Source organism: Euleptes europaea, chromosome 6, assembly GCF_029931775.1.
Source record: "Euleptes europaea isolate rEulEur1 chromosome 6, rEulEur1.hap1, whole genome shotgun sequence".
Classification (NCBI taxonomy): domain Eukaryota; kingdom Metazoa; phylum Chordata; class Lepidosauria; order Squamata; family Sphaerodactylidae; genus Euleptes; species Euleptes europaea.
In genome coordinates, this window is record NC_079317.1 from 13,946,686 (window position 1) to 14,072,598 (window position 125,913).

A 125,913-nucleotide genomic window follows, 5' to 3' on the forward strand; every position below is an offset into this window, starting at 1 on the left:
AGAGCCGCTCTCCCTCCCCCCTCCACCCCCCACCACCCCCCACCACCCCCCACCACCCCCCACCACCCCCCACCACCCCCCACCCGCTTTGGCTGACTGCCTGCGGCGCACCTGGCCGCGGCTGCATCAGCCGCCCGGGGTTAAGGGCCTTGCGGGAAGAGGGAGGGCGGAGGGGCCGCTCCTCTGGCCCCCTCTCTGCCGCAGGATCGGGGCTGGGGAGAGGTTTGGAGGGGTTTTTTTTAAGTGGGGGGGGATGCCACCTACCCCCAAATGGGGTGGGGGACAGTTGCTGCCGGATCTGGGGCCGGGCAGGGGGAGGGAGCCGGGGGATGCAGGCTGGGGTGGAGGCCAAGGATGCTGCCCAGGTGAGGGGGAGGGAGGGAGGGAGGGGGGGTTGGTCCTCCCACCTTACCTGGGATGCGGGTCAAGTGACCGCGATCAGGGTACCCGTGGGGTGGGGGGAGATGTAGGGACCGAGGTGGCACTGGGAAGGTTTCTTTTATTTTTCTCTCTGTGTGTGTGTGGGGCTTGGTTTAATCTAAAGCAGTGATTCCCAACCAGGGGTACGAACCAGGGGTACGCAGAAAAAAATAATAATGGTGGAAATCTAAATTTGAAATAGCAGCAACTATATTCATTACAAACATTTTAGTATTAAGGAGGATGCCATTTGTAGAAATGAGCTGCCAAGGGGTAGGCAACTGGAAAAAAAGGTTGGGAACCACTGATCTAAAGCCATACCATGGGATTGGTTTAATCTAAGGCCATCGCATGGGATTGGAAATTCCCATTCTCCCCTCTTTCCTTCGGGCTCTGCGTCCTCCTGCTGCAATTCTTTGTGGCTCGAAAGGCTCTGCGTGTTTTTCAGGGGGCCGGCCATCCCACAGCTTAGGTTCCTAGCCCCCCCTGCTCTCTCCCCCCCCCATCTCCCTTCTAAACAAAGAGACCAGGTCTCCCATGGTCGCCTCCTCTGGAGGTCTGAAGGCGCACTGCCGTCTCCCCCCTGCCTCCCTGCCCGCCGGCCAAATGCTTGCAGAAACCCAGGCTGATCTGGCTGGCTGGTGTTTTTATTGTCACACCTTTTCTTTTCACCCCCCTTTTTTTGACTGCTGCTGCTGCCCTGGATATTTCTCCTCCCCCCCCCTCCTTCCCTGGGTGTGGATGGCTGCTGGCAGCGGCTTTGTCATGGTGGCGGATCTGGGGAGGGATCGCCCTGCCCAGCTTAATTGGCATCTGGTGCCTGCCACGCCAAGCAGCCCGCAGCTTCACCCTTCCTTGGGCACAGTCCCTCTTCCCCCCCCCCCCTTGGTTCGTTCCTGCCCTTCTATTGTGACGGCTTTGGGATCATGTGCTCCCTTTAGGAGATCCCACCCCTCTCCCCTGCCTCTCTCTCCCATCTTTTGAAAGTCTGCGGAAAATGCCCGGCCGGATTATGGTGGCCTTGAAACCTTCCCCTCCTCCCCGGGGAAATGTCCATAATAAGTATTCGTTGCCCGCTGGATCTGCTGCTGGGGTGTGTGTCAGTGTTACAGAGAGCTGGTGGGGAATCAGAGGACGCAGAGAGCTGGCAGCTTGGCTCCATCGACTTGTATGTGCGTTGCGGGGCCGGGCCGTGTTTATTCCCTCCCTCCTAGCAACAGATGCCAACAAGTCCCTGCAGCCCGGTTGCGTGCATTGGAGAGGAACCGTGCCAAAAAACAAAGGGCGAAAAATGCAGACGCAGAGGGGTGGGAGAGAGGTGTGTGTTTAATAATGCTTAGGTTGAGAGTGCTTTGCAAGGATTCACACGTGAGTTGTACAACAGCCCTGCGAGGTAGGTCAGTTTCGGCCGTTCCCTATATTACGGGCAGGTGCGGGATCAAGGCCGAGGGAACGGGGTCTCACCTTGAAGAGCCAGCAGTGGTTACAAGCGATGATTTGGAGCAGTGGACGCTGATCTGGAGAACCGGGTTTGATTCCCCGCTCCTCCACATGAGCGGCGGAGGCTAATCTGGTGAACTGGATTTGTTTCCCCACTCCTACACACGAAGCCAGCTGGGTGACCTTGGGCTAGTCACACTCTCTTGGACCCACCTACCTCAGAGGGTGTCTGTTGTGAAGAGGGGAAGGGAAAGCGATTATAAGCCGGTTTGATTCTGCCTTAAGTAGTAGAGAAAGTTGGCATATAAAAACCAACTCTTCTTCTTCTTGAACTGAAATTTATTTATTTACTTGGCGGATTTTTTTTAATGTATTGTATTTATTTACTTGGTGAGGTGCTTCCTTGCTCCCCAGTGGAGACCCCCAAAGCAGCTTAACAGCGTTCTCATCTCCATTTTATCCTCGCATCTCCATTTTATCCTCACAACAGCCCTGTGAGGTAGATTAGGCGTTAAAGAACATCGGTCTAGTAGACATCGCAGAGGAGAAACATCTAAGGTTGGCTTTTAGTGAATTCATGACAGAGGCAAAAGCAGAAATTCCCTGGTTCACAGCTCAGTCTGTTTTAACCCTTATGCTGCTCTTGGTCTTTGAGATTTGTGTTTTCACTGAGACTATAGAGGCAGGCCTTTCTCATCTGGAATTAGTGAGCGTCGAACGGATCTCTTGAGATCCCCTGCATTTATAGCACCTCAACATTGCAGGTATACCCTAGCACCAGCTGCATATTTATACTCCCTAGAAAGGAACACACATAGGAGGGCCTATACACTGGCCAGATGTGCAGCCTTACCACCTGCCATATTAGAAGGGAGAGTTAAGAAGATCCCCAGGGTGGAGAGACTTTGCCTGTGTAACACAAGGGAGCTGGAAACCATTGAGCATGTATTTTTTAGATGCCCCCTCTACAAGTCAGCCCGCTTCAATACTATTGACCCTTTGATTAGGGAAATGGGGTCTGGTGATGAGGGTGAATGGACCAAAAGGTTGCTGCTGGGAGACAGCTCACCAATCCCCACCTAGGTCGCAAAATACTGTGCAATAGCAGTGAAGCTACGTCGCCTTAATGTACTTCCTTAATCTGTGGAAATGTGAAATTGGGTGATTCCTAATTTTGTTGGCCTTGGTTGTAAACATCGACTCTGTATGGTCAGTTTTCTGTTTTACCTGTTTGATCTGGCATACTAGCCACAAATAAAATTTAATTTATTTAGTGCCTGGTGTGTGATGCTTGTGATACCTGGCATCCTATGGGCCTTGCAGCTCCACACCCCCAGGTGTCTGGATGCAGCAGTATCTGGCCTTAGGTGACACACCTTAAGCAGTGCCCGTTAAACAGGTTTAATTGGTTTTTTCCCCTCTGTCATGGGCCCAGGCTAGCTAGATCTTGCTAAAATCTCGGAAGCTAAGCAGGGTCGGCCCTGGTTAGTACTTAGATGGGAAACCACCAAAGAAGTCCAGGGTCGCTACTCAGAGGCAGGCAGTGGCAAAACCACCTTTGTTCGTCGATGGGGTTGCCAAAGGTTGGCTGTGACTTGAGGGTGCTTTTCACCACCATCATTGGACAGTTAGCGTGGTGTAGTGGTTAAGAGGGGTGGTTTGGAGCGGTGGACTTTGATCTGGAGAGCCGGGTTCGATTCCCCACTCCTACACATGAGTGGCGGAGGCTAATCTGGTGAACTGGATTTGTTTTCCCCACTCCTCTACATGAAGCCAGCTGGGTAACCTTGGGTTAGTCACAGTTCTCTCAGCCCCACCTACCTCACAATCTGTCTGTTGTGGGGAAGGGAAGGTGATTGTAAGCCGGTTTGATTCTCCCTTAAGTGGGAGAGAAAGTTGGCATATAAAAACCAACTTCTATTAATGTTACATCTCCTGGCAAAGAGCTGGTTTGAATTGTTTGTGGTGAGAAGGAAGGAAATTTGCAAGTGAAATATTCCCCACAGGAGGGTTTCTTTCTCTGCCTGCTCTCTTTCGTACCTATTCACACCTGGATTTTTTTTTTTTGCCTGCTGCCTTTGGTGATTTGTAAAACAAGGAATATCTGCAGAGACATTTAGCAGGTGAAAGTTTTTCTGGCATGGGAATAATAGGTGCAAAAACAGCAGTGGCTACATTTCTGTGTGCCACCTGCTTGCTATTCAGGGTCCAGGAACAAGACAGATGAAAAAGTATCCTTTACGCAAAGGTGTCTTTGATAACTTTTAAATTTATTTTTTATTTACTTTATTTATACCCTGCCTTTCTCCCCAATGGGAATCCAATACAGCTTACATTTATTTATTTAATTCATTTTTATCCCACCTTTTTCCACAACGAGGGTCCAAAGTGGCTTACATCGTTCTCCCCTCCCTTCCATTTTATCCTCACAACAACCTTGTGAGGTAGATTAGGCTGCGAGTGTGTGACTAGCCCAAGGTCACCCAGCGAGCTTCCATGACAGAGTGGGGATTTGAACTGGGGTCTTCCCTGATCCTAGCTGGACACCCTAACCACTGCACCACATTTTCAGCTTGTTACCGGAAATAAACAGGTCCTGGGGCACCTTAAGGACCAAAAGATTTTTATTCCGATATAAGCTTTTGTGGATTGGTGTGCTGGTTCTAACATAAGAACATAAGAAAAACCCTGCTGGATCAGACCAAGGCCCATCAAGTCCAGCAGTCTGTTCACACAGTGGCCAACCAGGTGCCTCTAGGAAGCCCACAAGCAAGACGACTGCAGCAGCACCATCCTGCCTGTTTTGCACAGCAATTAATACAATAGGCATGCTCCTCTGATCCTGGAGAGAATAGGTATGCATCATGACTAGTATCCATTTTAGCTAGTAGCCATGAATAGTCCTCTCCTCCATGAACATGTCCACTCCCCTCTCAAAGTGTTCCATGTTGGCAGCCATCACCACATCCTGGGGCAGGGAGTTCCACAATTTAACTATGCGTTGTGTGAAGAACTTCCTTTTATCAGTTATGCATCTCTCACCCTCCAGCTTCAGCAGATGACCCCGCGTTCTAGTATTATGAGAGAGGGAGAGACATTTCTCCGTGTCCACTCTCTCCAAACCATGCATAATTTTATAGACCTCTATCATGTCTCCCCTTAGCCGCCTTCTTGCCAAGCTAAACAGCCCTAAATGTTTTAACCGCTCCTCATGGTTTTGAGAACATCCAGGGTAGGTCTTCCTGAGGAGGCACAGATGCTTGCCTCGGAATGGAGAGGCTACTTTGCAATTCATCAGAAAGTTATCTCGACGTGCGATCTGAGGACTGTTCAGACTGGAGTATGACTAGTCCCCCTATCTTTGCATGGAGGCCAGCGTGGCGTAGTGGTTAGGAGCGGCGGACTCTAATCTGGAGAACCAGGTTTGATTCCCCACTCCTCCACATGAGCTGTGGATGCTAATCTGGAGAACTGGGTTGGTTTCCCCACTCCTCCACATGAAGCCTGCTGGGTGACCTTGGGCTAGTCACAGTTCTCTGGGAATTTTCTCAGCCCCACCTACCTCACAAGGTGTCTGTTGTGAGGAGGGGAAGATGATTGTACTCCTTAAAGACTCCTTAAAGGTAGAGAAAAGCAGGTTATAAAAACCGTCTTGTTGTGCTTTCAAGAGATGTATTTCCTCTTGCTTCCCCACCCATGTTGCAGGGGAGCGCATGAAGGTTCCTTATCCTAGTCAGACCCTCGGTCTATCAGGCTCAGTATTGTCTGTTCTGATTGGCAGCTGCTATTCCAAGGTCTCAGACAGAGGTCTTTCCCGTCACCTACTGCCTGAGCCTTTTCAGTGGAGATGTTGGGGATTGAACCTGGGACATTCCGCATGTCGATCAGCTGTTCTCTTGCTGAGCCATGGCCCATTCCCCCTTGGTGGTGGACCATGGGTTGTTCAACTTCAAGGTCAGCGTGACTAACGGAAATGGTCTCTTACGTGTACAAAGAGTTTGAGTCTTGATAGTAATAGCATTTTCCAAGACTGATTTGTCATCCTGATTGGGTTTTATCAGTTATCTTTGCTACACCTTTTCTTACTAGCTTGGCGTGTTCTCGCTTGCTTGCTTATGTTTCTCTTTCCCTAAAATCTGTTTCTCTTTGTCTGTTCAGGATGGTGAAAAGCTGAAGCACCAAACGCCAAAATGAGTGTGACATCCTGGTTCTTGGTGAGCGGCACCGGCATTCGGCACCGGCTGCCCCGGGAGATGATCTTTGTCGGCAGGGAAGATTGCGAGCTGATGCTTCAGGTAAATGCGCCTGTCTTTAACTCCTCTCTGGATGAGAGCGGGAGTTCGAAAGGGCTACTTCACACAATGTTGTCTTGTTTTTGTTTGAGTTGGCTTGTGGAACTCACTGCCAGGAGATGTGATGGAGGCCGATAGCTTAGATTGGTTTTAAAAGGGGTTGGACAGATTATGGAGGAGAGGTCTGACATTGTTAACCATCGAGTTTTGGCCAAAGGCTAGAGTATCTTGAGCGATGCACTGATGTCACTTCTGGTTGGGTAGGAAGTGATGTCAGTATGTCAGAACACTGCCCCCCCCCCATTTTCTCCTTTATTTTTTTCCCCACCGCCACCAGCTGAGCAGTTTTGGGAAGGGGCCCTGGGGGCGGAGAATTTCATGCCCTCAGCAGTAATTTGGGAACTCTAGTTCAGAGGCAGAATGCCTCTGATGGTCTGGTGCTGTGTAGCACCTGACTGGGGTTGCCAGCGCCAGGTTGGGAAATACCTGGATATTGTGGAGATCGAGCTTGAGGAGGGTGAGGATTAAGGAGGGGAGGGACCTCAACGGGGTGTAATGCCATAGAGTCCACCTTCCATTTTCTCCAGGTGAAGTGATCTCTGTTACCTGGAGATCAGTTGTAAAACGGGAGATCTCCAGCCCCTACTAGGAGGTTGCCAACCCTACATCTGAGTTAACACTGTTGGAAACAGGACTGGATGGACCGTTGGTCACCATCCAACAGGTCTTCTTTTTATGTTCTAATGTTCTAAATCTAACCATAATTGGCACTCATAATAGCAATTTAGTATGCTTGGTTTTCCCCCCCAGCATCGTTATCGCAAATGGGTGTGTGTGTTGAGGCTCAGAGAGAGCGGCCTGGCTTACAGTTTATGCTCTTAGACCTGATAAAGGAACTTCCTGGTGTGCATGTAAAGTCCCACAGGAGAGTTCACTGTGCAGCTGGCTTCGCGCTTGAGTCAGGCGTCAGTCAATGCAATAGGCCGGCTTTTGATCTGTTGTGGCCGCAGTCCTATAGAGAGGGGAAAGTCTGCCTTAGGTAGGGAAAAAAAGAGATTATGTTGGGATACCGAATCTGCAGGTAGGCATAAACAGCGGTAAAAGGCCTTAACTGTCCTCTCAAGATGCACCAAAGTGGCCTTACCTGTGGTCCTGTCTACTTGTGGGGGAAATTGGCAGGGACCCAGGGCGGTGCCTTTTTGGTGGTGGCTCTGAAACATTGTCTCGAGTTATTCCACAGCTGTTTCCTGCAGCATGGCCTTTTTGTTCAGATAGGTTTTCGATGTGAGTATATAGATGCCGATATTTTAGAATATATAGCTCTTTAGAGATGGTGTCTTCTCTGGCCCCTAACACATGGAAGATGTTATTGGGGCCCCTAATCTCTGACCTGAGCCCATGGGCAACCACTCGGAGCACAGCCGCTATCTGAACAAGGCGCCGATCTGGTCCTCTTCCATTTTAGAAAAACAGCCCTGATTGGTTGTACGGAGGCCTTTCTTGTGCACTAAGGGAAGCTGCTACTTGGCTAGCCTGCTGTGGTCTTGTGATCCTGGAGAAAATGTCCCGTAAGGGGTGACGTGGTCTCATTCATTCTCCAGCAGTCAGGTCTGCTGGCCTGTGAATACTCAAGAGCCGTCAGTGAACGGAGAGTATGTCAAGTTAGCACTAAAGTAGATTCATTCTGACCTGTTCAGCCGAACCTCACAACCATAATCTGTTTTGGATGCAGTATTAACAGTCCGAGTTCAGAGGCAGTAAACTTCTGAATCCCAGTGCCAGGAGGCAACATCAGGGGAAGTCCTTGGCCTCTGCATCATGTTGTTGGACCTCCAGAGGAATGGGTTGGCCACTGTGTGAGACAGGAGGCTGGAATAGATGGACCAACAGGTCTCTTCATATGGTCTTATTGTGTTTCATTTATTGTGGCTTTAAAAAAAAAAGCCTTTTGGGATTTTATTTCATGCTAATTTGGCTGCCCCCGGAAATGGTAGAAATAGAAAAAGAAGAAGAAGAAGAGTTGGTTTTTATATGCCGACTTTCTCTACCACTTAAGGGAGACTCAAACCAGCTTACAATCACCTTCCCCACAACAGACACCCTGTAAGGCAGGTGGGGCTGAGAGAATGTGCCTTGCCCAAGGTCACCTAGCTGGCTTCGTGTGTAGGCGTGGGGAAACCAATCCAGTTCACCAGATTAGCCTCCGCCGCTCCTGTAGAGGAGTGGGGAATCAAACCCGGTTCTCCAGATCAGACTCCACCCCTCCACCTCTCTTAACCACTACACCGCGCTGGTGTAGCCTAAACCAGGGGTGTTGAACTCAGTTGTTACGAGGGCCGGATCTGACATAAATGTCACTTGGCCGGGCCGGGCCATGCCTCCCCAGCCCAGATTGAGAGTGGGGGTGTGTGTGGCTGGCTCGCGGGCCGGATAAGAGCTCTCGAGAGGCCGGATCCGGCCCTCAGACCTTACGTTTGACCCCCCTGGCCTAAACGTTTGGGAAACTTTGAACTTTTTGTTAATGGGGAGAAGCTTACAATTCTAAGAAATCGTTTGTGCCTGCTTTATAGATCAGAAATATTTAAAATACTTGTGAGGGTTAAAGAGCGGGCTGTGCTGTAGTTTAGGTAGCCAATAGGACATTCAGCGGAAACCGGAAATGGTCTTGTTTTGGAGGTTCAGGTTGGCTACGCAGAGCTGACGGAGGACCAAATTCTGTCACCCTTTGCGTGCCAGAAATTCATTTGTGCGTTTGCCTCGAGTGCCGTATTTAGAACTGGAAATGCTGCCAGACTTGCGGAGTTTGTACATGTCCCACGACTGTTCCAAGCATTCCAGCTAGTGGCAGAAGATCCCGCATTAATCATCGGCACAACTGCCAAGGATGAGCGTTTTGAAGGGAGACAGAGATATTATTTATTTAGAATTATTTTTTTTTTATGCTGTCTCTTCAGAGACCTGCTTGCAGCGACCAACAGCTAACTTCCCCCCTATGGATTTTCTCTTCCTTCACATTGCTTCGGCTGATGCGTTTCTCTTGCTAGTGAACCAGTGCTGCAATCCTCTGGACACTTTCCTGGGAGTAAGCCCCCCTTGAATAGAACTGAATAGGATTCTGAGTAGACCTGCTTAGGACTGGTCTCTAGGTAATTTTTTTGCTGCCCTAACCTGGATAGCCCAGACTAGTCAGATCTGGGAAGTTAAGCAGGGTCAGCCCTGGTTAGAACTTGGATGGGAGACCACCAAGGAAGTCCAGGGTTGCTATGCAGGGGAAGGCAACGGCAAACCACTTCTGTTAGTTTCTTGCCTTGAAAACCCTACAGGGTTGCTATAAGTCAGCTGCAGCTTGATGGCCTCTGTTTCTTTCTCTTCTCATTAAGTGTTGTTCCTTCCCTTCGGCAATTTAGGAACTAGCCTTTGGCTGGAAGCTGGTCTTACCTGACTCTTTCCATATACGATGATGTTTTCAGTTATTTGTTGTAAATGGGATGTTAATTGCCTCAGGCGACTAGGCGAGTGGCTACTCACAAGCTTCTGGCATTCAGTGGATGCGGGTCAAGCCTGTGTGTGGTACTCTTCCCCTGCTAACACTAGGACTGCCAAGCCCCCAGGGGGATGGGGGATGCCCTGCACTGATCTCCCATTGCTTACCACCACTCCAAGTGGTTGTGGGAGAAGTTTTTTTTTTTTTTTAAAGAATAGAATCATAGAGTTGGAAGGGACCACCAGGGTCATCTAGTCCAACTCCTTGCACAATGCAGGAAATTCACAACTACCTCCCCCCCACACCCCCAATGACCCCTACTCCATGCCCAGAAGATGCCCTCCCTCTCATTGTCTGCTTAAGGTCATAGAATCAGCACTGCTGGCAGATGGCCATCTAACCTCTTCTTTAAAAACCTCCAGGGAAGGAGAGCTTACCACCTCCCGAGGAAGCCTGTTCCACTGAGGAACCGCTCTAACCTTAAGCCTTAAGATCCAGCTCTTTACCATTTAACATCTATAGTAAGCATTTAGCTAGCTAGACTTCTTTATTCTATCATTGCATATGCCTATGACCTTGTAACTTGCGTTTTTATATCTTTTTGACTATTTTCTTTCAGTATAGCTTTTAAAGTTAATATTGGTGAGTTTACTGACCAAACCCAGGATCGCTCAGTCATCATACCAGCAAGAAAAGAGGGTCTCTGTTGTCACTTCTGTAGGAAACCATATGTGAAATTATCACACTGGTGACGCCGCCCCCACCATTTCCTCACCCCAAACCCTCCTGCTGGCAACCTTATTTTAGGAATATAAGAAAGGCCATGCTGGATCAGACCAAGGTCCATCAAGTCCAGCAGTCTGTTCACACAGTGGCCAACCAGGTGCCTCTAGGAAGGCCACAAACAAGACGGCTGCAGCAGCAGCATCCTGCCTGTGTTCCACAGCATCCAATATAATCTTATACACACTTATCTTGGGGGGGGGGGTTTCCACAAATTTCAACTGATCTTGGAAGCCAACTGTTCTTGTAGTAGCCACTGACTTTGGCTCACCTCTGAAACCTCTAGCGTGTGCAGAAAGGATTCCAAGGAGAGGCTGAGCTGGTCGTTCAGTCTGCACCCACCTTTGGAGACATTACAATCTCACTTTACTGTGTGTGGGAAGGTTGAGTGGACATACCTGCATAGCTGTGCACAGTTTTCCGATGCGCACCTTCAAGCAAAGATCTTGTTCGTTCAGCATTTTTGTATGACAGCGAGGGCCCTCGGGTTTTGGCAGTTCCATGCAGGCAGCAAAAGCAAGGCAGGTGTCGAAAGCCCTGCTGGGGTACCAGGTATGGCTGCTCTCCTTGACTTGTTTAAGTTGCGCAATGCCTGGCACATTGTAAACTTGACGTTTTGGTATCAAAGGTATAAATCTCAGCAATCTTCCGTATGCGCTAGTCCCAAAATCAAATGCTAAGAAATCAAATGCTTCATTCTATTATTATGACCCCTAACATTTTTTTAAAAAACACCAACACCCAAACTGCCTACAGGAGATTGGATATATTCAATATAAACTTGGCTGTTTGCCCAAGACTCTGGTTGAGTAATTCCCCCCCCCTTTCTGCTGCTATTCCAGTATTTTTGTCCTCCAAAATGTCCTATCTTTGACAGCCTTGCTCAGGTCTTGCAAATTGAGGGCTGTGGCTTCCTTTATTGAGTCAATCCATTTCTTGTGGGTCTTCCTCTTTTCCTCCTGCCCTCAACTTTTCCTAGCACGACTGTCTTTTCCAGTGACTCTTATCGTCTCATGATGTGACCAAAATACGATAGCCTCAGTTTAGTCATGTTAGCTTCTAGGGTCAGTTCAGGCTTGATTTGATCTATAACCCACTGATTTTTTGTGTGGCATATAGATATAATTATATATATAAAAGATCTGGTTTAATTTTGACTTTTAGTATTAATCCTTTTTTTAATAATATGTGTTTGGTCTTTGAGGAGTGACTGCCTTCCTTAGGGGTGGGGCTGTGGCTCAGTGGTAGAGCATCTGCTCAGCATGCAGAAGGTCCCAGGTTCAATCCCTGCCATCTCCACTTAAAGAGATCAGGCAGTAGGTGATGTCAAAGACCTGTGCCTGAGACCCGGGAGAGCTGCTGCCGGGCTGAGTAGACAATACTGACCTTGATGGACTGATTCAGTATAATGCAGCATCGTTTCCTTCTGACAGCTGGCAAATCTAGTTTGGCTAGTTGTTTGCGATAACGCGTTGAATTAATGTACAATGATTTCAGGTAGTTCCTGCATTTGATGCTATGGGTTGGATCCAGACTGTGTTTCTGCTGTTGAAAAATGAAGGAGGCGTCCCCTTTGACCACCCAGACAGGGTAGTCTGGCATGGACAAAAGCCGTGTGTGATGGGGACTGTAGTAAGGGCTGAAATTGAGCAAAAAAGATAGCTAGATCAAGGCCTGTGTGTTAGTTGTCTAATATTAAGTATGAATGAATGAATGATTTTATTTGCGGCCAAAGACCAATAAATACACACTGTATGTACCAATCATACAACATTTCAAATAAAATAGGATATAAAAACTTATCAGGATTAAAATTAGATTACCACATAGTACTTTAACAATTATCTCTTTCCTATCAACAAAACAGCCATCAGGTTCTTCCACTTTTGAGATCCAGTAGTTTAAGCTCAAGCTTTACCTGCATCTTTGCTTTTTAATTTACTACACACTTGAATCTCCGCAACACAAAATTTGGCAGCCTGTCTTGTGGTCAAAGGGTTTTCGTCCACCCGTAGTTTTTCAATTTTATATTTGTTCAAATAGCCAGATAGGTTTTCCAATAATGGATATTAAGTATGTTGCAGACCTTCTACCCTGGCCTGGATAGCCCAGGTTCGCCTGATCTTGGATGCTAAGCAGGGTTGGCCCTGGTTAGTGCCTGGATGGGAGACCTCCAAGGAAATCCAAGGTTGCTGCGCGAGGCAGGAAATGGCAGGCCACCTCTGTTCTTCTCTTTCCTTGAAAACCCCACGAGGGGTCTCCCTAAGTCAGCTGTGACCTGACAGCGAAAAACAAAACACAAAAAAATCTTCTAGAGTTTGAAATATAACATCAGTGCCTTTCCCATAGGGTTGCCAACTGCCAGGTAGTAGCAGGAGATCTCCTGCTAATTCAACTGATCTCCAGCCGATAGAGATCAGATCACCTGGAGATGAATCGCCGCTTTGGCAATTGGACTCTATGGCATTGAAGTCCCTCCCCAGACCCTGCCCTCTTTAGGCTCCGCCCCCAAAATCTCCTGCCGGTTGCAAAGAGGGACCTGGCAACCCTACTTTCCCATGATTTGCAGGAGGGGGAAAAAAGATATCTGGGAGGAAATGAAATTGCAGTTATCCATATTTGATGTTCCTCTCAGTTTGCCCTTCAGGAAGTCTTGTGAATTCTGTCAATCTGAATCCAAGCTGCAGTCTGTCTGCCATTTAGATATAATTTTCTGGCTGATCGTGGCTTCCGTTTGGGGCCGGAGATAACTTTGAGTCGTTCCCCCCACCCCAATCTAGAATCTAATGTTGCCTCTAGCTCAGAAATCAGCTGTTCCTATGGAAAGAGGGGAACTGTTGGCAGCTTGTTGGTGTGTTGTGTGAAATTGCAGTCATGTCTTGTTGCTTTTGGGAAATTGAATGAAATGTCCGTTTTCTTTGGCTTGGATTACTTGCGAGGCGCTGCATCCCCCTCCTCCTGAATCCTCAGAACTGTCAGCTGTTTAAAAAGTTACAATGTTAATGTAAATATTAAAAGTAATTCAAAAAAATAAAACTTCTCAGAAGAAGAAATCTCTGGATGCTTCTCATTAAAATTGGATTATCTGCTTTACATGTAGAAGTTTCCAGGTTTAATCTCCGGCATGTGCAGGCACTAGGTGATGTGAAAGGCTTGTGCCTGAGACCTTGGAGGGCTGCTGCCAGTCAGATTAGGCAATACCGAACTGTAGACCAAGGGTCTGACTCAGTAGTCCTCACATTGGCGATTGCACAGAGGGGACAGGACCAGTGCACTCCTGCCTATGTACCCTCCCTGTGCGCTCAGTTCGTGCATGGACTAGTATAAGGCAGTTTAGAATAATAGAATCATAGAGTTGGAAGGGACCACCAGGGTCATCTAGTCCAACCCCCGGCACAATGCAGGACATTCACAACTACCTCCCCCCACTCCCCCAGTGACCCCTACTCCATGCCCAGAAGATGGCCAAGGTGCCCTCCCTCTCAGTGATCTGCCTAAGGTCATAGAATCAGCATTGCTGACAAATGGCCATCTATCCTCTGCTTAAAAACCTCCCGGGAAGGAGAGCTTACCATCTCTTGTGTGTGTTCTTCTTGTGTTCAGTATTGTCCATCTGTGTTTGTTTGTCTGCAGTGTCTTCCAAAACATATGTCTAGTAGGGATGTAAAACATCAGTAGGGATGTAAATCACTATGTGTAAAGTGACATCAAGTTTCAGCCGACTTATGGCAGCCCCATAAGGTTTTCAAGGAAAGAGACCAACAGAGGTGGTTTGCCATTGCCTGCCTCTGCGTAGCAACCCTGGGCTTCCTTGCTGGTCGCCCATCGAAGTACTAACCAGGGTCGACCCTACTTCGCTTCCGAAATTTGAGGAGATCGCGTTAGCCTGAGCCATCCAGGTCAGGGTTTACCATTTATGGATTGCTGGAAAATATTTAAAGGATTGTCCAGGACCATTTGTGCCTGTGGAATGTGTTTTCGAGTGCTGACCTTACTTTTAACTGTCTGTGCATATGACTGACCCCGGAGCACAACGATGTGTTAACACAAATCAGTACCAGAGCTGATAACAGCTATGGGGTCTAGATCATGAGCTTGTCAGTGTTTAAATGGTAACATCTTTAATAGCTTAAACGGTCTCAACAAAACTGTGTGCTGTTTTTTTACCCTCCTGACTTATTCCCTTTGCTCCCACCGATGGTTTTTACACTCCCTCATCCCCCGCCCCAGCCGCTCTGGATTTAGACTGGCACCTAGGTTTGCAAGCTGCTAACCTTTCATAGAACTGTGGCTCCGCGGTGGAGCCTCTGCTTGGCATGCAGAAGGTCCCAGTTTCAATCCCTGGCATCTCCAGTTAAAGGGACTAGGCAAGTAGGTGATGTGAAAGACCTCTGCCTGAGACCCTGGAGAGCCGCGGCCGGTCTGAGTAGACAAGACTGACTTTGATGGACCAAGGGTCTGATTCAGTATAAGGCAGCTTCACGTGTTCATGTGTGTGTTCTTTTATGTATAACTGGAAATACTCATAGAGATGTACCTTAATTGTATTAATCAACTTTAACTTAGTTCATTCCAAGAAAGGTATATTCTAATTAAATACCATTATTGTTCTGGCATGGGTAATAGATTGTTTTCTTCTGGTCTCACACTGTACACCTTATTTTGGGACGGGTAGCACCTCTGCCTATCCTATGACCTCCTCTCCTTGCATGGAGGATAGGGCTATCCATGGCTGTTAGACAAGATGAATACTAGTCACGATGCATACCTATTCGCTACAGCAGGGCTTCTTAAACTTTTTCCACTCGCGACCCCTTTTCGCCCGAGAAATATTTACGCGACCCCAGGTATATAGGTATATAAAATAGGTATACAAATCAAACCTTTACTGATAATAAATCATAAAGAAATTTATTTTTGAAACAATTCTTTGGTATACGTATAATTTTGCCATTTATTAAAGACGAAAGCAGACCGTTGCCAAATTTTTCGCGACCCCCACATTCAGTTATGACCCCATATGGGGTCGCGACCCATAGTTTAAGAAGCTTTGCTCTACAGTATCAGAGGAACATGCCTGTTGGGTGCTGTGGAACGCAGGCAGGATAATGCTGCTGCAGTCATCTTGTTTGGGGGCTTCCTAGAGGCACCTGGTTGGCCACTGTGTGAACAGACTGCTGGAATCGATGGGCCTGGGTCTGATCCAGCGTGGCTTTTCGTCTCCTCTCCTGATTGGTGAATTATTGCTGCTTCTCTCATGTTGTCCTATTCAGAATGATAACCAATACTTCCTCTGGTCTTCTGCAAGCGATACAAGACAGTATTATTTGTTGGGGAGTTGGGGCTGTGGATTTTAAATTATTTTCAGGTAGGGTTGCCAGGTGCCCGCTGGTGGCGGGCAAAGCCCTGGCAATTTGCCCCTCTGCCCAACGACCACCTGAGGGTTGGTGGGCGCGCGTGCCTACCGCGCGCGTCACTTCCGGTTTAGAACCGGTTCCGCCTCGCAAGGGGTCTTATACCTCTTAGTTTGGTAAAGGGCCGCTTTACTACTCAAACTTAGAGGTATATGCCCCCTTGCGAGGCGGCACGTCCGGTTCTAAACCGGAAGTGGCGTGCATGCGTCGGTGCGCGTGCAGTTGCGCTTTCAACCAAACGGCCTCCCGCCGGAGGAGAAAAAGGACCTGGCAACCCTATTTTTAGGTGACTTTGGAATCCTAAGGGAAATCACACCCTTCTAAGTCCATATCACGGCAGGCCTAAGATTGTACTTTTCCGGGAGTAAGCCCCATTGAATAGACTTGAGTAAAATTCTGAGTAGACCTGCTTCGGAGTGCGCTCTCTATTGTATTTTTATTTACAAAATTAGTATGCCGTGCCGTTCTGCCCGGTGAGGGCCGCCAAGGCAGCGAACAGGTAAAATTAAACGGTATTAAACCCATTCATTAAAACAGTGTTGTCAGCTACGTCTGTAAGCCTTTGGGAGAAAGCAAGCCTTGCTTTTGTGGCATGGGGAAAAATAGTGATGTAATTGATGTATGTGCTTGTAGGGTGTGTGGCGACGTGTTACCGTGTGACCAGTTTTTTATCGCTTAGGGTAGGAATATATTAGGAGAAAGTACGCCTTTCAGATTTCGACCGCCTTCCTGAAATTGTTGGTTTGTGTAGAGTGGGTTGTCAGGGCACGGAGCCTGTAAATGTTTGCGTTTGAAGGCAGTGCCAGCCAGCGGTCAGGCTTTAACAGTATGGGGGTGCGGTGCGTTCTCAGGAAGGCCGGGCACTCGGCGTGGCTTTTTGGCAGCGTGTCGCTTGGGCCTCGTTCTTGCAAACGGCCGAGGAGGGCGGTGAACGGCTGAAGTGCGCGGGGGCCTCTCCAGAGGGGCTGGAGAGAGGCTCGGAGGATTAAATTCTTCTCCAAATCCAACCTGGCACATTGCAAACTATTTAATTTAATTTGATGATTTCTATCCTGCTTTTCTCCCTTAAGGGGACCCAAAGGGGATACAAAAAAGAAAGCAGAAACTGACAGGAGAATGGTGGGGGAGGTTCCCCCCACCTTTGCCAGATCTTTTCTCCTACTAGGGTTGCCAGGTCCCTCTTTGCCATCGGCAGGAGGTTTTGGGGGCAGAGAGGGAGGGACGTCAGTGCCATAGAGTTCAATTGCCAAAGCGGCCCTTTTCTTCAGGGGAACTGATCTCTATCGGCTGGAGATCAGTTGTAGTAGCAGGAGATCTCCAGTTAGTACCTGGAGGTTGGCAACCCTACCAATTGCCAAAGTGGCCATTTTCTCCAGGTGAACTGATCTCTGTTTGCTGGAGATCAGTTGTAGTAGCAGGAAATCTCCAGCTAGTACCTGGAGGTTGGCAACCCTATCTCCTACTCTAGGGTACAGCTAGGGTTACCAGTCTCCAGGTGGTGAGGCTGGAGATCCAAGGGCATTACAACTGGTCTCCAGGTTACAGATATCAGTTCTCCTGGAGACAAAGGCTGCTTTGGAAGGTGGACTGTACGGCATTATACTCCACTGAGGTCCCACCCCGCCCTCCCCAGGCTCCACCCCCAAAATATCCAGGTATTTCCCAACCCAGAGCTGGCAACCCTAGCTAGAGCAATGCTGATTCTATGACCTTAGGCAGATCATGAGAGGGAGGGCACCTTGGCCATCTTCTGGGCATGGAGTAGGGGGTCACTGGGGGTGTGGGGGGGAGGTAGTTGTGAATTTATATCGACTGATGTAATTCAGAGGAGTTAGTTATTGAAATTTAGATGCAAAGTAAGTTCCGAATGCCATGTGATGCTGTTTGGTTTAAATGTCTGCTTTAGTTTGTATGTTTATGTTTTAAAAAATAAAAATATGCACAAAGAAAAAAAGAAATGGGAGCAAAGTGAAGGGAGGAACCGGGAAGGGGGAGGATTGAGCTCCCCTTACTCACACGTCCCTTTTCTTGTAAAAATTTTAAGACTCACACCCTTTGTCTCCTTTCCACAGACATTTGAATAAAATCTCATGAGTGCCTCTGTCAACTGGGGCTCTTGGATATCGTATAGATCCATCTGGTTTTAGATTGCCAGTTTTTAAATTGTTATGTAGAGTATATTTTAGATTTTAATTATTTACTATATTGTATGTTGAATATTCTGGGCACATTCCTGGGGGTGGGAAATCTCCTTAGGAGCTGGCGTGACCCCACGCCAGCACAAGTGCCCACTTATCCCGTACTAAGAGGCACTTATGCTGGCGTGGTGGGAAACCTAAATAAATAAAATAATCCACATAACCGTCACTGGCTGCCCTCAACCATAAATACTGCATGGAAAGAAACCGGGTGCACCGAGTGGGACAACAGGTATCGTAACTGTTCAGCAGCAGTTTTCTTTTCGTGTCCAAGATGCACCAATGTGTGCTGCTGCAGCTACGAAGGCGATCTTTATCCTGCGGGTCTGAAGGCTCCGTGTTTTTTCTCTTTGGTTTCCAGTCTCGCAGTGTGGATAAGCAGCACGCGGTCATCAACTACGACAAGGAGAAAGATGAGCATTGGGTCAAAGATCTGGGAAGCTTAAACGGGGTAAGTAGGGAACTCTTTCTCGCTAAATCCGGTTTCTGTGTGCATTAGTTCCCCCTGCTGTGGTTGCTTAGCATGTTTTCCTTGAATTTTCTTGAACTGCTAGCGCTGTTGGGATGGGAGGTTTACTCCAGAGCCTGATTTTGTTTTGCAGTTCTGGGGTTTCAATTCACAGCTTTGTCTAGTTCAGTGGTTCCCAAACTTTCTGGCCCACCGCCCCCTTGGTTCTGCAGACTCAACCCCAGCGTCCCCTACCCTATCCAACAACACAGTTGAAGGGGCCCATCTCTAGCGCCCCTCTGCTGCCCCTTGCCTCTTAGTGCCCCCCTAGGTAATCCCACTGCCCCCCAGGGGGTGGTACTGCCCGCTTTGGGAACCACTGGTCTAGTTGGATGTTTTATATTGCTTGTAATTAAGAATTTGTTTATAGACTATTTTAGCAGATAGGAAGGAAACCAAGTAAAGGAATAACTTCCAAAGGGAATAAGGGGGGGGGGCATTGCATTCAAAGCATTTTGAAGTTTTGTTGCTGAATTGATAAGTGCACGCTGTAATGAGGGAGGGCCATTTGCTGGACACACCAGCTTTTAGATTAGTTTCACGGCCATTTCCCCTGTTGCAATCCACTGCTTGGAAATCTCCCGGCTATTTATAGGGCATCCGCCATGCACTTGTTCACAAAAAGGAGGAGCTGGTTGGTGGCTGATAAGAAATGTGACTTTTCACAGTCCAGGACGGGTAGCTCCTGACGAAGGGCATGTGGACTTGAAATACAAGTATTTCACAGCAGGTGGTGGGGAGATGCCTGCCGAATTTCTGACTCACCCTTAAGTGAGCGCGCAAAGTGCATGGGAGGGGTATGTTTTGGTTTGAAACCTGTTGAATGTGTGTGTGACCCTTGGACTCTCTCTGTCCACTGTCAGCCTCATCATAGAACTAAGGCATTTTCAGGGCCAAGGAGTGGCAAAAGATACTTGTGATATGTGTTTCTCTAGCGCAGGGGTCCCCAACCTGTGGGTTGTGTGGTGCCCGCCAACACCTTTCCTGGTACCCACCAAGTGTGTTTAAAATGTGGGTAGGGCCAGGAGGGGCTTGTGCCGAGCAAGGCTTCAGATAGGGTTGCCAGCCTCCAGGTACTAGCTGGAGATCTCCTGATGTTATGACTGATCTCCAGCCGATAGAGATCGGTTCCCCTGGAGAAAAGGGCCGCTTTGGCCATTGGACTCTATGGCATTGAAGTCCCTCCCCTCCCCAAACCCCACCCTCCTCAGGCTCCGCCCCAAAACCCTCCCACCTGTGGCGATGAGGGACCGGGCAACCCTAGCTTCAGATTGGCTGTGCAGATTAAAAGGCGTCCTGTTAAACAGAGCTTCTCCCTAAAATGTTGAAGAGTTACTATCAGTGTACTCCTAAAAAAGAGTTAACTCCAGTCTAAAACCATTTATTTCAGTGGGCTTAGACTGGAATAACTGCTTAGGATCGTACTGTGTGAGAGTTTATGCATAACTTTGCTCCATGACATTTTGTGGTTGGGTCCACCACCCTGTGTCAGAATTCCAAAGATGCCCACAGGCTCGAAAAGGTTGGGGACCCCTGATCTAGTGCTTCTGGTGTTCAGAGCTCTTCAGGGACTTTATCTTGGTGAAATTCTTGCAACTGCTTTTTAAGGTGGGCCAGAGCCCCGTGGCGCAGAGCGTTAAGCTGCAGTACTGCAGTCAAAAGCTCTGCTCACGACCTGAGTTCGATCCCGATGGAAGTCGGTTTCAGGTAGCCGGCTCAAGGTTGATTTAGCCTTCCGTCCTTCCGAGGTCAGTGAAATGAGTACCCAGCTTGCTGGGGGTAAAGGGGAGATGACTGGGGAAGGCAACGGCAAACCACCCCGCAAACAAAGTCTGCCTAGGAAACGTCGGGATGTGACATCACCCCATGGGTCAGGAATGACCCGGTGCTTTGCACAGGGGACCTTTACCTTTAGTGCTGTTTTATCCCCATACTGTAGAATGAGGTGTTTTTGGTGGTAGGGCTGATAGAAAGTGGCTTGGTTCGGATCACCACATGACTCCACTGCAGATCTCTGATATTCAGGGTGGATTTGATTGAAATCATGATTTCAATCACAATTTAAATCACTAGTCAGTAAGACTAGATTTTCACGATTTAAACCACTAGTCAGTAAGACTAGATTTAAATTGTGGTTTTCTTCATAAACAGCACTTCTCATGATGTTGTTTTATTTGGGCCACCAGGTAGAGTTGCCAACCTCCAGGTACTAGCTGGAGAGCTGCTATTAAAACTGATCTCCAGACGATAGAGATCAGTTCCCCTGGGGAAAATGGCCACTTTGGCAATTGGACTCTATGGCATTGAAGTCCCTCCCCTCCCCAAACCCCGCCCTCTTCAAGCTCCGCCCCCAAAACCTCCCGCCGGTGGTGAAGAGGGACCTGGCAACCCTACCACCAGGCCTTACATTTCTTTGTTGCAGTGTGTTTATATTTTGCACACATGCCTGCTTTACTCATAGGTAGAGGAACTTCATTAAAATATTCCCAAACAGAGTCTCTTTTGTAGCCTGCTGCCATTATAGGTTTTCTCCTTCTGGGAGAGAATAATATGATAAAGCCCAGGCTACAAACACAAAGATCCCAAGACTTGAGAATTCTGCTCAAAATGTTTCGCTGTCATTTTTACTGCTTTTCCCTCCCTCCTCAAACTTAGCCCCTTGTGCAATCTATTCCATTCCAGTCAGTCTTCTATTCCTTGAACCTCTTGAAACTTAGCACTTAAGAGGTAAGGGGTTGATTCTGTGTACATAGAGTTGCAAAGGAGCAATGGGATTAAGATCTTTTTCTCAACTCTGTATGTTTATTTTATAACATTTTTGCTGAGAAGAGGCACGTTATCTCTGCAGACACATTTTCACAGTTTTGAGAACTGCAAAACCGAGCATCTGCGATAGTATCGTTTTGATAGAAAAACTGCCCAAAATAACCTTACAGAAACCTCTGTGAATGGATTAATGGAATTCATGTACCAAATTTTTTTTTTAACCATTGCATGAATATTTCTCATACTACATAATTAAAAACTAATCCTTATTTCGTGCTCAATAACTTTTGGAGTATAATGTTTCTTAAATAGAAAGCTATCTTTAGATAGATTTTTGCCTCAAAAAGCATTTTATCAAAAAAATCTAATTTAAATAAAATATCTGATTTAAATAAAACATGCTAGCCCAGATCGAGAGTGGGTGTGTGTGTGGCTGCCTCGGCTGGCTCCCGAGCAGGATAAGAGCTCTCAAGGGGACGCATCTAGCCCGTGGGCCTTACGTTTGATACCCCTGCCATAGGGTTTTCAAGGCAACAGACAATTGGACGCGGTTTGCCATTGCCTGCCTCTGTATGGGCTGAGAGAGTTCTAAGAGAACTGTGACTGGCCCAGGGTCACCCAGCAGGCTTCTTGTGGAGGAGTGGGGAATTGAACCCGGTTCTCCAGATTAGAGTCCGCCGCTCTTAACCACTACACCATGCTGGATCTCTGTGCCTGAACCTGCCTACCCTTAAAAAGGAGACCCCTCTGCTCCTGAGTGATCTCACTTTGCGTTCCTGCTTGTCTTCTCACTGGGTGTGCAAAGAGAGGTGGGAGGTTTGGTGCTCTTGCGCTTGACACATGCATGCTAGCAGCAGGCCTTTCCAAAAAGCAGCCCCCCAAATGGTCCTGACCCGTGGGTTGAAGACTAGCATTCTACTGGAACTTGAAAGGAATAGCATGTGCTGCTGATGTCGAATTTCCAAACGTGGCAACCAGTGGGAGAGTTAGTGGCGGGGATATGGAGGGGTGTGATGTCAGCTGCGTTTCGGTGTCACTTCCAAGAGAAAACTGGTAGTGACATAAGGTAGCTCTAGGAATCTCTGGAAACTCTATGGTAAAACCATAGCGATTCTGGTGATTCCTAGATCTAACCTATATCACTTCTAGCGTTGCGATGCAGCCCACTTTGCCTCTTAAAAAGAATTTTCTCCCACTGTCGTGGGCAGCTAGAGTTGTCAACAGGAGGCCTCCTACCATAGTGGGAGGTTGGTCAGCTGTGTGTGGAAAGGTTATTCAGTTTTGTTGTCAGCTGTGCTCAAGGATGGATATGTGGCTTAGTGCTAGAGCATGTCCTTGGCATCCAGAAGGTCCCAGGTTCAGTCCCCAGCATCTCCAGTTTAAAGGATCAAGTTGTAGGTGAGGCAAAAGACCCTAAAACCTGATGCCGCCGTCAGAATGGACGGAACGGACCTTGATAGACGAGCATTCTAATTCCATATAAAGCAGCTTCCTAAGCATTTGGGGTTGAGCAAGGTTATTTCTGCGCCGTTGCTGCGAAAATCAGGCACCCTGCTAGGGCTGCAAGCTAATTTCCTCTCTTCATTGGCTGTGCAAATTCCATCTGCAACAGATTGATCATTCTCAGTATTTCTCAACACCACTCTTCCATTCCAAGTGCAGCTGTATGCGCGTCGGCTGTTTTGGCTTGCCAGCACACGTCTGCATCTGTTGGCAATCTATTTGTATTTTGGAGCTGTTGCCTTATATAAAAAAAACAACCCAGTATTTTTCTTTTCTTTTTGCTCAGGCACAATGCAAAATGAGTAGCTTGGTTAAGATGGCTGTGATTACTAAGAGCCAGCACGGGTTTCTCAAGAACAAGTCATGTCAGACTAACCTTATCTCTTTTTTGGGGGAAAGTTACTACCTTGCTGGATCAGGGGAATGCTGTAGAAATAGTTTATCTTGATTTCAGTAAGGCTTTTGATGAGGTTCCCCATAATATTCTTGTTGACAAGTTGGTAAAATGTGGTTTGGATCCTGTTACTGTTAGGTGGATCTGTAACTGGTTGACAGATCGCAGCCAAAGAGTGCTTATTAATGGTTCCTGATCCTCTTGGAGAGGAGTGACTAGTGGAGTGCCTCAGGGATCTGTCCTGGGCCCTGTGTTGTTCAACCTCTTTATAAATGATTTAGATGAAGGAATAGAGGGGATGCTTATTAAACTTGCAGATTATACTAAATTGGCAGGGGGAGCAAATACGGTAGAAGACAGAGACAGGATACAGGATAATCTTGACAGACTGAAAAACTGGGCTAAGGCTAATGAATTTCAACAGAGATAAATGTAAAGTAAAGATAAATGTAAGTAGAAAAAATGCATAATTATAGGATGGGGGAGACTTGTCTTGGGAGTAGTGTTTGTGAAAAGGATATAGGGGTCTTAGTAGACCATATACTGAACATTAGTCAGCAGTGTGATGAGGTAGCTAAAAAGACAAATGCGATTTTGGGCTGTATCAAAAGAAGTACTAGAACGTGGGGTCATTTGCTGGAGCTGGCGGGCAACATATTCAAAACTGATAAAAGGAAGTATTTCTTCACACAACACATAGTTACATTGTAGAACCCCCTGCCCCAGGATGTGGGGATGGCTGCCAACTTGGAAGGCTTTAAGAGGGGAGTGGACATGTTCATGGAGGAGAGGGCTATTCATGGCTACTAGTCAAAATGGATACTAGTCATGACCCATACCTATTTTCTCCAGGATCAGAGGAGCATGCATATTATATTAGGTGCTGTGGAACACAGGCAGGACAATGCTGCTGCAATTGTCTTGTTTGGGGGCTTCCTAGAGGCACCTGGCTGGCCACTGTGTGAATAGACAGCTGGACTGATCCAGCATGGTTTTTCTTATGTTCTTATGTTCTAACGAAGATGGTGAGGGGTCTGGAGACGAGGCTTTATGAGGAAAGGTTGAGGGAGCTCAGTATGTTTAGCCTGGAGAAGAGACAACTGAGAAGTGATAGGATAACCATCTTCAAGTAGAATCATGGAAGGGATGCAGGAAATTCACAACTACCTTCCCCCCACACTCCCAGTGACCCCTACTCCATGCCCAGAAGATGGGGGGGGGGGGAAATCTGGCCTGGAGGAAAATTGCCTCCTGATCCCTAAGTGGCGATTGGCACTACGCTGGGCATGCAAGAAAGAGCCATGAGAGCCAAACACTGATACAAACCTTCCTGCTCTCCCTCTCATAATCTGCGTAAGGTCATAGAATCAGCATTGCTGACAGATGGCCATCTAGCCTCTGCTTAAGAACCTCCAAAGAAGGAGGCCCATCACCTCCCGAAAAAGCCTGTTCCACCGAGGAACTGCTCTAACTGTCAGAAAGTTCTTCCTAATGTTTAGCCAGAGACTCTTTTGATTTAATTTCAACAAGTTGGTTCTGGTCCGACCTTGGGCAACAGAAAACAACTCAGCACCATCCTCTATGTGACACCTCTTCGAATACTCTATGATTCTAAGACTGGGGAGGTGCCATGGCTCAGTGGTAGAGTATGTGTTTCGTGTGCAGAAGGTCCCAGGTTCAATCCCCACCATCTCCAGTTGAACCGATCAGGTAGTAGGTGATGTGAAAGACCTCTTCCTTGGGCCCTGGAGAGCCACTGCTGGTCTGAGTAGTCAATATTGACCTTGATACTCCAACCGTCTGGATTGGTATGAAGCCGATTCATGTGCTCTCATTGAGAAGATTCTTTCATTGCTACACGTTTTCTATATGCGTGTCGGCAAGTCACTTTGGGAACCTCAGGGTGTATCTAAATGCACTGGATATGTTGGGTGGTGACCTCTCTTTGGGACTATACACACCCTGTTCTCAGTCAGGTGTCCAAGCCTCAAGCTCGGGGAAAGCCTGTTTTTCCTCTTTGCGGTTGAAGGGGCTGTGCACAGTGTTGATTGGCTGGCCCTTGTGACAGTCATGAAGCCGTTCCACTCACCTTCCCTTAGCAGTTTTTCAAATTAAAATAGTGTTCAGAACCTTATTTTTTTTTTAATCAGTTAAACTCACAAGGTACTTGGTGTAATAGGGTGGGGGGGTTAAAAGGCAAACAGTCTGAATAAGTGAGGGCCAAGGAGGAAGAGGAAATCATCATTAGGTTCAGAAGCAAATGTTGTGTTTGAGGCACAAAGGTAGTGAAAAGGTAAGAACATCCACTGGCATGTGAAAAAAATCCACCCCTGTTTAAAGATCAGTCAACCCAAGCTTAGAAGCCTTATGTTTTAAGCAATCTATTAAACCTATGTCCAGGTATGTGAATTTGTATAACTCTGTTTCCAAAATTTGAAGAACAGACTGCTTGTGCATATACCTGGATAATTTATTTTGCGAAGATTAGAGAAGTGCCCCGTGGCGCAGAGTGGTAAGCTGCAGTACTGCAGTCAAAAGCTCTGCTCACTACCTGAGTTAGATCCCGATGGAAGTCAGTTTCAGGTAGCCGGCTCAAGGTTGACTCAGCCTTCCATCCTTCCGAGGTCGGTAAAATGAGTAACCAGCTTGTTGCTGGAGATAAGCTTAGATGACTGGGGAAGGCAACGGCAAACCACCCCGTAAACATAGTCTGTCTAGTAAACAGTGGGATATGACGTCACCCCATGGGTCAGTACCGACCCGGTGCTTGCACAGGGGACTACCTTTACCTTTAGAGAAGTGCAGGGAGCTAAGCAAGGTTCTGGGGTATCTTGTGGGTCCTTCCCCCCAAACATTGAAGGATGCTCCATGGCACCAGTCCCCGACATGGGGTCCATGGTGCCCCACTGATAACGATTCCCAGTGCCCATGTTGAATCACTGTTTGATGATTTACACATCCACAGGACATTGTAAATACACTATAAGAACCTTTGTGCATGTGCCAATTTTAAATGGTGAAAATTACATCTTTTGCAACAATTGACAACGGGCCTTACAACATATAAGGTGGTTACATTTCAGCATACCTTTTATGTATTTTTGGATATTTGACCACTGAGGAAGGCTGAAAATGCCGAAACGCGTCTGGTTTTATATTGGTCATTTGCATTTATTACAGACCATCTACACTGCTGGATACTTAGCAATTTGAATTTGAAGCCTATATTTTTCAGGCCTAGTGTTTTGTATGTGTGTTCACTCTATAATAAATTATAATAACATTTTGTATAACATTTAGCTCAACTTTTAATTCTTTGTTTAGTTTAGGTTGAGTTTTCTTTTTACCCTTTTCGTTTGTTCCGCACCCCCCCCCCAAAAAAAATCTCCAGGTCTTTCCCTACCCTGATCTAGCAACCCTAATGCCACCCAGTCAAGGAGCCCGGCAAGGCATCCCTCCCCAATCCTACCACCGGTGCCCTCGGTGCCCATAGCAGCCATTTGTGGTGGCGCCCTTGACCTGTCTCAAAATCCAGAAGTACCTGCAAGCTCAGCGAGGCTGGGTCACCGTGCTCTGTGGAGTAATACCCATAAATGGCAAACTTTGTGTGGTTCAGGTGTCTAACTGATTCTGTGAATGTGAGAAGGGGGGCAGGAAGGGTTGCGTCAGTGCTTGGCTCTCGGGACCCTTTCTTATATGCCCAGGGAAATGCTGATCGCCACTTTGGGGTCAGGAAGGAATTTTCCTCCAGGCCAGATTGGCCCAGGGATCCCGGAGGGGTGGTGGTGGTTGTTTTTTGCCATCTTCTGAGCATGGAGTAGGGGTCACTGGGGGTGTGGGGGGAGGTAGTTGTGAATTTCCTGCATTGAGCAGGGGGTTGGACTAGATGACCCTGGAGGTCCCCTTCCATCTCTATGATTCTAACTGTTAAGAGCAGAATTTCCCCAAAGTTCTTGTAGAATGAGGCAGTTTAAAAATGGGCCCATAACAGATCATGTACTGGGCTTCCCTGCTAAAGGATAAAGCGTCGAGTGCATTTTGTTTAGGTATTTATTTATTTCATTTATTTACATCTAGCTGAGGCATGAGGTGAAATACAGAGTCAGAAGACAGTAAAATAAAAACAGATTAATACCGGGGTGTCAAACATACGGCCCGCGGGGTGGATCCGGCCCCTGGAGAGCTAGCTGAGGCAGCCACCCGCCCCCACTCTCAATCTGGGCTGGCGAGGCATGGCCTGGCCCAACCAAGTGATTAGGGTTGCCAACCTCCAGGTACTAGCTGGAGATCTCCTGCTATTACAATGGATCTCCAGCCGATAGAGATCAGTTCCCCTGGAGAAAATGGATGCTTTGGCAATTGGACTCTATGGGATTGAAGTCCTTCTCCTCCCCAAACCCCATCCTCCTCAGGCTCCGCCCCAAAACCCTCCCACCGGTGGCGAAGAGGGACCGGGCAACCCTACAAGTGATATTTATGTCATGTCTGGCCCTCGTAACTGAGTTCGACACCCCTGGTTTAATACGTTTGACGGATAATGTAGATGTTTTGGGGTTGTTTTTTTTTGTATCTGCCGTGTCCCCCTGGGGCACATCTTTGGACGCTGAGTTCAGATCCTTGGTTCTGTCTTCTGGAATGTAAAAGACCCCCTACTTTTCAATGAGCAACTAAACTGCCTCTATGTTCCTCCTTGAAAAGCATAGTTAGTGGTGTGCTCTCTCTCTTTCTCTCTCTCACCCTCTCGAGGACTTACCTGAGGCAGATGCCACTGAAATTTTGGCTAATTTTGTCCCTCTGGTTGGGCCAGATCTGGCTAAGAGCACACACCCCTGACAGTTCTAAGAGCATGGATGTGTTGGGGCATGACTAGTTCCCACAATACATCTGGGTAGTACTCTTTCTGCCGGTCCGTGTGGGTGGCAGGTAGAGACCACAGTGTGTGTTGTGGAATTTGCAGGGCTGGTTTTCCAGTTTGTGCAGAAACCACAGTTGTACAAAATAGATTTTTTTTTTTAAATCAACGTTCTACAAACAAGTTTAATTTTGCACACTTGCAATGTGGTTCATCTGGCACAGAACTGTCCGTGCCGACTGGTTGCAGATTTTCAGGGCCTCAGACAGACAAAGGCGTTTTCCAACACCCATTTTCTCTTATCAGCCAGAGCTGCCGAGGATTGAATCCAAGGAGATAAGGTGGTGTAGAAATGTTTCAAATAAATAAATGAATAGAACAGGGAAGGCTTGATGTTTCCCAGGAGCCACAGTCCCTCGCTTGAGAGAACCAGTGTCATACTAGGATCTGGGAGACCCAGGTTCAAATCCCCATTCTGCCATCAAAGTTCACTGGGTGACCATAAGCTAGTTTTTATTCGCTTGTTTGTTTTATTTCATTTATAGCCTGCCTTTCTCACTAAGCCTCAAGGCAGATTACAATTAAAAAACGAACAAACAGTTACTTTATTTCAGCCTAGCCTTTAGGGTTGCCAAGTCCCTCTTCACCACCGGCAGGAGGTATTTGGGGCAGAGCCTGAGAAGGGCGAGGTTTGGGGAGGGGAGGGACTTCAGTGCCATAGAGTCCAATTGCCAAAGCGGCCCTTTTCTCCAGGGGAACTGATCTCTCTCGGCTGGAGATCAGTTGTAGTAGCAGGAGATCTCCAGCTAGTACCTGGTGGTTGGCAACCCTACTAGCCTACCTCACAAGGCGGTGGTTGTAGTAGCAGGAGATCTCCAGCTAGTACCTGGTGGTTGGCAACCCTACTAGCCTACCTCACAAGGCGGTTGTGAGGGTCTCTGTCTTTGTGTCTCTGCTTTCCATCACCTGCGGTATTATCAGTGAACTCGTAAAAGCAGTTCACACCTTCTGGTCTCAGGCGCCAGGCCTGATGGCCCATGTATCTTCCCCCCCGCTGTTTTCCTGCCAGTACTCCCTCAGGCCGGTGCGGCCTTGGAAGTGTGATAGCCGCACCAGACTTCCTGGGATCCGTCTGATGTTTTGTATTATGCCAAGCTTGTAACTTCCCATAACAATAAGTGTGAACCCCAGTGCCCCAGTGCCCTGGAGTCAATATATTCTGTAGACCCGTATAGCCCCTCACTTGCAACTTTCTACCTGTGCCTGTCTCATCTCCTGAAGGCTTCAATAAATCTATTGTTTCTGTATCAACGTCTGAGCAACTGATTTGGAGAAGCAAACTCAGAGAGGGGGATCTCTCACATTAAGTTGCAAGTCCTTGCCTCTCGGACTGCAGCTGTACCGCTTTGGACAGAATGTCAGCCGACGAGGACACCACCCCTATCCCCGATGCCCCCAAGGCTCCGGACGAGCCGGAGAAGCCGGACCCGAAGGAGGAGGGAGCCAAGCCAAAGAAACCGAAGGGTCGCGCCCCCGACCAAGATCGGGACGAACGTCCCCGGGGGCTTACTTATTGGCTGGACTCTCCCAAGGGCTGGTCGCTCTCGCGGACTGCGGCGAAGGATCGCCGGTTGGCCTTCCCCAGCACGGGACTCGAAGGGGACCCGGCCCGCAAAGAGGCCCTCATGGAGGAAGAACGAAAGCAGTGGCAGGAAGACCGCCGGGCTATGCAGGAGCAGATGGAGACCATGCAACGCGTAATGGGTGAGATGGCCACGGCCCTAGATGCGCTGAAGTTGCAACCTCCAGCCGGTGCTCCCCCAGACGGGGCGCCGGTAGTTCCGCCCGCAACCCCTGCCCCCCCGGCCCGTCGGGACCTGAAAGTCACGTATGACGGGTCGGGAGACCAATTGACCTTTTTTATGGTCCAAGTGGACATTTTTATGCGGGAACAAGGCCGAACCTTCGTTTCTGAGGAGTCCCGGGTGCAGTACGTGGCTTCCTTACTGCAAGGGGAGGCGGCTGCCTGGATGGTGTTGCAGTATGAACTCCGCTCGCCGGTACTGCGAACCCTGGACGAGTTCATGGTAGCACTCCGAAACCGTTTTGAGGACCCGACTCTGGGTGAGCGGGCTAAAGCCTCCCTGATGCAACTGCGCCAAGGGACTAAGTCGGTGGCGCAGTATGCAAGTGAGTTCCAGTCACTGGCTAGCCGAATTCTGGACTGGAGTGAAGCTACCTTGGTACAATGTTTCAGGGAGGGTCTCAACCCAGACCTCCAACATTGGGCCTTCATGCAAGGGAACCCCCCGGATGTGGAAGGTTGGGTTCGCCATGCTGCTGACATCGAGAATCGCAAGCAACTCCTGAACTTGTCCAAGCAACGGCTTGGGCGAGACCCCAGGCCCCGAGGTGACCGTGGCCGGGAACTCCGGCAAGGGGGTGGCGGGGGTCTCTCGGCCGCGGAACGCCGCAAGCGGTTCGAGGCCGGCGTCTGCCTGATCTGCGGGGGAAAGGGTCACTTTGCATCGCAATGCCCCTCTCGCTCAGGCCGTCCGACCCCCCCCCGCCAAACCCAGGCCGAGCCGACGAAACCGGCCGCCGACAGCCAGCCTCGCCGCAGAAGTGGACCACTGAGCCGGCGCTCCGGCGCACCCTCCGCTCTCCACGCGCGCCCCCAGGATGGGGCATCCGACTCTACGGTCCCATCGGGGTCCCGGATTACAAATACCGTCTTTGATTCGGACGGCTCCCCGGAAGCCACCACCCCGTCCCCCTCTTCCAGCGAGGAGGAAGAGTGGGAACAGCCGGCAAAAAACGCCGTCGGTCTGCTGTAGAGGGGGCTCCGCAGCAGACCGTCCCTATCGTTGTGCAAGGAGCTCCACCGATGGTAAGCGCCCAAGAGGACAATGTATTTGTGCGTGTTCATCTGTCCCTACCCAAAGGGGGTCCCCCGTTAGAGGTCCCCGCGTTGGTCGACTCGGGGTGTGCCCGCACCATGATAAATGAGGAAACTGCCAAGAAGTTGGGGGTCCGGCGCAAGCGGCTTCCGGGACCCCTCCGTTTTTCCCAAATGGACGGGAGTGACTTTAAACGGGGCCCTGTGACCCACAGAACTGCAGCCGTGATTATGTCCGTGGGGGAACATTGGGAACGGTTGTATTTCACCATCGCCCCTATTGTAACCCCTGTGGTGTTAGGGATGAACTGGTTAAGGGGACACAATCCCTCCATTGATTGGGTTAAACGGGTGCTTTCTTTCCCCGAAAACCCCTGTGGGTTGCATGACAAGGAACGGGTACTCAGAACTCCAGCCGCCGCACTGGTAGGGTCCCCCGCCCCAGTCTCTCCTCAATTACCCTCTGAGTACTCGCAGTTTACTGATGTTTTCGATGTTAGAGAGTGCGACGAACTGCCTCCCCACAGAGAAACGGACTGTGCCATCGAGATCGTAGGGGAAGGCAAACTGTCTAAGGGAAAGGTTTACCCCATGAGCCCCAGTGAAAAGACTGTATTGCGGGACTATCTGGATGTCAATCTGGCGAGGGGTTTCATACGCCCCTCCAAGGCTCCTTATTCAGCCCCAGCTTTCTTTGTAAAGAAAAAGACGGGAGATTTAAGACTGTGTATTGACTTTCGCAGACTGAACGCAGTCACCCAGTCTAATGCTTACCCCCTCCCTCTTATTCCTGACCTTCTAGCACAATTAAAGGAGGGCCGAATCTTCACCAAACTGGACTTGGTAGAAGCCTACCACCGCATTCGCATCAAAGAAGGAGACGAACCCAAAACGGCCTTTTCCAGTTGTTTTGGGATGTTTGAGTACCTGGTCATGCCGTTCGGACTTTCGGGGGCTCCGAGTGTCTTTATGCAATTAATTAATGAAGTTTTGCATGATTTACTGTTTCGGGGGGTGGTGGTATTTCTCGATGACATTCTTATTTACTCTGAGACCATGGAAGAACATGTGCGCCTAGTGCGAGAAGTGCTCCAGCGGCTGCGGGAGCACAAACTGTATGCTAAGGTGTCCAAGTGTGAATTCCACCAACCTTCTATTACATTTTTGGGGTATGTGATTTCCCACCAAGGGTTGGAAATGGACCCCGCCAAGGTCCAGGCGGTGCGGGACTGGGAAACCCCCACTACCCGCCGCCAACTTCAACAGTTTTTGGGGTTTGCCAACTTTTACCGGAATTTCATTCCCAACTTTGCCCAAGTTGCGCTTCCCCTCACTGCCCTGTTGCGTACCAAGGACAGGGGGGCTAGCGCCGCACTCCCCTCAGCCCGTCTGCAATGGTCTCCCCAGTGCCAGCAAGCTTTTGAACGTTTAAAGCTACTTTTTTCATCCGAACCCGTTTTGGCTCACCCGGATTGCACCAAGCCCTTCGTGGTGCAGGTGGATGCCTCGGATGTAGCAATGGGCGGGGCCCTATTGCAGAGGGATGAGGGGGGACGGTTAAGGCCATGCGCCTACTTCTCCAAGAAGTTTTCCCAGTCCGAAATCAACTGGGCCATTTGGGAGAAGGAGGCAGCAGCGGTCAAACATGCCCTTACCATATGGAGACACTTCTTGGAGGGGGCCGAGCTGCCGTTCGAAGTGTGCACAGATCACAAGAATCTTGAGGCTCTCAAGGGAGCTAGAAAACTCAATGCCAAACAAATTCGGTGGGCCCAATTTTTTGCAAAATTCCGGTTCACCCTCAAACATGTCCCTGGCAAAGAAAATGCCCTAGCTGATGCTTTGTCACGACTTCCCCAGTATCGCAACGATTTCGATCGCCCCGTCGACTCCCTGTTCACTCCCGAACAGCGAGGGGAAGTCCCTGGCTTAGCCGTCACCACCCGATCCCAAGCCCGCCAACCGGAGACCCCCCCTACGCTCAAAGGTATCCCGGAAGTGTTCCAACAGCGACTCCGGGACGCCTCCTTGCAGGAGGAGGAGCACAATCTCCTCCCCCCTGGCTTGGAACGAACCAACACTTGGTGGGTGCAAGGGGGGAAACTATATGTCCCTTCTTCCCTTCGCAAAGAAGTATTGGGACTTGTACATGGGGCCAGGCTAGCAGGTCATTTTGGTTTCGTAAAAACGCTTCACCTGGTTCGAAGGCAATTCTGGTGGCCCGGTATGAGATCTGATGTGGAGTTGTATGTGCGCAGCTGCCCCACCTGCGCCACAGCCAAGAAACGGATGGGAAAACCCCCGGGGCTTCCAAACCGCTTGAGAACCCCTCCCGTCCCTGGGAAGTCATCGCCATGGATTTTATCACCGACCTACCTCCAAGTCGGGGGAAAACGGTTCTCTGGGTTATCACAGACCTCTTTTCCAAACAGGTTCATTTCGTTCCATGTGCAGGTCTTCCTTCAGCCCAGGGCTTAGCTAAACTGTTCATCACGCACGTCCTCAGGCTACACTCGATCCCGAGGAAGGTCCTCTCCGACCGGGGGGTCCAGTTTGTTGCCAAATTCTGGCGGGCTTTCCTAAAGTTAATGGGAGTGGAGGAACAGGGCCTTTCTTCCGCCTATCACCCCCAAACGGATGGTCAAACAGAACGAGTAAATGCGGTAGTAGAATGTTATTTGCGCTGCTATGTAAATTTCCACCAGGATGACTGGGTTGACCTGCTGCCATTTGCCGAATATGCGTACAACAATGCGCCTCATTCCTCTACCGGCTTTAGTCCCTTCCAAGTTATATACGGGACGGATTTTGGCCCTTTCGGTTCTGCCCCCGTCTCGCCAGAGCTCCAGTCTACCCCTGATCTTCAGGAGTGGATTCAGGTGGTTAAATCCACCTGGCCATGGTTGCTCAAAAATCTGGAAAGGGCAAAAAGCAAGTACAAGGAACAAGCGGACAAACACCGGTCTCCGGGATGGGAACTCAAGGTGGGGGAGCAAGTCTATCTGTCCACCAAAAACCTCCGCTCTCTTCGCCCCTGCAAAAAACTGAGCGACCGTTATGTAGGACCTTTCCCCATTACCAGAGTAATCAACGAGGTTACCGTGGAACTGAGTCTCCCTAAGACACTCAAGGGGGTTCATCCAGTCTTCCATATAAGCCTCCTCAAACCTTATGTAGCAGCTCCCCAGTTCCACCCCCCTCCCGCTCATGAGATTCCTACCGTAGTAGGAGGGGATACCCATTTGGAAATATCCAAGGTTTTAGATTCCAAATGGAAGAAAGGGAAACTGTTTTACTTTGTTCGCTGGAAAAACCTTGGCTCCGCTCATGACGAATGGGTGGCCGCACCCCACATGGCAGCTCCTCGCTTGGTCCGAGAATTCCACCTCGCTTATCCCGATAAGCCTCGTCCTCCCGGAGGGGGGCCTTAAGGGGGGCAGAATGTGAGGGTCTCTGTCTTTGTGTCTCTGCTTTCCATCACCTGCGGTATTATCAGTGAACTCGTAAAAGCAGTTCACACCTTCTGGTCTCAGGCGCCAGGCCTGATGGCCCATGTATCTTCCCCCCCGCTGTTTTCCTGCCAGTACTCCCTCAGGCCGGTGCGGCCTTGGAAGTGTGATAGCCGCACCAGACTTCCTGGGATCCGTCTGATGTTTTGTATTATGCCAAGCTTGTAACTTCCCATAACAATAAGTGTGAACCCCAGTGCCCCAGTGCCCTGGAGTCAATATATTCTGTAGACCCGTATAGCCCCTCACTTGCAACTTTCTACCTGTGCCTGTCTCATCTCCTGAAGGCTTCAATAAATCTATTGTTTCTGTATCAACGTCTGAGCAACTGATTTGGAGAAGCAAACTCAGAGAGGGGGATCTCTCACAGCGGTGGTTGTAGTAGCAGGAGATCTCCAGCTAGTACCTGGTGGTTGGCAACCCTACTAGCCTACCTCACAAGGCGGAAAGTAATGTTGGGAGTAGGATTGCCAACTCAGGGTCGGGAAATCCTTGGAGATTTGGGAGTGGAGCCTGGGGAGGACAAGAGTTTGGGGCAGGGAAGACCTCAGCAGGGTTTAGTGCCATAGAGTCCACCCTTTCTCTCTCAGTCGCCTGGAGATCAGTTGCAATTGTGGGGCTTTTCAGGCCCCGCTGGAGGTTAGCCACCCTAGCTGGAAGTCTGTTTGGGTGAGAAAAGCAGGATATAAATATCTGAATTAGAAATTAAATGGTGCCAGAGTCGTGGTGATTCCTCTTGAGGAGCAGACGTGAGCGGTTTTGCCTTTGTTACCTATCAGGTGACCGATCAGAAGCCTTGCTGAACAAAGCCCCGCCTGGCCCTGCCCACTTGCTAAAAACACCTGGCGGGAGCCAGGAAAGATGTCGGCGGGCGCTATGGTGCCCATGGGAACCACGTTCTGGACCCCTGGGGTGGAAGGAGCTGGCCATTCTGAGAAACTGGGATCAGTGTGGAAGAATGGGAGTTAAAAAGTAGGGAGTTATCCGGAGAAGGCCTAAGGAGATGGATTTCCACAGCTAAAGCGTGTTTCTCTAGCAAATTGACCAGGCTGCTTTTCCCTGCTTGCCTGTTTAAACCTAACAATGTTTCTTATGTCCTTCTTTTCCGTAGACTTTTGTGAACGATGTACGGATCCCCGACCAGAAATACATCACGCTGAAACTGAACGATGTGATCCGCTTCGGCTACGATATCCTTTCCTGTGTTAAATTCTCCAGGTCGAATTGCATGCAACTCTGTAGAGTTAATTTAAAAAAAATATAGAGCATCTGCTTGGCATGCAGGAAGTCCCTGGTTCAGTTCCCGTTGTCTCCAGCTAAAAGGATCAGGTAGTAGGTGTTGCCAAAGACTTGGAGAGCCCCTGTCAGTCTGAGTAGACCGTCCTGACGTTGATGGACCAATGGTCTGATTTCACTATAAAGCAGTGTCATTTACATCTCAGGCTGAGCAGGCTGAAACCACTTGTCTGATCCTTATTGGCTTTAGTAGCTATTATTCCTTGGATCAGGCTTTGTGCTGGCAGTAGCGATGTTCTGCTTTCCGTTATTCTTCCCCCCCTCCAGTTAGGAAGTGCTGCGGATGTGTTATTTGGCTTCAGTTTTCGAAGGAGGCACTGAAATAATTTAACTGTCTGGCGAACGTCTTTGTGATTGATCGTGCAACCCCGCGCAGCAGTGTTCTTTGCTAAACTCGTTGAAATCAGGAGGCTTAGACTGGAGGAACTCTGCCCAGGATTGCACTGTGAAGTTGGAGAAAGCGCAAATAGATTCTCTGACCTGAGTTATGTTTGTGGTCAGTGGTAGAAAACACGCTTTGTACGTGCAGAACGTCCTGAGTTTAATCCCTGGGTAGGAAGTGTAGGGGAAGGCACTTTTGCACCCAAGTCCCTGGAAATTCCAAACAGAAAATACTGATCTAAGAGGTCTAGAGTAGGCAGGGGTTTTGTAGGCTATCAAGGCCAGGGGTGTCAAACTCATTTGTTACGAGGGCCAGATAGGACATAAATGTCACTTGGTCGGGCAGAGTCATGCCTCGCCAGCCCAGATCGAGGGGGGTGGGTGGCTGCCTTGGTTGGCAAGCCTCCAGCAGGCACGCCAGCCCAGATCAGGACACGTGTGTGTGTGTGTGGCTGCATCAGCTGGCTCGCAGGCCGGATAAGAGCTCCTAAGGGGCCAGATTCGACCCAAGGGGAATATGTTTGACACCTCTGATCTAGGCCAACCTGCTATTATTAATTAATTTATTTTATTACACTTTTACCCCGCCCTCTCTGGCCCAAAGGCCAGGCTCAGGGCGGCTGAGTACAGCAAATCCGAAGTTACAGCAATCTGAACCGATGGCTGGAAGGACCCGAGGTTTGACTCACTATAAGGCAGCCTCATATGTTCATAAAGATACACAGTAAGAGAGAGATTACAACCTCAGTGCAGGGCAAGATCTTTCTCTTCCTGAGACCCTGGGGAGCTCCAGCCAGATGCCACCGAAGCAGATGGACCAATGGTCTGACTCGGTTTTGGGGATCTCCCTGTGTTGGCACTGAGAGAGAGCTGAGGCATGCTATGCTTGGTTTTACAACCCGTATGCTCAGACCTTGCGTGACTGACCAGCATGCTCTTTCATGCGCACTCGTGACGCACGCGTTTCTCCCCTCTCCCATCCTCCTGTATCTCTATTGATTTCTCCTCATGAAGCAGCCCTGTTTCAAAAAGCAGGTCAGCAATTCAACATACAAAATAATAATAAAAATAATAATAAGAAAAACCCCGCAACCCTCTCCTGTTGAGCGAGGTATCAGCTTAAAGAGCTTGCTGAATCGGACTATGAATCATGGTTTTCCTTCCCTTTCTTCAGCATTTTTCTTTGTGCCTCTTGCGAGCTTTTTGTTATCTCTGTACTTTTTCAGCAGGTTTTTTTTTTTTTTTTGGTAGACCACAGACACAGGCTTTACTGTCACGCTCGCTCAGTTGGCAAGCAAAGGCTTCAAGGAAACAAAACAAAACACAGATTACGGCACGGCCGGCGTTTCGGCGGACCTTGGCAGCAGACACAGCTAGGAGGTCCTTGCGTTTGTTCAGCTCATTCTGTTGCATAGTGGTGTGTGTGCGAGAGAGCGAGAGAGACTGGCTGTAGGGGAAAATGTTGCTGAAATAAAATTGCCGCATATGAAAGCATCCTGGGGCGTTTCGCTTCACCTTTCTCTGCCGTCCCGCTGGTGTTTCTTTTCACGCTCTGCCCCTTTCCCCTCCTCGGCCAGTGCTTTCCAGATTCCATCATCTTTCACATTGCCTGAGTCAGCAGTGTTCTCTCGCAGAAATCTGCCCGCCGCGGCAGGCGAGTGAGTTTTCCCGACGGGTGCCAAAACGCCGTCCGTGCTTGGTCTGTTTTTAGTGGGAATGTTTCCCGTTCTTTCTCGTCTTTTTGCATTCTACCAGATTGCCCCCTCTTTGTCCCCCCACCACCGCTCTGGTGGCAAATTTCCACCCGCCTGTTTTGTGCGGCGATAACAGGGCCGACGGTAATCTTGCCGGTTTAAAATGATTTGCTTTGATTCTAACCGGGGGGGAGGGAATTGCATACTTTTGGTTCTGAGGGTCACAGCTGGGTGAACTGGAAATTCCCGCAGCAAACGGGAAGATCAATTTGGAGCCCAAGCAGGCAGAGTCCTAGATGTGAGCCTGATTGCTGATAGTTGGCACGAATGTTGGCTCTGCGTTCCCCTTGAGAGTTGTGGAGTTGTGGCATCGGAGTGCTGCCTGGCCTCCTGAGCATGGGTGGGGTGGACTGTGTAACATGTACCCACACTTGGGTGTAACTCTGACTGTAACTCTAACATGGAGCCTGGAGTTCTACTGGAATTACAACTGACCGCCAGGCAACAGAGATCAGTTCCCCTGGAGAAAATGGCAGCTCCAGTGGGTGGACTCTATGATATACCGTCAAATCTAGGAGAAATGGAAGTCCTAGAGTGGCATCACATTCCCCTGCAGAAAATGGCAGCTTCAGAGGGTGGACTCCATGGTATACCATCGAGTCTAGGGGAAGCTGAATTCCTAGAGTGACAGCGCATCCCTGCTGAACTTCCTTCCCTCCCCACCCTCTGCCCTCCCCAGGCACCATGCACAAATCTCCAAGACTTTCCCAAGCTGGAGTTGGCAACTTTAATTACAGCTTTATTTTTAAATCCAGCTTGAGCAGTTCTTCTTAACAAAACATATTTGGTATCAGTGGGAATCACTGCATATTTGGCAAAGGCATATCCTGGATCGCAGCAGCCGTTCATGAAGCAAAGCTTCCTTTTCTACCCATTTGAAATCTAGGTTAGTCTCGTAAGTGGATGGCTAGGTTAAGGGAAGGAGGGGAAGGCAGGAGGTGGGGGTGATGTCATCACTTTAACTTTCTCCCTTTCACATGATTGAGTCACCCATTCTTTCCCAGTGAAGCCCTCAAGAGGTTGACTGCCCTGTAGAAATGGCTGCCCTTTGAGCTGCAAACTTGTCCCAGGAGGTGTTTGGTGACGTGTTTTTCCTCTCCATGCAAGGTTTTTTTTGGAGGGTGGTGGTTTCCCAATAACTGTAGATTTTCCTTAATGGTTTTTTGTTTCTCACATGCTAACATGTATGTGTTGGAACAAATCCAGCACAAGGTCCCAGAAGAAGCATTAAAGGTGAGTGCAAATCTTTGTACTTGTGGGGGAATATAGGAGGGCACGTAAGACTGACTTCAGCTGGTGGGTCAAACCTTAACCTTAGTTCTAGAGGGGTAGTTGTGTTAGTTGGCTGCAGCCAAACTTAACAGAGGTTTATTAGTCTTTAAGGTGCTGCTGGACTTCTTTTTAATTTGGCTGTAACTGTAGGTGGCTCATGCCAATGGCCACAAAACTTTCTTTCTTTCTTTCTTTCTTTCTTTCTTTCTTTCTTTCTTTCTTTCTTTCTTTCTTTCTTTCTTTCTTTCTTTCTTTCTTTCTTTCTTTCTTTCTTTCTTTCTTTCTTTCTTTCTTTCTTTCTTTCTTTCTTTCTTTCTTGGAATTGTATTTAAAATCATAGAAATACAATCATAGAAACAGAGCTGGAAGGGACCTCTGGGGTCATCTAGTCCAACCCCCTGCACAATGCAGGAAATTCACAACTACCTCCCCCTACACCCCAGTGACCCCTACTCCATGCCCAGAAGATGGCAAAAAAAACTTTTTTATTTAGTTACTTTTACTCCTGCTCCTCCCCCCCCCATGGAAATCCAAAGCAGCATTGTTCTCCCCCTTCTCCGTTTTATCCTCACAACTACCACCACCCTGTGAGGTAGGTCAGGCTGAGAGAGAGCGAATGGCCCAAAGTCACCCAGCATGCTTCCATGGCGGAGTCGGGGAATCAAACCTGGGTCTCCCAGTTCTTAGCCCAGCTCTTCAACCATTGCGCCATGCTGGCTCTCATTGTAGATTATGGCATTATCAGAGACTGGTTTTAGTTGTTAATGTCACGCACACTGAAAGCCTGGCAAATGAGCACACAGAGAGAGCCTTCTACCCACAATCCTCCTGATATGCGTAGTTGCCATTTTATATGAAAAGGGGCAACACATGTATTCTCAACCGCTATACATGTGTATCAGAATTCTTATCGTTCTCGGGGTATGCTCTTCCTGTACATGGGAAGGGTTGTCAGCTTCCAGGTTGGAGATCTCCTGCTATTACAACTGATCTGCAGCCGATAGAGATCAGTTCACGTGGAGGAAATGGCTGCTTTGGCAATTGGACTTTGTGGCATTGCAGCCCCTCCGTTCCCCAAACCCTGCCCTCCTCAGGCTGCGCCCCAAAAACCTCCCGGGGGTGACAAAGAGGGACCTGGCAACCCTAATGTATATATCATTAAAAACCTAAACTTGCAGGGGAGTTGAGATTTCAGATGAATTTGGACCACCAATTCCCACTAGGGTTCCCAACCTCCAGGTACTAGCAGGAGATGTCCCGCTATTACAGCTGATCTCCAGCTGATAGAGATCAGTTCCCCTGGAGAAAATGGCCACTTTGGCAGTTGGACTCTATGGCAATGAAGTCCCTCCCCTCCTGCCCTTTCCAGGCTCTATCTCAAAAACCTCCCGCCGGTCGCAAAGAGAGACCTGGCAGCCCTATACATGGGGTAGAAAAGGGATCGCCAACATGGTGCCTGTCCCGCTGACACCTTTCCTGGTGCCCACCAAGGGCAATTTTTTTCCAAATTGTTGCCTTGGCAGCAGCTGCCACCAAAGCACAAGGATAGAATCATAGAGTTGGAAGGGACCACCAGGGTCATCTAGTCCAACCCCCTGCACAATGCAGGAAATTCACAAGTACCTCTTCCCTGTGTAATTGAAGGTAAGCTGAAAGGGGCTAGTAATCGTTTTAGGGGAAAAAATTTGGATTGTGTTAATTTGGACTCCTCCCATCAAAGGAGAAATTCGCCAGGGCAGAATTCTGCAGGCATCACTCTCTGTAATACTTAGTCATATAATAAATGCCTCTCCTTGCGAACAGCCAGCTGACATTTAAATGTGATGGATAGATAAACTCAGTGTCTGTGAGAAACTGCAAGTGATTTATGCCTTGTATGTGAAAAAAGAAAACACTTGGGGAAACCACGTTGAGTGGCCAGGTTACCCAGCGAACTTTATAGCCGAGCAGAGATTTGAACCAGGCAGTGTGGTATATTGGGCTTGGACCCGAGGTCAAATCCTAGCTTCATCCACATAGCTCAGCGACTTTGAGGCCTGTCAGTATTTCTGACGCCAGCCTGACTTGGAGGGTTGTTGTGAGATTAAAACATTGCTTTGAGCTTTTTGGAGCAAAGCTTTGACTAATATACCACTCTGGATATCCTGAACGCTTTTGGATGTTTCAGGGATTTTAGTATCCTGAGCTTGCTGAGATTAGTCCCTTTTTGTGACCACCCCCCCGTCACCACAAAGAACCTGACACATGATGGGCATCATCCGTGCAGAATTTCTCTTGCAGAAGCTTCGGTGATGGGAATACGTGTTTGTGCAAGAGCGCACATGTGCCTTTGGGCCGCTCCCTTTCATTTCAACAAAGCTTTCCCAGGGAAATGCTCCAATACATTATGCTGAGCAATCGTAGATATCTGAGTTAATCCTCCTGGCAGACCAGTGTCTTGCCAAGACAGTTGCTTGAGTGAGAATGAGATCTCCACCTGTCCCGTAGGGTATCCTACCTTCAGGTCTTTTGTCCACCATCCTGAATTCTAGAGGAGTATAAAATAAAAAGTAACTACATGTTTTGAGAGCCTTATGCAAGCTCACGGCTTAAATCAAGGTGCCAGCGAGCCAAGGCCCCGCAGGGCTCACTGGGGGAGTGTGTGTTTGTGGGTGTGGGAAGGTAGCTGTGAATTTCCTGCGTTGTGCAGGGGGTTTGACTAGATGACCCTTGGGGTCCCGTCTAGCTCTGTTTCTATGGTTTTATTCATTTACGTATTATTTACACAAATTATGCCCCATCTTTCTGCCCTCCTCAGGGCTAACAAGGTGGCTAACAGATTAAAAACATAAATAATAAAAACCACATCTTAAAAACCACTAAAACTAAAATGAAAAGACATCAATCAAACAATTAAAACCAAGTTAAAACACACACACAATGCATTAAAATCTCCATACATTAAAAAAGCAATTAAAAGCATGATGCCTACTCCACCCCTAGATAGTCTGAAATATATGGTAAAATAAAAATTCTGGCATTTTTAGTACTATAACACCACCTTTTAATTTCTTAGGTAAAGACATAGTAAGTCAGAAAGTAACAACTATAAGATAACCCTTACTTTAAAATCTGGAAGAAAGGTGAGCCAGTATGGTGTGTAGTGGTTAGAAGTGTCCCCCTTCGCCACCAGTGAGAGGTTTTTGGGGCAGAGCCTGAGGAGGGTGGGGTTTGGGGAGGGGAAGGACTTCAGTGCCATAGAGTCCAATTGCCAAAGTGGCCATTTTCTCCAAGGGAACTGATCTCTCTCGGCTGGAGATCAGTTGTAATAGCAGCAGATCTTCAGCTAGTACCTGGAGGTTGGCAACCCTACTGTCAGACCAAGAACTGGGAGACCCAGGTTCAAATCCCCACTCTGCATCTTGGGCCAGTCACACACACTCAGCCTAACCTCCCTCACAGGGTTGTTGTGAGGATAACATGGAGGAGAGGAAAAACATGCCCACTACTTTGGGTCCCCATTGGGGTGTAAACGCAATAAATAAATGAGAGCAACATTGTCGCTGGTTAGAACATGTCGATGGGGGTGGGTCTTCGGGCTTAGGAGGCCCTGGACAAAATGGCTTCTTTTTTTGTTAATTTTATTTTTATAATTAGGGGGATACAGAAAGGAAAATATAGGGAAGGGTAAAAACCGTTTAAAACACAAAAACAATGTAGCATATCAATAAAATAATAGACTTAATCAAATGCAGTGCTGTATAACAAGCATGAATATTAATCAAGTAAAATATAATATATCTAAATGTATAGTTATAATGATAAAAATATAAAAATCAATCAAATTGTCCAGCTATTGCATAATAAAAGTATGTTTTACCGTTTGAAAACCCAAAAGTTACGTGACAAATGATTGGTACAAAATATATTAAACGTTACCTATTACTTATTCTAGTACTATTCGGTATATGTCAAATTTGATTAACTAGAGGTCATATAAATGTAAAATGATTCCCACTTTTCGTCAAATTGTTCTGTGGATTCGGTATGATTGTGATTCAACATAAAAGTCATTTTAGCCATAGTAGCGTAGTCTAGCATTTTTTCTTTCCAATCTTCTATTTCGGGTATCTGTATTTGCTTCCAGGTTCTTGCCAGATCCACTCTGGCTGCCGTTGTAGCATACTTAAAAACATCATGGTATCTCGCGGGCTTCTTATGGGCCTCTCCTCAGCACGCATACATGCACCCTCCTATGCGAGGTAGGTGGGGCTGAGAGATTTCTGAGAGAACTGTGACTGGCCTGAGGTTACCCAGCAGGCTTCACGTTGAGGAGTGGGGAAACAAACCCAGTTCTCCAGATTAGAGTTCACTGCTCTTTCCTTCCTCCATTTTGGACTGGCAGTTCCTGCAAGGCTTCTCGGCATCAACCAGGCTTGAAGGAGAGTAGGACAGCCCAGTCACTGTTTCTTCCCAGGGGTTCCCCTCCCTTTATCTTTCATCTCTGTGCTCTTGGCATGTGTGTGTTAGCTTCTATTGAGTAAAGGATATTTTAGTGTTGCTAATGCTGATCTTGTCAGATCTCAGAAGCTAAGTGTGGTGTGGTTAAGAGTGGTGGTCTGGAGCAGTGGGGACTGATCTGGAGAACTGGGTTTGATTCCCCACTCCTCCATGTGAGCAGCAGAGGCTAATCTGGTGAACTGGGATTGTTTCCCCACTCCTACGCACGAAGCCAGCTGGGTGACCTTGGGCTAGTCACAGCTCTCTTAGTTCCACCTACCTTCCAGGCTGTCTGTTGTGGGGAGGGGAAGGGAAGGTGATTGGAAGCCGGTTTGATTCTCCCTTAAGTGGTAGAGAGAGTTGGCATATAAAAACCAACTCTTCTTCTTATTCGAAGCAGGGTCAGCCCTGGTCAGTATTTGGATGGGAGACCACCAAGGAAATCCAGGTTTGCTATGCAGAGGCAGGCAGTGGCAAACCACCTCTGAACCTCTCTTGCCTTGAAAACCCTACGGCAGGGGTCCTCAAACTACGGCCCGCGGGCCACATCCGGCCCGTCAGGGTCCTGGACCCGGCCCCCTCCTCCCTCCGGAGCTGCCGCCGCCACGCCCATCCCTTATCCAAACTAAGGCGGCCGTTCGGCGTATAAAGCTTCGGCGGCAGCAGTGGAGCAGTGACACCCGCGCTGACCCGGGAGCCGCTGCCGCCTCTGTGCCTTCCCCACCGCGGCTGCCCTGAAGAGCCGCCGCCACCTTCCTTTCCCCAGGCGCACGCGTGGCTCGGGGAACGGGAGGCGCCGCCTTGGACTGCAATGTGCCTTTCACCGGCGCTGCTCCTCCTGCCGCAGCAGCACCGTAGCCCTGAAGGAGCCATGCTGGGCTGGAAGAAGAACATCCCCGTCTGCCTGCAAGCCAAGCAGGAGTGAGGCGAGCGGGCGAGCGAGCGCCGGGGACCACGAGCGGGGGGCTTGGGTAGCGGCGCCTCCGGGGAGGGCTGAGAGACCCCCGTCTCCTGCCGGCCTCCTCCCGCGCCCTTCCCCCTTCCCCTCAGGTGCTCTTTGCCAAGCAGGGGGCCAGCCCAGCCCGCCTCCCGCTCCAGGAGGCGAGAAAGGAGAGCACGCAGCAGTGGCGGCGGGGGTCTCTCAGCCCAGCGAAGGGGGGAGTGTTGGCCATGGAGAGGCACCTGGGGGAGGGGCAGCACGTCCTCCTGCCGCAAGTTAATTTTTCTTTGCCTGGGTGCCTGGCTGCCTTCCCGTTTGTGGGGGGCCAGCCGGCCCCCAACAGTGTTTGAGGGACAGTGAACTGGCCCCCTGTTTAAAAAGTTTGAGGACCCCTGCCCTACGGGGTCGACATAAGTCGGCTGCGACTTGACGGCAAAAGAATAAAAAAGCTTATTCAGTCATTGCAGAACATTTATTGTGCTTTATGAGCTTTCTCAGAAGGTGTTTGCTTCCTATAGAAAGAAATGGTGTCGTGGCTATGAGCAGTGGTTTAGAATGGTGGACTCTGATCTGGAGAACCGGCTTTGATTCCCCACTCCTCCACGTGTGCAGCGGACGCTAATCTGGAGAACTGGATTAGTTTCTCCTCCTCCACAGGAAGCCAGCTGGGTGACCTTGGGCTAGTCACAGCTCTCTTCGAACTCTCTCAGCCCCACCTACCTCACAGGGTGTCTGTTGTGGGGAGGGGAAGGGAAGGTGATTGTATAAGCCGGTTTGATTCTCACTTAAGTGGTAGGGAAAGTTGGCATATAAAAACCGACTCTCCTTCTTCTTCAAATAAATGACATCTCTTGCCTTTCCCCTTCAGCACGAGAAATACACCAGCCAGCTTCAGATGAGTTTTAAAGGACTGGCCATGAAACGGGCGGAGCACCTGATGGAGCGCGCGGGAGAGGCCGAATCACCGCAAGCCAAGCTGGAGAAAGGCGACAAGAAAGCAATTACAGGTGCCAGTTTTAGAAAACCGGTTAGTCAAGGGTTGACAGAAGCCCTTGGGGGCTTTTGATTTCCCCCGTCGATTAGTGGTATAATGAAAGTAGCCGGTTGCTACTTTGGAGAGTCGCTGTGGATCGCAGGTAACAAAACTCATTTCATCGTAGGCGGGCTGAAATCAGATAAGCTGGTGTTTCTTTGCACAGCCGGCGTGTGAGTAAACGCTCTTCTTGTGAGTAAATGGACACGAAAAGCTTACGAGCTGAACAGGTCTGTCCACTTTCTTTCTTGCCGTGTCTTTATTTTTTTTCGTGAATGAAGCACAAACAGCACAGGCAGGGGGGGAAATGTGGAGTTTTTGAGGACATGTATTTTCACGTTGAGGTGACCACAAAGCTGAACTGAGTCTTAATAAACAGAATCGGGCAAGCCATATGTTGGAAGTTTACCGCTGGAACAGACAGGTATCGTTTTAGTTTCCAAGTTTGAGGCCCTATCAAAGGAAGGCTGCTTAGGCTGGAGAAAGTCTTCGACCCTTGCTGAGCTGAGTAGAAGGATACACGCCAGTGCAGCTGCACATTCACCCAGTAAGAAACCAAAAAAGTTTATTTCACTGTGTTTACAAAGCCTCTCCAGAATCTGCGGAAAGGATGAAATAGGGCCAAAACAGGATTACAGACAGGTCTATTTCTGGTAAATGTTGAGAGTTCAGTTTGAACTGGAGAGCAGGATTAAGATCCCCAAATTTCACCCAGTCTCCTCACAGATTTGGTATTGCAGGGGTCTAGAAAGGTCCTGCATTCAGGTGAAAGCAGAGTCTCGCGTCTGGGTAGGTCCTCAGGACAACCCAGTGAGGGAGGGGATAGGTGGAAAGAAAGTGAAGTGCTCCAGTTTACCCAGCAAGTGCCATGGCTGAGGCCCAAATCACACAAGATGAGTCAAATTGGGATTTGGCTCCGAGTTTCCAGAAACCACCTCCCTGGGGCTGTTTTGGGTTGGGAGGACAGCATGGAGGGCTTAAGCCCTTCCTCTCCTTGCTAGGGTTGCCAACCTCCAGGTGGTGCTGTGGAACACAGGCAGGATGGTGCTGCTGCAGTCGTCTTGTTTGTGGACTTCCTAGAGGCACCTGGCTGGCCACTGTGTGAACAGACTGCTGGACTTGATGGGCCTTGGTCGGATCCAGCATGGCTTTTCTTATGTTCTTACGAGATCTCCTGCTATTACAACTGGTCTCCAGACAGTAGAGATCAGTTTTTCAGGAGAAAATGTGTGCTTTGGAAGGTGGGCTGTATGGCATTGTACCCCGCTGAGGTGTTTCCCCTGCCCAAACCCCACTCCCAAACCCTGCCCTCTCCAGGCCCCACCCCCAAATCTCCAGGTATTTCCCAACCCAGAGTTGGCAACCTGACTCCTTGCGCAGTGGCCCTGATAGGGCCCGGTCGCACTTGGACAAAATAAGTTCTCTGCAGCTTTTGTGTGGCTGTGGGAAATGTGAGTCAGGTAAGAACCAAGAAACGTCTTCACATGGCCTTGGTGGTGATTTGAACAAGGGTCTCGACAGTCTTAGCCCAACACCCTAGCCACTAGGCTACAGAAATAAACAGGAATCTAAAAAAAAAAGAGTAAAGGTAGTTCCCTGTGCAAGCACCAGGTCATTCCTGACCCATGGAGTGACGTCACATCCCGATGTTTACTAGGCAGACTATGTTTATGGGGTGGTTTGCCAGTGCCTTCCCCACTCATCTACACTTTACCCCCAGCAATCTGGGTACTCATTTCACCGACCTCGGAAGGACGGAAGGCTAAATCAACCTTGAGCGGGCTACCTGAAATCGACTTCCGTCAGGATCGAACTCAGGTCGTGAGCAGAGCTTTTGACTGCAGTACTGCAGCTTACCACTCTGCACCACGGGTCTCTTAAAACAGGAATCTAGAGGCACGATAAAGATGAGCACATTTTATTCTCATGTAAAAACTTGCTTGCTTGTAACGTGCCACTAGGTTCCTGTTTATTTGTGTAGCGATGCACTAACGCAGCTGCTTCTCTGAAATCACTACCTTACGTTGGTTCTCTAGCGCGAGCGCTTTCAGAAACCGTATGGATTAGGGGACGCTAAGCTGCGGCCACCGCGTCGCTTCTCCCGTCAACAAACGCCACTTGTGTGGTTTTAAAGGCCAGCTTTTCTGTGGGAGTTCTTATGGGTCAGAAGAGGACAGGCTGCTGGACGTATTCCTTCAATTCCCTCTTGAAACCAATCTCAGTTGCAAATAAAAAAAAGGGAGTGATCCTTAGCCGGCCTGGCCGAGGCTTGTCCGAGGCCAGCGACAGTGATTCTCGTGACCTTAATCCTCCCTGCGGCGTATTGTCCTTGTAAAAAATCCCCTCTAAGCTGGGAGAGGGTATTAGTCGTCCTTTCGCTGCTAGTTCTCTGCTTGCGTCTTCAGCTCATGGAAAGAGCGAATTCACGCCGACAGGCTTCTGTTTCGCTTGCGTTCCCTCTGCTCTGTCAAAGGGATCTCCCTTTGCCATTGAATGCCCGAGTAGGTCTAGTTGTACCTGAGGCGACTCCGGCAGATGCGATGGGTGCCGTGCGGCATCTCTAGAAGCGAGCCAGGAACCCGCTGTCGGTTGGAGCCCTTTCCTCGTGATTACCTGTGACAGCGGGGAGGGGGTAGAAGGGGGTTACCATTTTCTCCACCTTGAAGGAAGCTGCCCAGTGGCGGTGGCAGCTGTGGTACGAGCTAGATCCTTTTCCTCATGTGGCAAGCACGTAACTTAAACTCCCCAGTGTTATTAATTTGCATCTGTCACCTGCTGGCTTGGCGGCCGCGGGGCCTGCATCTTCGTTTACACACAAAACGTTTCGGGCAGGTCTGTTGATAATTGGTGCGTGTTGAAGAGTCTCCTAAGGTGGAACTCAGCTGTTTGGGTAGCGGCTGTGGGTGGCAGGACTTGAATCCAGACAGGGAACGTGTTTTTTCCAACCCACAGGGTCTCAGAGCTGGTGCAGGGTCTGCAGCTAGAGCCAGAGCATGTTGGTGGTGTAGTGTTTAAGAGCAGTGGACTCTAATCTGGAGAACCGGGTTTGATTCCCCACTCCTCCCCATGAGCGGCGGACTCTAATCTGGTGAACTGGGTTGGTTTCCCCACTCCTCCACATGAAGCCAGCTGGGCGACCTTGGGCTAGTCACGGTTCTCTCAGAACTCTCTCAGCCTCACCTACCTCCCAAGGTGTCTGTTGTGGGGAAGGGAAGGTGATTGTAAGCTGCTTTGAGACTCCTTAAAGGTAGAGAAAAGCAGGGTATAAAAACCAATTCTTCTTATGCGCTTTGCTGAAACTATTACTCCTCCGACTTTGGAAAGGTGAAAGGGTCAAGCCCCTAAAATTTTTATCTGGCTTGACCAATCCCAAGGCTTTGTACTGCCCATTCAAAAATTATACAAAAAAATTAAAAAAGAGAGAAGGGGGAGGGGCTGAGGCATGCAGAAGGTCCCAGGTTCAATCCCCGGCATCTCCAGTTAAAGCAGTGGTTCCCAACCTTTTTTTGACCAGGGACCACTAGGACTTTTTTGTTCGGTGCAGGGACCCCAAGGTTCAAAATAAAAATTCTGAGAATTTGAAAATAAACTTTAATCATAACTGTTAGTTAAACATTAAGCTTAGAATAATATTTGAATATATATATTTATAATAGAGAACTTTTAATTGAAAATATTAATTTATTATGGGTTTATAACTTTGTTTCGCGGACCTTAATTTAGTTCTCGCGGACCCCTGGGGGTCCACGGACCCCTGGTTGGGAACCAGTGAGTTAAAGGGACTAGACAGGTAGGCGATGTGGAAGACTTCTGCTTGAGACCCTGGAGAGCCGCTGCCTGTCTGAGTAGACAATACTGACTTCGACGGACCAAGGGTCTGATTCAGTAGAAGGCAGCTTCATGTGTACACGATCTGAACTTGTGTCCTGCTTGTCTTCTCCGCACCTAATGAGGGTTCCACCCCTTGAGGGCATACCTTCCCAGGGCGCTTGCAAATGAGGTCCCAGCCCTCGACTCCTGGCGTGAGTCCTGGAGTTCTGAATGGTGCTGTTATCAGGGGTTAAAATGGCCGAGGAGCAAGTTGAGCCAAAAAGACCCCGCAAGAGAGGTGTGTGTTTGGGGGGCTGCTTGGGTTCGTACCCATCCAGTGACACCTGCGGAGGTGAGGGTGGGCCTCTATGAATCTCGACCACTGCTGGCTTGTTCTGAGCTGAGCGCTGGCCGCTTGGGCTCGGCTCGCTCTGAGCTGCCGGCGACACAGAAGAGAAGCAGCCTGGCAGTAACTTTCCTCGTAAGTCAAAAGGCCGATTTGTCCCTGCCCATTAGGCCCGAAGTATATTTTCTCAGGCAGGAAGGATTTTATATGATATAGCCCTCAACCTCAATGCCCCGTTCCCTTCTTTCTAAAGCGATAACGTTCCAAGGAGAGTTTTATCATTCTCTTCTAAATCGATCGCTTGTGGGCATAAAGGGTGCCAGGCGACTGTTTTGCGGGTTTGCCACCACCTGAATGGCGGCTCTTTGCTCACTGAGGTTTCCGCCATCTCTTTTCTTTCAAAATCATTAGTGGATTTAAATCCTTAACCAAATGACCGCCTTAATACCTTGAATAGCGAAGCGAGCTTACTTAGCGGCGCTAGAAAAGAAGCTTTCGGGTGAAAACTGCTTGGTTAAGCCTGTAGGCATTTTAGTAATTTGCTTCTGGCAAATGACAGCCAAGGTCTTTGGTGACCAAAGTCTCTTTTTTGAAGGACAGGAAAGCTTAAGAGACACAGGAGAGGCAAAGGAGCAATAAAAACAAACCAGTTCCATTTCTTCCTTACCATTGCTTGCTATGTATTTTAATAAAACGTTAAAACAGAACAGTGAAAGGATGCGCAACTTATTTTTTTTTTGTCTTTTTTAATATACGGCAGAAGCAAGCCCATCACTACGAGATCTTATTGAAAGAGGTAAATCAAAAGTCCTAAAGCTACCTGTGCTTTGCAAGAATTTGTTATTGTTTAATAAAAGAAAATGATAGAAGGAGATCTCAAGTCCCACGCTTTAGGAATAAGCTGGTTGTCTGATTGGATTATGAAGAATGATATTCCTAGGTTGTAATGCTTTGTGTGTCTCCAGGGGTAGTGTGTAGTTTTTTCGATCTTTCCTCCACACACACTCCCCACTGTTTGAGACAACAGCGAACTGCACAGGGGCGACTGGTATGTCTTAGAATAATTCTTGTGGTTTTTATGCATTCAGCTTCCCAGCTGGCTATAAATGGGAGTCCTTCAGAGTGGATTCATAGTTTATATAGTGCCGCTGTTGGGTGTGGCGTTTTATAAGGTTGGGTCGGCACCCCGGCAAGAGAAATGAGGGGGTGACCTCATTGCGTCAAGGTGACGTTCGGTGATTCAACTAAAGCTCAATAGTTCAACTTGAGTTTTGGGTGAATCTTAGTGTTGTGAATCTTGGAGAGCAATAATTTCTCTTCTGGTTTCGTGCTGGATACAGTGTCGTGCATTGGTGTGATGCCGAATTCTCCCCCCCCCCATCCCCCCACCCGTTTATGAAGCGGTGGTGTGGAATGGGGTTCGAGGCCAGGAGGTCTCCCGGGAGACATGGCATCCCTAATGTAAGTGCGAGAAGTCCCTGATTTAATAGTTTGTCTCTTGAATGGCAAGAGCACACCTGGGAACATGTTTTCTCCAACCCACAGGGTCTCTGAGAGTCGGTGCAGGGCCTGTAGCTAGAGCCAGAGCATGGGTTTGATTCCCCGTTCCTCCACTTGAGCGGCAGACTCTTAATTTGGTGAACCGGATTGGTTTCCCCACTCCTCCACGTGAAGCCTGCTGGGTGACCTTGGGCTAGTCACAGTGCTCTCCGAACTCCAAGCCCCATCTACCTCACAAGGTGTCTGTTGTGGGGTGTGTGTGTGAAGGGAAAGCGACTGTAAGCTGCTTTGAGTCTCCATAAAGGTAGAGAAAAGCAGGGTATAAAAACCAACTCTTCTTCCTTAGTTTATAGCGTAGGACAGCCAAAATGCCATCTCGTGCGCATGAATAGTCTTGGAGCATCTGGAAGAGTGGAGAATGATATTTGTGGGGTGGAAGCTGCCTGTAGGAACTGGATTTGTTAACCTTCCCTGCTTTGTTTGGTTTCTGAGATTCCCCCCCCCCTACACTTCCGCTTTCAGTTGTCATAGAAATACATCTGGCAAGTGCGGAAACCCAGGAGGAGGCAAGGGTTGTAGAGGAGAAGAGTTTAGAAAAGAGATGTGGTTAAAGTGTCGGACTAGGATCTGGGAAACCCAGGTTCGAATCCCCGTTCTGCCATGGAAGTTTGCTAGATGGCCTCCGCCAGTCATATACTCTCAGCCTCGACCCTGGCAAGTATTTGGATGGGAGACCTCCATGGAATACCAGGGTCATGACAAGAAGGCAGGCGATGGCAAACCACCTCCCAAGGTCACTTGCTTTGAAAACCCTACGAGTTTGCAGTAAATTGGCTGCGGCTTGACTGCTCTTTCCACCACCAACGTTTTGTGAGTTTGAGTGCATGAGTCTGAGTGCTGAGCCAGTGTGGTGTAGTGGTTAAGAGCGGTGGTTTGGAGCGGTGGGCTTTAATCTGGAGAACTGGTTTGATTCCCCACTCCTCCACAAGAGTGGCAGACGCTAACTTGGTGAACTGGGTTGGTTTCCCCACTTCTCCACATGAAGCCAGCTGGGTGACCTTGGGCTAGTCACAGCTCTCTTTGAGCTCTCTCAGCCCCACCTACCTCATAGAATCATAGAGTTGGAAGGGACCACCAGGGTCATCTAGTCCAACCCCATGCACAATGCTGGAAATTAACAACTACCTCCCTCCACATCCCCAGTGACCCCCAACCCTCCCCCCGCCATGCAGGATCCCACAGTCAAAGCACTCCCGACAGATGGCCATCTAGCCTCTGCTTAAAGACCTCCAAAGACGGGGACTCCACCAAACTCCGAGGCAGTGCATTCCACCATCGAACAGCCCTCACCGTCAGAAAGTTCTTCCTAATGTTTAGGTGGAATCGCTTTTCTCTTACCGGTAGTTTAAATCCATTACTCCGTGTCCTAGTCTCTGGAGCAACAGAGAACAAGCTGGTTCCCTCATTAACATGGCATCCCTTCAGATATTTAAACATGGCTATCATGTCTCCTCTCAACCTTCTCTTCTCCAAACTAAACAAACCCAACTCCCTGGATTCCAGACCTTTGACCATTTTGGTCGCCCCACTCTGGACACACAGGGTGTCTATTGTGGGGAGGGGAAGGGAAGGTGATTGTAAGCTGGTTTGATTCTCCCTTAAGTGGTTGAGAAAGTCGGCATATAATTCCTCCTCCTCCTCCTTCTTTACCCATCATATTCAGGGGCTTTAGACATTCTGTAAACCTTAAGAAATTAAAGCCATACTTCTCTTTTCAGCTTCCAAGCAAGCTGTCTATCCGTTATCTGTCTGCCGGAGATGGAAGCGGGTGTTATTAATAATGAATGGGAAAAGGGCTAGACTGCAGCAGTATAGATTTTTCTTTTCGCCCTTCCAAGTCTTCAGGACCATTTATGTAAAAGAAGAATTATCCTCCCTTCTTTCTTTGTTTCCATCTGTATGTCTGAGGGTCAGTCTTTTTGCTCTACTTTAAAACTTTTTTTAAAAAATTGGAAATCCTGTACACTCTAGGGTTAATTTTTTTTAAAAAGCACAATATTGTGTGGAGACATTTTTTGGTTTCTGAAAGGCTAGAATGAACTGCAGCTGTGATCAAAGCGGCATGAGCTGTCAATTAAAAGACGTCTCTTGGGAAGCTGCCCTGTTTTAATGCATAGCTCTCCTTTCTCTGATTTGGCCAGGCGGTATTTTTAGCCATCCTCTCAAGTTCATTGTCTGGATTGAGCTGGTACAGTGCCCTCTTTTTATTGTCATAGACTTTTTAACAGGAAAGTGGTTGGTGGTTTACCTTGACTCCTAAAGATGGATTTAACATGACTCCTAGGCTCCTTTCTAGATCCCCAGCTCAGCTGTCCCCCCACCCTCCAATTTTTTTGGTTCCTAGCTCTCTACCCTTGCTCTGGCTGCCAGGGCTTCCCAAATTCTGTAGAACTCTGATTGCAGTCCCAACAGAGGAGGCAAAGAAGAAGAGGAGTTGGTTTTTATATGCCAACTTTCTTTACCACTTAAGGAAGAATCATACCGGCTTACAATCCCCTTCCCTTTCCCCCTCCCCACAACAGACACCCTGTGAGGTAGGTGGGGCTGAGAGAGCTGTAAGAGAGGTGTGACTAGCCCAAGGTCACCCAGCGGGCTTCATGTGTAGGAGTAGGGAAACCAACCCGGTTCACCAGATTAGACTCTGCTGCTCCTGTGGAGGAGAGGGGAATCATCTTCCCTTTACCCCCAGCAAGCTGGGTACTCATTTCACCGACCTCGGAAGGATGGAAGGCTGAGTCAACCTTGAGCCGGCTTCCTGAAACCGACTTCCGTTGGGATCAAACTCAGGTTGTGAGCAGAGGTTTTCACTGCAGTACTGCAGCTTACCTCTCTGCTCCACGGGGCTTCTTGGAGAGAAAAGTGGAACATAACTATGTAATTTTTTAAAATAATTTTATTAAATTTATTACATTTATTATCAACAAAATTACAATACACAAAATAAAGAAAAAGGAAAAAAACAAACAGACAAAAAGATACTTCTGTTTTCCTTTGTATCAGATATAAATCTAATTAAGAAATTACAACCTGTTCTCTGCTACATATACAAAATTATTTTTAAAAATTATTCTTACAACTAAAAAACCAAACTTTTCTCTATCATTCCTACATTCTTATTCTTCTACTCTTCAAACCCACAAATCATCAATTCGTTCTGTTCCGTATTGCGCAAAAAGTCCAAAAACGGTTTCCAATTTTCCACAAAGATACGTTATTTTCTCTGATCAAAGCAGTCAGTTTGGCCATTTCTGCTAATTCTAACATCTTGACAAGCCATTCTTCTGTTGCAGGTATACATGGATGTTTCCATTTTTGCGCATATAATATTCTTGCTGCTGAAATCATATATAATAGCAAACACCCATAGCTATTTGCTATTATATAGTGGAAATAAATATGTAATAATTAATAACAAATAAATAATAATTCCCCAGCATCTCCAGTCAATGGCTAGCTAAGGGGAAAGATTGGGAAGGACTTCTTCCACTGCTTGGGAGTAGACCTGCTTCTAATCATGGCTGGCAGTACTGAGAGAGATGGCCCCTTGATCTGGTGAAGCGTATTCTGATGAGAAAAAAGTGTTAGTGTTGGGGACGTTGGATTAGTTCTTTTTCCAGAACTCCTGTAAGAACATAAGAAAGGCCCAGCTGGATCAGACCAAGGTCCATCAAGTCCAGCAGTCTGTTCACACAGTGGCCAATCAGGTGCCTTTAGGAAGCCACAAACAAGACGACTGCAGCAGCACCATCCTGCCTGTGTTCCACCGCACCCAAAATAATGGGCATGCTCCTCTGATACTAGAGAGAATAGGTATGCAGTATGACCAGTATCCATTCTAACTAATAGCCATGAATACCCCTCTCCTCCATGAATATGTCCACTCCCCTCTTAAAGCCCTCCAAGCTGGCAGCCATCACCGCATCCTGGGGCAGGGAGTTCCACAATTTAACTATGCGTTGTGTGAAAAAATATTTCCTTTTATCTGTTTTGAATCTCTCACTCTCCAGCTTTAGCAGATGACCCTGTGTTCTAGTATTATGGGAGAGGGAGAAAAACTTCTCCCTGTCCACTTTCTCCAAACCATGCATAATTTTATAGACCTCTATCATGTCTCCCCTTAGTCGCCTTCTTTCCAAGCTAAACAGCCCTAAGCATCCTAACCGCTCCCCATAGGACAGTTGCTCTAGTCCCTTAATCATTTTGGTTGCTCTTTTCTGCACCTTCTCAAGCTCTATAATATCCTTTTTTAGGTGTGGTGACCAGAACTGTACACAGTGTGGTCTCACCATAGATTTGTACAAGGGCAGTAGGACATCAGCAGTTTTATTCTCTATTCCTCGTCTAATTATGGCCATCATGGAATTTGCCTTTTTTACAGCAGCCGCACACTGGGTTGACATCTTCATTGAGCTATCATTGAGCTCTGCTGATATTCTAAGCTCTTTGAAGAACACGGGTTACCGGAAGGCGATAATGTTTTGCTGGGACTTCATATCTCTCCTCACAATATTTCAAATACCTTCCCGCTGTAGGAGCTGCTCTGTGAAGAGGATGTGTCCCTGTCGATCGCTTTCACTGTAATCACACCGTCATCGATAGTTCAATATTTATCTAGACGAGTGCTCCCGCTGACCTTAATCCTGTCATTTAAATGGATATCGTCTCTCCCCGTTCTCGGCCACCCCCCATCTCTGCCTTTGCCTGGGCGGTCTGCCGGAGCTGATGAGCCAAGAAAAGGGCTTGGATGAATTGGTGCCATCTGGACAGACCGGCATAAAGTGGAGGTGGAGGATGGGGGCATTGGAAGGGTGGTTAATGAGCCGCCTTCAAAGAGACTGGCTTTAGTACCGTGGAAAAGACGAGTGTGCTTTAGTTACTTTTCACTGAAGCTTCGCTCTCACCTACTGCTTGTGCCTTCTGCTTGTTTAAGTGCTGTGCCCCCTTTCATAGAATAGAATCATGGAGTTGGAAGGGACCACCAGGGTCATCTAGTCCAACCCCCTGCAAAATGCAGGAATTTCACAACTCCCTCCCCCACACACCCCCAGTGACCCCCTACTCCATGCCCAGAAGATGGCCAAGATGCCCTCCCTCTAATGAACTGCCTAAGGTCATAGAATCAGCATTGCTGACAGATGACCATCTAGCCTATGCTTAAACTCCAGGGAAGGAGCACTTCCCACTTCCTGTTCCACTGAGGAACCACTGTAAGTGTTAGAAAATTCTTCCTAATGTCCAGGTGGAAACGCTTTTGGTTTAATTTCAACCCGTTGGTTCTGGTCTGACCTTCTGGGGCAACAGAAAACAACTCGGCACCATCCTCTGTATGTCAGCCCTTCAAGTACTTGAAGATGGTTATCATGTCCCCTCTCAGTCTTCTCCTCTTCAAGCTATACAGTCTTCTTTTCAGGCTTCTCCTCTTCAGGCTTGACAAAGATGAGCTCTTCCTAGTCAGAAAACACTTTGCTGGTCCTGCTGTGTGTGTGTGCTCAGTCCTCTTTCAGAGACAAAGAACAAGGGGGAATGCTAGGCCAGGCGCAGGGCCACACGGCCACTGAGGTAGAAATATTGTATAATAATTTAGACAGGGAGGGCTATTGCGTGTAGGAATTTTCTAACATGAGATTTGGTTCAGAGAGTCTGGGTGGGTCTTAGGGTGGAGTTATGCTGTAAGGAAGATTTCCCCTCAGAGCTCTCAAAAATGAGTGGAGACTAGGGTTGGCCAGCTCCCAGTTGGGAAATACCTGGAGATTTTGGGGGTGGAGCCTGAGGAGGGCAGGGTTTGGGGAGGTGAGGGGCTTCAATGGGATAGAGTCCAATGCCATAGAGTCCACCTTCCAAAGCAGCCATTTCTCCAAGCGAGCTTATCTTGGTCTCCTGGAGATCCGTTGTAATAGCGGGAGATCTCTGGCTACCACCTGGAGTTTTGTAACCCCAGTGGAGACCCAGATATGTCCCTCTTGCCTTCTTGGTAGAGTTGAGAAATTCCTGGAGATTGAGAAATAGTTGAGAAATTCCTGGAAATTTTTGTGGTGGGGCCTTGGGGAATTTTCTGGCTCATCAGTTTCCATTTTGAAAATGGCCAACCACCCCATAAACATAGTCTGCCTAGTAAACGTCGGGATGTGGATGTCGCCCCATGGGTCAGTAATGACCCGATGCTTGCATGGGGGACTATCGTTACCTTTTACCTCTCTTCCCTTGCTCCTGAAACTTTCCCAAGTGAAACTTATCAGCTTGTTTGCTGTTTTTAAACATTTACTTCCATGTGTGTGATGAACAGTGCATTCCCCCTTTGGCTGATCTCTGAGAAGTGATGCCTTGAGTTGGCAAGAACGATCCTACGCAGCTGAGTGCACAGTTTGAAAGTAAAGAGTTGAAAAGCCAAGGGATGAAAGCATTTCTCAGTTAATTGACAGTGTCTTAACCGCCAGGGCTGGAAAAAAAAGTCAATTGCTCAACTACCTAGAGACATAAAATTTTAATCATGGTGCCTAAGAATTCCAGATTTTTTTTCCAGCTCTGCAGATGAAGAAGCAGCAGAAGGTTTTTATACCCCTATTTTCTCTACCTTTAAGGAGTCTCGAACTGGCTTACAATCAAAATATTGTCGAAGGCTTTCACGGTCAGAGTTCATTGGTTCTTGTAGGTTATCCGGGCTGTGTAACCGTGGTCTTGGAATTTTCTTTCCTGACGTTTCGGCAGCAACTGTGGCAGGCATCTTCAGAGTAGTAACACTGAAGGACAGTGTCTGAAGGACAGTGAAGGAGACACTGTCCTTCAGTGTTACTACTCTGAAGATGCCTGCCACAGTTGCTGGCGAAACGTCAGGAAAGAAAATTCCAAGACCACGGTTACACAGCCCGGATAACCTACAAGAACCAATGGCTTACAATCACTTTTCCTTCCTCTCCCAAGAACTGAAAGAGCAGAGAGCATATGTGGCTTAACAGGGGACTCAAATGTCTGGCACTAGATAGTTCCTTTTTGTCGGGGGCCCGCAACAGGGTGCGTATGGGTGCTATGACACTGGCCAGGACCTTTCCTGGCCCCCACCATGTGTTTTTAGAAAGTGGGGGTGAGGACTCGTGCCCAGCAAGGCTTCTGATCGGCAACTGGCTGTGAACATTGTTTCAGTGGCAACTGCCACTATAGTGTTGGATTTCTCTCATTCCTCTTTCCCAGTGTATTTATTTTTAAATTACCCCTCTTCTCCCCTGCATTTGGGCATCCTCTGTGTATGTTTTTGACTCATGTTCAGTGTTTGGTCTGCTAAGACCCCAAGATCCTTTTTGCACACACTACTGCTCAGACAAGTCTCCCCCATTTGATTTTTCCTACCTAAATGCAGAACTTTACATTTATCTCCACTGAAATTCATTTTATTTGTTTTAGCCCAGTTTTCCAGCCTGTCAAGATCATCCTGTATCATGACTCTGTCTTCTACCATATTTGCTCCCCCTGCCTATTTAGTATAATCTGCAAGTTTAATAAGCATTCCCTCTATTCCTTCATCCAAATCATTTATAAAGATATTGAACAACACAGGGCCCAGGACAGATCCCTGAGGCATTCCACTTGTCACTCCTCTCCAAGAAGATGAGTAACCATTTACAAGCACTCTTTGGGTGCGATCTGTCAACCAGCTACAGATCCATCTAACAGTAATAGGTTCCAAAGCACATTTAACCAACTTGTCAATAAGACTATTATGTGGAACCTTATCAGAAGCCTTACGGAAATCAAGATAAACTATGTCTACAGCATTCCCCTGATCCAGCAAGATAGTAACTTTATCGAAAAACAAGATAAGGTTAATCTGACTCGACTTGTCGTTGAGAAACCCGTGTTGGCACTTAGTAATCACAGCCATCCTTTCTAAATGCTCAAGGATTGACTATTTGATGATTTATTCTAAAACTTCTCCAGGTATAGACGTCAAGCAGATGGGTTGGTAGTTACTCGGGTCCTCCTTTTCCCTTTCTTAAATAATACATAATGTATCTTTGTCCTTTTCGTATGCATAAGACACTGGCAGTGAAGGAAGGTGTGAAGTTCCCCCCCCCCCCAGTGACTCCATTCTTTTAAAGATGATGGCAAGTGTCTTCCTTAGCAGTTTCTCTTTACTAGGTTCTTCCTCCTCACTAGCCTTTGCTACCGACTGATGTTTCTTTCTTGTGTTTTAGGGAAAGATATTGAATAAACTTAAGCAATTAAAAATAGATTATGGATCAACAATTTTATATTCTTAATTTTTAGAGTATGTCAAGAAAGAGGTGTTGCAATGTGTGTACAATTTTTATCAGCTGTTTTCACTATAAGGCAAAATAGATTTAGAGGTAGTATGCTGAATATTTGATCTGAGGGAAAAGCAATGTGCGTTCTTGGAAAATTAGGTAGACAGGAAGACTTTATAATCTGCAAGTATTATAGTTGATACATGCTTTAAAGCAGGGGTGGGGAACCTCAGGCCTGGGGGCCGTATGCGGCCCCCGAGGACATTTTTTGTGGTCCTCCGGAGCTCCGGGGCCCTGCTGCAGAGGTGGGGCACAGGGCGGCCCTCCCAGAGGGTGTTCCTGGCTTACAGCGGCGCTGCGGCGCCCTTTGGACCTCCTCTCGCCAACTGTCGGCTGTTGAGCAGTGAGAGGGAGGGGGAAAGAGGCTGGCGGCTCCCGGCGGCAGAGCATGCATGCAGGAGCTGATCGGGCTTCGGGGGGGGGGCCTTTTGTGGACTCTGGGGAGGAGAGGGCATGGAGACTGGGGCCCAGTCGCACAGGGCCAGCATGCGCGGGTGTGTGTGTGTGTGTGGGGGAGGCTTTTCTCTCTTTTCTTCCTCTTTTTCTGTCACTCTTTCTCCTTTCTCTCCCTCTCTTTCTCCCTCTTTTTCTGTCTCTTTCTTTGTCTCCCTCCATCCTTTTCTTTGTCTCCCTCCGTCCTTTTCTTTGTCTCCCTCCGTCCTTTTCTTTCTTTCTCCCTCTCTCTCCATTTCTTTCTCCCTTTCTCCCTCCCTCCCTTTTCCTCTTTCTCTGTTTTCCTTCCTCTCTTGCCGATCGACTGTGGGCTGCGCTTCCCTGGCACCTCGTTTGCTCGGGCCCACTGCTGGCTGCCCTTCCGCCTGGGAGGGGGGAGTGGGGGCACCCTGCAGGCCTTCTCTGTGTGGCCTCCCCTGGGGTTGCCAACCTCCAGGTGGTGGCTGGAGACCTGGCAACCCTAGCCTCTTCCCCCCCCCCACCGGGAGATCTACACCTGGTATGGCCCCTGAATGATGTCATAAATGTGCAAATGGCCCTTGGCAGGAAAAAGGTTCCCCACCCCTGCTTTAAAGATTCACGCACACACAAATAATACTTTGTGTGTAACTAGGGGATGATAGTTTCTCTGTAGTGGGTTAGAAGATGGAAGCTATTGTGGCCCTTTTAAGATGTTACTTTTAGGATATCTAATTGCGGGTATTCAGAGTGTGCGCTACCAATATGTGCAGTCTCCATTTTGTCCGAAACAGGTGCCATGCATATTTTCTGCTTCAGTAAAGCTTTCCGCAGGGCCTGCAAAACGGAGTTATTCCACCAGGCCTAGGGTTGAAAACAGTCATGACTTTCCATCATCGTTGGCCTCCCTATCCCCCCCCATCTTATTCTTCTGTATTATTTATGAACTGATGGTGTGGGGCGTCGGCTGTCTGCAGGCCCTGCACTAGTATCCAATGACATATGGATGCGACCCTTAAACTCCGATTTGAGCCTTAGCGTTTGCGGTGAGGGAGTTTTGCCGATTTCAAGTATTTCAGTGGAGAGCAGTTGACTTGTGTAGAGCAGTTTAGTGAAATGAATTCCCTAGCTTCCTAAAAGGCTTTTTTAGGAGTAAAGACGTACTGTATCATGTAGAACTCTATTATCTAGAAGACATACTCAGTCACTTTCTGAAATTAGGTGGCTTTTCTCTTATGGTACCTTCCAGGAAGCTAATTTGAAACTTTTAACTTTTGCTTTTTTTTTTTAAACTCCATCCCCATCTCCAGAGACAACAATGAGTACATACCGCACACCCCTTTACGGCCAGCCATCATGGTGGGGTGATGACGACGCCAACAATAAGCTGGAGAGCCCGGATGATAGGAGGCAAGAAGAACATTATTCAGGTATTATTTAATTTATTTTTAAAAAACGTTTGTCAGCCGCTTTTTTCCTTTGTGGCTTACGTTATCAATAAAACATTATAAAAACAGTACAAAACAACAATTGTAAAACCCATAAAACGTCACAATTTAAAAACTCCCAATTGGAGGTGGTGGAAATTGGCATCAAGTTGCAGCAGACATTTGGTGACTCTGTAGGGTTTTCAAGGCAAGAGAGGTGGTTTGCGTAGTGACCCTTATATTCCTTGGTGGTCTCCCATCCAAGTACTAACCAAGGCCCACCCTGCTTAGCTTCTGAGGTCTGACAAGACCATGCTAATCTAGGCCATCCAGGTCAGGGCATCTTTCCAGTATACCTTAATTAAAAAATCTGACTTTCTTTCTGTTTTGTTTTGCTTTTTGCCGCCAAGTAATAGCCGACTTATACTGACCCCTAGGATTTTTAAAGGCAAGAGATGTTCACAGGTGGTTTGCTGTTGCCTGCCTCTGCATAGCAACCCTGGACTTCCTTGCTGGTCTCCTATCCCGAGTTCTAACCAGGCCAACCCTGCTTAGCTTCTGAGAGCTGTTGAGATCGGGCTAGCCTGGGCCATCCAGGTCAGGGTAAAATAGTTGAATAGGGAAAGGAGAACTCTGAACAACTTAGAGGATGACCAGGGCAAAATGAGGTGAAAGTTCCAACATCAAGTTAAAATCGTAAAAGTAGAAGAAGAGTTGGTTTTTATATGCCGACTTTCTCTACCATTAAAGGAAGAATCAAATCAGCTTACAATCACCTTCTCTTCCCCTCCCCGCAACAGACACCCTGTGAGGTAGGTGGGACTGAGAGAGCTGTGACTAGCCCAAGGTCACCCAGCTGGCTTCATGTATAGGAATGGAGAAACAAATCCAGTTCACCAGATTAGCTTCCGCCGCTCATGTGGAGGAGCAGGGAATCAAACCCAGTTCTCCAGATTAGAGTCCACCACAACCTACTGTTCAGTGTCTAAAGCATAGCAATCATGCCATCTGCAAGCATATGTTTTTGTGTACTGTCCCTCCCCCCTTAATCTTTCATTTTTAACCTTTAGAAAGAACAAAAGAAATAGGCCAGCATGAAGAAGAAATCAATGGTAACATCACTGGCTACAGAGATTCCCAAGGTGACTCTATTTATGCCTTCCGAAGAGAACCTAGTTATTTCGAAATCCCGACGAAAGAATTCCAGCAGCCAGTGAAATCTCCAGAGGCACAAGTCCACGAGATTCCCACCAAGGATGTTGACCCTGCGGTGCCGCCCGTCGTGCAAAGCCACGCCTCTTTCACCATCGAGTTCGACGACTGCACGCCGGGCAAAATCAAGATAAAAGATCACGTCACCAAATTTTCGCTCAGGCAGAGAAGGAACTTCGGCAAGGAAGCTGGCCACGCCGAAATGATTTCGGCGGAGAACAAAGTGGCTGACTGGCTGGTCCAGAACGACCCGTGCCTCATGAGAAGGCAGGCTGCAGGAGATGACGTGTATAGCACCAAAAGCGATCTCCCAGTGCACGTGAGAACTCTGAAAGGTAAGCATGACGTTTGCAGAAACTCCTGGAAAGGATTGGGGCAGGGGTCTTAGTTTTAGTGTGGATCAAAAATGCCACATCAAAGAAGAAGAATCCTGACTTGGCCTGTTAAGACCTTCCTCTTGCAACATTCTATCTGGAGTTCAGGCGCGTTAACTTGGGGTCTGTTTAATCAGTTACTCGCAGGTTTTAAATGGGAATATTTGAAATGAATGTTCGAGGAAGCTGCTACAGTCGTCTTGTTTGTGGGCTTCCTAGAGGCACCTGGTTGGCCGCTGTGTGAACAGACTGCTGGACTTGATGGACCTTGGTCTGATCCAGCATGGCCTTTAATAAATTTATTATTGTTATTGTTTGTTACCCCGCTCTTTATCACAACCAAGGCTGGGCTCAGAACGGCTCTCATCCATCAGAAATACAGTACATAACATGAAATCTAATAAAACAATAAAATCGTAACATAAGAATAAAATTCATCAACAACCTATTTGCGTCTGTTATTTGTGCACTAGTCCATAATGAGCCAAGGGACAGCAATCGGGACCCCCCTTAAATTCAGTAGGTTGTACAAAAAGAATGGGAGGGGGGCCAGCTATGATAACATCAAAGCATAAACTCTGATGCATCATATTGACATTCTTAAAACAGTTTTAGGCTCTTGTTCTCATGCAAAAAAAATCTTCATGCAACTTATGCAACGTATCTGGCCAGGTATGACCCACCTCTCCCCCTTCCCCTTTTTGTTTGCTGGCCCTATCTTTACAAGTAGATGTTGTTTTTTTGGATGGTGGGGGTTCTGACATTCAGGCCAAAGAAGCTGCCCTGTTGTAGATCAGAGTGTGAACAAGCAGAGAGCAGCTGCAAGTTGCTGGAAGGTTCTTCCAGATGGCTCAAGCAAATTAAGTTCCAAAAAAATCACACTAGCAGACCAGCAATTGAATCATAGCCTTTGCATAAGTTATACCATATCGGAGTTTCCAGAGCAATGGTCTGGCAAAATGCTAGTGCAGTGAGGCTGATGTTTTGTTAAGTAAGCCCCATACCTGGGCAACTTTAATTGTGCTCGAACTTTACAGGTAACAGACATGAGGACGGAACGCAGAGTGATTCGGAAGACCCAGTCGCACCCGAACCTGAGAAGGAGTCGGTCGTCCACGACCATGTGGGTGAACAAGCCAAACTCCAGCGGCAAATCCGGCGTGACCCGCAGGAAATGCTCCACAACCAGCAGGCGTTCGTCATCGAGTTCTTTGACGACGACACTCCTCGGAAAAAGAGGTCGCAGTCCTTCACGCACACTGGCCACCCTGCCCAAAACGAAGTGGATCCCGCTCTGAAGACCAAGGTCGAGAAACGCAAGATCACCGTTCCCGCTGAGAAACCAGGGAGTTCTGCTTCAGCGTTGCTCCTGGCGCCTGTAGGGACTAAAGGGCCAAGCAACTCTTTCAACACTCCGCGAGCTGGCTCCTTTAAGAGAGAGAAGACAGAGGAACGGATCAGCTCTTCCTCATCCTCCACATCGAGGTCATCAGTAAAAACTCATGGCAGCGCCGGGCGGAAGTCCAAAATTTCGCAGGATTTTGCTGCCGAGTACCTGAAAGAGAGCTCTCAAGCGGTGAAAGCCGTGGAGAAGCCCCCTCCCGTGCCCACGACACTTGCCCCGTGGTCGGTAGTACCCTCGCCGCCTGAAACTGTCCCTGCACTCGCTGTCGATCCTAACTTGGTCAAAGCAAGGAAGCACGAGGAAGAGGACAGCCTGAGCGAAACGGGCACGTACACCATCGAGACCGAATCACAAGATAAAGAAGTGGAAGAAGCTCGGAAAATGATCGATCAGGTAAAAAAAAAAGTTAGAGATAGGAAACTCTGAAGAACAAACTGCTTGTGTTTCTTCGCTGTTGATTTTTAAAAATTTGCTTTTAATGAAAATTTATAAGGTTTTGCACAAGAAATAATAATAATAATAAGAGTTGGTTTATATATGCTGACTTTCTCTACCACTTAAGGAAGAATCAAACAGGCTTACAATCACCTTCCCTTCCCCTCAACAGATACCCTGTGAGGTAGGTGGGGCTGAGAGAGCTGTGACTAGCCCAAGGTCACCCTGCTGGCTTTATGTGGAGGAGTGGGGAATCAAACCCGGTTCTCCAGATCAGTCTGCCTCTCCAAACCACCGCTCTTAACCACTACAGCACGCTGGCTCTCTTTTACACAAAGATATAAGAGGAAAGAAAACGATAATGTCTCAAAATGTTTAGAAAACTTGGCACCTTCGAGCTCACATCATGGATAATTCCATGCAATGCAAAACATCTTGCCAATGTAAATCCAACTCAGGAACATCTTAATTTCTTTGAAGAGCTGGGAGTCTGCAAGACAAAGCAATCTTGCACTTTTTCAAAAACAAAAACAACCACCGTCTTGTGAGGAAAATTTTTCTGTCCTTTCCACTGTTTAGCAAAGCTTGATCTAGCAACCGGTACTGTATTTATTTATTTACATTATTTCTAATCCGCCTTTCTCAATGGGACTCAAGGCGGATTACACAGAGTGAGTCAATCAAATCAATAGAATGGAACACTCAATAAACAAGGAAATAGGACCGGGGTTGTAGAACCAACCAGAAATCTAAAGAAAAAAAAAAGGAAAAGAAGAACTGAAGCAAAGTGCAGGTGCTAACGTGACACATTAAATGATGCAAAATTACAATACAATACAAATACCTTTATTGGCTTAATATGTTTAAAGGATGATGCAAAATTGAGAGCCAGCATGGTGTAGTGGTTAAGGATGGGGGACTTGAATCTGGAGAACCAGGTTTGTTTCCCCACTCCTACACATGAAGCCAGCTGGGTGACCTCATGCTAGTCACAGCTCTCTTAGAGCTCTCTCAGCCCCACCTACCTCCCAGGGTGTCTGTTGTGGGAAGGGGAAGGGAAGGTGATTGTAAGCCTGTTTGATTCTCCCTTAAGTGGTAGAGAAAGTCGGCATATATAAACCAACTCTTCTTTCTTCTTTTTTCTTCTTCTGTCTTCCTCCTCCTCCTTCTCCTTTCTTTCTGCTTCTTTCTTCTTCTTCCTCCTTCTTCTTTCTCCTTCATTTTTCTCCTTCTCCAAGATGGGACAGACAGAGGTCATCTCCAATTAGAAAATCTTTATTCACCAACATTATACAATGCTAGAAAAGAAGCACACAAGAAAACTGAAGCTTGAAACAACATTTATATACAAATCTTAGAAGTACTGCCTTTGGTTGTTGCCTAATCTGGGTGCAGACAGGGAATCTAAGGGGAAATGAATGTTCCCTGTCCTTAAGAGAAGAGAATGGTACACTGTGGTCAGGAGAAGGAAAAGCTTGTCTAGAGCCAGAGGAGTAAAATCCAGAACTCAAACCAGCTAGGAAGCTTAACTTTAAAACACTTGATAGAACAATATAAACAGTTGTAAAAACCCAGAAATACAAGCCACTGTGGTTGTTTTCTGGGTGTGAGATAATTGAAGGCCCCTTTATGTATTAGAACATAAGAAAGGCCATGCTGGATCAGACCAAGGTCCAGCAGTCTGTTCACACGGTGGCCAACCAGGTGCCTCTAGGAAGCCCACAAACAAGACGACTGCGGCAGCATCGTCCTGCCTGTGTTCCACAGCACCTAATATAACAGGCACGCTCCTCTGATCCTAGATAGGTATGCACCATGACTAGTACTCATTTTTACTGGAAGCCATAATTAGCCCTCTCCTCCATGAATATGACCACTCCCCTCTTAAAGCCTTCCAAGTTGGCAGCCATCACCACATCGGGGGGCAGGGAGTTCCACAATTTAACTGCACAGTAGAGCCATAATGTGCTGTTTGCAGGACTGGAATGATGTCGGTACATCCTTCCCACCTGGTAAGGGAGAACAAAAGTTGGATGACAGAGACCCATACAACAGGCAGAGGCTCGCATGGTTACTACTACCTCCCATATGAAGAAGTTCTCATAGGCTGACCTGGTCAGGGATTCGAAACCGAGGTCTGTGGTGGAATTGGGAATTCACTGTTTCGTTGAAGCTTCCCATTATTTTGCTTCATCAGGTTTTTGGTGTTTTGGAATCTCCTGAATTTACCAAAATGACTTCGGCAGCCTTCAGGCCAGTTATTGGTGAAAAGGGTGAAAAAGAAGAGCTGGGGGCCCATCCTTTGATCAGCGAAAATGGCTCGAACTCTAGGGTGACCATGATGCAGGTCATTGCTTCCAAAGTGGCGAGCGGACATCACACGGAGATGCAGGTACGACTGCTTGTCAATTCTAATGCCTTCCTTTTTTGACACAGAATCCACATATCGGTTTATTTTCCAACTCTTATGGCTGTAAAAGTGACTTATGTACAAGCGGGGACCCATGGGAAACTCCCGGGGGAGATCACGCCCCCGAGAGCCAGTGTGGTGTAGTGGTTAAGAGCGGTGGACTGTAATGCGGAGAACCGGGTTGATTCCCCGCTCCTCCACATGAGCGGCAGAGTCTAATCTGGTTAACTGGGTTGGTTTCCCAAGTCCTCCACATGAAGCCAGCTGGGTGGCCTTGGGCTAGTCACAGTTCTCTCAGAAATCTCTCAGACCCACCTAAATCTAACAATTCTTACTGCCAACGGCAAAAAATGCCAATATGTTATGGTTTAGAATGAAGCTTTAATAGATGATGTCGGTTTAACGGTGTGGGGTTACCCTTCTTCCTCACTTTTTTTTTTAAAAAAAATCTTTTTTATGTTGTAGTTGCCGCCAGCTTCTCAGGGTGGTCAGAAATGGGTGTCGAGATGGGCAAGCCTGGCAGATAGCTACACAGACTCAGGATCCGCTCCAGGACTTGGAGATGCCCAGCAGCAGGTCCCCGTCTCCCAGGCTGGCACTGGTATGTACTGCCACCGCTGCTGGTCTCACATGGCACAGTGCCCCTCGTTTTGTGCCTTCTTTCTGTATCTTTGTGTTATGGGGTTGGTGTCTGTCTGTTTACAACACAGCCTTTCCAGAAGAAATTGGCGTCATGTAGACGTCATGACGAACTGAGACCGAACAGGGGTTTGTTGGAAATGGGCATGAATGCGGCTCATTAACTGCACTCGTACACTTTCCTCCCACCTCTGCAAGGAGAGCTTCATGGTTTGATCAACTGAGGTTTAGAATTCCAGGTTTAGGGGAGTAAACCAAGTCCTTTCTGCCCAGGGGCCCACATTCAGATGTCATAGCGAATCGGAGCTTGACTGAGTTGGACCTCTGAGCATGAACATAAGAAAAGCCATGCTGGATCAAACCAAGGCCCATCAATGAACCAAGGCAACTATGAACACATGAAGCTGCCCTTATACTGAATCAGACCTTCGGTTCATCAAAGTTAGTATTGTTTACTCAGACTGGCATTGCAGCGCTCAAAAGAGCCAGCGTGGTGTAGTGGTTAAGAGTGGTGGACTCTGATCTGGAGAACCGGGTTTAATTCCCCACTCCACATGAGTGGCGAATGCTAATCTGGTGAACTGGATTTGTTTTCCCACTCTACACATGAAGCCAGCTGGGTGACCTTGGGCTAATCACAGTTCTCTTAGCTCTGTCAGCCCCACCTTCCTCACAGGGTGTCTACTGTGGGGAAGGGAAGGTGATTGTAAGCCGGTTTGATTCTTTCTTAAGTGGTAGAGAAAGTCGGCATATAAAAACCAACTCTTCTTTGTCTACCACCCTGTCCTTTTAGCTGGAAATGCCAGAGATCGAACCTGGGACCTTCTGCATGCTGAGCAAATGCTCTACTGCTGAGCCACAGCCCCTCCAAACATGTGTGTAGTTAATAAGTATGTAGTTAAGAGTCAAGCTTAACTGGTCAGTTCTGTCTTACATAAAATATGCATGCAGTTAATAGCTGAGGTACGTATTATGGCATGTAAAAAAATGCAGTCTGGCTTTGTCTGTTCAAGACATTTGTAGTGCCATCCAAAGCACAATTACACCCTTGCAACCCCATTGATTTCAGTGAGCTTAGAAGGATGTAACTCTGCTCTCAGGATGGCACTCAATGTCTGCAGGCAAAGAAAACTGTTGGGCTTGAATTCACGGGGAAAGAGAAACCATTGGCCTGGCTTTTTTCCCTCCCTTCTGTTTTCTTTCTCGCTTGGCCATTGTTCCCTGCTCCTTTCCTCCCAGCTGTTAGAGGCCAAGAAAGAAAACTGGAGTTGGTCGGAGACAGGAAAAAACCCCCCAGCCAATTACTCCTCCCCTGCAGATTTGACTTCAAGGCACACCAGCTTTCGTTGCCTGTGGAGGGATACTTCAGAGTTCCGGCAAGTATAGCCACTCTGTTTTTATGTATTCAGTACAAATGTACTAGATTCGAGTCTAACAGAGCCTTAGAGACCAACAAAGATTTTCAGGGTTTAAGCTTTCGAGAGTCAACGCTCCCTTCGTCAGACACAGTGGCGCTTTCTGCGTTTTCGCACATGCTGAATAATGCACTTTCGGCCCACTTTCAATGCTCTTTAATGATGGTTTGCAAGTGGATTTTGCCGTTTCACACAGTAAAATCCTGCTCCAAAGGGCATTGAAAGTGGATTGAAAGTGCATTATTTGGCATGTGTGAAAGCGCCCTTTGACTCTTGAAAGCTTATACCCTGGAAATTTTGTTGGTCTCTAAGGTGCTACCGTACTCGAATCGATCTCTCCTATTGCAGTCTAACGCAGCCACCCTCTGAAACTTAGTGTAAATGTAGAGCCCAGCTCTAAGATGTAAATGAAGACATGTCATGCTGCATGGTTAAATAAGATGTGTATTTTTAATCATTCTTATTAGACAGGGATTCCAGTCCCAAAGTGGGAGAATCTGAGACCTCTATGGCTTCACGGACGAGGCGCCTTCTTCCTCCGCTCCCGCCAGGTGACAAGTCTGAAAGTCCAACTCCATCCATTTTAATTTGCCCGGAATCCTATTCTGACGTTTCCCCAAGGAATGCCATGAATGACCACAAGGCCGAGATCTATGTTGATCCTTCCGGTCAGCTGCTCATTCAAGAAGATCTCGACCCCGACAGCCTCAGCGATGCCAGCAAATCCGATGACGGTTTCTGCTTGGAAAAAGGAAGGAAATGCCAAGACAAGCAGGAGCAAGTGAGGTCTGACCATGGGAAATCTCCGAACCACCAACATGCTGTGCCCAGGCTTTCAAGCCTGAGAGCTTCAAGCGATCCGTTGTCCACTTCGTTTTATATCGGGGATGAAGAGGAGGCAGGAGTTCCTTCCAAGCTCTCCCCAAGCAGCTCTCGTTCTCGAGCAGACAAAGAGGCTGCTTTCCAATCTGCAAAACCAGCTGTTAAAGGCATTAGCAATAGCTACGCTAGCTCGAATGGAAAAATGGTTATTTCCTTACACTCGAGTCTTCCTCTTCAAGAACAAGAAGCAGCCACAAAAGAAAGCACGTCCTTTGTCCGGCAGGAAAGTTTTACCAAAGAGAAGTCGAGCAGCAGCGTTTCTCAAAACAGGCTGCCCCATATTTCCAGCCACCCTCTGCTTAAAGATCTCGATGTTGCACGAGCAAACCGCATGGACTATAATCCGGACACTCACCTTCTTCTTAAAGACACCGAAACAGCTCTGGCAGCACTGGAAGCCAAATTACTCTGCCAGACCCACCAGCTGGATGATCCAGAAAGTGCCCCGGGGCCATTGGAAGACTCCTTATCTGGGGACTCCGACGTGGACACGGCAAGCACCGTCAGCTTGGTCAGTGGTAAAAACATCCCCACCCATCCACCAAAGCGTAAAGCTGTGACGCCCTCGCAAAAAGAGAAATCTTCTTCCGCTCCGTCAATCCAAGAGCAGAACATTCAACTGAGCGCCCGCGAAAGGCTTTCAGAGAAGCGCAAGACTGTCCCTCTGGAGTCTGGAAACAAAGGCGAAAATGCGAAACGTTTCCAGGTCAAGCGTAGTACAGGGACTGGAGGGTCTCAGGATTATACAGATGACGAACGCAGTACCAGCCTCCCGTATTTGCCAGCAAACGAAATCGTCTCCTCCGATCAAGAGCAGTCCGTCTCGAGGCCTATCACCAGAAAGAAGCCTTTCTCGCCGTCCACCAAAGAAGAACAGAGCAAAGTCACTCCAACGGTGCAGAAGATTCAACAAGTTCTCACAAGGTCAAATAGCTTATCTACCCCAAGGCCCACGAGAGCCTCGAAACTTCGGCGCGCACGATTGGGAGATACCTCAGACAACGAGAGTGCCGACGCTGAGAAAACAACATCTCACCACGAAGGGACAGCTGCATCTCCCAAACCACCCATTGAGCCCAAGAAGCTTTCAAGGCTTGACATTCTCGCCATGCCAAGGAAACGGGCAGGATCTTTCAATGTTCCGAGTGATTCGGAGAGTACGCCACCAAGACCGACCTTCTCCGGGCGCAGCGCGGAGTCGTATTATGCCACCCGAAAGCCACCTGTCTCGGAAGCCAGAAATGCCGCGAGGAAGACGGCTGCGGCGATAGCTGCGTCAAAGCAGCCTTTTACCCGAACACGCTCCAGCGGTATCAAATACTCCTCTTCTTCCAGTGAGTAATAGTGTGAATGGACCCGCCTTACTTTCCTTCGCTTTTAGTTCTGATTCCTAGAATTCAACCCAAAGCATTCATTAAGCAAGGGAATTTGACAGATTCATGGAGGAGAGGTCCATTAGTGGCTACTGGCCATGATGACTAAAGGGAACCTCCATGTTCAGAAGCAGCAGATCTCTCAATACCGGTGCTAGGAGGCAGCATTAGAGGAAGGCCTTGGTCTCTATGCCTTGTTTTGTTGACCCTCCAAGAGTAACTGGTTGGTCATTGTGTGAGACAGGATGCTGGACTAGGTGGACCACTGGTCTAACCCAACAGGGCTCTTCTTATGTAAGCAAGCGAGGAGATAATTTGGAAATGGTTCTGTAACCCCTCCCAACAGATTCAGTATTCTTACATTAAGCATTGATCTAAAAAAAAATAACCTAAAGAGAATTCCCTTACTGCCCCAATATATCAGTCGAGGAGAACAACAGTGGCTATTCAAAATGCAGCTTTGTTTAGAAGTAGTATACCGACGCTTGCCAGTGGATAGCTGTCTCTACCATGCCCTGCTCCTCCACTCCTGTGAAGGAGTGGGATTTGATTCCCCACTCCTCCACATGAGTGGTGGACTCTAATCTGGTGAACTGGGTTGGATTCCCCAGTCCTACACACAAAGCCAGCTGGGTGACCTTGGGCTAATCACAGTTCTCTTAGAGCTCTCTCAGCCCCACCTACCTCATAGGGATTCTGTGGTGGGGAGGGGAAGGGAAGGTGATTGTAAGCCGTTTTGATTCTTCCTCAAGTGGTAGAGAAAGTCGGCATATAAAAACCAACTCTTTTTCTTCTTCGGGGAGGGGCCGTGTCTCAGTGGTAGAGCATCTGCTTTGCATGCAGAAGATCCCAGGTTCAATCCCCGGCATCTCCAATTAAAGGGACTAGGCAAGTAGGTGATGTGAAAGACCTCTACCTGAGACCCTGGAGAGCCGCTGCTGGTCTGAGCAGACAATACTGACTTTGATGGACAAAGGGTCTGATTCAGTATAAGGCAGCTTCATGTGTTCCTCTTCCTCTTCTTCTAACTATCAGCAGCCACTGGGTTATTGCAGGGTCACCAAACTTGTTGAACATATGGGTAGTGAGCGCCACCTCAAAATGGCTGCCATGGGAGGTGGCATGAAAATACTGGGTGGTTCCAAGCCAGGTGACCTATGTTGGGGGCAACTATTTCCAAATGGGTGCTCCCTGAAGAAAATTCCTTCCTGGGGTTTTTTGAGTTGGGGAAGTGGGCACCGCCACAAAATGGCTGCCACAGGAGATGAAACAAAACACAACACTTTGGGAAGTTCCAAGCCAAGAGTCTTCTTGTGATGGGGGCAGCTAATAGCTCCCTAACAACCCTAATATAATGTCTTCTGTGATTTTTCTGAAGTACCCAATGGTTTGTTGAGGTAGAGGAAAGCCAAGGTTGGCTGTTCGCTTTGGGGAAGAAATGACCGGGCACCCAGGAAACACAACAATGGGCAGAGTGATGGTCAGGGGCATCATGCTGGTGATCACGCCTCATGAAGTTTAAGATCCTTGATGCTCAAACGGTTTGAAGATAGCAGATGGCACCCTTGGAATAGATAATATGAGGGTTGGCGGTGGCGGAGTTGAGCCAGTGCGAACTTGAACCGATTTAATTATTGCAACCATGAATTGTTGTTTGATCCTGCTGCCAAGAACCCTTTGCCAAGAGACCCTCCACCCCAACCGTGTCCACTCTGTGCTTCAAATGAATTGGTTTCCCCCCCCCTTCCATTGCTTTGCAAGAACAGCTAACTGTTTCAAGTGTGTAATTAACCTCGGGATTCCTTAAGACTCAGTACGTGCCTTAACATTACTAATGTTCTAATTCCTTTATAAGGGTCCTTTCCTTGGTACTCAACCTGCACAGACCGGGGTTGTTGGCTGGGCTTTGTTGAATGGATATAGGTGTTTATCGTTTTCGGCCTCTGCTATGTGCGTACACCCTTTCTCTTGAGAAACAAGTAGGCAAAACAGGTTAACGTAGATGAGATTTAAACACAAACGAATACGAAAGCCTTTATTGGCATTAAAATAAGATTAAACACAGTGCTGTTGCTGTCAAAGTGCCAGGTAGTAGTGCTTTTGGAATTGTTATCAATTTACCGCCATCAGATTTGGATTCAGACCTTGGGGAAACGTTTTCTGTGGCTTGGGAAAAAAGCGTGTTCCAGATATCCAAACCTAGTGGGTTTTCTGCCTTGACTGGCTGTGACCAGGAACCATCTGCTGATACGGTAGCGCTTTGCCTGTTAACTTTTCAGCGAAGTGTAACTTGGGAATGCTGGCAGGCAAGCTGAGAAATCTCATGGAGATAATTAAGGTTATCTGCACTGAGAGACTTACGGAGAACAAACACCAGATGGAGCTGCCTTCCTGGTAAAGGTTTTCTTTTTTTACTTGCTTGGCTTGTTCACGCACCCTGAGGAATTGAGCTCTCATTATTCCATTAACTTGCCTTAACTGGGGGAAATAAAACGAAAGTCCTGCGGCTCCTTAAAAACTAACAAGATTTATTTCGATATCAATTTTCGTGGGTCGGTGCTCACTTCCTGACTTATGCTAGATTTGAGCCCAGTAGCACCTTAGAGACCAACAAGATTTTGGGGGGCGTGAGCTTTCGAGAGTCAACACGCCCTTCATCAGGTATGTCATGAAGGAAGCTTGTGTCTCTTGAAAGCTTTCTTTGACTCCCTGAAAATCTTGTTGGTCTCTGAGGTGCTAAGAGAGCCAGCGAGGTGTAGTGGTTAAGAGCGGTGGTTTGGAGCGACGGACTCTAATCTGGAGAACTGGGTTTGATTCCCCACTCCTCCACATGAGCGGCGGACTCTAATCTGGTGAACTGGGTTGGTGTCCCCACCCCTTCACATGAAGCCTGCTGGGTGACCTTGGGCTAGTCGCTGTTCTCTTAGAGCTCTCTCAGCCCCACCTACCTCATGGGATGTGGGGAGGGGAAGGTGATTGTAAGCCGGTTTGATTCTTCCTTAAGTGGTAGCGAAAGTTAGCATATAAAAACCAACTCTTCTTCTTCTACTGGGCTCAAATCTAGGTGTTCTACTGCAGACCAACATGGTTATCCTCTGAATCTTCCTCAGATATATGGAGGGAAATCAGTTCCATTTTCCTCTCCACATCTGGGGGAGTTAGCTGTGACTCATGAAAGCTCATATTGAAATAAATGTTATTTTTTTAAGGTGCTACTGGACTTTTTGGTTTTATTTTGCTACCCAGTTTGTGTTTAACAAGTGCAATAAAGAGCCTGGGAATTGTTAGCAGCTCTCAGCTTGCCTCTGTTTTATTCTGAGGTCGAGTATAGTTGGGTTTTTCGCTTTGGGTATGCAGAGATGTGCTGGAGTTTTAGAATACAAGCAAGCAAGCCTGTATCTAAGCAAGCCTGTATCTAAGACCTCATGATTTCGGTGAAAAGTTTGGCTCCTGAGTGTGTAAACAAGCCAAGCATTTCTGCTCTCCTGGTCATCTCCGAGGGGTTACTTAACCGCATTTGGGAGTGAAGCCGTCTGCGTGGACGGAGAACATGTGGGGAATCTAACCTACTTAATCAGGTTTACTGGGGCCTTCTGTGCATGATGAAATTCGGAACCGCGTCATGTCTTACAACATTCCTACAACCTGGCATGGCCCTGGAGGAATTAATGAGAAGTCCACATGGTGGTGCCTTGGGCGTAGGATTGTTGTAGCGTGAAGCAGGCCGCAGCTGACAATCCGCAACATGCCTTTTGTTGCCCCAAATCTAGCCAGTCCTGTCTGTTTGTGACTAGTTAATTGGCGACAGATAAAGGGGGCAGATCAAGATGGCCATTGTCAATGTATATTTTCACAACACATCTGCAGTGAAAGCATGTTAAAATTCTTCTTTCTGCTTGGCTGGAGGAGGCAAAGATAACGCGTGTCAAAATGTTAGGCGAGGGGCAAAAGGAGTTGAACCGTGTGCAGTTTCGTCAATCCAAAACCGACACAGTCGACATTGGTTAAAATTCCCCCCACCTCATGACCCCTAAAACAGCTTTTATTAGCATTTAAACAAAACTGGGAGACTCTGACCATGAATTCCCTCGCATCTCACCTGTTTTGACCCGCAGGCTATTCCCAAAAATTTCCCTCCGCGTGAGGTGGCTTGGTTGTCTATGAAGGGATCAGGAAAACGTTGGTCATAGATGTGTGTTGAAATATACAGTAAAAAAATGACTGTCTGGGGTCCACCCGCGGTTGGAACACAAACCATTTCTCTTTATCTTTCTAAATTCCACTTTGTGGGTATGCACAGAAGGCTTCCTGCCCCCTTTCCCCTCCTCTCATTCTTGGGCTGGTTTGTATCGCCGTTTTTGTTTCCCTTCCCCTTCGAAGTCAGCCTGAAAAGTTCTTTTCTCCCCTTTCCCCCCCTCTTTCCTCTCCTCCTCCTCCACCGCCCGAAACCAATTCATTTTTTCCTATAAGCTTCGAGGCGGCGGCAGCAGGGCTCAGATTATACCTCTACTTCCGAGGAGGAGTATGGCTCAAACCACAGCTCCCCTAAACACACACGCTCCCATACTTCAACAGCCACCCAGACGCCCAGGCCGCGAGGCGCCGGGCTGAGCAAACAGAAGCGCAGCAGCAGCCGGGAAACCGAGGACGAAGACTACGACGAGCGCGACCCCTACCACTTCATCACGCAGACGGCGGAGATCGCGGAAATAGCCAGGTGGGTTGGGGTGGGCGGCAGCTTGAGCCGCCGGCCGGGCTTTGGGGTCGTTGGGTGGGGCCTTGTTTGACAAGAGAGAGAGTTGTGCATCGTTCTCCCCTGTTCCGCTCTGGCCTCCCAGCGACAACCTGGTGAGGTGGGTTAGGCTGGGAGAGAATTACTGGCCTGAAATAACCCATTGAGCGTCCATGGCTAGGGTTGCTAGGTCCCTCTTCGCCATTGGCGGGAGGTTTTTGGGGTGGAGCCTGAGGAGGGCGGGGTTTGGGGAGGGGAGGGACTTCAATGCCATAGAGTCCAATTGCCAAAATGGCCATTTTCTCCTGGCGAACTGATCTCTATCAGCTGGAGATCAGTTGTATTAGCAGGAGATCTCCAGCTAGTACCTGGAGGTTGGCAACTCTATCCCTAGGGTTGCCAGGTCCCTCTTCACCACCGGCGGGAGGTTTTGGGGGTGGAGCCTGAGGAGGGCGGGATTTGGGGAGGGGTGGGACTTCAATGCCATAGAGTCCAATGGCCAAAGTGGCCATCTTCTCCAGGTGAACTGATCTCTATTGGCTGGAGATCAGTTGTAATAGCAGGAGATCTCCAGCTAGTATCTGGAGGTTGGGGAGAAAAACGGCACCTCTGTACTCGTACCAAAAGGTTTAGAAAAACAGTACAGGAAACTGTATATACACAAAGTGCAAATATTTATAAGCTACTGAGGTGAAACATAGACCATATACTTGACATATATACAACACAATTATATACAATATGTACAGTTCACACAAAAAATGTAGAGAAATTTCCAAAGGTCTCAACTGAGTACCACAAATATATAGAGGAAGTTCCAAAGGTCTCAACTGAGTACCAAATGAATGCTAATATTGTAATCCTTGTGTAAAGTTCATATAGAGCCACAATCATCGATGGATACGGCCGTTTCAGATCCACAGCAGTGGAAATCTTTCTTCAGTCCTTAATACAAAAGTGCTGTTACATATTCATCATGCCCCCCATAACAAGTGACAAAATAGTCCCCTTTTTGCAGGTGGATAGAGATCCAAATATAGCACTGGCCATGGCCAAATATCTCTCCATCATATTTTCCTCTAAGAAATAACTGCTCATGACCTATGGGTCATAGGAGCAAAGAAGGAAAGGAAAGACTGTTGAGGAAACCTGGCAATCTCTTTATCCTGGTTATCTGGTGTCTGTGTTTGCTTCAGTGTGACACAGCCTAGGGCGTTTAAGGAAGGGCGGCTTTTGAGGAACTGGAGCATTACGCAGAGCTTGGGAGTCTATAAATATGTTCGGCTTAAGCAGCCTGCCATAATCCATCCATAATCCTAGATCCCCCCCCACAACTCTTCGTTTTTGCCAAGCTTCAGGTGGGGAAGCCGTCTTGGTCTACAGTGGAAGAGCAAGATTTGAGTCAAGAAGCACCTTAGAGACCAACAAGATTTCCAGGGTGTAAGCTTTCGAGAGTCAAAGATGCTGTCGGTTCTGACAAAGGGAGCTTTGACTGTCAAAAAAGTTATACCGGAGTACCCAAGGTGACGCCCATGGGCACTATGGCACCCACCAAGAGTTATTAGAAAGTGGGAGGGGCCAGATGGGACTTTTGATCAAACTGTGGAGATCTGATTGACTGCGCAGATTTTTTAAAATGTTTTGGGAACAGCTACCACTGTAACACAAGGCTCTTCACCATGCAACTGAAGGTAAGCTGTGTGTATGGGGGGGGGGGAACATGTAAAAAAGTATGTTCATTTTAAAAGGCGTTCTGTTAAAAGAACTTCTGCCTGACATGTTGAAAATTTGTTATTAGAGTTATGCATAACCTCACTCCCTGACATTTTGTGGTTGGTTCTGCCTCCTGCAGCAGCAGAATCAGAATCAGATAACCTTTATTGGCATAATAAAATTGATGGTCACAAGGTCAGAGATAAACAGATAATAGATATCTAGATTAAAATTGAGTTTGAATCTTAACCTTAACAACTTCTGCCAGAAACTCTGCCACCTTCACCGTAACATCAGTTGTAATGTCGTTCAGCAAGAATTGGCAAGTGGATGTTCTATAAGGGGCCATCCATTTGCTGATTAAGGGTAATATAATTTTTTTACTGGGTTCTTCATGTAAACGACAATCTAAAATAATGTGATGTAGGGTGTCTGGCTGGCCCGTTCCATGCAGCAGCAGTTTTTTCGGCTGCACCCACCACTTTGTGTCAGAATTCCAAAGGTGCTCATGGGTCAAAAAGGTTGGGGGACCCCTGGCTTGTATCCTGGAAATCTTGTTGGTCTTTAAGGTCTTGTTGGTCTTTTAGGGGAGGGGTCGTGGCTCGGTGGTAGAGCATCCGCTTAGCATGCAGAAGGTCCCAGGTTCAATCCCTGGCATCTCCAGTTAAAGCAGTGGTTCCCAACCTTTTTTTGGCCAGGGACCACTAGGACTTTTTTGTTCGGTTCAGGGACCCCAAGGTTCAAAATAAAAATTCAGAGAATTTGAAAATAAACTTTAATCATAACTGTTAGTTAAACATTAAACTTAAAATAATATTTGAATATATATATTTTATAATAGAGAACTTTTAATGGAAAATATTAATTTATTATGGGTTTATAACTTTGTTTCGCGGGCCTTAATTTAGTTCTCGTGGACCCCTGGTTGGGAACCAGTGAGTTAAAGGGACTAGGCAATGTGAAAGACCTCCGCCTGAGACCCTGGAGAGCTGCTGCCGGTCTGAGTAGACAATACTGACTTTGATGGACTAAGGGTCTGATTCAGTAGAAGGCAGCTTCATGTGTTCAAGGTGCTACTGGACTCGAATCTTGCATTTTTGACAAGCGTTTCCATTTATGGAGGTTGCCCGCTTAAAGGTTGAGGACGTTTTGCAGCCTACAGTGATCTCAAAGCTGAACTAGCAGCTCGGCTTCCTAAAAAGAAACCTGCTGTAGCGAGAGTGCTTTGAATCTTGCAGAAGCTAAAGCCAGATGCCTCCCCTTGAATCAGTATGGTGCTCTGCACACAGAGAGGGCTCTATTGAAATTTCCAAGGAGGCCAGCCCATAATTGCAGTCTGTTGGCATTCGCCTCTGTTGGGGCTTCTGAATTAACTGGGAGAGGCTGTGTAGAATAGCAAGTGAGAGTTCAAAGGGAAATTATCCCCGCTTGTTGATGCCGGTCTTAATCGCGTAATTGAGGTATTAGAAGGAACTCCTCCGGCCCCAGACAAGCCTAGCTGCTCAATTAGTCATGCCGTTGTGAAAGTTACCAGTTCTATCGTGTGCGGGTTTTTTTTTGCTTCCAAGGAAACAGCTTAAAAATATTTTGGAAACCTGGTAGTTTTGTGTGAGTAGAAAAAAGAAATAAGAAGGACTGCAAGCAACTCAGTAGCTTAATCAAGTGAAGCATTAATCGATTCATTGGCGGGGCCAGTATTGGTTGGTGAACTTAAATGTTAAAGTGTATTTTCCTAAGAAGGTTTGAGAGATGTGAATAAACCTCCTAAGGAAGTCCCCAAAATTTCAGAAAAGAAATCTTGGATGTTTCATTGAGCATGAAAGCAGCTGCAAAGGAAAAAAATATACTTCATGTCCTTGTTGTAGTATAGGAATCAAATTGTGGCATTAGACTTACAAATGAGGGATCTCCACGTAACAGAGATCAGTTTCCCCAGCGAAAATGGCTGGAGGGTGGGCTCCATTAGACCATACTGAAATCCCTCTCCTCCCCAAATCCCACCCTTCTCAAGCTCCACCCTCAAAACTCCAAGAACTTCCCAACCTAGAGTTGGTAATCCTACCTACAAATGACTTCCATGCGTACTAAATAGTCTCTTCTATGGAGCTGTCCTTCCCTTTCCATTTGCTTAAGGACCCATTGAAAACCACTGATCTTGTACAAACATGAATTTAACAGAAGAGGAAGCACGCTCCATGGCAGAGACTATCTAGCACGCACAGAACTCATTCACAGGATACAAGCCAATGTAATTTGTCCTATTTACCCCATAGGAAAAATGAAATGAACATATAGGATTTTATTTATTATTTTTTATTTACATTATTAACAGTCTACCTTTCTCACTCAGACTCTAACAAAATTTCTTGGCAGGAGCTATCCGAAGAAGGGAGCTGTGGCTCATGAAAGCTCATACCCTGCCAAGACATTTTGTTAATCTTTTAAGGTGCTACTGGACTCTTGCTCTTTTCTAAAGCTGTGGCAGTGTTTTCTGCTTGTTGAGGTCCATTTCATCCCAATGTCTGTCCAGGATAGGCAGAGTGGATGGTGGTGGCGGAAACTGCCATCAAGTTACAGCCAATTTATGGTGACCCAATAGAGTTTGCAATGCAAGAGACGACCAGTGGTGGTTTGCCATTGCCTGCCTGGACGTCCTTGGTGGTCTCCCGTCCAAATACTAGCCAGGGCCAACCCTGCTTAGCTTCCAAAATCTCACGAAATCAGGCTAGCCCAGCCCACCAAGATCAAGGCAAAGATCACACTATGTGGGCAGAAATCCTTGCACTCATAGAAATGCTAATCTGGATCGAAGTCTTGAACGTTCTTGTTTGCCAGGATCAAAAGAGGCATAACCATGGTGAAGTGCTCTACAGTCTCCTTGAAAGTTTTTAAATTTTAGACTGAGCTTGGTTGATATGTGGTCTAATGTTCCTCTTTGAGGGGTTCATAGAAGCATAGAATCACAGAGTTGGAAGGGACCACCAGAGTCATCTTGTCCAACCCCCTGCACAATGCAGGAAATTCACAAGTACCTCCCCCAAACACCCCCAGTGACCCCAACTCCATGCCCAGAAGATGGCCAAGTTGCCCTCCCTCTCATCATTTGCCTAAGGTCATAGAATCAGCATTGCTGACAGATGGCCATCTAGCCTCTTCTTAAAAATCTCCAGGGAAGGAGAGCTCACCCCCTCCCAAGAAAGCCTGTTCCACTGAGGAACCACTCTAACTGTTAGAAAGTTCTTCCTAATGTCTAGACAGAAACTCTTTTGATTTAATTCCAACCCATTGGTTCTGGTCTGACCTAGGTCAACAGAAAACAACTCGGCACCATCCTCTATATGTCAGCCCTTCAAGTACTTGAAGATGGTTATCATATTGCTCCTCTGTCTTCTCCTCTCCAGACTAAACAGTTTTTAAAAACAATTTTCAATCTCTTCTTCCAGATTAAGCCAGACTTTGGTGAAGGATGTCGCGATCCTGGCTCGAGAAATTCATGACGTCGCCGGGGACGGAGATTCCCAGAGCTCCTCGGGACCAAGCACCTCCCTCAGTTCCGTACCGAATACCCCCGCTTCTACCATATCAGCAAGGGAAGAGGTGAGACGGCTGGTTAAGATTTGTCAGTGTGAAGCAAAACTGGAGAGGGTAAAACGAAGGCTCTCACGGTGACCTCCTGAGCTGAGCACCACCTTTCTGAGGACTTAGAAGGATATAGCTCTGCTTCAGATGACGCTTTTGGAGGAGAATCATATAATCATAGAGTTGGATGGGACCTCCAGGGTCAACTAGTCAAACTCCCTGCACAATGCAGGAAATTCACAGCTACTTCCCCCCCATACCTCCAGTGACCCCTACTCCAGGCCCAAAAGTGCAAAAAAACCAAACCCTCCAGGAACTCTGGCCTGGAGGAAAATTACTTCCTGACCCCAAAGTGGCGATCAGCATTTCCCTTAGCATGTAAGAAAGGGCCCCGAGACCTCCAAGGAATACCAGGGTCATGACGTGGAGGCAGGCAACGGCAAACCACCTCCGAACGTCTCTTGCCTTGCAAACCCTATGGGGTCTTCATAAGTCAGCTGTGACTTGACAGCAAAATCTCTCTCTCACACACACACACACAGCCTGCCCTACCTCACCCCAGTCACTGGCTAAGTTTTTCTTAGAAAGCACGACTTCCATATTGGCTCTCCACGTTCATTCATTATGCATGCTCATTTGCGGCCCCCCCCCTTAGAATTTTGCTACTCTTACACCTTCAAGCTTTAGATGGTGGCAGAGGGTAGTTCCTTCCAGTTGGACATCTGTTTTTCTTTGACTCTTGCAACGGCCTTGGCACACTTCTACTCATCATATTGGAATTGTGGATGATACCTCTTGGGTAACCAAGTTCCCTTTAGCTTCGCCCTGCCTTCCTGAAGTTGGAGGTCCTCCACCTTTCCTTGACCTCTGCTGTTCACGAAAAGCAGAACGGTGTTCTGCCAACACAGTGTTAAGAAAGGCAATTGCTCCTTTCTGTGGGACAAGGAGTTCCCAAGATTTATCTAGTGGTACCACAAGGCCAGTGCTTGACTCCAAACTTTCAAGGGCAAGAGAACCATTGTATTGTTGTTGTGATTGGTGTGTCAGATTAAGGCTTGGGAGACCCAGCTTCAACACTCGGCCATGAAGCTTGCTGGGAGGCCCTGGGCCACTCCCACTCTTTCAGCCTAGCCTGCCTCACAAGGTTGTTGTGAGAATAAAACCTGGAAGGGAGAGCAGCAGCTGTAGCTGCACTGAACGCCTTGGAGGAAGGGTGGGATACGAAATGTGCGTGATGGGAACAAGGTTAGCCAACCGATACCATGTTGGCCTTTTACGCACAAACTAGCTGTTTTATCACTGCAATAAGACATCCTGAACTCCAGAAACAAAACTCTCAATTTTTCTGCTGGTTGTATCAAGCTTCTGTAGCTCAGTGCAATTAAGCCAGATTAATGGTTTGCCGGGAGAGCATGGACAATATTAGAGTTTAATCAATCGCCTGCAGATCTTGTTGTTTGGAGCTGCCCGATAACAATTCTCCCTCTTGCCTCGCAGTTTCAGCTGGACTTTTTATTACCTGTAAGTAAAATATTAATGTGCACACACCCCTTTCCCAGAAATAAATTAGTATAGAGATTTAGAGTCTTTGTGTGTGTGTGTGTGTGTGTGTGTGTGTGTGTGTGTGTGTGTATGCTTTGCTTGGTGCTTTGTAAGACCTGCAGCTTCCCCACCCTAAAACTAAAGACCTGGGAGTTGAAATTGAAACCTAAAAGCTACATGTTTAAACACCCATTCTCATCCCTAACTGCTTAATTAGAGACAATCTAATCTGTCTGCTGACTATCTAATATTATTTTGTTCCTACCAGGGGCGATTCCTGTTTTTCTAGAATGGCTAGAGAAAATGAGATTATAAATACACGTATGAGAGAACACATCTCAGTATGATAGGTTACAATTAAATCGCAAAAAGTAGCTAAAATATATTAAACGCCCCATCAGTCTGTCATCAGCAGGTGTAGCTCGTGCGGTGATTTGTTGGGAGGATTCCATTTACCACCATGGGTTGCAGTGCCGCGCCTGTCAACTGGTGGGAGCTTGGAGAGTGGGGTCGTGACGTTGTGTGTGCCATGACGTCACTTCCAGGGAAAACTAGAAGTGACGTGATGTCGCTCTAGGAATCACTGGAAACTCTATGGTAAAGTTTCTGGTGCTTCCTAGAGTTATGCGGTGTCACTTTCAGGTTTTCCCTGGAAGTGACATCACGCTATGTGAAATACTAGCTTAAAAAACAACAACAACTCTTCTCCAGCTGCTCAGAGCGACCGGGGCAACACAGGGTGCTGGTGGGAGGCCTGCTACGGTGGGAGGTCTGGCAACCCTGGCTACTGCGTACCTCTGAAGGGGATTTACGCTTTCACCAGAGGGCATCAGGAGATGGCAACAATTCTGGGGCTGCTGCTGCAGCATTGTGTAGGGAAAGTTACTGAGCAGGTGCCAGAACCCAGTGTGGACAAAATGGCGTTGTCCTTTGCATCCATGGTGGGTGCTACTAATCCACTTAGGGGCAGCATTGGTGTCTCCGTTGCCCCTTCCTGGTAGCCTTTGGTGTGTGTGTTAAGTGCCGTCGAGTCGATTCCGACTCATGGCGACCCTATGAATCAATGTCCTCCAAAACGTCCTATCTTTAACATCCTTGCTCAGGTCAGGCTGAGGGCCGTGGCTTCCTTTATAGAGTCCGTCCATCTCTTTTCCTGCTGCCTTTGATTTTTCTTAGCATTATTGTATTTTCCAGTGACTCTTGTCTTCTCATAATGTGACCAAAATAGCCTCAGTTTAGTCATTTTAGCATCTAGGGTCAGTTCAGGCTTGATTTGATCTATAACCCACTGATTTGGTTTTTTGGCAGTCCACGGTATCTGTAACACTCTCCTCTAACACCGCATTTCAAAGGAATCTACTTTCTTCCTATCAGCTTTCTTCATTGTCCATTGCCTTCAGTAAAGATGCCAAATTCCTTTCCTCAAATTCTGTTCCCCCTTCACTGGCACTCTGCGGTCGTAGCTGAAGTCTTCTCAATGAACCACCGCACTAGCCATGACTGGGCACAGGGATCAGCAACTGGAGCACCCCCCCCACACTCAAATGACCTCTAAAGACTATCGGCTTTCCCTTCCCCATTGTTAGCTGGATAGCAGGATAGATATGTGAAGGTCATAGCGACTCTGGCAATGGGATTTCCCAGCAGGTGGCTTCAGGGGCTGGGGAACTCCCCCCCCCACTCCATTCTTGTACTCAGGGTGGACCTCCTATCTACCAGGCTATTAACCTGTGATCTACAGGCTTAACCACCGCAAGGGAGATGCTCGGGGCTTTTTGCACGTGTGAAGCACCCTTTTCCCAAGAATGCATCTTTGCGCACCCTTCGTTGTCCAGCTGTGGTGCACATCCAAGGCCTATGCATGCTACTTATTAAATTAAAAAGGCAGTGTTCTCCACCAATTGGATGCATATTGTATTCTCTACCAGGAAGAGCCAAAGCACAATTCCATTTGTCTTTACCGTAATCAGGGTTTAGAAGAATATCTTGATTCTAAGATTATGGTATCCATACATAAAAATGAAGAAGAGGAGGAGGAGGAGTTGGCTTTTATATGCCAACTTTCTCTATCTTTTAAGGAGAATCAAACTGGCTTACAATCTCCTTCCCTTTCTCTCCCCACAACAGCCACCTTGTGAGGCAGGTGAGGCTGAAAGCTGTAAGAGAGCTGTGACTTACCCAAGGTCACCCAGCTGGCTTTATGTGTAGGAGTTCAAAAACCAACCCGATTCACCAGTCCGCTGCTTATGCGGAAGAGTTCAAAATACTTGGCTGACAATTACTGATCATGGTGTGGAGGAGTGGTTAAGGGCAGTTCTCCAGATTAGAGTCCGCTGCTCTTAACCACTACACCACACCATGATCCATGATTGTTGGCCAAGCATTTTGCATGTTGGTAAGCGAGGGGATGTAGCTCGCTCACACGGCCCATTGTTTACATGCAGAAGATGACCATTTCTCTCCCCGATATCTCTGGATTAAAAAGATCTCAGATAGCGGCACTGGGAGAGACCTCTCTTTGAGTATATTCAGGACGACCGAAGGTAATGCTTCCTTACACAACAAGTGATTAAAATGCGGAATTTAGTGGATTTAGTGGTGACCGCAGGTGTAGACGGCTTTAGAAGGGGATTGGATGGATTCATGGAGGGCAGGTGGCTGCTTGCCCTGGCGACTAAAGGGAAACTCCATGTTCAGAGGAAATAAGGCTCTGAGTACCAGCTCCAGTAGTCAACACCAGGGGAAGGCCTGGGCCTCCGTGCCCTGTGATTGGCCCCTGTGGAGACAGGATGCTGGGCTAGGGGGACCATTGGTCTGATCCAGCAGGGCTCTTCTTATGTTCTTATGAGCCTCTGGAGAGCCACTGACAGGGTAGAAGATATCAGGGTAAGTGGACAGAAGGTTTGTCTTGCTGTAAAGCCATTTTATGGCTACTGGTAAAAATGGATACTAGTCATGATGCATACCTGTTCTCTCCAGGATCAGAGGAGCATGCCTATTAGGTGCTTTAGAACACAGGCAGGACAATGCTGCCGCAGTCGTCTTGCTTGTGGGCTTCCTAGAGGCACCTGGTTGGCCACTGTGTGAACAGACTGCTGAACTTGATGGACCTTGGTCTGATCCAGCATGGCTTTTCTTATGTTCTTATGAGGTGTTGGGATTTTGCGCAGTTGTGTTTTTTGGCATCTTTAGTTGGACTTTGGCCCTCTGTAATGTGCTGCCCTGTACTTTTGCCTCTCGGTATGTCTATGGTCTGTGTGACTGCGTGTGTGGATTCTGTTAATCTTGTGGCCTGCACTGATCTCTATCTTCTTTTTCTTCCTATTTTTTTTTAATACAGATTTCTCATACGTCTTTACGGGCAGCAATTCCATCTCAGGTGCATTTTCCATTCCATTACCCTTCCCAGCACGGCAGTGTTCTTTTAAAGTTAATTTTTGCTTCATTATGTGGATCAGTTTCAAGCTAACAATATAGTTTACTTTCTATTTTTAAGTCTTGCTGGCTTCTATAATATATCTAATATAACAATCAATACATCTATTTTATTATATATTGTGCACAATTGTATTTAACACAGGACCTAAAATACAGGCCTATATTTTAGGCCCTGTGTTTTTAAATGCAATTGTGCACAATATTTAATAAAAATAGATTTATTGATTACTATATTAGATAGTATTTAGCTCAACCCCTTTGGTTTCCCCTGACTTTTAGGTTGAGTTTCTTTGTTCCCCTTTTTCTTCAGTTGGTTTCTATAATCATCATCGTCAGCTCCAGAAGATTAACAAATGGTTAAAATAAAATAAAAATAAATGCGTATAATACGGCAAATATAAGACAGTAAACATAAACTGAAAGGGAAACAGAAGAATAAAGCCCTCTCCCATCAACCAGGCAAAGTTGCTAAGTCTTAGTCAACCGCTTTCATTTCGTGCATGCCCACAGGCAAAATTTAGCTACTTTATAAGTTATCTCCTGGGGCTGATTTTAATAATATTTTCTGCTTTGTCGCCTTTTCTTTTCCTTCGCTCATTTCTTCTTTTTTTTGTGCTAAATTTTAGAATCAGATGCATACATTTTTTCTGACCTCACTGTGTTGTATATAAGACTGAGTAAAAAATAAATAAATAGAGGTGTAGGGTGAATCTGGAGATTGAAAAATGTCTTCCTGCAATTGGCTTCATCCTGGACCTCCATTTATTTGACACAACGTCATGCACGACTTGTAGGCATATAGACCCTCATGTTTCCATGTTAAATATGTGCAGCCTCTGATTGTGAAGGGCAAAAATGTACATGATCAGGCTTTTGCGCACAGAAACTTAACTATTCATGGAGGCTGTAGAGGGGGGGAGATGCGACCCTGAAAGCTCACCATGTTGGCTTTACCCAGTTTGCAGCATGTATGCGTAGGATGTATGTAGGAGCCCCGTGGCGCAGAGTGGTAAGCTGCAGTACTGCAGTCAAAAGCTCTGCTTGTGACCTGAGTTAGATCCCGACAGAAGTCGGTTTCAGGTAGCTGGCTCGAGGTTGACTCAGCCTCCCATCCTTCCGAGGTCAGTAAAATGAGTACCCAGCTTGCTGGGGGTAAAGTGTAGATGACTGAGGAAGGCAATGGCTAACCACCCCGTAAACATAATCTGCCTAGTAAACGTTGGGATGAGACATCACCCCACGGGTCAGGAATGGGTCAGTAACCTTTACCTTTTTTTAATGCATAGGACTAATGAAAACAAAAGAAAGGGCAGTACCGGAAAGTATCAGTTAATTGAGTGGTGGTGGGAAGTACCATCAAGTTGGACCCAATTTATGGCAACCCTGTAGGCTTTTCAAGGCAAGAGACACACAGAGGTGGTTTGCCATTGCGTGCTTCTTTGTAACAACCCTGGTCTTCCTTGGTGGTCTCTCATCCTAGTACTAACCAGGACCTACCCTGTTCAAGTTCTGAGATCTGATGAGATTGGACCATCCAGGTCCGGGCACAGTTAATTAAGTAAGCTGGCTGCATAGCAAGTGGGGTGCAGAATGTATTGCACTGTTAGGAACATTTAGTATAATGCTTTAATTGACAGAACCAGACTGTCAGGGAAAGCCTTTGAGGAAAGACTGAACAGGTCCCTAGCAATGAAATAACACAGAACTCGTAACACAGAAATGCCGCCAGACACGGCGTCCCTGCAATGAGATATCCCTATCCTATCCCATAACTTGCTATCATCAGTCTGTGAGTTTTCTCAACAGCAGCAGCCAATGCTGTGGAATCAGGGCAGGAAAACATGCTGTGAGATGTCACGTCATGGGGAGGAGCTGTGGCTCAGTTTGTAGAGCCTCTGCTTGGCATGCAGAAGGTCCCAGGTTCAATCCCCGGCATCTCCAGTTAAAGGGACTAGGCAAGTAGGTGAGGTGAAAGACCCCTGCCTAAGACCCTGGAGAGCCACTGCCGGTCTGAGTAGACAGTACTGACTTGGATGGGCCAAGGGTCTGATTCAGTAGAAGGCAGCTTCATGTGTTCATGTGTGACAGTGGCAGAGCATCTGCTTGCCATGCAGAAGGTTCAATCCCCGGCATCTCCAGTTAAAAGGGACTAGGCGGGTAGGTGATGTGAAAGACCTCAGCCTGAGACCCTGGAGAGCCGCTGCCGGTCTGAGTGGACAATGCTGACTTTGATGGGCCGAGGGTCTGATTCAGTGGAAGGCAGCTTCATGCATTCATGTCGCAGAGAAAGGAAAAGAGTAGACAATGCAGGAATAACCTTTCCCGATATGGTGTGGCATTTCAGCCCGAGCGAAGCAGGGTTGGTGTTAAAGAGCAAATGCTACATCTGCCTGTTTGTCCCCCCCCCCCCCCCCGTGTTTTGTTCTTGCAAATACTGTTTGGTCATCTCGTCACGGTTATGTCTTTTCAAGCTGGTGCAGCACATACCGGAAGCGAGCCTGAACTACCAGAAGGTGCCTCCCGGCTCGACGGGATTAGATGATTTCGACCAAAATATGAACGATAGCCGGGAAGAGGATCTCACCAGAAGGACAAAGATGAGAAACAGGGATGAGGCAAGTTCATTTCCCTTTGTCTGGATTTGACAACGATTAAGCAGTCTCACATGACTGTTATTCCATATGGGTCCTGCAACCCCCAAAACCAACTTTTCCAGGGTCTGAAGGGACTGGCTGGGGAAAAGAGGGGAAACTGGAGAAGATTCACAGTCAATGGATGAACCAATTGCTGGATCCAACCCATGTTTCTTGTAGGTCCATTCTTTCCGCCGCTCTGATGAGGACTACTCTGGGGCTTCTCTCAATTTCCCTTTGAAAAGGATGAAAAATGACTGGTAGTTGAGAGGGCAAAAGAAAGCATTGATGTGTAATAGCAATGTGGCGTGTTTTCATTCATGGGCCAGGATCCCTCTATAAAGGCAGAGTTTCCCATACAACTCTTTAGAACCAGGCCACTAGCTGGTATCAGGGCAGGTTTTCACATCAGCAGCGAAGTACTACAAGAAAAGTTGATCCACTCCACTGTGTTACTAACCCAAACCTATGCTTCAGCCAGAATCCGTTGCAGGGAATATAAAACCTGTTGTAACGGTTTTGATAAACTCTGGCTTCTGTCGAAGCAAATGCCGCTGTTAACTATTTGTTTGTTCTGATTATATTTCAGGTAATCTTTGACAACCTGATGCTCAACCCAGTTTCCCAGTTATCTCACACCATCCGTGAAAACACAGAAAGCCTGGCTGAGAAAATGAAGTGAGTCGATGACCTGTAACCTGAATTGTACTGGAGTGATGCAGCCTTACTTGAGAGTCCTGTTCCTAAGGAGGGAAATGGTTAAATGAATTTTTAATATGGCAAATAATGGGCATGTAGAAGCCTAAAATATTAGGCTGTGTAAGCCTGTGTCACAATTTTAATCAGTGACTTTAACCAGTAGGTGCATCTGCAAAAGCTTTACATGCTTAGCAATTAGGATTATGAATTCATGGCACACTTTGTTTTTTTAGGCTACTTTGGTTCTGGTCTGTTACTGTAAGAAGGGATTTCTTTCAGCAGAGAGGAACTTCTTCGCATCCCCCTTCCCACTGCAACCCCAAATACCCCCTGGAATGCTGCTCCTGGAGGATGAGTGAACTCCTAGAAAAGAAAGAGGGAAGAGTAGGAGGTCTCCAGTGAGAAGGAGAAATAACTGGAAAACCCCTCCCACTCAGTCATGGCCCTGATGGTTTATTGCTGTAAATGATGATACAGTTTCTGACACTTTGATGAAACTTTGCCTGTATTTTTTTATCAGGCTTTTGTTCCAGAATACCGAGCGGACGTGGGAGGAGATGGAGGCCAAAATTAACTCTGAAAACGAAGTGCCAATTCTGAAGACCTCAAACAAGGTGGGTAACAGTGCTCTAAATTCTGCTCTAGGAAGCTGGATTTCAAAAGACAGTTTTGCAGATCAGAAATCTTTGGAACTGCAAGTGCAAACCCTTATCCCGCAGCTGCGAATCAGTTGATTCCCCCACCAGCTGTCCTTTGAGACAAAAAAATAGGCTTCCAACGCAGCTTATGGCAATTAAAAATGTATACAAATATCAATTCGAACATAATTTATTGAGCCCAGATGCCACGGCTGCTTCCACTCTGTCTCTCTGGCTGATGGTAGCTGATAGCTGGGAGAATGAATGAGAAATTAATGGAGAGCATTAAAATATATGATGTAGCGGTTAGAGCGACAGACTATCATCTAGGTGTTCAAATGCTCACTCAGCCATGGAGGCTTGCCAGCTGATTGTAGGATGAAGAAGAAGAGTTGGTTTTTATATGCCAACTTTCTCTACCACTTAAAGGAGACTCAAACCGGCTTACAATCACCTTCCCTTTCCCTCCCCACAACAGACACCTTGTGAGGTGAGTGAGGCTGAGAGAGCTCTAAGAGATGTGACTAGCCCAAGGTCACCCACCCATGTGTAGGAGTGGGGAAACCAATCCAGTTCACCAGATTATCCTCCTCCGCTAATGTGGAGGAGTGGGGAATCAAACCCAGTTCTCCAGATCAGAGTCCACCGCTCCAAACCACCGCTGTTACCCACTACACCACGCTGGTGATCTCCCAGCCTAACCTGCCTTGCAGGGTTGTTGAGAGAAAAAATTGGGAGATGAGAACCATGAACACTGCTTCCTTCCATGAAGGAAGGGCAGGATAAAAATATGCAAATAGAATTTGAGGTTTTGAACCCTGTTTGGGCTGACCTTGCCTGCCAGGTTGAATCGTCCCCAGGAGGAATGCACCCATTTACTTCTCAATTAGTTTCACTCTCTCTCTTTGCAGTACTTGGTAAGCAGACCTGTTTCCCCAGAAGCCAGGGTTAGAATCCTTGAATCATAGAGTTGGAAGGTACCACGAGGGTCATCTAGTCCAGCCCCCTGCACAATGCAGGAAATTCACAACTACTTCCCCCTCCCAAAACCCCCAGTGACCTCTACTCCATCCCCAGAAGATGGCAAAAAAATACCTCCAGGATCCCTGGCCAATCTGGCCTGGAGGAAAACTGCTTTCTGACCCCAAAGTGACGATCGGCATTTTCCTTGGTGTGTAAGAAAGGGCCACGAGAGCCAAACACTGACGCAACCCTCCTGCCCTCCCTCTCAGGATCTGCCTAAGTTCACAGAAGTTCCAGAATCTAAGTTACATAATCAAGTTTTTTTTAACTGGGTTTTGCATATGAAGATTTCTCCTTTTTCTAGATTTAAGGAGCTGTGTTGTGCGACTACATAAAATATCCATGGCAATGCTGACCCAATAGTGGGATCGAAATGTCAAGTTTGAGTAATTGGATTTCAAACCTTTAAATGAGGCATAAGCGTTTGGATTTGGAAACGGTGCCCTGGTTCACGCCCTTTGGTGTAGAAACCTGTACGAACCTGGAATTAAAATATAAATGAAGGAAAAAGGAATAAACCGAAATCTCTGTGCTTGTCTGGACCACTTGGGTTTCGAACGGCTAACCTTGTTGTTGCTTATTACTAGGAAATCAGCTCAATTCTGAAGGAGCTAAGAAGAGTCCAGAAACAACTTGAAGGTTGGTTAAATGCACGTTATCAGACTTCTTGCTATACTATACTGAAATCGCTGTCAAGATGTGATGTGTCATTTTGCTTAGTGACAAAATTATACAGAATTAATAACACAGGATGATGCAACAGTCCCATTTCTGCCATGCAAGACAGCAGCCTTGTGCAAACCCAAGTGTTGAGTTTCCCCTTTAGCTCTTCTGCATTTATGCTTCCTATTCAGTTTTCCTAAAAGCCTTGCAAAGAATGTGTTGTGATGATTGCAGCTGTGTATGCAGCTGTGTATATCTAATAACTTTAATTGCCCCCCTCCCCAGTGCGTATCTCAAAGAGTAAAAGATAAAAGTAGTCCCCTGTGCAAGCACTGGGTCATTATTGACCCATAGGGTGATGTGACATCCTGACGTTTACTAGACAGGCTATGTTTACAGGGTGGTTTGCCAGTGCCTTCCCCAGTCATCTACACTTTACCCCCAGCAAGCTGGGTACTCATTTTACTGACCTGGAGGCTGAGTCAACCTTGGGCCAGCTGCCTGAAACCGATTTCCGTCTGGATCGCACTCAGGTCGTGAGCAGAGCTTGAACTGCAGTACTGCAGCTTATCACTCTGCACCACAGGGCTCTCAAAGAATCTCCTTTTTTTCTCTGTGTGTAATTAAGTGGTCTTTTGTAAAAGTTATGTAAAAGACTGCACCCTTAGGATCTCAATAATGTGTTGTATGTCAGTTCTTGCTACTTTTAATTGCCTTGTTGAAATTCTGCTTCTATGGCTACATGATATCATCCCATATTAGGGCCGAGGGATCAAATTCTCCTTTTGCCGGCTTGCATTGAACAACACTGTGAACAATTTAAAACAGTTCTTTTTTTTAAAAAGGAGAGAATCCCAGCTGCTCAGGGTTGAGCAAGTTCGTCACTCAGCAATTTCAAGACGTTCATATCGGAAACGGCCATCCCAGCTCAGACACCTTTGTCTGATGCCGCTTATCATCTCTGTTGAAATGATAGTGGTAGTTCTCTGGTATAGCTGTCTGTCTTCAAATGTTATGCAGCGGAGCACAAAGACTTTTTTCTCTGCTGCTCCAGAGGGCAAGGCTAGATCTAAGAGGCTTAAATTATGGGATGGTAGACATTGAAGGTAAACATTAAAATTAAAGTCCTAATGGTGCGAAGCAATTTGACGGTGGAAGCGCTTACCTGGGGGCTGTTCCTCGCTGGAGGTTTTCAGGTAAGGCAGGCATCTATCTACCTTGGGATGCTCTAACTTGGATTCCTGCATTTAACAGAGGATTGGTGGCCTGAAAATCCCATTCCAGTTTTGTGAGTTCTCTGAGACATATTGTGCAGAGTATGTCCTGGTGGGATTCTTTCAGTTCTTTGCCAACCCAGCAATTTCAGTGATCTCAGACTGACGCCAGTGACACTTTCTCTCCCTCACCCCTGCAGTTATAAACGCCATCATTGATCCCAGCGGGAACTTGGATATGATCGCCAACAATAAAACCTCTTCCGCGACCACCCAATCTGCGGTGGCTAAAATCAGGACTGCTAACAACCTTTCCGGGGCCCGGCTGGAAGCGTTGTCCCCCATCAAGAAGAGGAATTGCACACCGAAATCGAACTTTGGCTCTTCTAGTCTGCAGGACGCAAACTTTGTTCCGGACGGGGAGAAATATGTGATCTAACAGAATATTTTCTAGCGCTTATCCTCCTGTATGTAACTTAACCGTGGCGTTAGTATTTGTGTATGAGTGGCTGTGGATAAGTCTGTATGGAGCAGTTCTTTAGATTGCTAACCCATTGCACAAAAGAAACGAAAGGAAGGTACAATCTATTCTATGTGGGGGTGTGTGGCAGGCCTATGTATATGCCTTTAAAAAAAAAAAGACTAGCACTGTGGACGAGCACATATTCAGCATAGAGGCAGATTCTGATTTTTAACAGAAAGGTACCAATGTGTAATTCCTCCAATGTGCCATAGCCAAACGGGCTTTGCGTGTTCAATTCTGTACCGCCAAAGCTGTACCTGTATGTAGCCTGTTTGTATCTGTCTGTTTAGTTGTACAGAGGCTCTGTTTTGACAATTTTACCTTTTTTGGGTGGGGGGGAGGCAACGGGTGGCTGGTTCTGTATATTTAATTTTCGACACAGCGGCTTGTATCCTACCACTTTGCTCAGCAAAGTTTGAAGGCTTCCTCCAATGCAAGGGGATCTTCCTCTGGCGGAAGGTCCGTTTTTGTCAGCGGAAGTCTTTTGTGCCTGGAGGAAGGCGTCAGACTTTGCCGAGGGGCACAGTAGCCAGAGTGAGTATTCGTTGTTCTGCCACATTCAGCTTGCTTACCTTGTCATTTGGTTGATGCACCATGGAGGATTTATTCCGGGAATGGTTTCATGCAAAGCCCCTTCAGGACGAGAGGAAACAAAGGTGCCGTTAAACCATTCCAGTTCTAATAACGCATCTTACACTCTACCATCAGGAATGGGTAATTTTTTTAAAAGCAGCTGACTGAGAGCAAGTAATTCATTCCGCTGCCCCCCTGACTGTAATTCACTCAAGAGATTCAAGATGTATAGATCTAGGGGAGACGATTTAAGGACCAGGTCAGGATTTCGCGGAGCAAAGTTGCCAAATTTTTTATCCTGTCATAGTAGCTGCTGGGTTATGTGGTCAAAACACGGTCCCCCTCTCCCCATAATCATCAGAACTCCGTATGTGCTGCAGATGATCCTGTCATTCGTGAGTATGGGGAGATAGGATGCAAACACCTCCCCCTGCTGTTTCATGCTTTCAGTTTTATCAATATCCATCAGCAATTTTCCATACTCTGAAGTTTGTAGATGATTGTGGGAGTTCTGCTCACCTGAAGCCAGATACAGATAAGCCCTGTCAAAACTGATAAATATGGATTATGCAAGCCGAGAATTCTCTCTTGCTTCCCTGTCTTCTTGGGTGCCCCATGCAAACTAAGAATATCTCCCTCTCTTGGGATGGCCGTCCCTTTTCTGAACTTGGGTCTCCAACAAATGTCTTATTTTGCCCCTCTCTCAAGCTGGCCATAGAACCGGAATAGTCCTGAACATGGTCACGGCAGTTTCTGTGATAGCTTTATTCTAAACTGTAGGTCAGAGATCATGAAATTACCCCATGCAGCGTTCCAGCTATCCCTTTATGTCACTCACGTGAATACGGATTGCCAGGATGACATATGCCAGTGTCACAGTTTATATTTTCTTCTAAAGGGTTCATAATTTCAGCCTAGTGCTGTTACCATTTTGATGCTATTTAATTTATACTCTCCGATGCTCAGTCAGTTCAAGTATTCATGCCAAAACGGAAATGGGAATTGGAGCCAGCGGAGCCCTTGTGAGGATCAAGATGCCCAGGCGAAACCAGTGACAACGTATTTATGCTCATTCCGTTGCTCTAAAAGCTGTAGTTTAAGCCTAATGCGAGTGCCATCTTGCGGCTGTTGAATCCAAGTACACGGGTCCTGCTGGGCTTCTAAGAAATCAATTGGCTGGCTGAATTTTAAATGCAGTATTATTAGTATGATTATGTTTCGAGCACTGTAATTCTGGGTAATACCAAATATGTGCTGTTAAAACCACCAGCATTTAAAAATGGTTTTCCATTTCTGCTTGCCAAATTCTAAGCAGTTAGTGGGGCTTAATGGTCCTTTTAAGTGTTTATACTGTTTGCCGATGCCAATTGACCCATGTAAAATTCTTCCTCTTGTAAAATTCTCATTTTCCCAAATAGTTGCTGTAAAAAAGAAAAACAATGTATTTATTCCTGAAGGCTGAACTAAATTCAGTCGGGACGTTTATGCTACACTTAGTACTGTCACTAAAACGGCTTCCCCAAAACAATTGGCTTTCATGCTCTCCTTTTTAACTGGAGATTCCAGGGATTGATCCGGGACCCTAATCTGGTGACACCTGATTTCTTGTTTGATGTAAATAGAGGGTATAAAGAGGGGAATTGATGTAATAGGGAACATGCGGGGACTGTGTGCAGAGAGGAGATAAAGAGTCAGGATGTAGCCATTAGAGAAAATGCTAATCCACGTTGAATTAAAAAAAAAATAACAACAGGCCTCGCATTAGAAGGTAGAAGTAAAATTGCCCTGGCAAAATAACAAAGCATGGGGCCGTCGAAAGTTTCATCACTGCCTATAGATAATCCATGTTATCTTCTTTTAGTTTGTTTTCCCTTTTAACATTTGTTTTTCTTAGGTACTGGCTGTGTAGAGGCTTAACCAGCATTAATGTTGCTGCTGAAACACACAGCAATGGATCCAGAAACTTGTTAGGGACTGATCTAGCTAGAGACCCATTTACTTAGGGCGAAAACGCACGGTCACTTTAGCCTCCTTTATTCCCTGTTTCAGCCGGGATTCAGCCAGGCTCGGACGCATGCGTTTTGCCGAACGTGCGTTCGATCCTGGCTAAATCCTGGCTGAAACAGGGAGTAAAGGAGGCTAAAGCGACCGTGCGTTCTCGCCCTTAGTTACCCCTGTTCAGTTCCCTTCAGTGGCCTTTTGTAAACTTAACCACTGGAGGAAAGCCATGTTGAGAGAGGTTATGTGTAGCATCTGGGCCAACGGTGAGCTGTGTTTCACCACAGCCATGCAGCCAATTACAAATGCAGGCTGAGGAGAAATTCGTCACATTACATGGTTCTGAACTTCAGGTGGACCTGTCCCCTGTGAATGTGTCTCATCTCCTTTTAAAGCCAACTAAACTTCCATCACAATACCGTGACCGTAAATCCCACTATTGCCTGATAAACGGTCTGTCTGAATCGCCCATTCTTAGTTTGCCTCACAATAACCCTCGATTCTGTTCTTCAGGCGTATTCCAGAAGTCATTCAGTTGACTTCAAATGGTCAAGCAGAAAGGAGTGATTTGACCACGGTACTTCCCCCTCCCTCCGATTCTTCGCCGTAACTCAACAGTGATGCAGCGCGACTCCGTATTTGTCGGTATCAGGTTTTAAATATCTTTTGAAATGCTCTGAAAGAAAAACGAAATACGCTTAGAGGATGCAAGCGGTGGAGTGGGGCGTGGTTAGCTGCCCTGCTTTCCAGACCTGCTTGTGTGTCTGTACATGGGCAGCCTGGTGGTACAGTGGTTAAGAGGGTCAAATTTACCCTCTGCCATGAAGCTTGCTGGGTGATCCTGGGCCATCCTCTGCGCCTCACACAACCCTTTTCAGTTGTTACGCTTTACCAAGCACATGAAAGGAAAGTACTTCATGTGATCCTCTTGATAACACGCAATCGCCATTTTGTATGAAAGGGCCACTGTCCGTATTTTCAGCCTCAGTACGTGCATATCACATCTCCGGGGTATGGTTTGCTTGTACTGAAGCAGAAAATATGCATGTTGTCCCTCTCAGAGAAAAAAAATGGCGATTGTGCATATTAGGAGAATGGCATGTAACACGTGTGTCCCCCCCTTGTGAAACATAATACCTCAAAAAAGGCTCTACGGTTGCGAGGATAAAAATGGGGAGAGGCGATCTACCTACGCCACTCTTGGGTGGTTTGTATAGTGTTTATACACGTAGGCCCAAACAGTTGTTAACCTGCAGAAAATCTGGGCGATAAAATTATGATTCCATCCTAAGCATGTGATGATTTTGCCTACATAGACTGTGAACAAATGCCGCATCCACCCATGGGCCCAGAGACTGGATTGGCACACTTGTATGAGCCTGCAGTGATTGTGTGACACCCCCCCCCCCCAGCCCAGGTATCTAGGTCCTCCAAGGGAGGCCTGTATATCTGACGTTACGGCTTGGTCTACCTTCGGCCAGATGTAATTAAGCCAAAGAGGAAATTCGCTCCCCCATCTTTGGGCCCTTCTTGTTGGTTTCCAGTTTTCACACCGCCTACAATTAGTTAAACATTCATCTTGATATTTTGGAATATTTAGATGCCATTTATATCCGTGGATTGAGTTTCTGGTTGTTATTTTCCCCCTTTGGTTGTTTTTGGGTTTCTTCACCGGCTCATCACTTTTTGTCCTATCTGCGTGTATAATTGCAAGTTTTGCTGACATTTTATTTTTTAAAAAATATATACTCGTCTAGTATGTGTTGGAGGGATGTAAGACCCATATCTCATTGAAGTTCAGTGGCAAATAGGGTAATCTGACTGCCTCCGGATTTTTTTTGTTTTAAGAACTGCTGCTTGGTTCTGTAAGCTTGAAAAAGAAAAAGTCCCACACGGAATCTTTTAGGTTAAATACCGTATTCTTCTAGTTTCATTATGATGGGATGAATGTAAATTCTCAGCTGCCTGTTCTGATAACATGGCGTTCTTATGCCTTTGGTGACAATATAATCCAATGAAGTGGCCCATTCACAAAAATCATTTTTCCTCAAAGTGTCCATTTGGCGAGCCAGCGTGGTCTGGATGGGCTTCAGACTGAGTGAGAAACCTTCAAGTTCTTAAGAACATATTCTGGAGACGCAGTCAAAAGACCAGCAACTCAGTTGGTCCACTATAAGAAAATTTTTGACTTCAGGCTGAGGAAAACTGGTTTATGTGAATAAGCGCTGAGGGTCGTTTCATACATTATCTCTAGGCAAGCCCCGGTTTACTACAGAGGATACACTCAAAATGGACAACCGCATCACTCACAATGAGTTTCTTTCCATTGTACATACGTTCATTACATCCACGTTTTTCATTTTTATACATGTGAAATGACTATGATCGCACCCCTACGCACACTCGATTTAGGAGTAAGTGCTACTAATGTTGGTGGGATTGACTTCTGAGTAAACATTGATAGGATAGGGCTGTCAGGGATACACCTACACTCTGTAATGTTTGAAATGGCCCCAAAGTCATCTTTAAATCTAAACCAACCTTTTATCTGAATGTTTACAGATTTTTTTAAAAAAAGCTATTGTACTAGTGCAAGAGTCTACTGATTTCTCTCTCTTCATTTTAGTAAATTGATGGTAGGGTATTTTTTTAAACATAATCTAGCAAACGCTGCTGGATTTAGACTTTTGCAGCTGTAAAAAGGACATTATCTACCTTGTTCACTTTCTGCCGTGCTCCTTGCTGAATTGTGCCTAACTATCTGCTGTTGTTTATGCTGCTGAAACCATTTTCTGCTCTTCGAAAACATTCATCACGGAATCAACCATTCCATCTGCATGCAGCACAAACGCGAAGCTGAGCTGTATGAGAGTATAGCTGAAATTCAACTTTGTATAATCCAAAACTGTTTTAAACGGCTCGTCAGGTTTCTTCCTCTTTTCATTTCCGCACCTTTTTTTGCAACGTTGTGTATAATTTTTAAGTTCCTCTTTCTCCCCACCCTGCACCCACTCCCCAAACCATAGACAGCTGGATTTTATGTTTATCCCCCCCCTTCTTTCTCACCTTTGGGAAATTTTTGTTTTTTTAAAAATGATAATTTATTTGGTTTATAGGCAATTATCTGTACATTTTTGTTCCAAAGTGATGTTGTGGATGTCTTTAAACAAAACAAAATAAATTGTTATTTTATATAATTTGCTATAATAAATCATTCCTTTCCCCCCCCTCATGCGACGGTATTTTAGAATTTTTGGGAGACTCTCTGAGAATTTCAGCTTTACGATGGAAGTAAATGCTGTGAAATAAATGAACCGGGGAAATGCGATCTATCCCTGCGCTGATAGAGGAAAGATTGGAATTTGCTTTCCCCACCTTTGACCTTTTTGCATTGATATAACATCTGCACTGGGATCTATAGGTGTACATCCTGTAAACCTGGGGCACATTGGTGGTTTCCATGTTTTTCAGAGTACAGTTAAAGCACTTAGACAATCTACTCTTGGAGGGAGATCAGCTGTGAAGCTTGTCATGGATTTAGGGTAGCTACTGATGGTGGTACACTATAAAGCTTCCTATAACGCTGTGGTTTAATTACAAAATGGGTATGTGTGTATAATTCCTTGAGGAGGAGGTGGTGTCCACACCTACTGACTCGGCCACCGCTAATGCTGCCACAGGATGTCGTCATGGCCGCCATATTGGAAGGCTTGAAAAGGGGAGTAGACAAATTCATGGATAACTGGGCTATCGATGGCTACTAATCATAGAATCATGGAGTTGGAAGGGACCACCAGGGCCATCAAGTCCAACCCCTTGCACAATGCAGGAAATTCACAACTACCTCCCCCCCACCCCCCCACCCCAAGTGATCACAGACAGGATGATGCTGTTGTGGTCGTCCTGTTTGTGGGTTTCCTAGAGGTAGCTGGTTGGCCACTGTGTGAACAGAATGCTGGACTTGGTGGGCCTTTGGTCTGATCCAGCAGGGCTCTTCTTATATTCTTATGGTAGGATGCAGAGTGCGGAAACAAGCGTAGAGATAAATACTAGAGCAGGGGTATCTAACTCAATTGTTAGATTGATATGGCAGATACGACATAAATGTCACTTGGTCAGGTCAGGACAGGCCATGCCTCGCCAGCCCAGATCGAGTGGGGGCGGTTGGCTGCCTTGGCTGGCTCGCCTGCCTCATAAGAGCTCTCAAGGGGCTGGATGCGGCCCCGGGGCCATATGTTTGACATCTCTGTACTAGAGTAATGCTTAGCTCTTGGTTTCCAATACGATTTGAAATATCCGTCCATCTCTGCCTGATCTCTGTCCAGCCCGGCTCCTAGCAAAGGAAGTGCCATGATATGGTGACTGAGGACAGCCATGATTGGTGGCTGGCTTTGTGTGGAGGAGTGGGGAAACCAAACGGGTTCACTGGATTAGCATCTGCCACTCATATGAAGGAGTGGGGAATCAAACCCGGTTCTCCAGATCAGACTCCACAGCTCCAAACCACCGCTCTTAATCACTACACCACACTGGACCACATTAGGGTAATACAAGTCTTTCATTGTCCCTCCAATTTAAAAACAAATTCATTGAAAGTAAGAAACAAACAAATAAAAGTAACTTATCAGGTTCACACCCAGCTAATTTCTTGCAGCAAGTAAGTCAGCTAGTTAGTTTGGTAATTTTGTGCATTTCACTGCCACTGAACTATGTGCCTTGTTTTAAATGCCTTTTCTTAAATTTCGTCAATAAAGCCTTTTTTGCTTTATGGGGCTTGTTTAGGGTTGCCAGCTCCAGGTACTAGCTGGAGATCTCCCTCTATTACAACTGATCTCCAGCCGAAGCTAAAATGACTAAACTGAGGCTGTCGTACTTCGGTCATATTATGAGAAGATAAGAGTCACTGGAAAAGACAATCATGCTAGGAAAAGTGGAGGGCAGCAGGAAAAGAGGAAGACCCAACAAGAGATGGATGGACTCTATAAAGGAAGCCACGGCCCTCAGTTTGCAAGGCCTGAGCTAGGCTGTTAAAGATAGTACGTTTTGGACGACATTGATTCATAGGGTCACCACGAGTCAGAAGCGACTTGACGGCACTTAACACACACATGTGTTACTAAAATCCCCCTGTCAGATTTGTGTGTACCACAGATAGCTGCTGCCCAAATTGTGGCTTTGTCTGTGTCTATATTTAGCTGCTGAATTGTGACGTTCTGGTCTTAAAGGGGAAGTTCCCCATGTATCAGAGTTTACACCTGTGAATAGTTCCCGAAAACCCCCACCGACACAAGCTGAGTGTCATCACTGTTGGCAACTGCAGCCGCGTCCAGTTGGGGTTGACCTGGAGGAGGCAGAGCAGAGACCCGGGCAAGAGAGCGTCTGAGATGGTGAGCTGTTTCAGATTGTGGCACACAACGTTTAACTTTTAACTCCTCTAGTGAAGGCTCTGGGCTCTCTCAAGAACTGTGTGGGCTTCTCTGGAGCTAGTCTTTAGGGCTGTTTAGCAGTTAAGGGAGGGGGGAACATGATAAAGATCTATACAATTATGCATGGTTTGGAGTGGACAGGGAGAAGCTTTTCTCCCTCATAATACTAGAACGCGGGGCCATCTGCTGAAGCTGGAGGGTGAGAGATTCAGAACTGATGAAGTATTTCTTCACACAACGCATAGTTAAATTGTGGAACTCCCTGCCTCAGGATGTGGTGATGGCTGCCAACTTGGAAGGCTTTAAGAGGGGAGTGGACATGTTCATGGAGGAGAGGGCTACCCATGGCTACTAGTCAACATGGATACTAGTCATGATGCATGCCTATTCTCTCCAGGATCAGAGGAGCATGCCTATTATATTAGGTGCTGTCGAGCACAGGCAGGATGGTGCTGCTGCAGTCGTCTTGTTTGGGGGCTTCCTGGAGGCACCTGGTTGGCCACTATGTGAACAGACTGCTGGACTTGATGGACCTTGGTCTGATCCAGCATGGCTTTTCTTAAGTTCTTATGTAGTCAAAGCCACTGGGATCAATTCAGGGTCCATGAGAAGGCACCTGCTGCTTGAAATCTCCTTTTCCTAACCCCCTCCCCCAGCCCCCAACCATCAACCAGTGGTGCAGGAGGGCAGGTTAGATTTCATTGGTTCAGTTTGCCTTAAGCTCTTGACGTTCCTTTAGGTGAAGGATGTACGAAGGAAGGAACAGGCACCATTGGGGGAAGAAGGGGAGTCTTTTCACATTTCTAGCCTTGTGACTAGCCTTGTGACAAGTGCTCCACACGAATGGGGGCACATGCCCAAGAACATGCCCCATGATCCTTTGCAGCAGTGGCAGACACATTGAGGCTAGGGTTGCCAACTTCCAGGTACTAGCTGGAGATCTCCTGCTATTACAACTGATCTCCAGCCGATAGAGATCAGTTCACTTGGAGAAAAATAGCCGCTTTGGCAATTGGACTCTATGGCATTGAAGTCCCTCCCCTCCCCAAACCCCGCCCTCCTCAGGCTCCACCCCAAAAACCTCCCGCCAGTGGCCAAGAGGGACCTGGCAACCCTAATTGAGGCAGATAGGATTCCTCAAAGGAAGAAATGTTTGAAAGATCACTGGCCTATGTTTATTCATTTTGTTCTTTTCTTTGCTGTACATTTCTGTTTTATAGGTCAAGACAAAGACCTTGGCAAAACTTCGACTGTCAAATAGGCCCATCTACTTGAAATGTCAGCCAAATGAGCAAATGGACATTAAAGTGGTAAGTGAGAGGGGAGTGAAATGTCCCACACTTACATGAAAAAATAAAATAACAAGTAAAACAAATAAAAATTAAATTAACATGTAATAAATATACATATAAAATTTAAATGTAAATGTAAAAAGATGGCCATCAGCCACTCCAAGTTTCTCCTGGAAGTTCAGCAGTAGCAGAACCTTCAATTCCATCATGTAGTGGGGAAGCCAGCCTCCAGGTGAGACCTGGGGATTCCCCGAAATTACAGTTAATCTCCAGACTACAGAGACCAGTTCCTCTGGAGAAAATGGATGTTTTCGAGGGTGGACTCTAGGGCATTGTACGCCACTGAGGTCCCTGTCCTCCCCAGTCTCCGTCCCCAAATCTCCAGGAGTTTCCCAACCTGAATTTGGCAACCCTACCCACCCCCCCATCCCTTGCCAGTGGTCAGGGGGGACCTGGCAACACTTTCATGTAGAGTTACCAGGCTGTGCTTGGATACCCATGGCATGGTTAGGGGCAGGGACTTGGGTTGGGTGGGCACTGTTGGAAAATGTGCCCTTCTGGACGGTGTCACTTGCCTGCACATTTAGAGGGGTGGGGGACTGACCAGAGAGTCAGATGGATAGACAGGACACTGGAGGTCATCTCTAGTTGCACTTCACCTTCATTTCCTGTCCCTTTTGATGTTTAAAGATATATTGTCAGGGAAACTTCCCCTCTCTCTCTCTTCCCCTTTGCCCTTCATCCAAGCAAGACCTAGAGCCGGGCGCGCAGCGCGTCCAGGCCTTCCCACCCCAAGATGGAGTGGAAGGCAAATACCTTTTTATACCTAGAGAATTAGCAAGGTAGATTAGGATGGGGAACCCTTGTTTGTCCTTTCCTATCCAAAGTGTATTTCTACAATAAGTGTACTTTAGTTTGATTAGAGCAAACGACTGATGCTCCTTTTATTTTCATACACGCACACATGAGCAAACTTCTGCTGTTAGCTAAGCTTAATGCACTCTGCTAAATACTGGAAATATCACCACGATAGATATTTTCCAACAGGCACGACATCACATGAGTCATTACGGCACTACTGGGGAAAACGTGGAAGTGGCAGATACACTCGCTGTCATTCTTATACTGAGGGAACAGAGCAAGAATCCTAAATCTAATTCATTCAACTATATGATATCAAATTAAAGGAGGATTAACGTTTATCCTAAACATCTGAACATCTGAACATAAGAAAAGCCACTTAACCATAATGAAGTCTGTATAGAAGGTCTTCCACTTGACAGTAATGAAATCCCAAGTTGGTTTAGGGTCTTGGGAGAGCTGTCAATAAATGCTACAAAATGGAAGGACACTGGTTCAGTCCTCTCCTCTGCCATGGTCTTATTCAAGTCATTCTTTTCGGCTCAGACCCTATTCCAGCATGGTGTAGTGGTTGAGAATGGTGGTTTGGAGCAGTGGACTCTAATCTGAAGAACCAGGTAGTTTTCCCCAGTCCTACACATGAAGCCAGTTGGGTGACCTTGGGCTAGTCACAGCTCTCTCAGCCCCATCTACCTCACAGGGTGTCTGCTGTGGGGAGGGAAGGAGGTGATTGTAAACTGGTCTGCTTATCCCTTAAATGGTAGAGAAAGCATATAAAAACCAACTCTTCTTCTTCCCTCTAGAACATGGCGGTAATAATGAATGGCCTACCTTACACAGTTATTTTAAAGGTTATGTAGATTTGTGAAATTCGGAGGAAACATGCTGTATTTGTCCTTGTGGTGCCTACTGGTGGTAACGGTTGGTGATGGCAACGGTTGTCGTGCGCTGTGTCGTCTTGCCAATACTCATGGTTTGTACTTACTGACTGAGGGAAACCCTTCAGTCCTGACAGCAACTAATGTGAATTCTGTTCTTCTTCTAGGTACTTGTGCTGATTTCAGTTGCTGGGCTCCTTGTTGTGATAATGACTCATCTCACAAAACTCGACACAATGATCCTTTCAGAGGACGAAGATGCTATCATTAGCGGCTGCCTTCCAGTTAACGAAGACCAAGAAATTGTAAGGGACAGAATTACAGAGATGGAAAGCATCATCAGATGTAACGATTCCTGCAAGTAAGCAATGAAACAACACAAGTTAGGAACTTCTCAACTAGGGTTGCCAACCTCCAGGTGGGGCCTGGAGATCTCGCAGAATTACAGCCGATCACCGGACTGTAGAGATCAGTTCCCCTGGAGAAAATGGCTGCTTTGGAGGGTGGACTCTAGGACACTATACCCCACTGAGGAAGAAGAAGAAGGGTTGGTTTTTATATGCCGACTTTCTCTCCCACTTAAGGGAGAAACAAACCGGCTTACATTCACCTTCCCTTCCCCTCCCCACAACAGATACCCTGTGAGGTAGGTGGGGCTGAGAGATCTGTGACTAGCCCAAGGTCACCGAACTGGCTTCATGCGTAGGAGTGGGGAAACCAACCTGGTTCACCAGATTAACATCCGCTGCCCATGTGGAGGAGCGGGGAATCAAACCTAGTTCTCCAGATTAAAGTCCACTGCTCCAAACCACTGCTCTTAACCACTATACCATGCTGGTTCTGACCCCCTCCCCAAACCCCACCCTGTAATTCTGGCAATTTATTAAATTGTGAGCATGTGCTAACAGCAGGTTTCTGGCCGTGGAGGCTGAATGCCTCCAACGGCACGGATATAAAACCATTAGAAAAACTGCTGTTTTTGGAATGTGAACAAATCACCCGTGTGACCACTTGGGGGAGCTTGAGCCGAGAGGGAATCGGCACTGCAACAAGAGAAAGATCGATGTTTGGACACATCTGCAGAGAATGTAGCTGGTAATGTTCCTTTCTGGCTTCCATCAGAATGAATCATAATGGCCCACTGGTGCCAAATATGGGAGTTTAATCATGTGGAACTCTATCCATTTTGGTTAAACAGATATGGGCCATGGCTGCACAAAAGCTACCAACAAAAGGCTGCTAGCCACAAAAACAAACAAATATTTTAAAATGTGGTATTTGTAGATAGATTCACCAGTTGCAAACTGCACAAGGACTTTTGATGTGATGTTACATTTCTCCCATGGTGGTCCAGTTTGTATCAGAACTCTGGCATGCAGGGAGAGAGGGCTTAAGGCTCTCTGTAGGGTTACCAGCCTCCATGTGAGGCCTAGGGTTTTCATCTCCATACCATGGAGATCAGTTCCCCTGGAGGAAATGGCAGCTTTGGAAGGTGGACTCTATGACATAAGAACATAAGAAAAGCCCTGCTGGATCAGACCAAGGCCCATCATGTCCAGCAGTCTGTTCACACAGTGGCTAACTAGATGCCTCTAGGAAGCCCACAAACAAGATGACTGCAGCAACATTCTCCAGCCTGTGTTCCACAGCTCCTAATATAATAGGCATGCTCCTCTGAGAGAATAGGGATGAATAATGACTAGTATCCATTTTGACTAGTAGCCATGAATACCCCTCTCCTCCATGAACAAGTCTACTCCCCTCTTAAAGCCAACCTCCAGGTTGTAGCTGGAGATCTCCTGCTATTACAACTGATCTCCAGCTGATAGAGATCAGTTCACCTGGAGAAAATGGCTGCTTTGGCAATTGGATTCTATGGCATTGAAGTCCCTCCCCTCCCCAAACCCTGCCCTCCTTAGGCTCTGCCCCCAAAATCTCCATGTAATTCCCAACCCAGAGCTGGCACCCCTACCCAGTGACCTTCCTTGGCAGCCTTGAACCTGGATCTCCTATTACAAACATACTAGCCACTATACCACACAGGCTCCACCCCCAAAACTTCCCACCAGTGGCGAAGAGGGACCTGGCAACCCTAACTGAGCGATCGCATCGTGGTTACAGAACATCTCTTCCAGTTTTCAGCTTGTGGAAAGCCTTCCTTGTGATATGCCCTACGAGCCAAACAGCAGCATGGCAAAACCCTTATACCAGGCATGGATGGAACTCTTGAATATGACCCAGGAAAGCATTCATGTGGCTTCTTTTTATTGGTCTTTGACCGGGGAAGATCTAGGTGTCAGTGACTCATCATCTAAACAGGTGAGATAAGATTTTTAAATTTTGCAACTCTAGTTTCTCCTAGTCTGGGGATATGAGTCAGAATAGCATAGGTTTGCCAACTCCAAATTGGGAAATTCCTGGAGATTTGGAGGCGGAGCTTGGGAATGGTGGGGTTTGGGGTGGGGTGGCGAGGGACCTCAGCAGGGTTACAATGCCATGGAGTACATCCTCCAAAACAGCCATTTTATCCAGGGGAACTGATCTTGGTCATCTGGAAATCAGTTGTCACACAGGAGATCTCCAGGCCCCATCTGGAAGTTATCAACCCAAGACCAGTTTAGCAGATGGGTGGAGTGGTCCCATTCAAAATGTGGCAAGCGACCGCTACCTTTGTGCAACAGAAACACATTATTTGAGTTCTGTAGGGTGAAGAAGTTCTTGCTAAATTTGGAAGTTTGCTTCTGAAGAACGTCTCTGTGTTTATTGCAACGCACGTGCCCTCTCAAGCCCGCAACTCAACTGATCTCGAGTTTCTGGAAGCGAAAGGTAATTCCGTCTTCTGTTTTAAAATAGGCATTGCAACACTGAGTTCTTCCTTGCTTCTATAATCATGTTAGTGGTACGGCCTCAGTTGCCAGGAGCCCAGACTCATGGAGTCTTGGGTAGTGTTCTCCAACTCCATCCTCGAGATTTGGGGGTAGTCCCTGCAGGGGGATGGATCTGGGGAGGGCTTTCACTTAGAATCTGTCGTAAACCATAGAGTCCACCCTGTGAAGCTCCCGCTTTCTCCAGGGGAGTTAATTTATGTAGTCATAAGAACATACGAAAAGCCATGCTGAACCAGACCGAGGCCCATCAAGTCGAGCAGTCTGTTCACACAGTGAAGAAGAAGAAGAAGAGGTTCTTCTTCTCCTCCTCCTCCTTCTCACCGTGGCCAACTGGATGCCTCTAGGAAGCCCACAACCAAGACAACTGCAGCAGCATTATCCTGCCTGTAGGGCTGCCAACCTCCCATCTACTCAAAAACAATCCACACAAGACTCAGTTCTATACATATATTCAAAAGGAGATAGTCAATACAAAACGTGGTGCAAGCAATATCTATAGGTGAGCGACAGTCAAATAAGAGAACATTATACAAAAATATCAAAAGACAAGTCAAAGAACGATATATACAACAAATCTATGTCTAATGTTTCTCTTTGAGAAACTTTCCAGTATAATTTCAGTCTTTGTAAGAGCTGGTCCTGAAAGCAGAAAGAATTCCTACAGATTTTCCAAGAGTCCAAGTGGGAAATCAGACTTTTATATCCACTGGCTATGTGCTGCAGGTGTTTCAAAAGGAGACTAAGCTGGCACTTATAGTAGAATGGAAACGTCTTCCAGGTAATAGACGCTTTCACCAATGATGGCTTCTTCAGCCTTGTTGTTTTCTTAATGCTACATAGTAGTCTGGTGGTTGAAGTGTGCCTATGTAGTGGTAGCTATTACAACTGATCTCCAGCTGATAGAGATCAGTTCACCTGGAGAAAATGGCTACTTTGGCAATTGGAATCTATGGCATTGAAGTCCCTCCCCTCCCCAAACCCCCCTCCTCAGGCTGTGCCCCAAAAACCTCCCGCCGGTGGCAAAGAGGGACCTGTGTTTCACAACACCTAATATTAGGGTTGCCAGGTCCCCACTCACCTTTGGCGAGAGGTTTCTCTTTAGATTGTGTGTGTGCAGCGACCCTTTACCACTCAAACTAAGAGTTTGAGTGGTTTAAGGCTCCTCACGAGGCGGCACTTCTGGTTGTAAACCGGAAGTGCTGCATTGGCGCACGTTTGCACGATTGCCTGCCAGCCCTCAGGTGGTCTGCGGGCAGAGGGGCACATTACCGGGGGTTTGCCCGCCACCAGCGGGCACCTGGCAACCCTACCTAATATAGGCATGCTCCTCTGAGTCTGCAGATCAGTTGCAATTCCAGGCGATTGCCAATTCCCACCTGGAGGTTGACAACCCTAGTTGGGAGTCCCTAAGATTCAGCTGAATAGGACTGGAACTTGAAAGGAGCCTTTGTGGCAGGACTTGGCAGAGTGGAGAGGAAGTTTACACAGTAATTGTTGAATACGTTGTACGTTGTATGCATTGTATAATGCAACACAATGATGATTTTATATTTGATGTGATGCCCCAATGGACAAAATGCCTGTGGGTTGTACAGCTACCATTGATTTCAAAGGTTAGTGTTTTTGTGCCCCCCCCCACCATGCCCTTCCACACACAGCCTTGGGGGGGGGGGGAAGTGTAGGAATGCCATGTGAATTCACCAGCCAAACACATACGAAATGCTGCAACAAATAGCTAAGAAGAAGAAGAGTTGGTTTTTATATGCCGACTTTCTCTACCACTTAAGAAAGAATCAATCAATCAATCAATCAATCAATCAATAGACCTTTATTGGCATATACTTAAGGAAGAATCAAACCAGCTTACAATCACTTTCCCCTCCCCTCCCCACAACAGAAACCCTGTGAGGTAGGTGGGGCTGAGAGAGTGTGACTGGCCCAAGGTCACCCAGCTGGCTTCATGTGTAGGAGTGGGGAAACAAATCCAGTTCACCTGATTAGCCTCCGCCGCTCATGTGGAGGAATGGGGAATCAAACCCGGTTCTCCAGATCAGAGTCCGCCGCTCCAAACCACCGCTCTTAACCACTACACCACGCTGGCTCTCATGTACATCTGAGTCATGTGCATCTTCAGACATGCGTATTCAAATTTGTATTTTTGTGCCAGATGCTAAAAATAGAAATAATTCTAAGGAGAGGAACAGAAGGCCAGAGGAAAAGAACACCTGCATATAGGTAATCAGAGAAATGTGGATGGAATAGACACAGCAGATGACTCGTTCATAACCTATTACTACTTAAATTGGGCACAAAGTGGTTGTTTCATGACCTTCCCCCATCGTTTTCCCCCCAACAGGGGCTCACGTTAAAAGGATTGATTTTAGACGTCTAACCAAGGGTGTCCTGCACTCCAAATTCTGGATTATAGACAAGAAGCATGTCTTTCTTGGCAGTGCAAATATGGACTGGAGAGCTATAACTCAGGTGAGAGATCTGATGCTATAAAGTGGTGGAAAAAGAGATGGATATGAAAAAGACATTACCGCCCCTACAAACTTTGTATTAAAAAGTCCTAGGAACATCCCCCTGTTTAGTAGACTTGCCAACCTCCAGGTGGGGCCTGGAGATCTCCCAGAATTACTTACAACTGATCTCCGGACTCCAGAGATCAGTTTCCCTGGAGAAAATGGCTGCTTTGGAGGGTGGAGTCTACGGTGTTATACCCCGCTGAGGTCTCTCCTCTCCTAAAGCCCACCCTCCCAAGGCTTCAACCCCCAAATCACCAGGAATTCCAAGCCTGGAGTTGATTTGCCATTGCCTTCCATCTGCATAGCAACCCTGGTATTCCTTGGTGGTCTCCCATCCAAGCACTAACCAGGGCTGACCCTGCTTGGCTTCTGATATCTCATGAGATCAGGCTAGCCTGGGCTATCCAGGTCAGGGCAGTCATTCGTTTACTTAAAAGGTAAAGGCAGTTCCCTGTGCAAGCACCCATAGGGGTGACGTCACATCACAATGTTTACTAGGCAGATTATGGTTACGGGGTGGTTTGCCAGTGCATTCCCCAGTCGTCTACACTTTACCCCCGGCAAGCTGGGTCCTCGTTTTACCAGCCTCGGAAAGATGGAAGGCTGAGTCAATCTTGAGCCAACTACTTGAAACCGACTTCCTTCGAGATCAAACTCAGGTTGGGAGCAGAGCTTTGACTGTAGAATTGCAGCTTACCACTCTGTGCCATGGGGCTCCTCATTCATTTATTTATGTCTTTAAAAAAATAACACCACCAGTTTCTCATCATGGAGTCAAATTGGATTACACTAAAATCATTAAAATATAATCAAAAAGATATGCTGCTGAAGTTGGTGGCATTCTTGAAACAGTGCTTGCCCTATATGGCAAGGGTATCAAACATATGGCCCGCAGGCTGGATCCGGGCCCTTGAGAGCTCTTATCCCAACCACAAGCTAGCTGAAATCTACCCCACCCCCAGTCCCGATCTGGGCTGGCAAGCTTGTTGCAGGCTCGCCAGCCATGGCAGCCCACCTCCCGATCTGGACTGGTGAGGCATGGCTCGGCCCAACTAAGTGACGTTTATGTCATATCCGGCTCTCGTAACAAATGTGTTCGACACCCCTGTTATACGGGTTTTGTTGCATGCTCTGTCGTAATCTGCAGCAGTAATCTCAAAGAGGAACAGATTGGTAACTAGAACCAGATGGAGAAGGGCTAGAGGGTGTAAACGTCGACAGATGTTTGGCTTGGAATATCCCTCTCCAGCTTCTCAATTCCTGCAGGTGAAAGAAGTTGGCATTGTGATCAGCCATTGCAGCTGCCTGGCCAACGATCTCTGGAAAACCTTCAAAACATATTGGGATCTTGGAGGATCCAGAGCCACTGTCCCGTCTCCATGGCCAAGGAATTATTCCACCGACATTAATAGGGAAAGTCCATTGGAGGTACAGTTCAACGGAACCACCACGAAAGCTTATTTCTCTGTAAGTTGACCTACAGCCCAATCATGTTTACTTAGAGCAGGGGTGGGGAACCTTTTTTCTGCCAAGGGCCATTTGGATATTTATAATATCATTCGGGGGCCATACAAAATTATCAGCTTAAAAATTAGCCTGCTATATTTGGTCAAACATTTAGCCAAGAGGCAGGACCAGAGACGGCTCCGAGTATCTGCCACATAGAGTGACTCGCGTTTGAGCTCTGCTGTCCCCAGCTGGGCCCAAGAGATTCAGGCAGGGCAGCATCCTTCTGAGCTAGAGATCTGCCAGGACCCATGAAGGGCCAGACCAAATGATTTCGCGGGCCTTATATGGCCCCCGGGCCTGACGTTCCCCACCCCTGATTTAGAGATTAATCTGACAGAATTCAATGGGATTTACCACCAATGGGTATAGAATTGCAGCCCTAGAGGGTGTGAAGCCCCGTGAAACCATTTGCGGGAAATGACAAAATGTTTGACATCTCCTGGTTTGCCAGGAGGGCGGGATCCTTGTGTTCCTCTGTAATGAGAAACTTCAAAATAGCAGACATTTTTTTCTTGTTTTTTTAAAAATAGTTTTTTGAAGTATACAAAATATTACAGAATATATCAAGATATACAAAAGAACATAGCATACAAAAAAGAAGGAAAGTGAAGGGGAAAAAACAGGCACCATGTTGGGGAACCTTGCTCTAACCACACTGGCTGTCACATTGGACTTCATAGGCTGATTGGGACAGGGAACAGAAGTTACAGCTGTCACACCGATGGTTTTATCAAGCAGCAAAGGCTTGATCTAATGGATCTTTTGATACTTTCCAAATCTGTGTTCTTTCCCCACAATTCCGATGCGACCTTTATTCCTCGGGCTGCTGTTTTGGATAACAGAAGAAAAGGCATCATATTTCATATTTCATTCATCAGATTTCATATCTGATTTGGAGAGGGGCTGCGGCTCAGTGGAAGAGCCTCTGCTTTGCATGCAGACGGTCCCAGGTTCGATCCCCAGCATCTCCAGTTAAAAAGACCAGGAGGTAGCTGATGTGAAAGACCTCTCTGCCTGAGACCCTGGAGAGCTGCTGCCAGTCTGAGTAGACTGTACTGACTTTGATGGAACAAGGGTCCGATTCAGTATAAGGCAGCTTCATGTGTTCATAGCACTGATAGAGAAAAGGAACATGAGCTAAAAATCATCATAATTTTAAAGATTTATGGGGAGATAAGATGTTGTTGCCATTAAACTTCTCTTCTGCCTTAGGCTTCTCCTTTCTCATTTTGCCCGGCGGGTCGCACCGATGATCTCCACGGTATACTTGATGTGATCAATAGTGCAGAAGAATTTGTGTATGTTTCTGTTATGGAATATTTTCCTACAAGCCGCTTCAGACATCCACCAAGGTACACAGGTGAAGCCTGAACTTTACACTGGTTTGAGACTCCTTTAAAAAAAGGGAAAGTTGGCATATAAAAACCAAATTCAGTTCCTCTTCTTTTAGGATTATGCAGCTAATACCTTTTGCTGGTTGTTATTTCTACCTTTTTATGCTGTTTTTTTAGAAGGCTGTGCTGCAATTTCTGCTTATTAGTGCAAACTGCTGAGGTGGTCTTCTGTTACCTAAGTGTATATTTGTTGTTTTAGATCTTGATGGTGATATGATTGCAGTTATTTTACTGTTGTTCACCTACTTTGGAAATTCAATGTGAGACCTTTATTAATTGCATTTCATTTTCATTATTACTTTGTTATTAATTGTTTCATTAATTATCCCGTTCATTATTACTGTATTTACAAATTCAATGTGAGACTTTTATTAATTGCATTTCATTGTCATTCTTTCATGATTAATTGTTTCATTAATTAGCCCATCCATTATTAATTTATTAAGAATCAAAATAAATAATTATTAATAATTAATTTGACAATGTGTCACTGCCCACCAAGATTAAGTTAATTCATGCCATCGTATTCCATATTACTATGTATGGGTGTGAAAGCTGGACATTGGAGAAAGCTGACAGGAAGAAAGTAGATTCCTTTGAAATGTGGTGTTGGAAGAGAGAGTTATGGATACTGTGGACTGCCAAAAAAAACAAAAACAGATCAGTGGGTTCTAGATAAAATCAGGTCTGAACTGACCCTAGAAGCTAAAATGACTAAACTTTTGGTCACGTCATGAGAAGACAAGAGTCACTGGAAAAGACAGTCATGTAGGAAAGGTTGAGGGCAGCAGGAAAAGAGGAAGACCCAACAAGAGATGGATTGGCTCAATCAAGGAAGCCACAGTCCTCAATTTGCAGGATCTGAGCAAGGCTGTCAAAGATAGGACATTTTGGAGGACCTTGATTCATAGGGTTGGAAGCTACTTCATGGCACTTGACACACACACACAATGGGACAATTATGTCATTCATGTTCCTCAGTGGAATAGGCTTCCTCGGGAGGTGCTGGGATCTCCTTCTTTAATGGTTTTTAAGCAGAGGCTAGTTGGCCATCTGACAGCAGTGCTGATTCTGAGAACTTCGGCCTATCATGAGAGGGAGGGCAGGAAGGGATGAGTCAGTGCTCGGCTATCATGTCCCTTTCTTACATGCCCAGGGTAATACTGATCACTGCTTTGGGGTCAGGAAGCCATTTTCCTCCAGGCCAGATTGGCTAGGGATCCTGGAGGTGTTTTTTGTGTGTGGGGGGGGGCATCTTCTGGGCATGGAGTAGGGGTCACTGGGGGTGTGGGGGGAGGTTGTTGTGAATTTCCTGCGTTGTGCAGGTGGTTGGACTAGATTACCCTGAAGGTCCCTTCCAACTCTATGTTTCTATGTTACTTTTCCAGGTACTGGCCAGCCATCGACAACGCTCTGCGAAGAGTGGCCATTGGCCGTAATGTACACATCCGGCTTTTGGTCAGTTGCTGGATGGGTTCTGATCCTTCCATGTTTCATTATTTGGAGTCACTTCGTTCGCTCAACGATCCACATGCCAACATCACAATAGAAGTTGTAAGATAAAGAATGTTTTGGGGACTGTGGTCCTTCTTTGGGTATTCTAGGGGTTCTAGTTCAGGGTTGGATCCCCCAGAGATTTGTACTGCTAATGGTGGCACCTTCTGTTGCAAGGTGACCTCCCTGTTGTAAGGTGACCTCCACCTGCCAGGTGGGGGGCTGGAGATTTCTCTGGATGACAACTGATCTCCAGATGATTGAGATCATTCCCCCTGGAGAAAATAGTGGCTTTGGAGGGTGGACTGTGTGGCCAGGGTGGTGTAATGGTTAAGAGTGGTTACGAGAGGTGATTTGGAGAGGTGGACTCTGATCTGGAGAACCGGGTTTGATTCCCCACTCCTCCACATGAACGGTGGAGGCTAATCTGGTGAATTGGATTGGTTTCCCCAGTCCTCCACATGAAGCCAGCTGGGTGACTTTGGGCTAGTCACAGCTCTCTTAGAGATGTCTCAGCCCCACCTACCTCACAGGGTGTCTGTTGTGGGGAAGGGAAGGTGATTGTAAGCCAGTTTGATTCTTCCTTAAGCAGTTGAGAAAGTTGGCATATAAAAACCAACTCTTCTTATACATCGCTGAGATCCTTCTCCTCCCCAAACCCTGCCCTCCCCAGGCGCCACCCCCATACCTCCAGGAATTTCCTAATGTGGAGTTGGCAACCCAACCACCAATGCAAGAGACTGACAGTGGGTGACTGGCCCAAGGTCACCCAGCAAGCTTCTGGGGCACGAGTGGGGATTTGAAACCGGGTCTCCCTGGTCTGACACTTTAACCACTACACCATACTGGCTCTCCTGTAGTAGTAGTAGTAGGGTTAGGTGTACATTTTCTTTGTACTGAAAAGTCCAGGCCATTTTAGACTGTTGTTAGTCTCTTGAATTTGAGCCAGAAGCTATTCTGTTGTATTACTTCGAAATGCAGGCAAGAGACAGCAGTCCAAAGAGTCACCCGGGTTTCATTCCTGCTCACCGTAGCCGTCTTTTGTATTTACTTCCCTTCAGAAAATCTTCATTGTTCCAGTGGTGAACCACACAAGCATCCCCTTTGCAAGACTCAGTCACAGCAAATATATGGTTACCGACAAGGCAGCCTATATCGGTAAGCGTTCCGGATGGGAAAGAGGCCTACGGATGCTCCTAAAGCATTTCTCAGTGCGCGCTGTAATTCTCCTCCGTTTAAATCTCTCACTGCAGCCCGCTGGGGCTGGCAACCGCCAGGTGGGACCTGGAGATCTCCTGGAATTTCGACTGATCTCCAGACTGGAGAAATCAGTTCTCCTGGAGAAAAGAGACACTGATTCTATGATTTTAGGCAGATCATGAGGGGGGGGGCAGGGAGGGATGAGTCAGTATTTGGCTCTTGTGGCTTCTGGGTTGTAAGCAGTGATGTGTGCCCCTCCCATTTTTCCTTTCCTAATTTTTTTTTGGGGGGGGGGATGACTAGTGTAGCTTGCTTTCACCTCTCACCGTTGCAGTGGGCCTCTTCTCCTGAAAAGATTCCCTCAGGTTTTTCTTGCCAATTTTTCCCTTCACGTACCCACATTTTGCTTCTTCTTCGCTATTGCTAAATGCTTGTTTAAAATGATAACATCAGAATGGGAAAGCTCAAGTCTTGCTGGGATTTTTTGTAATTTTTTGGGGGGGGGGTAAATAAATGAAAATTATAGTTCCATAGAACCATAGAGCTGGAAGGGGCCATACAGGCCATCTAGTCCAACCCCCTGCTTAATGCAGGATCAGCCTAGAGCTTCCCTGACAAGTGCTTGTCCAACCTTTGCTTAAAGACTGCGAGTAAGGGGGAGCTCACCACCTCCCTAGGTAGCCGATTCCACTGCTGAACGCTTTCTGTAAATTCCCCCCCCCAATATCCAGCCGATACCTTTGCACCTGCAATTTAAACCCATTATTGCGTGTCCTATCCTCTGCTGCCAACAGGAACAGCTCCCTGCCCTCCTCTAAGTGACAGCCCTTCAAGTACTTAAAGAGAGCGATCATGTCCCCCCTCAACCTCCTCTTCTCCAGACTGAACATTCCCAACTCCCTCAGCCTCTCAAGATAGGGCTTGGTCTCCAGGCCCCTGATCATCCTTGTCGCTCTCCTCTGCACCCGCTCCATTCTGTCCACATCCTTTTTGAAGCGAGGCCTCCAGAACTGCACACAATACTCCATCTTCCCTTTCCCATTTTGTCTCACCTCCAGGGACTTCTAACTGGTCAGAAGAATACTTCAGCAACACGGCTGGTGTGGGGCTGATTGCTATGCAGTCCCCAACTGATCCTCAAAAGAAGATCCCGATAATCCAGGAACGATTGCGGTCTCTTTTTGAACGGGACTGGGACTCCCGATATTCAGTAAATATGAATGACCTCCCTGAGCAGAAGGATTGTGCTTGGAAAGAATGAATTTAATCATTTTTTTAAAAGCTACATTCTTTTTTGTTGTTGTCGCTGATGGGAATTTAATTATGCTTTCTGTGTGGGAAATTTAGGCTCTTCGTTATGCGTTTGGCTAATGAGGAATACTTTAGTCTGTGGTTTCTCAGACCTTGATCATAGACACAATTGGTTCCCCCGTGGTGGTTTTTTTCCCACGTTTACTTTTCAATATTAGCCCTGTTCACAAATTACAGTGAATGACATGTACAATAAGGAGCCCCATGGCGCAGAGTGGTAAAGCTGCAGTACTGCAGTCAAAAGCTCTGCTTGTGACTGAGTTCGATCCCAACAGAAGTCGATTTCAGGTAGCCGGTTCGAAGTCGACTCAGTCTTCCATCCTTCCGAGGTTGGTAAAATGAGAACCCAGCTTGCTGGGGGTAAAGTGTAGATGACTGGGGAAGGCAAACCAGCCTATAAACATAGTCTGCCTAGTAAATGTCGTGATGTGAGGTCACCCCATGGGTCAGTAATGAGCCGGTACTTGCACCTTAACCTTTACATGTACAATCACTTTTAACAGTAATTTCCGGCAAACACACCTAAAAGGATACACCCTCAGCAAGTGTGAGCGAAAGTCTTCTTTTATTAAGAACATAAGAAAAACCATGTTGGATCAGACCAAGGCCCATCAAGTTCATCAATCTGTTCACATAGTGGCCAACCAGGTGCCTCTAGGAAGCCCACAAACAAGACAACTGCAGCAGCATCCTGCCTGTGTCCCACAGCACCAAATATAATAGGCATGCTCCTCTGATCATGGAGATAATAGGTATGTGCCATGGCTAGTATTCATTTTGACTAACAACCATGGATAACCCTCTCCTCCATGAACATGTCCACTCCCCTCTTAAAGCCTTCCACGTTGGCAGCCATCACCACATCCTGGGGCAGGGAGTTCCACAATTTAACCATGGGTTGTGTGAAGAAATGCTTCGTTTTATCTGTTTTGAATCTCTCACCCGCCAGTTTCAGCAGATGACCCCACATTCTAGTATCATGTGTCCCCTTAAGCGCCTTCTTTCTAAGCTAAACAGCCCTAAGCGTTTTACCTGCTCCTCATAGGACAGATGCATCAGGTCTCAGAAGCTAAGCATGGTTGGTATTTGGATCGGACACCACAGAGGAAGATTCTGCAGAGGAAGGCAATGGCAAACCGCCTCTGCTTCTCACTTGCCTTGAAAGCCCCTTGCTGGGGTCGCCATAAGTTGGCTGCGACTTGATGGCACTTTACACGCACACACACAGGACAGAAAAGCAGCATGTAAATATTTCAAATGAATGATATTTTAAATAAAACCAATGCCACATTTTTAAACCTTCCCCCTCTCTTGGTGTGCACGCGTGAAAAATAGAATGGCAGTGTCAGGTTTCTACTGAGTGAAAAACAACATTTTAAATGCCCTGGTATCAGTTTTCTGAATTGACTGATGGCCACGTAGATATACATAGGATTCCCGGGTATGTTGTACAGTTCTAGACTGCAGTCTAGAGGTCAAAAAAGACTATGATGTCATTGGACAACAGGCTTGTCATGTTTGCAGTTGCCACAAGATGGCAGTGTTTGAGGAAATTATGGGCTGCTTCATTCAGGGAATATGGTGGTATTCAAGGCTGACTCAAAATTTAACCCAAATTGGCCTGATCGGCAGGTAGGGTTGCCATCCTCCAGGTGTTGTGCCTAGACTAATCATACCTGCACCGTTCTCACGCACTCAAGAACACAGGTCCTAGCTGGAGATCTCCTGCTATTGCAACTGATCTCCAGCCAATAGACATCAGCTCACCTGGAGAAAATGGCGGCTTTGGCCATTGGACTCTATGGCATTGAAGTCCCTTCCCAAACCCCACCCTCCTCAGGCTCCACCCCCAAAACCTCCTGTTGGTGGTGAAGAGGGACCAGGCAACCCTAGTCTGGATGTTGGATGTCCGGATAAGGGATACTCAAAGGGCGAAAACGCACGGTCGCTTTAGCCTCCTTTCTTCCCTGTTCCAGCCAGGATTCAGCCAGGATCGAACGCACGTTCGTGCGTTCGATCCTGGCTGAATCCTGGCTGGAACAGGGAAGAAAGGAGGCTAAAGCGACCGTGCGTTGTCGCCCAAAGTGCACATGCAACCAGTAGTCATGCTAGAGGCGAGGACTACAAGTCCCAGAATGCAGTGAGAGGTGGACTGAAGGCTCTGGTGAAGGCATTTTGCAGAGAAGAGAGGCCCCAGGCCTCCCTTTTGAAAGGGAAGAAGAAAAGTTCCTTTTTATACCCCACTTTCCTCTACAGTCGCCGTCCCCTCCCCAACAACAGACACCTTGTGAGGTAGGTGGGGCCGAGAGAGTTTGGAGAGAGCTGCGACTAGCCCAAGGTCACCCAGCTGGTTTCATGTGGAGGAGTGGGGAATCGAACCCGACTCTCCAGATTAGAGTCCGCCGCTCTTAACCACTACACCACACTAGAAGTGGACTGGGTTTAGGGCTGCCAGGTCCCTCTTCACCACCGGCGGGAGGTTTTGGGGGCGGAGCCTGAGGAGGGCGGGGTTTGGGGAAGGGGAGGGACTTCAATGCCATAGAGTCCAATGGCCAAACCGGCCATTTTTCTCCAGGGGAACTGATCTCTATCGGCTGGAGATCAGATGAATTAGCAGGAGATCGCCAGCTAGTACCTGGAGGTTGGCAACCCTACCTGGATTAGTTGAGGAGACAGAGGAGTGTTAAAAAAAAAGGGTCTCTCTCCCCACCTGCAGCCCTAAATAGCTCTGTTATTAATACCGCTTGCCCTTCATTTTGCATACACTGAACTAATCCTTTTAGGCTAATGTAATATTAGCAGAGAAAAAAGAGGGAGGCAGCATCAGTCTGCAAGACGTAAGAAAACGTCTAAAACTGGTTCCCAAACTTTTTTCAGCCCCCCGCGGTTCCATAAACTCATCCCCAGTGCCCCCTACCCTACCCTACAGAAAGCATTATTCAGAATCACTAGGGTTGCCAACCTCCAGGTAGTGCAACAAAATAATCTTCCCTTTAGTAACTTTCTGAGATTAAAAAGAAATGCAACCTGTGCTGTTGACTTTAAAAAAGCCTCTGAGAATATGACTGTTGCTTTAACAAATAGGGGTTATCCACCTCAGGTTGTCTCTCAAGCATGGAATAGAGCCAATGAAAGAGAACGTCTATCTTTGTTCTCCAAAAAAACACCAACTCCTAAACAGAATATTTATTGCTCTTTAACTTATAGTAAACACTCTTTTGCAATTAAACAAGCTATTAGGAGACATTGGCACATTATGCTACAACAGCTGCGAGACTGCTTTATGCAGCAAAATGGAAGGGGGCAGAAATTCCTGAGAAAAAAGACTGGATTGGGAAAATGTTCGAATTGGTGGAAATGGCAAAACTTACAGCCATTTTAAATGAAAAAGACAATGTTCGATTTCTAGGGGAATGGGAGGATTGGATGAAATATTGTGAATATGAATTAAAACTGGGGAAAATGGAAGAATACTTATTAATCTGATCTAGAAGACACAATTAATATTAAGAGTTATAATCATTTATATTAATAGAAGATGTTTTATGAAAGTTAAATGAATTTATGATAGTTAAGATCAGACCAATTACGATGGGATGAATATTTTATTAAGAGGCGGAGAGAGGTGATGGGGAAGCCATAAATTTTCCTCTAATTTTTTTTTTGTTATGAATTCAAGAAATTATAACAACATAGAGTTAGAATTTTGAAATTCATATTGCTTTTATTGTTATTTACTATCATGGAAAATTTGTATTATAAAAACCAATAAAATTATTATTAAAAAAAAAAAAGGAGACATTGGCACATTATTAAAAATATTCCTGGATGCAATGTTCCCCCGATTTTTGGAATGCGTAAGACCCAAGCTCTTAGGGACCGTCTAGTACATTCTGATTTTCTGAAAAAACCTGTGTCACACGTCTCGGCCGTCGGCCATTTTAAATGTGGGAAATGCTCCGTGTGCCCGCTGAGTCTTCCTGTCAAGGAATTCCGTTCAACAACCTCAGACTTCAGATTTCAATTAAGACACTTCTCCAACTGTGCCACTAGCCGCGTAATTTACGCGGTCACATGTAAATGCTCTAAATTATACATTGGCAGCACCATGCGCCCAGTTCGGTTGCGCATAGGAGAACACAGATCGAGATTGCGCTCCTTAAACTTTGAGGCTCCATTAACGAGCCATTTTGTGAAATATAAACATTCTGAAACCGATATGAGATTCTTTGTGTTGTGGGTTTACCATGATCATCCACATGACCATAGGGATGTACAGAAAGTGCTTCTTCAGAATGAAATACGCTTCATACATTTATTTAACACCTTAGCCCCCAACGGGTTAAACAATGAATTTGATTTGTCCTGTTTTTTATGAATTGAGTGACTCCTTTTTTGACACTGCGCCTTTAAGAATTTAGTAAGTATAGCAGCATGTGACCCATTAGCTCTATATCTACCTATACAGTCTATTACAATCTAACTTGAGACCGGAAGGTTTAGCAGCCCTTTTTTTTGGGAGCATAAAAATTAATTAAAAATTGCAAAAAACAGTATATTACAAGAAACTAATACGTTCTATGAAAAAGAAAGAAAATTAAAATTATATGAAATATATTCCTCCCAATGAGTATGCTTTCTATCACACTAAGAGGTAAGCCTTTGCATAATATTATTGTCTATCCTTACAACTATTATTAATTATTATGGATTGTTTATAAAATTATAAAAATGTAAAATATTATAAAAATGATTGTATGAATTTTATAGGCTGATGAAGCCGTGCTTTGGTGAAAGCGCTAAGATATCCGGAATAGCGTTTCCTCCGTTGTCTTTATAAAATCTTTGGACCTACATGGACTTTGTACCTACGTTTTGATCAGAAGAGGATTGAATAGGATAAGACTTTTTGACTTTGGACTTTTTCCATTTGTTCCTATTTCTTGTTTATAGTGTTTATAATGTTTATAGTGTTTATTTTGTAAGTATTGTACACTTGTGGTGGTTTCTATTATAGCACTTTAATGAATTGTTTAATTTCTTGATTGAGTCGTGCTAGTTCTTTTTTGCTATACTTGTTGTTACTAGTATTGTGAGTATTTTTTGCACAACCTCCAGGTAGTAGCTGGAGATCTCCTGCTATTACAACTGATCTCCAGCCGATAATGATCAGTTCCCCTGGAGAAAATGGCCCCTTTGGCAATTGGACTCTATGGCATTGAAGTCCCTCCCCTCCTCAAACCCCGCCCTCCCCAGGTTCTGCCCCCCAAACCTCCTGCTGGTGACGAAGAGGGGCCTGGCAACCCTAAGAATCACAGTTTGCATTACCTACTAAAGATCATAACGAAATTCAAAACAGTAACAATTAATTGCACATTTTTTTCAAAATTCAATTAAAACCTTTTAGGTTAATTTATTCAACAAAAGCAATGAACTTGATCAGTTATATATAAGTAAACAACACAGTTGCTACCCTCTTTCCTCTTAGTGTCCCCGCAGCCCCAGGCAATCCCACCACCTCCCAGGGGGAGATATCGCCCACTTTGGGAACCCTTGCTCTAAAAGGTTCTAGGAAAGTGGGAAATTTATGAAGTAAAACACTCCCCAGATGTTGTTTCTGTCACATTTTAAAGTACAAAGGTCCATTCCTTCAGAGGCATTGCAGAAATTATAAAGACCCCCGTTCCTTGCTGCCGCTTGACAGGATGGCACTGTTCATTGCAGAATATTTTTTCAGTAATAGTGCATTCTCTTTTTCTGCATTCTCTTTTTTCTCATTTCAAAGTTCCTGTTTCTTTGGTGTGTTTTTTAAAAAGTTCTGCACATGTTTTACTCCCTCTAGTGGTCGATTCGATATGGCGGAAGAGTAAATCTGGCTTATTTTCCTGCTGATTTAAGCAGCAACTTTTTATATAAAGGTAAAGGTCCCCTGTGCAAGCACCGGGTCATTCCTGACCCATGGGGTGACGTCACATCCCGATGTTTCCTAGGCAGACTGTGTTTACGGGGTGGTTTGCCAGTGCCTCCCCCAGTCATCTTCCCTTTACCCACAGCAAGCTAGGTACTCATTTTATCAACCTTGGAAGGATGGAAGGCTGAGTCAACCTTGAGCCAGCTACCTGAAACCAACTTCTGTCGGGATTGAACTCAGGTCGTGAGCAAAGCTTGGACTGCAGTACTGCAGCTTACCACTCTGCGCCACGGGGCTCAAATTGGGTGTGATATCGAATTGTCCTCTAGAGGGAGCAAAACACATGTGGAATTAATAAAAACAACAACCGCTGACGAAACAGGAACTTGGAGACGAGGAAAAACAGAATGCGGAAAAAGCCCCCTACTACAGCTATCCCTCTGGAATCAGCCTTACAAATAAACGTATCCAAAGGTATAGCTTTGAAAGGCTAGATCTTCAATGGCTATCCATAAGTTCTGTAGGTCAAAGTAAACAAGCTGCAATTGGCAAACTTTTATGGAATACCTGATCTAAAAATTTGTAAACATCATGTGAAGCTGCCTTATACTGAATCTGACCATTGGTCCATCAAGGTCAGTATTGTCTACTCAGACTGGCAGTGGCTGTCTGGTCATAGGTGGAGATTTTTCACAACACTTTGTCCTTTTAACTGGTTATGCTGGGGATTGAACCTGGGACCTTCTGGATGCCAAACAGACACTCTACCACTGAACCGCTGGCCCCTCCACCTGCCCCTACTCCAGGATCTTGGGTCCTCTGAGATCTCTTCACTTGGTTTACAGAAATAAACTGCAGTCTTTTGGTGCTTTAAAGATGAACAAGGTTTTATTCCAGCATAAAATCTTGTTTGTCTTTAAACTGTCATGTGACTCTTATTTATTTTTGCTCCAACAAACTAATAGGCTATGTCTGGAACAGGATTTCCTCAGGCAGAGGTAATGACGAACAGACCCCCTTCATGAAATCACTGGCTTTTAATTTGTTTTATATATTCTGCCTTGAGTCTGCAAGAAAGGCAAACTATAAATGAAATAAACAACAAAACAAATAATTTTACATCTGTTCTGTGGTCGTGCTCATGGGAGGTTGGGACAGTTTTCATAATAGGAGTCTGAACTCTCACGGAGGGGATTTTATTCCAGCTTTCTCCCTGGAAATGAAGGAGAAGGATTCTTGATCCAAAGTCCCTTGGTGACATATTCTTTGCCTTAGTAAAAACATTGGGGAATCCTCCTCCTAAGTACCAAAGGTTTCTTTCACACTTTCCAGTCTTTCAGATAGAAAAACGCCCATTAGCTTGCTTTGAATTTCAATAGAAAGAATGATGAACACAGCATTAATGGTATTGCATTTATTTCCATACCAGGAACATAACGAGAAATACATTCAACATTCTTGCCATACAGTAACACAATGTACCCTCTGGTTGGCTGCATATTTGTAAGAAGCAATCATATACTCCAAAAGCCAAATAACTATTTACAACTTGTCTCTCTAGAAAAGCCTTAAAGCCGCTTGAATATGTTCCATTCTGAATATACTTGAAAGGCATTACTCTCGGGTATTATTATGGGTTTTGAAGTTACTTGTGTCCCAGTCTGGGATCCACTCACACTTAAACATTTGACTTTAGGCCCCACCGAATTCAATGGGAGGAGGGAGATATCTGAACAATCTGATTCAGAAGTTGCTTTTTATCAAAGAGCCATGTCAGTGATTATTTGGGAAGGTTTGAAGTATTTCTTGTCAGTTTCATATCAGAGATGCTTTGGGCAAAAATGGAAACTAATCAGCCCTGTATAAGTCTTTGGACTAGGGCAGGGGTGTCAAACATACGGCCCAAAGGCCGGATCCGGCCCCTTGAGAGCTCTTATCTGGCCCACAAGCCAGATGAAATACACCCTCCGTCTCGATCTGGGATGGCGAGGCATGGCCCAGTCTGACCAAGTGACATTTATGTCATATCCGGCCCTCATGACAAGTGAGTTTGACACCCCTGGACTAGGGTGTTACTTTACATTTGTGCAAGGATATGCAGAAAACACTGTTTACCGGTTATAAATGGGTTTACAAGTGAGTTTGACACCCCTGGACTAGGGTGTTTCTTTACATTTGTGCAAGGATATGCAGAAAACACTGTTTACCGGTTATAAATGGGTTTACCAAATAGGCTGATGAGCAGTAGATTCAGGACGGACAAAAAAGAAATGCTTCTTTATACGGAGAGTGATTAAAATGTGGAATTTGCTTTTAGAGGATGTAGTGATGGCCACAAACATAGACAGCTTTAATAGGGGATTAGATAAATACATGGAGGATATGTCTATCAGTGGCTACTAGCCAGGGTGACAAAAGGAACCTCCACATTCAGAAACAGTCAACCTCTGAATCCCAGTGCCAGGAAGGAACATCAGGGGAATACCTTGGCCTCTATGCCCTATTATTGGCCATCCAGAGTAACTGTGTGAGGCAGGATGCTGGACTAGATGGACCACTGGTTTCATCCAGCAGGGCTCGTCTTATGTTCTATGCACATTGTGATAAATTACCACTTAGTAAAGGTTCCTTTGTGAGTGA

At 46.8% G+C, this 125,913-nt stretch overlaps 2 protein-coding genes across 2 annotated transcripts; both read left to right on the forward strand.

Moving 5' to 3' along the window:
* Positions 1–6,023: 6,023 nt before the first annotated feature.
* On the forward strand, positions 6,024–94,220 carry CEP170B (centrosomal protein 170B). The gene is made up of 20 exons (XM_056850862.1): positions 6,024–6,155; positions 18,393–18,482; positions 35,574–35,652; positions 39,068–39,126; positions 45,453–45,591; positions 61,352–61,471; positions 62,539–63,015; positions 64,092–64,852; positions 67,092–67,286; positions 67,770–67,905; positions 69,826–71,574; positions 76,084–76,330; positions 81,502–81,655; positions 83,135–83,158; positions 86,520–86,558; positions 89,089–89,232; positions 89,840–89,928; positions 90,470–90,563; positions 92,198–92,249; positions 93,688–94,220. Exons 1-20 carry the CDS (start codon positions 6,051–6,053, stop codon positions 93,924–93,926), a joined length of 4,992 nt encoding a protein of 1,663 aa, XP_056706840.1. The 5' UTR covers positions 6,024–6,050; the 3' UTR covers positions 93,927–94,220.
* A 384-nt stretch (positions 94,221–94,604) lies between these two features.
* On the forward strand, positions 94,605–117,312 carry PLD4 (phospholipase D family member 4). The gene is made up of 12 exons (XM_056851238.1): positions 94,605–94,666; positions 94,945–94,978; positions 103,228–103,317; positions 105,206–105,399; positions 107,174–107,357; positions 107,744–107,864; positions 110,283–110,410; positions 111,721–111,921; positions 113,176–113,315; positions 114,746–114,911; positions 115,913–116,009; positions 117,110–117,312. Exons 1-12 carry the CDS (start codon positions 94,605–94,607, stop codon positions 117,310–117,312), a joined length of 1,620 nt encoding a protein of 539 aa, XP_056707216.1.
* Positions 117,313–125,913: the final 8,601 nt, after the last annotated feature.

Coding starts and splice junctions, on each gene's coding strand:
- CEP170B (XM_056850862.1), top strand. CDS start 6,051: ATGAGTGTGACATCCTGGTTCTTGGTGAGCGGCACCGGCATTCGGCAC. Junction 39,127..45,452: donor TCCCAGAAGAAGCATTAAAG/GTGAGTGCAAAT, acceptor TTTCCCCTTCAG/CACGAGAAATACACCAGCCA. Junction 45,592..61,351: donor CGACAAGAAAGCAATTACAG/GTGCCAGTTTTA, acceptor CCCCATCTCCAG/AGACAACAATGAGTACATAC.
- PLD4 (XM_056851238.1), top strand. CDS start 94,605: ATGGAGGATTTATTCCGGGAATGGTTTCATGCAAAGCCCCTTCAGGAC. Junction 107,358..107,743: donor GTGACTCATCATCTAAACAG/GTGAGATAAGAT, acceptor TGAGTTCTGTAG/GGTGAAGAAGTTCTTGCTAA. Junction 111,922..113,175: donor CCACGAAAGCTTATTTCTCT/GTAAGTTGACCT, acceptor CTTCTGCCTTAG/GCTTCTCCTTTCTCATTTTG.